Source organism: Taudactylus pleione, unplaced genomic scaffold (assembly GCF_031769625.1).
Source record: "Taudactylus pleione unplaced genomic scaffold, aTauple2 ptg000726l, whole genome shotgun sequence".
In the NCBI taxonomy this organism is placed as follows: domain Eukaryota; kingdom Metazoa; phylum Chordata; class Amphibia; order Anura; family Myobatrachidae; genus Taudactylus; species Taudactylus pleione.
Window position 1 is genome coordinate 2,803,223 of NW_028285128.1, and position 144,179 is coordinate 2,947,401.

General features: G+C 44.7%; 2 protein-coding genes across 3 annotated transcripts in view; one reads left to right on the top strand and one right to left on the bottom strand.

Moving 5' to 3' along the window:
• Nucleotides 1-10,413: 10,413 nt before the first annotated feature.
• On the bottom strand, nucleotides 10,414-56,171 carry NCF4 (neutrophil cytosolic factor 4). Of its 2 annotated transcripts, XM_088456860.1 has the most exons (12): nucleotides 56,121-56,134; nucleotides 54,379-54,555; nucleotides 39,930-39,996; nucleotides 39,022-39,106; nucleotides 31,625-31,778; nucleotides 30,612-30,682; nucleotides 26,061-26,188; nucleotides 22,704-22,752; nucleotides 19,878-19,976; nucleotides 16,521-16,651; nucleotides 16,379-16,444; nucleotides 10,414-13,516 (listed from the first exon to the last, which is right to left on the bottom strand). In XM_088456860.1, exons 3-12 carry the CDS (start codon nucleotides 39,959-39,961, stop codon nucleotides 13,300-13,302), a joined length of 1,032 nt encoding a protein of 343 aa, XP_088312986.1. In that variant the 5' UTR covers nucleotides 39,962-39,996; nucleotides 54,379-54,555; nucleotides 56,121-56,134; the 3' UTR covers nucleotides 10,414-13,299. The 2 variants fall into 2 exon arrangements, with proteins under 2 accessions (XP_088312986.1, XP_088312985.1); XM_088456859.1 differs by lacking the exon at nucleotides 54,379-54,555 and having other exon boundaries at nucleotides 56,121-56,171.
• Nucleotides 56,172-131,272: 75,101 nt separating this feature from the next.
• Nucleotides 131,273-144,179, top strand: part of PVALB (parvalbumin) — a 21,110-nt gene continuing 8,203 nt past the window's right edge. Inside the window, exons 1-4 of the mRNA XM_088456862.1 lie at nucleotides 131,273-131,375; nucleotides 138,867-138,943; nucleotides 141,625-141,757; nucleotides 143,214-143,323. Coding sequence (XP_088312988.1) covers nucleotides 138,880-138,943; nucleotides 141,625-141,757; nucleotides 143,214-143,323 — 307 coding nt within the window. The 5' untranslated portion in view covers nucleotides 131,273-131,375; nucleotides 138,867-138,879. The remainder of the gene's footprint in view (nucleotides 131,376-138,866; nucleotides 138,944-141,624; nucleotides 141,758-143,213; nucleotides 143,324-144,179) is intronic.

Consider the following 144,179-nt stretch of genomic DNA (forward strand, 5'->3'; position numbering starts at 1 on the left):
ATTTCACAAAGACAGAAAAATGAAGAAGAATATTTTTATTGTTTGTGTAGCACACTTTGAGGGTGTCACCACGCTTTAACAGACAGACGCACGCTTGTCGCTGCTGCTTTGAGGATGCAGGTGGAATCTAGACGGGATTTGGAACCGGGGACACACTACCTCCATCAATTGTCTAAATCCCACTGCACTAATGGCGGATACCGGATGCACATCTAACACCAACATAGCAGTCAAGGCCTCAGTTATACGTTTTGCTTCAGGATGACTGCTGTCGTACTTCATCCTCATCGCTAGGGACTGTTGGAGGGTCAATTGTTTAGTAAAAGTAGTGATGTTCCTACTTCCTCTCTGGGATGATGAACAACTCCCAGCAGCAGCAACAGCACTAGGAGGAAGTGGTTCTTGATCTTTCCCTATTTTATTTTTATCGGAGAAAGTTTGGTCCTCCATTTATGTTATATTGATATATACATGTGGCTAAAGCGCACACAAACACAGAAAATATTTTTTTATTTTTGCTGGAGAGTAGTGCACTTTGTGGGTTACACCACCCTTTAAGAAATGAGCCAGCCGGCTCTTTACTTATGGGACACAGGCGCACGCTTGGCGCTGCTCTTTTGTTGATGCACGTGCAGCCACAGTGCACACAAGTCACAAACACAGAAAATAATTTTTTTTGTTGGTTTGGACTGGAGTGTACTTTGGGGGCTACAGCACCCTTTAACGGTCAAGCCAGTCGGCCCTTTACTTATGACACAGGCGCACGCTTGGCACTACTTTGTTGATGCACGTGCGGCTACTGCGCACACAATTCACAAACACAGAAAATATATATTTTTTTGGTTTGGACTGGAGTGTACTTTGGGGGTTACAGCACCCTTTAACGGTCAAGCCAGCCGGCCCTTTACTTATGACACAGGCGCACGCTTGGCACTACTTTGTTGATGCACGTGCGGCTACTGCGCACACAATTCACAAACACAGAAAATAATTTTTTTTTTGGTTTGGACTGGAGTGTACTTTGGGGGTTACAGCACCCTTTAACGGTCAAGCCAGCCGGCCCTTTACTTATGACACAGGCGCACGCTTGGCACTACTTTGTTGATGCACGTGCGGCTACTGCGCACACAATTCACAAACACAGAAAATATTTTTTTTTTTGGTTTGGACTGGAGTGTACTTTGGGGGTTACAGCACCCTTTAACGGTCAAGCCAGCCGGCCCTTTACTTATGACACAGGCGCACGCTTGGCACTACTTTGTTGATGCACGTGCAGCTACTGCGCACACAATTCACAAACACAGAAAATATTTTTTTTTTTGGTTTGGACTGGAGTGTACTTTGGGGGTTACAGCACCCTTTAACGGTCAAGCCAGCCGGCCCTTTACTTATGACACAGGCGCACGCTTGGCACTACTTTGTTGATGCACGTGCGGCTACTGCGAACACAATTCACAAACACAGAAAATATATTATTTTTTTAGCACTTGGGGGGAGCACCCCTGATGGACAGAGCACCCCCTGGACAACACTACAGCACCCCTTTAGGACTGGGACACTGCACAGGACTTTGGAGTGGACACAGCCCCTATGGAGAACTGACTGCACAACACAGTCCAGCCAGCCCCTATGGACTTTGAAGTAGTGGACACAGCCCCTATTAACAGCAGCACAGCACAACACAGCCAGCCCCTATGGACTTTGAAGTAGTGGACAACAGCAGCACTACACTACACTACACAGCCCAGCCAGCCCTAACTGCCACCCTCCCTCTTCACTGTCCACAGCCGAGTGAGAAAATGGCGCCGACGCGGGTACCTTAGATAGGATCCAAAACCCGCGAGACTCGGAAGGCGGGATGATGACGTTTTGCCTCGATTTCAGATCCGAGTCAGGCGGGAAAAGTCGAGCCTGACTCGGATCGGCCTCGGATCGGGGGGGCTCGGGGGGGCTCGGGGGGGTTTGGATTTCAGAAATCAGAACCCGCTCACCTCTAATCTATAGTAATAATACAGGGATTGTGGAGATCTGGCAGTATCACAGTGACATCACTTATATATCTATAGTAATACAGGGACAACACTGGTGTAGAGATCTGAGAATTACAGTGGCATCACTTATATATCTATAGTAATAATACAGGGACATGACTGGGGAGGTGAGGAGGTTTGGGAGTGTCACTGTGACATCACATATATTGTAATAATATATTGTAATATATGACTGGGCAGGTGAGAGGAACCTGGGATTATTATAGTGACATAATATATTAATAACAGTAATACAGGGACATGACTGTGGAGGTAAGGGGGACCTGGGAGTGACACAGGGCCTGATTCAGAGATGGACGCTAATGCGATCGCAACTGCGTTTCCATACGCAACAATGCAGTTGCGAAAATTATGCAAATGTGAGCAAAGATCACCTGAGCATCAAGCCACCCACTGCTGCCTTTTCACCTGCATGCGAGTACACATACCTACGTAAACATCAGTACCATCGAAGAACATCGTTTTGCCTCGATTTCAGATCCAAGTCAGGCGGGAAAAGTCGAGCCTGACTCAGATCGGATTCGGATCGGGGGGGGCTCGGGGGGGTTCGGATTTCAGAAATCCGAACCCGCTCACCCCTAATGCATACACACATATATATATATATATATATATATATGTGGAAGTGTGTAGGCACAGCGCACAAATACAGTAATTCCCTCAAATGAAATGTAAATATTAAAAAGTGTAGTATGAATGTGATATAGTCAATTATTTTTTTTATAAGTCACTGATCCTTGATTAAAAGGCGGCAGCAGTCTTCTTAGTGTTCTGTTTTGGCCAGCGGATAAGGTGATTCTGAAAAAGGGGGTTAAAGAGACATGCGCCTGATAGTGTAGTAGATGCAATACGCATAAGCTTTGGAATGGATACAAAATTGATCCCCCGTCTTAGATATGAGTGTCCAATGTCTAGAGGCCACCTGACCCAGGCTCTCTAGACATTGTTCACTCATATCTAAAAGGACTGGGTACCATTTTGAAAGTTAAACATTTTTTCTTTTACTTGTATGTTTCCCTACAAACTGTATCCCCATGTTAATGTATCCAAATAAAATTCCTGATAAAGTATACTGACAGGGGATCAATTTTGTATCCATTCCAAAGCTTATGCATATTGCATACTCCTCCAAGGAGTACTGAGGAGAGAGGAATACTGGAGATATCTTGGATATACATACTACGGAAGGAACAGGGAAATGTCTCCTCCCCCGGGGGCGGAGCGTGGATGTCGGGCTATACACTGTGAGTGTTATGTTCTGGGTTGTTTGTGGACCCGGGGTGGTAGCAGGAGCGATCACAGAAGCAGATTTGAAAATAAAACTAGGATTTTTAATAAGTGCTTGAGTAGACATATAATGTGGCAGTAAATAAAAGTCCAGGAATATATAAATGTGCACAAGAGTTCTGTGGTGGGAGTAAAAGGGTTAATGTCCAAGTAGAAACAAATAGAGCTGTCCAGGTGTGCAGGTAGTGAAACTGAAAATAATCAAGCCAGGTATGCAGGTAGTGAACTGAAGCGCAGGATGTCAGCAGGCTCAGGCACTCAGGTATGGGCAAGGGTGATGGAGGAAGCGGGGTAGTCCAGTGGGAGCTAGGAGCTGACAGGCAGACTGGCAGACAGCGAATTCACAGGAACAGGATAAGCACAGAGAACTCCCTCTCAGCTAGGCTGAGATACACATTGCACTGGCAAAGAAGGAAGGCACTGACCCTTCCTAAATACCCCATGCCGTGCTGTTACTGGCCGGAGGGAACATGTGACTCACCAGGATTGGCCAGCCACATCACATGGCCAGAAGGCAAGATGGCGGCGCCCATGCCAAACGGAATGGAGACGCCACCAGGCCTTACCAGCGCAGAGTGACAACAGGCCCGCACAACAGCGCGCATAGCCAAAGCCCCCTGCCAGACACCAGCTCCGCCACCAGACAGCCCGCACCACAATGACCTCACAGGTAACACTCGCCTAGCGCCATGCTGAAATACCCTGGCCATTACAGTACCCCCCCTTTTGGAGTGGCCTCAGTACACTCACCAGGCTTCTCCGGATGGGAAGAATGGAATCTCCTGATGAGCGTGGGAGCGTGGACATCACGAGCATTGGCCCAGCAATGTTCCTCTGGACCGTAACCTTTCCAGTCCAGCAAATACTGTAGATGACCTCTGCGTAGACGAGAGTCCAAGATCTGGGCGACCTCAAACTCAACTCCTCTCTCCGTCTGGACTCGAGGAGAAGCAGGTAAAGCACTATGGAATTTATTCAGGACCAGTGGCTTCAATAAGGAAATATGGAAGGAATTAGGGATTTTTAGGTATGGGGGTAACTGTAGACGATAGGCCACTGGATTAATGACTTCTGTTATGGAGAAGGGACCAATGAAGCGTGGTGCAAATTTCATAGAAGGAACCCTCAGACGAAGATTCCGGGTGGATAACCAGACCTGGCTTCCAACTTACATGCGTGGAACTATTCTACGCTTTCTATCAGCCTGGGTCTTATAGCGAGAGGATGCCTTCAACAAATCAGACCGTACTTGAGTCCAGATGGCAGCAAAATTCCGCACCGTGTCCTCCATGGCCGGAGCATCGAAAACAGGCAGGCTTCGGAATTCGGGAACACGAGGATGAAGGCCATATACAACCTGAAATGGCGTTTGGTTAGTTGACGAGTGGTAGGAAGCATTATGTGCAAACTCAGCCCACGGCAGCAAGGCAGCCCAATTGTCCTGGGAAGATGACATAAAAATTCTTAAGAAAGTCTCTAGATCTTGATTAACTCTCTCGGTGGAGCCGTTGCTTTGCGGATGGTAGGCCGTGGAAAAGTTTATCTTCACTTGAACAGAACACCAAGCCCTCCAGAATTTTGCAGTAAACTGCACACCACGGTCACACACAATTTCAGCAGGAAGGCCATGTAGACGAAATATGTGTTGGACAAACAACTGTGCCAGGTCAGGGGCAGAAGGTAACTTCTTCAACGGTATATAGTGGACCATCTTAGAAAATCGGTCTATTACAACCCAGATAGTATTGAAACCTTGAGAGACTGGCAGGTCCGTGACGAAATCCATGGAGAGATGCGTCCATGGACGTGATGGAGTAGGTAATGGAAGCAATTCCCCAGCTGGAGCTTGTCATGATGATTTATGCTGGGCACAGGAGGAGCAGGAAGAGATAAACTCCATTATATCTGCCTTCATAGAAGGCCACCAATAGTGTCTTTTCAGGAACTCCAAGGTCTTCCGAGTGCCTGAGTGCCCTGCGAAGCGAGAGGAATGTGCCCAAGTGAGAAGCTGCTTCCTTAATTCCGGGGCCACAAATGATTTTCCCGTAGGAGGCTGAAGTTGTAATGCGGCGAAAACTCTTAATTCCAAGACAGGGGTATTGCTTTGATTTTCAGATTGATCATCACAGAGGAGAGATCTCGATAGGGCATCAGCCTTCTGATTAAGAGCTCCAGACCGGAAGGTCAGGGTGAACTGAAACCTGGCAAAGAATATTGCCCAACGGGCCAAACGAGGACTCACACATTGGAGGTTTTTGAGAAATAGGAGATTTCTATGGTCCGTAAATACAGTAAATGGAAACTTGGCGCCTTCTATTAAATATCTCCATTCCTTCCATGCCAACTTTACAGCTAGTAGTTCTTGCTCACCTATGGCGTAGTTCCTTTCGGCAGGTGAGAATTTTTTAGAAAAGAACCCACACGGATGGACTCGGTTGTCCTCATAACGTTGAGACAAGTCTGCTCCCACAGCTTCAGATGATGCATCTACTTCCAACAAAAAAGGCCTGTCCAGATCTGGTTGTCGAAGAACTGGTGCTGAGATAAAGGCCTGTTTTAGAAGATGAAAGGCAGACTCTGCCTCAGGTGACCATTGGGCAGGATTAGCACCTTTGCGGGTCAAGGCTGTAATGGGAGCCAGCAGTGTAGAAAATCCATTAATGAAGCGTCTATAATAATTGGCGAAGCCCAACAATCTCTGGATGGCCTTCAGTGTCTGAGGTCGGGTCCAATCCAGAATTGCTTGTACCTTCTTGGGGTCCATTTCTAAACTGGAGCCAGATATTACATAGCCGAGAAAAGGTACACTGGGCACTCCAAAGACGCACTTCTCCAGTTTGCAGTAAAGGTGGTTTTCTCTCAAACGGGTCAGAACTTCTTTAACATGTTCTTGATGTTTAGCCACAGAGGGTGAAAAAATCAGTATGTCATCCAGATAGACAACAACCGAAACATATAACAGATCCCGGAAAATCTCAGTAACGAAACTTTGAAAGACAGCAGGGGCGTTACACAATCCAAAAGGAATTACTAAATACTCAAAATGTCCATCTCTGGTATTAAAAGCGGTCTTCCATTCATCGCCAGCTCGGATACGAATGAGGTTGTAAGCCCCTCTCAGATCTAATTTAGAAAAAATGACAGAGCCCTTGACCCTATCAAACAACTCAGTAATCAGGGGAAGAGGGTATCGATTCTTTACAGTAATTTCATTAAGGCCTCGATAATCGATACATGGTCTTAGACCACCGTCCTTCTTGCCAACGAAGAAAAACCCAGCTCCAGCAGGTGAAGTAGAGGGGCGAATGAACCCCTTTGCCAGGTTGTCCCGGATGTACTCGGTCATGGCTTGAGTCTCAGGCAAGGACAGCGGAAAGGTACGACCACGAGGTGGTATCTTATCAGGTATCAATTCAATTGGACAGTCTCATTCCCTATGAGGGGGTAAGATATTTGCTTTTTGTTCAGAGAAAACGTCGGCGAACATCTGATATTCCTTGGGAATGGCAGATTAAACTAATGGAACTGTCTTTCTCACAGGTCGAATTTTTGGAAGACAGGATTTCTGACAGTCCATACCCCATGACAGAATCTGCATAGAACTCCAATCAATCCTGGGATTATGTTGACGTAACCAGAGTAGACCAAGAACAATTTCTTGAGAGGCCTCTGATATCACCAGGAATTTTAAGGACTCAGAATGAAGTGCCCCAATTCGGACCAATACTGGTTGAGTCTCTTTGGTGACTATCCCGTTAGTTAGAGGGCATCCGTCTATAGAGGTCAGAGAGATGGCATGGTTGAGAGACAAACAAGGAATCTGAAATTTATCTATGAAACTAGACGTTATGAAATTTCCGGCTGCTCCCGAGTCGAGTAGAGCAGTTGCAAAGACAGGTTTGAGTTTAAGATCCAAGGCTAGGGTAATCGTGAAATCTTTCATTCTTGGAGACGGGTTCATAACTCCTAACTTGATGTCTCCAGGGTCAGTTAGGATTTGGCATTTCCCGGTTTACGGGGGCAGGAGATCAGCAGGTGACCGGACTCTCCGCAGTACAGACAGAGGTTCTTTTGCATTCTTCTCTGACGTTCTTCTTTGGAGAGGTGTGTATGATTCACCTGCATAGGCTCCTCTTCAGTAGAAGGAATGGGACGGGTAGAAATGGAGGGGGTAAATGACCTTTGCCGGTCAGTTCTGTTTTTTTCAGCCTGACGTTCCCTGAAGCGTAGGTCAACTTTGATACACAACGATATCATGTCGTTCAGATTAGTAGGAAGCTCTCGAGTGACTAGATCATCCTTTAGTTGGTCTGACAACCCATGCCAGAAGGTTGAGGTGAGGGCTTCCTCATTCCATTTGAGCTCTGATGCTAAAATTTTAAATTGCACGGCATATTGACTGACAGGACGGACCCCTTGCCTCAGTGTCATGATGTTTGATGATGCTGATATAGTACGCCCAGGTTCATCGAAAATCCACCTGAAGGATGACACAAAGCCTGCATAATTATCCAGCAGCAGATCTGAGCGCTCCCAGAGTGGGGAAGCCCATTCCAAGGCCTGGCCGGATAACAGAGAGACTATATAAGCCACTTTAGTTCTTGCAGTTAGAAAGTTGTCAGGCTGCAGGGTAAAATGTATGTCACACTGATTTAGGAATCCTCTGCAGAGTTTAGGATTGCCGTCAGATTTATTTGGTAAAGGAAGATGTAAGCGGGGAGATGATCTGCCTCCTGTATTCCCAGATGCTGATGCGGATGTAGATGCTGGTACTTCAGGGGTAGAAAAGGAAGTTTGCAAACTATCCTGTCGCTTGGACATCTCTTGCAGAAATTGAGCCATCTGATGCTGCATGTTTTCCAGATTTTCTAAATGACCAGAAATGCACCGGAACAAATCCACTCCTGACTCCTGATCCGATGCCGGCTCCATGGGGCCAGTGCAAACTGTTATGTTCTGGGTTGTTTGTGGACCCGGGGTGGTAGCAGGAGCGATCACAGAAGCAGATTTGAAAATAAAACTAGGATTTTTAATAAGTGCTTGAGTAGACATATAATGTGGCAGTAAATAAAAGTCCAGGAATATATAAATGTGCACAAGAGTTCTGTGGTGGGAGTAAAAGGGTTAATGTCCAAGTAGAAACAATTAGAACTGTCCAGGTGTGCAGGTAGTGAAACTGAAAATAATCAAACCAGGTATGCAGGTAGTGAACTGAAAATAATCAAGCCAGGTATGCAGGTAATGAACTGAAGCGCAGGATGTCAGCAGGCTCAGGCACTCAGGTATGGGCAAGGGTGATGGAGGAAGCGGGGTAGTCCAGTGGGAGCTAGGAGCTGACAGGCATACTGTCAGACAGCGAATTCACAGGAACAGGATAAGCACAGAGAACTCCCTCACAGCTAGGCTGAGATACACGGTGCACTGGCAAAGAAGGAAGGCACTGACCCTTCCTAAATACCCCATGCCGTGCTGTTACTGGCCGGAGGGAACATGTGACTCACCAGGATTGGCCAGCCGCATCACATGGCCAGAAGGCAAGATGGCGGCGCCCATGCCAAACGGAATGGAGACGCCGCCAGGCCTTACCAGCGCAGTGACAACAGGCCCGCACAACAACGCGCGCAGCCAAAGCCCCCCGCAGACACCAGCTCCGCCACCAGACAACCCGCGCCACAATGACCTCACAGGTAGCACTCGCCTAGCACCATGCTGAAATACCCTGGCTGTGACAATGAGATTTCTCTCACAGTGTATGCCGGCGACATCTGCGGCTGGCAGCCGGCCAGATAAAATGTCTGTCGGTCTGACAGACATTTTAACTGGTTGTGTATGCCCAGCAAAAGGAACATTTCTACATTACACAATAAACATTTATACAAAAACATTCCATTCCCTTTTATCTTTACAAATTGTACTAACAAAAAAAACTCTAAACCTGTCTCCACCTTTCATATATATAAAATTGTCTTTGTGTCAAAAATATACCTTTTGCAGTCTATCCTGTCATCCACGGATTATGAAAATAGTATCTTTAGCAATACTGTTCCCTGTATTGGACAATAGCTGTACTGATCCAAAGTTATTTTATATCCTATAAAGACAGGTATAGAGTCTTTTCCGAATGCTTATAGCTCCAATACAATTCCTATGCTAGGGCAGTCGATATACAAGCCAGTACTACAAGCATGAAGCTAGGTTATTACTTGAGTTATAGCTTCCCTCCAAACTGTTCAAGGAATATAAATATGTACTGTGAGGAATCTCTTACATTTCTGAATGCTGTTGACTCACACCTCCTATGGCACTCCCCCGAATACCTCCTATAATATCAATGATATTAAGTAGAATAGATGGGTATATTCCTCAAAAGGGGCCAGCTGTGAGTCTTCTATTCTCCATGACTATAGACTGTAAGGCTTCCTAGGGTATGCAGCAGCTTAACAGTGGGTGTGATCGCAGTGTATGACTTTTACTCACTGCTGCTGGGTGGCACTACTGCTGCTCGCTATCCTCATCTGCTGTCATAAATCTGCCAGGGATAATTCTCTCTCTGATGCCCGGCAGTAGCTGCTATAACCCAGAGGTGTATGAGCTGCTTAAATGCGCTGCCACTGGCTCCACCTCCTGTCTATCAACCGCTCTGATGTGTGCTGCTAATGGTCTCACTTCCTGTCTATCAGCCATCCTCCACCTCTTGTATGCCACAGCCACCGCCTCCAGACTTCGCTGGCCAGCCCAACAACCGCTCTGGGCTCCCGCAGCTCCGACCCAATGCAGCTTGCTTCCTCCTCCAGATGAGCCCAATACCACACCGACCCTATGCTCCCGCTGACTCCCGGCCGCTGTTCTATTCACCAGCACAGTACAGCCACCAATGTAGGCTCAGGAAGGGGGGTCCACTTACTGACAGTTAGGACTCCCACTCCCCCTTATGTCCTCAACAACCGCTGCACATAACCCTCTCCCGCTCGGTACTACTGGCTTTTACCTCGTGCTATCCCATCCAGAGCTTTCTGGCCCTTGGACAATTAAATCAGACATATATTACATTATATACATTATAGTATTGTTTATTCATTACATCACTCTATTCCAACATAACAACACAAAAATATTATACCCAATATAACCTATCTTGTAAATTCCTTTTACGTATTTGTTGTTATTATATTTTTTAGCCATATGTAATATGGCTACATTATAATGCACATTTCATTTTACACATACAATTAAAGACATAAACATACAAAATATGTTACATCAAATTGATACAGTTTGTATCAGGGAAATACTAAGCTCAAGTGAAAATATATACAAATTCACAGGTTTCAGGCAGTGTGCTGCACAGCAGTAAGTAAGTCTGAAATTGCTTACCACAGAACTTCAGAATGGAGTAGCTACACGTGGTAAAGTCCACAATGTTTGTAGCTTATAGTATGTGACATTTGGTCTTGGACTTGCCTGGGCAACAGCAGGAACTACAGCTAGTGTAAAAAAACAACTGTAAATACAAACAGCTGATGGGAATTTATATACACCCTAGACTTCATTCTATGCTGTATTTACACAATTGTATTTGTTTTTCAGATAAATATTGACTCCAGATGGCACTATTCTATGGCCAATATTCGAGTTTTGCCTCAAAAGAGAATGATAGATTGCAGGTAATAAAGATTAATGTTCATTAAAACAAATGTTCTATGTGCAAAACAAATGAAATTCACGTATTTGAAAAAAAAAGATTTATATAAAATTATTATTCAATTAAGTTTTAATTGTCATATATTGTCCTTTTACAGTGGAATGAACACAAAATGGCAGCTCATATTAACCTTCCATGCAAGAAGACTCTGGGCCTGATTCAGAGCCGGACGCTCTGACAAGAGCGCTCGCTCTGAATCAGGGCCCTCCTACCTAATATTGGAGCGGCCTCCTCACATAGCTGTGGGTGACCACCCACAGCTTATGCGAGCGGCCAAAAAGATGGTCGCGATGGTCAAGACCATCGCAACCATCGGGCTTGCGACGAGACCCTGTGGTAGGGTCTCGCTGCCGCAAGCCCAGGAGTGCTTTTGGCTCTATCAGAGCCAAAAGCACTCCCACTGACATCACTAGTGATGTCAGTGGGGCCGGCCCCAGACGGTAGGTGTTCCCATGGGTACGCCTCGTCTGGGCAGCCACGCCCAGCCCCCGCGAGCGGGTCTGAATCAGGCCCTCTATTCGTAGCTTTGTAAGTGATAAATGGTAACGTGTATGTACTAACATCAATCTCACAATGCAGATTGTGGCTGAATACAATAAAGATCTCTCTGTAAGTGATTAGCGCAGTGTCCTTTCTGCTGAGAGTTAAAATAAAATACATACTGCTGCATTCTTTAAGCGTCTAGTTAAAAAAATGTTCACTGTAGCATCCTTGCTACTTTAAATATTATAGTACTATATATGGGCTCACCAAAACTCGAGACATTGGGGCTGGATCTCAGTCAGAAGCATCTGCAGCTGCTTTTCTGATTGGCTGTGGTAGCCTATGCTAATGTATAGACTAAAAATCTGTGTGTCTGCATGTGGAAGCCGATCCTGCGCACTGTTTTTACGTCTGAAATAAATCATCATCATTAGTATCTGGATGTGCACCTAACCCATGCTGGGTGCACAAGATCTGTCTGAAACAGTAGCCCAACTTATGTCCACCTTCTGCAATCGGGCAAGGAAGACGGCAAAAAGGCATACTTGCCAACTTTTCTGCCAGGTTGGCCTAGAGGGGGCGTGGTAGCCGCGTAGGTGGGCTGTGTGGAGGTGGTGGCGTAGCAATCATATCATCATGGCCCCACCCCAATATACAGTGCTACGATTACGCAATTCAACTCGAATTGAACCGCCCACTTTGCAACTGTAAAGGCTCATATACACTAGACGATGTGCTGTATGAACGATATTGGTGAAAGATTTCCCTTGAACTCTCTGTAGAGCAGGACAAACGATATTGGGTTTACACACTGAGAGATATCTTTCAGTGAAGTCATCCTGCCACATCTCTGAACAGGCAACTCTTGACGATATGTCGAAAGATCTCTCTCCTGCACCAGGAGCCCTCATAGGCAAACAGTAGTTTACACCATCTGAAGATGGTCTAAACTACCGGGACTAAACTCCGAAAAGTGAAAGAATGGTGTAAAGATACATTTTGCTAACACAGCAATGTACAACAATAATTAATTTAATAAAATTCACATTTAATATATTTTCACTAGATATGTGCGCGGACCCCCGTGTTTTGCTTTTGGCAAAACTACTCTGAAATCTTATGGTTTTGGCAATGAAACCCTCAAGTGTCTTGGTTCGGATTCGGTTTTGAATTTCTTTAAAAATTGCTAGAAACAGCTAAAATCATGTTACTTGGACCTGTTTTTGCTCCTATAGAATTATTAGCATCAATAACATCAATTTATAGTAATTACCAGTCAACTTTGACCACCTCATAGCACCTGATATCACGAGTGAGGGTCTTAAATGCAATACAAATTACGCAAGATCCTACAGGTAACAGACCCCAATATAACTTCTATTATATGTAATTTTTTGTTTACACAGTAGGGAGTACAAGTGCAATGGTCTTTATTACAGACACTGTAAATACTTAGTAGCTTCCAGCAAAACATTACAATTGTTTCTATTAGGTCGTGGGTGTTCAACGCCATTACTGAAGTAACCTCAACAAGTCATGTTCTCAGGATTTCTGTCTGTGGAAACAAATTAAATAATTACTAACATGACCTGTTGGGGGTACTAGAATGCTGGAGCTAAAAACGACTCTATTAATAGATGATCCAACAACATTTAGGACTGTTTAGCCTTCACTGAAACTCTGTTACAGAATATTTTCACAAGTGACAAAATACAAGGATACAACCACTAAATTATATATATATATATATATATATATATATATATATAATTTTTTTCAATTCATGCTCATATCTTCTGAATTCCCATTGGTATACACATCCAGGTCTTCAGCGCGCGTTACATGAAGCTGCCATGGGAAGAAATTTTGTAGGTCTGTTTTTCCTTTTCCCTGTGTAACAAGAAGCTCCATATCACTATTGTCCATCAAGCGAATCAGGTCACCATCTGCATCCTTCATATTCAGGGCCACATCAATGTCAGGGAACTGAGTTCTGTTTGAGAACAGGGTTAGGTATATGTTATAGAGAGAAAGTGACTTTTGTTTTATATCAAACAAATTATACAACAAGTGCTGCTGATAGACCTGCACAAACCAGCTGTGTACCAGAAACCGTAGCTACAATAGGAAAGCAAGGAATCTAGTATACAATGTTGTACGGTGTCCGTCTAGTGTAGGCATGCTGCACGTCTTACACATGACAGTTCTCAGAGTAAAATGGAGGCACATGCGCCAACCTGCTGCCCATCCCAAAACCTATTGGAATGTCCTTCCAATGAATTTGTATAAAGTAATTGAGTTGCAACAGATTCAGGAGTCTATTTACTAAGCAGTGTTAGGAGACAGAGTGAAAAGTGATAAGGTACCAGTCAATCAGCTCCCAACTATCATTTTTCAAACACAGCCTGTGAGATGGCAGTTAGGAGCTGATTGGCTGGCACCTTATCACTTTACACTCTGTCTCCTAACACTGCTTAGTAAATAGATCCCTCAGAGACAATTGTATATAATTGTATATAATTTATATTTTAAACAGGTTTAAAGACGAACTCCACATGGAACCAAAATGACACTCTTACACCAATTTCCTGCCATTTGCCAAAACCACTTGTGCCTGGCAACCCCACCATTCATAGGACACTCATCCCTCTGATGCCTTTGGCAGTGACAGCTCTAAGGAGACAACTGCTCAGCCACATTCTCGCTGTACTTCATAGATGAAAGAACTGAGGTGTCGGCAGCACTTAAACAAAAGTAAATTCTTAAAGCAGGAAAATTGTCCACTGATCTGGTGCCAGGCAAAGGCAAGTGCAGGATTTATGGGGGGAAGGGAGGGTATGGGGGTTATATATAGGATGAAGCAATATCTTAGACACACATAGTGACACCTACAGCTGTAGGTGTCACTATGTGTGTCTAAGATATTGCTTCATCCTGAAGATGGTGTTAACTGCACCGAAACACTGATGATGGCCATGATGTAGCTTTTGAATACAGTTTTTTTTTATGAAATACTCTGAGTGCCGTCCCTACTTTTGGAATTATTAATGCGGATGTTACCGTGTTGGATCTGGGTGTCCAGCTGTGTTAATTGAGTGTCGGACTAAAAAAAAAATATATATATATAAACTATATATATAATTATATATATATATATATATATATATATATAAAGCACATACACGCTCATACAAACATTTATAAATATACAGTACACATATCCGGGGCTGAGATGAGACTGGCGGCCGCCATATAATATGTGGGAGCTACTTCGGCTGGGCATGCGCAGCAGCTCCCCCCGGACATTCTGTATGCAGAGAGCTCTACTGATCTGAGTTCTCATTAGGGCCGGCTGTGGCGGTCCCAGTCACGCACTGAGCCGAGACGGAGAAAAAAATAATCATCCCATCAAGGGGGGTTTCTGGGTACTCAGAACTCCCCCCATCCCCCTGCTGGGCCACTGCCAGAAATGGGAGTCTCACAGCTCTGCCAGCAGCGGAGGGAGTATTAGCATATAATTGTAGTTAGGGATGCAGTTCTCGTTGACTGTAAAATTATTAATGTCATTTGTGCTGTTATGATTATACACAAAAAATCTACACTTTGTCTGATTTATTGTTGGTGGACCGTTACTGCAGTTGTTATCTCTGGAACTTTTCTCCTCAGCATGAATGCGGTCTAGTCTGACCAAAAAAAATTGGAAAGTGGTCAGTCCTATAGCTGTACACCAGCACTGTACTGTAAAAGCCAAGCTACTGTACATGCTGGCCATACAGTATTTAGGCTTGTACTCATGGACTACTTAATGGGTTTGTACCATCTGATGGGAAGAGTTGGGCAGATTAGATGTAGGTGAATGTAGTTAAACAGATCCCAATTATCAATCAATAGATGAATATATTGAATTCTGTTTATGTTACAGATCTCGCGTTAAGGTTTCGCAACTATGCATTACTGTACTGTTAACATAGCACTTTCAACTGCAGAAAATTTGCACAAATATTTGCGTAAAAGTAGTATAATATTAACCAAAAATACCATAATACTAGTGTAAAAGTAGCAATGATCGTGACGACTAATCAACATTGCTGTTTATACAGAAGACTGACAATGTGGCTAAAAGTGGAAAATAATGTCATATTGTACATTGTTGTTTGTTATGTATGACATAAATCACTGTATTATATGTACGACATGATTTTTCCATGTTTAGCCACATTGTTAGTCTTATGGATAGACAGCAATGTTGATTAGTCTGAACACTCTTTACTACTTTTTCACTAATATTATGCTACTTTTTGATTAATACGCTACTTTTTTTTGCTAATTATGTGCGCATTTTGAGAAATTGAACCTCCCTTTTACAGCAAACATGGACAGATAAGGTTATTTATGAGCTGTCGAAAATTGAGTTTTGTGCTTATGTTGCTAATTTAAAAAAAACCCTGAAGCTCTGTACTTGAAACTTGAGACCTGGTCTCTGATGCTTGGTTATAGCAATCCCCTTATAGCAAGGCAAAAAATGGATGGCATAATTATTCTGTACATTTAAATTCATACAGCAAAAATGCACTTTATTACATTTAACTGCTATGGATTTTCATTTATGTTAAAAATACTGATAGTGCAAACTGCAGATAACTGTGCAGTAAGCTGCCAGCTAGAAGTGACCTTCGTCCAACTATGGGAAGAGCCTCTTTCCGGTAATGATGTGGATACTGAATAAACTTACCAATTAAAACCCACAGTAATCTTGTTGGCAGCCAGGATCCTCTCAGACCGATTCAATTTATTAGTCTTATTACAGAGTTTTTTAACCAATTCTCTTTTTCTATATCCAAACTGTAGATTTTACCTTATTAATTCTAGCAGCTCATTGTATGTGGGAAGTTTCTGCAGATCTTCCTCTAAGGAGATGTCTCTGAAAGAGAGAATAGCATCAGTAATATCTTCAGCATTGATGTGATTTGAAGGTCACTACCCTCCACCATAATTACCTGATCTGACATGTGTCATAATCGTGAAAGTAGCAACGCAGCCAGCTGACTGGGAACTTCTCCTCGGGTAGGTCCTTGATGATTCTCACAAAGGATTGTGGGAAAATACCTACCCCATCTCCAGCTGTTCCCTGTCATCCAGACCAGAACAAATGTTATTGTTACAGCACCAAGAATGTCACAGCTGTATATTTTATTACACTTGACTACTACACCTTGGTATTATCATTTTATAAAGCCATCTGTCTCATATAACCTAACTATAAATAGCAGGTTGTCCTGTATGAAAGAAAATGATGTATACAAATGTATATGTAAAAGGATTTGGTACAGATAGTTGAAATAAAGCTGTGTCAGAAAATGGATCATTTTTTTCTATGCACACCAGACTTCCTGTTGTGAAGGCTATAAAAGGACATTAGTTAAAGGTGGCAATAGTGAATCAGATCATTGTCTACATTTTACCACATTTAAACCTTCTAAAGAATGGATAAGTAGAGACGTTGCATGTATAAAATACCAGCACCATGACTCCGTGGGCCTTAGTCCTCTGTGTATACAAACACCGTAACTCCGTGGGCCTTAGCCCTCTGTATGTAAAATAAATGAAAATCACCGTGACTCTGTGGGCCTTAGCCCTCTCTGTATGCAAGCACCATGACTCCGAGGGCCTTAGCCCTCTGTGTATACAAGCACCGTGACTCCATGGGCCTTAGCCCTCTGTGCATAGAAGCACAGTGACTCCATGGGCCTTAGCCCTCTGTGTATAAAAGCACCGTGACTCTTTGGTGTCTGTGCCGCTGCTTTGTCACTTAGTAACCAGTCAGCTCACTGCAACCTTTGGCCAATAATGGTGAAAACAATATTATAAGCTGTGAGGTGGTCTAAATTGACTGTAAATGACTGTAAATTAATGTTATTGAGGTTAATAATACTCAAGAAAAAAAAGCCCAATTTATGTGATTTTAGCTTTTTTTGTTAATTTTAGTAAAAAATCCAAATCCAAATCCTAAACCAGTCACCGCAGTTTGGCAAATCCAAATCCAAAGCCGGACGACGAGTTAGAACCAAATCCACATCCCATACATATATATATATATATATGTATATATATATATATATATAGAGTAAGAACGCCGGCACTCCACAAAATCAGGATACTTGCCGGGTGCCATCCAATGGTCAATAATGGCCAAACATATACATGAAAAACAGCGACACTCACAGGACTGATATAAAAAAGACTCACGACTCAGATGGGTCAATGTTCAACGTTTCAGCCTGGCGACTTTTATCAAGTACGACTGATTAACGTTCTTGATAAAAGTCGCCAGACTGAAGCGGTGAACATTGACCTATCTGAGTCGTGAGTCTTTTTTTATCAGTCTTGTGAGTGCCGCTATCAGTCCTGTGAGTGCTGCTATCAGTCCTGTGAGTGCCGCTGTTTTTCGTATATATATATATATATATATATATTAGGGATGTGCAGGCTCGGATAGGTTCGAGTTTGCACGTGGAGTTCGGATTTTTTGTCCAGGAATGATGATGTTCGTCCATGTAAGATGACGTTTTGCCTCGTTCTGAGTTCCGTTTTTTTGGAGGGAAAAATCCGAACTCCACGTGCAAACTCGAACCTATCCGAGCCTGCACATCCCTAATATATATATATATATACTGTATATACATTAAAATGGAAATGGGATCATTAGTCTGATTTCCCTGCATTGGTTATTAGGCACAATAGGGTCTATTCATAGAGCAGAGAAAAGTTCTGTTTTGCGGAAAACAGGGCTTTTCTCTGCTTCGTGCAACTCACAGAGCGGGGTAAAGCTGGCCACACTCTAGACCAACTTGCATCCAACTAGCCAACTTGTTGATTGGTTGGAATGAAAACCTGGTAAGGTATGAAAGCAAATGACAATCAGTAATTTGCTCCCAAATGCCGGAAAATGGGCAAATACTGTTGTTTGAACAAATTGTTTAGATCAAACATTTAACAAACTTGTCTGACGACCATTTTCATCTGTTTTCTGGCATTTAGGAGCAAATTGCTGATCATCAGTTACTCCCATACGTTACCAGATTTTCATTCCAACCAATCAACTAGTTGGCTGGTTGGACAGATAATCTTTAGATGTGTGGCCTGCTTTACCGTGGAATTTCATTACTTCTCCAGCGGTACACCTGCTCTGTGGAGTGCGATTCATTAAAGGACGGAAAGCTCTGCTTTTCCCTTCTCCATTGTGTTCAGATTTCGCCATCTCAAGATAGCGTAATCTGAACACCGCCACGAATCGGGCAGGGAAGTTACTTACCTCCCCGTCTTCTGCCCACAGTCCCCGGCTCCCATCACAGTCCCCGGCTCCCACCCCCTTGATGTCCCAGCAGCCACTGCAGCCTCCCCTGACCTGAGTCGCCGGCGCATGCGCAGTGAGGACCTGCCTTCTCCTCCCAGCTGCTCACTCGGGATCACAGCCGAAGACAGGACCGCCAGAATCCCTGGACAGCGCGTGAAGACGTCGGAGAGGTAAGTATACATGAATTGCTACTTAACAAAGCTATATATCGCATCGAACCAATGCGATATATAGTGAAAAGTAACAATTCATTTTTCGTTATCTTTATGAATAGACCCCACTGATCCCTGTGGCTACATTTATTTTGTTAAAAATATCAGTGTATTTTCATCAACAAATAGATCTTACTAACTGCTTTGAGGCTCATTTACATTTGGATGTAAATCAATTTATGACACGCCTCTCAGATGTAGCAGTACATACAGGGCTGCCGGGAGCCGGGCCGAGCTCGGGGGAAGGGTGTGTGGCCTAATCGAGGGAGGCGTGGCCATGCCCCCTAAGAAAAAAAATGAAATAGTTGGTACTTTGGGGTCTATTTACTAAGCCTTGGATGGAGATAAAGTGGACGGAGATAAAGTACCAACCAACCAGCTCCTAACTCATTTTTCAAACAGAGCCCGTGACATTGCAGTTAGGAGCTGATTGGCTGGTACTTTATTCTCATCCAAGGCTTAGTAAATAGTCTCTTGTATCTTTTTATAACTACTTTCTCCTTACTAGTGCACTTTCTCCACTGTCCTGGAAATCTCACCTGGGATCCTAGGTAATGTTCCTTTCTTTTGCCATATCACAATTTTGAATCCTTGAAATGCTGACTCTACTCTCATCCCAAGGATTCAAAATTGTACAACAGGCCCAGGACTGTTCCCTGGACTGCAATTCAAAATTCTCCTAAGTATCTTCAGTGGCCGTGACCTCAGATTTGAGTGGCTTTCTTCTGTCATGTGACTATTAATATTGAATGTGTCTGTATAGCAGCCCGGTTTATATCCTTTCTCACCTCCAACCAGTTTTTGTTCACTCGACTCAGGAGATATATGAGATCTCCATTCTTAAAGTTCAGCTCTTGGGCAGCATTCCCTTTAAAGTCGAAGAGAGCCTAAGAATGGTAAAAGAGTTATTGGGGAATTATAGGGATACATACAACTAGGAAAATATATAATATTATAATAGAAGAGCCATAATTATAACTATTCTAGACCATTGTAAATAAAAATATTGTTGTCTTTTTTTTAAATAAAAGATAACAAAAAAACACATTAGGGATAAGCTGGATTGGGCTGGCAATATAATAAATCGTGTTTTGGCCAAGTTTAAACACGATTGACATCGCTGGAATGCTTGAGAGTTTCTCAAGATCAAACACTCAAATTTACTAAGATTGTTTGACAGAATTGTGTTTTCCAATGGTCTATGCAATCGTGTTTTCTCCTCCATGTTGTCTCTGTCTGACCGCAGCCAAACACTCCCGAACATGAAGCCTGCACAGATCAGTGTGATCTATGCAGTTTTCTGTGTGTATAAAAGTAAAGAAAGAATTAAAAATCAGAGCAAAAAAATGTGTGCCCTCTGCAAAAGCATAATCAGCCCTGGCTTTTTGAGCTGGCCCTGGTTAAAAAATTATAGGGAACAAAATGTGTAGGGCTCACCCGTAATTAATGAACCAGCACCAGACTCCGCTAGCAGTGGGTAATGCCTTAGCCAGGGGACACACTTCACAGGTTCCCCCAGCCAAAGCATTAACTGCCCTAGTTAGCCCAGGCCAAGGATTCCTGGGGAAGTGGTAAAGCCCCCCCCAATAAAGGGGTCCCCCCTCTCCAGGTAACCCCAAGCCAGAGCTGAAGCCTGGGGCTAACACCGGCACCCCTTGGTGGTGGGTGCAGGGTTGATTTCAGTTATGTTAAAGTTAGATTTCAAGTAATATTGTCCTTTATATGGGTACTATACACCCGAGTAAGCCTCCCCTGCATGCCGGACCGATCATCCCTGGGGACAAGGTGAGTATAGTGTGAGTGTATGTATTAAATATTTACTTTCTATGGTGTGCGTGTACTGTCTTAATTTTAATATTTCCTTTACAGGACGATTAGAGGTATCAGCGGTCCCGTAATGCCCCACATGCTGGTACTTGTGGTTCTTGAAGTACAGGCATGCAGGGGAGACTTGCTGGGAACTTTATTGAGGGGGTCCCCACTTCCCCAGGAATGCTTGGCCTGGGCTGACTAGTTAGGGCAGTTAATGCTTTGGCCGGGGGAATGCTTATATTAGCTGTTACTGAATTTTTTTTCAAATGTCTTTCTGAAACTAGTTATAAGAATTAAAAACCATGCAGAAAAAAAAAAGTGCAGTTGCTGCGTACAGAGGGCCTCATTCATCTTGTTTCGCAAGTCTGCGTTCGCATGCACCTGGTCGATGTTTTCGTTCTGCGCAGTACGCATGCACGAACCGGCTGCTGCGAACGCAGCGGACATGGAGAGAAATGATTGACAGGAAGTGCCATTTAGGGGTGGAGAGGGGGAGTGGTCGAAGGAACGCAGGCATGCCTGTGTGTTTGAACGCCGTTACAGGGGTGTGCATAATTAAGCCCCAGTGACAGCATACGCAGCCAGAGGTCTAAATGGCGACAGGAAGCTTTCCAGTTTGTGAGTCAGGTCAAGCTCAACCACAACTGTGCGTATGGATCCGATGTTACTTGTTGTTACCGATGTTTTCGCTGACTTGCGGATGTATGTAATGGGAAGTGGGTGGCTCTATAAGCTGGTGTGAGTCTTGGTATAGTGCTGCGATCGCAGTGCGATTGGATTCATTTGCATAATTTTGCACCGGGTGGGTGATTGCAATTGCAGACTTGCGAACTAAGTTGAATGAGGCCCTGAGTACTATCAGAAAACAAGCACTGCATATATGCACATACAGTATGAGACAATCATTTACCAACAATCAATAAATAGATATCAGAAAAAATTTAATGTAAGAATGGATTATCAGATGACCTTGTAACAGGGTACAGTTATATTTAGGATTTTGTTTTACTTATCCCTAGTATGAGAAGTTAGTTGATACGATAGTTGATACGAAATCCAGTTGCACCAACAATTACTGGGCTGTGTGCCAGAGATCCTGTTCGATTGTCACTATGTACAGTACTAACAAACTACGTATCTACCCCAGGAGACAGAAATCCCATTACCGCAGACTGCTTACCAGCCACAAACAGTATTTTCCCCAGTTAAATTAACAGGGCTTTTGGGATATGAGAATGAGCATTTAGATGCTCAGTTACTAAGAAATACATACAGTTACTAATAGTATGGGTGTATTTAATCAATGCCTAGGGTGGCAACAGTGGCATCCATTCTATATACAACCCTGTCTCTAACATAAGGACTGCTAGAGAGCGCTCTCATTTATCTAAATACAAAGATTACAGGGAGAGATTTTATAGAGACATCTAGCTTTGAGGTTCACTCTATAAATACATTAGTGCACTCATTAAATTGAACGATCACAATTTCTAGCACAATGCCTCTATAAATATAAATCATTCCAGGAGATTATAGTATGTAATGATGTCAAACCATTAAAAGTATACTGCTGAAAGTATATGGTAATTACATATAACAGAGTCATCTCATTAGTCAATGCAGCAGGGCGAACCAGGATAAGTGGTGACCCTGGATAAGACTGTAGCTTAGGCAGTGCCAGATTTATGCAACGGAGCTTACATCTTTATTGTATCATTTTATTTATACAGACTCTTATTTAATTATAGGCTATGTCACTACATAATTCCAAATTATAAACATCCCAGCTCTCCTATTCTTACCTCTGCCCGGGGTCTGTCCATTTCTGAAATGTGCTGAGAGTTCTGCTTGCTGCCAGGAAATAATATAGAATATTAGATAGAGCAGTTTATTGACCAAAAAAAAAGACAAGTCACTCTCAGTGCTGCCTTGTACAAGTACTTTTTTGGCTCACAGACAATAAATATAAAACAATCTTCTGTTCCCTACAGTAATATACACATTAATGTAGATGGATTAATAATTTTTTTAGGATTCTACCATATAGTTAGAAAAGGGTATTGGTTTATCTCATGGGGGCTAGTGCAGATTTGAACACCATTCGGCCATATTGCTCCAGGATCGCGCGCACGGAACTATACACATATATTCATCCATGTGCACAGATTCAGGCATCCCTGCAGTTGGTCTGCTCCTAATCGTGTTCTTGGTTTCATAGCCTACATCATTCTTAGTCCACATGCCCCACCCATATACCCCACCCATGTGCCTGGTGCAAAAAATCTGAAGGCTTCTGTGTGTAAAACTGTAATAAAGTATAAAAGTGAAGAAAAAAATGACATGCTCCCCCCCCCAAAAGCACAACCAACACAGGGCTGTGTGAGCTGGTCCTGTTAGTGAATAAATATTGGGACATTGACAGAATTTTCATATTTTGGCCTCTATTCACCACCACAATGGCTTTGAAATGAAACAAACAAGATGTGCTTTAACTGCAGACTTTCAGATTTAATTTGAGGGTAATTTCATCCAAATCAGGTGAACGGTGTAGGAATTACAACGGTTTCTATATGTGCCTCCCACTTTTTAAGGGGCCAAAAGTAATGGGACTATCAACTCAAAAGCTATTTCATGGACAGGTGTGGGCTATTCCCTCGTTATTTCATTATCAATTAAGCAGGTAAAAGGTCTGGAGTTGATTCTAGGTGTGACATTTGCATTTGGAATCAGTTGCTGTCGACTCTCAATATGAGATCCAAAGAGCTGTCACTATCAGTGAAGCAAGCCATCATTAGGCTGAAAAATCAAAACAAACCCATCAGAGAGATAGCAAAAACATTAGGTGTGGCCAAATCAACTGTTTGGAACATTCTTAAAAAGAAAGAACGCATTGGAGAGCTCAGCAACACCAGAAGACCCGGTAGACCACGGAAAACAACTGTGGTGGATGACAAAAGAATTATTTCCCTGGCGAAGAAAAACCCCTTCACAACAGTTGGCCAAATCAAGAACACTCTCCAGGAGGTAGGTCTATATGTGTCAAAGTCAACAATCAAGAGAAGACTTCACAAGAGTGAATATAGAGGGTTCCCCACAAGATGTAAACCATTGGTGAGCCTCAAAAACAGGAAGACCAGATTAGAGTTTGCCAAACAACATCTAAAAAAGCCATTACAGTTCTGGAACAACATCCTATGGACAGATGAGACAAAGATCAACTTGTACTGATGTGACTGCTGACAAAAGCAGCAGAATGAATTCTGAAGTGTTTGGGGCAATATTATATGCTCATATTCAGTCAAATGCTTCAGAACGCATTGGACGGCACTTCACAGTGCACATGGACAATGACCTGAAGCATACTGCAAAAGCAACCAAAGAGTTTTTTAAGGCTAAAAAGTGGAATGTTCTGCAATGGTCAAGTCAATCCCCTGACCTGAATCCGATTGAGCATGCATTTCACTTGATGAAGACAAAACTGAAGGGAAAATGCCCCAAGAACAAGCAGGAACTGAAGACATTTGCAGTAGAGGCCTGGCAGAGCATCACCAGGGATGAAACCCAGCGTCTGGTGATGTCTATGCGTTCCAGACTTCAGGCTGTAATTGCCTGCAAAGGATTTGCAATAAAGTATTAAAAAGTGAAAGTTAGATTTAGGATTGTTTAGTTTGTCCCATTACTTTTGGCCCCTTAAAAAGTGGTAGGAACATATAGAAGCCGTTGTAATTCCTACACCATTCACCTGATTTGGATGTAATTACCCTCAAATTAAATCTGAAAGTCTGCAGTTAAAGCACATCTTGTTTGTTTCATTTCAAAGCCATTGTGGTGGTGAATAGAGGCCAAAATATGAAAATTCTGTCAATGTCCCAATATTTATGCACCTGACTGTATATGGCAGAAAAAAGACATAGGGGTCCCCCATATTTTCAACCACCAGCACCAGCTCTGTGAGCTGGTCCTGGTTGTAAAAATATGGGGGACAAGATGAGTAGGGGGTTCCCCATATTATCCACAACCAGCACCAAGCTCTTTCTAGTGGGAATTTAATGCTGCAGCCGTGGGACCCGCTTCATGGGGTTCCCCTGGCCAAATAATTTAGCACCCTACTCTAGTCAGCCTAGTCTGGGGATCTTTGGGGAGTTGGGGACCCCTCCAATAAAGGTATCTTCCCTCTCCAGCGTACCCCAGGCAGGGGCTGATAGCCCGTGGCTATCCCTGGCACCTCTGGGCTGTGGGTGGCAAGTTGATAGTGTAAAAAATGGTTCAAATAATATTGTCCTTTACAGGAGAACTGGAGGTCTCAGCAAGCCTCTCCCATATGCTGGTACTTGGAGAGCCACAAGTACCAGCATACAGGGCATTAAGGGTCCGCCGGCACCTCTAGTTCACCTGTAAAATAAATATTTAAAAAAAGCCAAGACTCATACATCGTATGTTTTATATTTTTGCTACACATACATACATTCATTCACTCACTCACTCACTCACTCACACTATATACTTGCCTTGTCCCTAGTGCTGGTCTATCCCCTTGTCCACAAAGATTTTTGGGGGATGTTTTACTCTTTTTTTAGTTTTACACACAGAAGTTTGCACGGTTCTCGCTGATCTAAGCATGCTTCTGTCAAACTTGCACCTTGTAATGAAACTCGCATTACAAGGTGCGAGTTTACCGGCAGTTTAACTGGCTTGCTCTCGAATACCAGGCAAACCAGCACCTGCAAACTCGCACCCTATTACATTTGCGAGTTGCGGGATAAACTCGCACCCACAAACTGTTTGCTCCCGCACCCTATTACATTTTAGCCCAGTATGTATGTACGAGTTTACTGTAGTTCAGAAGGGAAGGTAAATTTACCAACATTGTACGATGCTTATAACACAAATCAGTGTAACTTAACTGCCACATATGGTCAACTTGCTCAGGGATCTGGTTATGCATCGGTTAAGCCAAATAATTACCACATGGCAATTTGCCTACAATAAAATCTGGTTTCCCTTAATTCATTTACATCAAATATATTGCCAGATCAAAAGCTGTGCATATGGATGTGCTTTGACCTAAGATGCAGAATGTAGATTATTATGTTGTCCAAATATAATTAACAGCAAGCTTTTATATTGTGAGAGGTATTTGTGAATGATTAAAAACATACATTTTCCGTGTCTGTGGTCGCAACCTGCGTAATGCACGAGGGATCCTTTCACTGTCAAACGTTGTTTGATAATAAAAAATACGAAGATCTTCATCCAACAGAATCCATACCGGGGCAGACAGGAGTCCCTGTGAGACATAGCTGAGTGAGGCAGCGTAAGGAGCAGAGGGTCAGATATGTTTAAAAGTACTTTAAATCTAGTTAGTTTGTAGCCCTCAGTTCATATTTGGAATAAACTGAAATGAGACTGAAGATGGCATCCAGTTAGCTATACTGCAAAGTGCTGCAGATTAGCCTGTTATAGTGAGGCTTAAACGTATATGCAGATAATAATAATGCTGGCTATTGTCACACCTCTTTATCAAATCGGGATAGGGTAACATTTTTATTTAATAAAGGAAATTTTTGAAAGTGGAAAACTATTGGCAAATTGGGCAAATTACTTTTTGGGACGCCATGTTCTTAATTTAACTATTGCACCCGTATTTATTAGAAACATATACCATAATATCCTCAATTTCACATTTTTTCATCTTCTTCTGAGCAGATCAGGGAATTTTTTGTTAGTATTATTATTATCCTTTATTTATATTGCGCCACAAGGGTTCCACAGCGCCTTACATAAACAAATGAGTTATTAACAGTACTAAACAATGCAGGACAAGGACATGATCTATAAATACTGCTGCATTAGCTATCATTACACTTAGAAAACAGCAGGGAGCCAGCAACCAAGTGTTAGGTGCTCTTAAGAGGTGCTAGGAGTTAATAATAGTATAAGTAAGGGAAGGAGTTGCACATGAGGGAAGCGGGCCCTGCTCGTGAGAGCTTACATTCTAAAGGGAAGGGGCAGACAGACAGGGGTGACACAGATCGGGGAGACAGTGAGAAAGGAGCATGGAGCAGCGGGTTAGGATGAGAGCTAGAAAGCTTTGATGAAGAAGTGGGTCTTGAGAGCCCATTTGAAGACTAGTAGAGAGGTGGAGTATCTGATAAAGAGAGAGAGAGAATTCCAAAGGTGGGGAGAACTACGGGAAAAATCTTGGAGATGGGAGTGGGAGCAAGTAATCAATTGACAGGAGAGGCGACATGCATTTATGGAGCAAAATGGCGGGCAGGTGTGTGGAGGGAGATGAGGTCAGAGATGTAAATGGGAGAGGATTAAGTGAGGGCTTTGTAAGTGAGTGTGAGAAGCTTGAATTAGGTTCTGAAGGGGAGGGGGAGCCAGTGTAGGGCTTGTAGGCAGTGGCGTATCTAGGTGGGGTCGAGCAGAGCTCGTGTCCTGGGCGCCATCGGACCCAGGGGCGCCGAGAGCTGGTCCGGGACCGGGGAAAGAAGGGAACGTGGCCTAATTGTGGGCTGTGTGGCCACGCCCCCTTCCTTAGAAAAAAAGAAAATGTTTGCAGTGCTGCTGGGGAGGTGGCGCTGTGAGCCCCTCAGCCCGGTGCATAGCCAATGGGGGGGGCGCGACCGGCCACGGTCCTGGACACTGGTCAGTGTAGTGCGGACTGCACTGACTGCGGTCTGCACTACACAGTAACAAACCCTGCCGCCGGCTAGTACACTCGTACTACCCAGCGGCAGTGTGTTTGTTTTGGCAGCCAAAGAGGGTCAGAAAGAATCTCATTGGCTCCCACAGTGGGTGATGGGAGAGACGTCATGACGTCTCTCCCATAGTGCAGAGCGGGCTGGCCTGGGAGGACGGAGGAGCGTGCGGTGGCGGGCACAGGGACAGGAGCGGGGATTCAGGTAAGTGCTGGGGGTTTTTTTGTGTGTGTGTCTTTGTCCTTACATATACTGTATAAGGATATAAGGAGCACTCTGGGGGCACTGCATAGGGGAGACCACTACTGGGGGCACTGCATAGGGAGAACTACTACGACAGGGCGCACTGCATAGGGGGGGCTACTACTGGGGGCACTGCATAGGGGGGACCACTACTGGGGGCACTGCATAGGGGGGATTACTACTGGGGGCACTATATAAGGGGCACTGCATAGGGGGGACTACTACTGGGAGCACTATATAAGGGTCACTGCATAGGGGGGACCACTACTGGGGGCACTGCATAGGGGGGATTACTACTGGGGGCACTGCATAGGGGGGACCACTACTCGGGCACTGCATAGGGGGGACTACTACCGAGGGCACTATATAAGGGGCATTGCATAGGGGGGACTACTACTGTGGGCACAATATAAGGGGCACTACTGGGGGCACTGCATAGGGGGGACCACTATTTGGGGAACAGCATGGGGGGACTACTACTGGGGGCCCTATATAAGGGGCACTACTAAGGGCACTGCATGGAGGGACTGGGGGCACTATATATATACTGGGGGTTTTGCATAGGGAGGACTACTACTGGGGGCACTATATAAGGGGCACTGCATAGGGGGACTACTACTGGGACACAGTATAAGTGGCACTGCATAGGGGGGATTACTACTAGGGGCACTGCATAGGGGGGACCACTACTGGGGCACTGCATAGGGGGGATTACTACTGGGGGCACAGTATAAGGGGCACTGCATAGGTGGGATTACTACTGGGGGCACTGCATAGGAGGGTATAAGGTGCCCCCATTACTGGAGAACTTTACTGGGGGCACTCCATAGGGGGGTATAAAGTGCACCATTACTGGGGCACTCCATAGGGGGGTATAACATGCACTACTAGGAGCACTGCATATGGGGGACCACTACTGGGGGCACTGCATAGGGGGGATTACTACTGGGGGCACACTATATAAGGGGCACTATTGGGGGCACTGCATAGGGGGGACCACTGCTGGGACACTGCATAGGGGGGACTACTACTGGGAGCACTATATAAGGGGCACTGCATAGGGGGACTACTACTGGGGCACAGTATAAAGGACACTGCATAGGGGGGGATTGCTACTGGGGGCACTGCATAGGGGGGACCACTACTGGGACACTGCATAGGGGGTATTACTATTGGGAGCACAGTATAAGGGGCACTGCATAGGGGGGATTACTACTGGGGGCCTGCATAGGGGGGACCACTACTGGGGCACTGCATAGTAGTGGACCACTACTGGGGGCACTGTATAAGGGGCACTACTGGTAGCACTGCATAAGGGGGACCACTATTGGGGCACTGCATAAGGGGCACTACTGGGAGCACTCCATAGGGGGGACCATTACTGGGGGCACTGTATAACGGGCACTGCATAGGGGGGACCACTACTTGGGGCACTGTATAAGGTGCACTACTAGGAGTACTGCATATGGGGGACCACTACTGGGGGCACTGTATAACGTGCACTGCATAGGGGGGACCACTACTGGGGGCACTGTATAAGGGGCACCACTGGGAGCACTGCAAAGGGCCGACCACTACTGGGGGCACTGTATAATGGGCACTGCATAGGGGGGACCACTACTGGAGGCACTGTATAACGGGCACTGCATAGGGGGGACCTCTACTGGAGGCACTGTATAAGGGGCACTACGGGGAGCACTGCATAGGGGAGCCACTACTAGCTGCACTGTATAAGTGATACTACTGGTGGCACTATATAAGGGGCACTGTATAAGTGGCACTGTATAAGGGTGCATTACTAGGGGCATTGTATAAGGATGCACTACTGGGGGCACTGTATAGGGGCACTACTACAGGGGGCACTGCTACTGGGGACATTGCATAAGGAGCACTTCTACAGTGGGCATTGCAAGAGGGGCACTACTACTTGAGGCATTAAGGTGCATATGGAATGGAAAAGAATATTCAAAGCGTGACGAGAAACGGTGGTGTGTCATGTTGCCACACCCCATTTTCAAATGGTCACTCCCCTTGTGGTATGTAGCCACGCCCACTTTTCTGCACGCACACCTACTTCGTGGCAAGAGGGGCTCTGTTTTTTAAGTTGTCCTGGACTCCAAATACCCTAGTTACACCACTGCTTGTAGGAGAGGGAAAGAAGATGTAGAACATTTGGAGAGGAATATGAGACGAGCAGCAGCATTGAGGACAGATTTGAGTGGAGAGAGATGGGAGTCAGGGAGGTCAGATAGGAGTACAGTAGTCTAATCTGGAGATGACCATTTAGTGGATGAGGGTCTTAGTAGCATCCCGGGTGAGAGAGGGTCTGATCCTGGAAATAGTTTTGAGATGGAAATGGCAGGACTGCAAAAGGTTCTGAATGTATGGTTTGAAGGAGAAGGAAAAGTCAAGGATAACTCCAAGGCAGCGCACTTGGAGATATAGGAAATGGTTGTACCATCAATAGATAATTAAATTGTAGAAAGTGAGGTTATGCGGGTCATCCAATACATAGCAGAAATAGCAGAGAGACAGTTGGAGATACGAGTAAGAAGAAAGGGGAAGAGGTCAGGGGAGGAAAGATAGATCTGAGTATGATGGGAGAAGACAGAGAATGAAGGTCAGATAGGTACTGTAGAAGGACAACCAGGAGAGGGCAGTGTCACGTAGACCAAGGGAGTGAAGGATTTGCATGAATGTGGGCTAGGTAGAGTCATGTAGCTGGTATTACAATATTTTTGTTTTGTGGTGCTGCAGCCGTACCTTCATGTATGTATTAAGGAGAGGAATGCGGCTTTCAGCAATATCCTTCTTGTTTCCAATATAAACCTTTGCTGGGGGACAAATAAACAGAGATATTAGGCAAATTACATATAGGCCAAAATGTACTTGCCTGTGATTTGTGGCCACCCATGAACCTTCGGCAATATAGCCACAGGATTTAAAGAGATAAATAGTTTTAAGGTAAAACAAACTTGTCTATGTCATAAAACTGATTAGGACTTTTAATCTAGCAGCTATAGTGTCAAAATTGCGCTGTCTATTACATTTACTGTAGGCAATAACATAGTTACCTTCAGCTATATAGGAATGCAGGTCCTCTGACAATCATCCGTAACTACAGATACTGGGCCTGATCCAGACCCGGTCGCAAGCGCTGTGCGCTCTCAACCGGGTCGATCGTGGGCCAGTGCGCATGCGCGAGACCCGGATAGCGACGGGCAATCTGTCGCTCCGGGTCTCGTACCAAAGGGAGCGTGCTGTCGATGTTGAGTGACAGCACGCCCCCTTTGGTGGGCGGGCCGGTGGAGTGGCTGCCCAAACGAAGGCGTTCCCATGCGAACGCCTCCATTTGGGGCCGGCCCCACTGACATCACAAGTGATGTCAGTGGGAGAGATTTTGGCTCTGTTAGAGCCGAAATCTCTCTGGGGCTTGCGGCAACGAGACCCTACCACAAGGGTCTCGTCGCAAGCTCGATGGTCGCGATGGTCTTGACCATCGCGACCATCTTCCTGGCCGCTCGCTATAGCTGTGGGTGGTCACCCACAGTTATGCGAGCGGCCAGGAGGCCGTTTTAAAAAAATAAAATAGCCCGGCCCTGATTCAGAGCGAGTGCTCTGTCAGAGCGTCCGGCTCTGAATCAGGGCCACAGTACAGACAGCACTGATTGCAGCTAGCTCCCAGCATACTGCTATACCAGGTTTATGCTGTATACCTGCTTTGCCAGATTTCAAGAGAATGGGCATTGAAGCAGTAATGTACTATGGTTACTTACGTGGTAAAGGAGGTGGGGAGAAATAATAAGGTGCAATGCCCTTCTCAGGTCCATAATTCTCTTCCAGCTTTGTGTGCAGCGTGAGGAACTCGCTGTATCGTCGGTATATAAAATACTTACTGCCACCTTTTGTTTTCACCTCAATCAAAAATATCTGCAAAGACCATAAAAACAAACAGCTCAATATGGCAAACAGTATAACCTAGCTGTTTGTTACCTGCAATACAAGAGGCTATGGCAATGAACGGCTGAGCACTAGTTTTGTAAACTCATACGCTGCCCCCAGGCCTCCTGCGGCTGTGTGTGACATCATAAAGGTCACGCTGTGCAGCCGCACACCAGCCTTCCCCCTTGTACAGCAGCACCCGCCTGCACTGGAGTCTGTGTGCTGTGGGTGGCCGGCATTGATTAACTCCCTCTCGGGAATCCCGGGATTGAAAAAATGAGCTGGGATCGGCCTCCCTAACTAGAAGGAATAACATACCATGACAAAACCAATTGGACAAAACTAATTTTCATATTAATTAGGACACTACAGTATTTTTTTTCTTCTTTGTACACAGGAGTATGTACACTGAGGAGAGAAGTTTCTAAGTACTGTAGTGTACTCAGCAATAAGGATGCTTAGAGGGGGCAGTAGGGAGTTACCCGGGTCACCGTTGACGGCCTGGCAGTGATGATCATGGATTGAGCAGATGGGTCTCTGGTCCTGAGGGGAGGGGGGCGCCAGTCCATTACTTTGCCAGGTGCGCTCAGACCCCTAGATACACCCCTGCCATTCACATCCCTAGATGAGCCAATTGAGTATTGTTATTAAGGGCAAGGGAAAGTGATGGTGTAAACCAATAGCTTCAAATTGATTGTCACAGTAACACCCCTTCAAGACTTGAGGGAGTCCATGCAGTCAGCATGGAGCGGGGAAATGGGAAAAAAAGAGGACACATTGGGGCATTTTTTGCTCTCAGTGGCCTCATTCAGCATTGCTCAGTAACCATCAGTGATGTAGCAACAGGTAAAGCAGCGATATTAACCAAGTCCAAGGGCTCCGGGAACACCCGCTGTGACCCAAATATGATATGATGGTTTAGGGTGGCTTGGTTCTTCATATCTATTTGCAACCATATTAGCACCAGTGTGATAAGTTTACCAGTTATTCGGGATTTTCTAAACGGAAAGCACTGTGCTATTATATCACTGGCACAAGATATATTGAATCAGGAAGCAGCCACTATCTACTACACAGGCACAGGCTTCGCAGGTGCTTCAGCATGATCAGGGGTCCTGGCTCAGATTTTGCACCTAAGTGCTAAGCTAAGCTCTCACCCTTTTACATTTGGCCCCAAGTGTCGTGTAATGTGAATAAGGGACACTATTGTGTGATGTAACGTGAATAAGGGACACTGGGCCTGATTCAGACCCGCTCGCAAGCGCCATGCGCTCACAAATGGGTTGATGGCTGGGCAGTGCGCACACGCGGCGTGCACGGCCTGCGCGATGCCCGGGGGCGAGTGAGAAATCTCTCGCTCCGGGGCTCGCAGCAAAAAGGGGCGGCTGTCGATGTTGATCGGCAGCTCGTCCCGTTTTGTAGGCGGGGAGGAGGGGGTGGCTGGACAAATGGAGGCGTTCCTGAAGAAACACCTGCTGTTTGTGGGCGGCCCTGGTGACATCACCAGTGATGTCAGTAGTGAGCTTCTGGCTCTATTAGAGCCGGAAGCTCACTTGGGCTTGCGGCAGATGAGACCCTACCATAAGGGTCTCGTCGCAAGCCCGATGGTCGCGATGGTTGCTACCATCACCTGGCCGCTTGCAAAAGCTGTGGGTGGTCACCCACAGCTTAGCGAGCGGCCAGGAGGGCAGATTTAAAAAGGAGGGAGGGCGGTTTTTGCGAGCTGCTCTGAATCAGGGCCACTATCCTGTGATGTAATGTGAATAAGGTTGCACTACTGTGTGGCGTAATTTGAATTGGGGGTACTATTGTGTGACCACGTCCCTTTCTGGGACAGTGCTCTCCCCTGGGGTGGGGGTGCCAATACTCTTGCTGGCACAGGGCACCAAAATGTTGTTATAGCTCTGTAGATGAGGATTGCTATGAGTGTTGCTGGCTGCTGCTGTGATCTGTGCTGTGCTGGGAGAGGGGTGCTGGGTCAGAGGCTGAACTAGCGGCAGTGCTAGGGGGCACCAGCCAAAATCTTGCTTGGGCATCAAATTGGTTAGAGCCGGCTTCTCTCTTGTAGTCTCACGGATCCTCGCATCATCCTTACGTAAACTTGAATTAGCATAAGGTAGTGAATCAGGCTTCTGTAGCATCATGTGCAGAGCAATAAAAACAACATAGCAGAGAATCAGAGAATGTGTATGGATGTGTGTCCCATGAGTTTCCTACTGCAGGTCACAGGTCATTTATAATATGCAAAATCGATGAATTGGACAGTGAAATGCAGAGTAGACACACTCATTCACCACATTTTTGAAACAGTGCATAAATGAGACTTCGGTTTATAGAGACAGAAAAGGGTAGAAAAGGCATTTTCGGTGGCCAGTTCCATTCTATAAAGGTCTTTAATTTGACACTAGATTTGTCCTCATACATCTAGCCTCAATACACAATGTGGCACGAGACGCCTGGCAGGAGTGAGCTGCCAAGTCTTGTGCGAATCTGACAGCACCGGGTTTTTTTTTTTTTGCCCCGCTTTCACCAGATAATGTGTCTTACTCACAAAGTGGTGATTAGTTTGATATGCAACAATTGTATATCTGTATGTAACTAAGGAGTATATTTACTAAAGGTCGATTTTGCTAAACTGATGCTGCAGTATGTGCAGTGGAGTGAGCTCCGGCTACTTCCAGTCAGCCAGAGCTTCGAGGCAGCTGACTCACCGGAGTGGATGGACAACCACTACTGCAGCGCCTGATTCACTGTGCCGCGTGAGCGGCCCACCGGCAGGGCCGGATTAAAGGCAGGGCGACAGGGGAGGTCGTCCAGGGGCCCCCCACACCCTGTCCCCTGCCACTACTGCCCTTCCAATCCTAAGACCGGCGGAGTAAAGCATTTAGCTGTTTCCGCCCAGGTCCTCCTCGGCAGTCACCGGTGACTGCAGGCGGGCAGCGATCACTGACCACTTTGGATCAGAGTGCAGCGCTACTTCGGAAAGCGGGCAGGCTGCGCGGTGAGGCTGTGCGGCACTGCAGGCGTGACGTCAAAGGTCGCGCTGCGCAGCTCCACGCCAGCTGCATCTGAAGACCGCGGATGTGAAAATACAAGACCTGCAGCTGCTGCCCCGGGTCTGCTGCTGTGTGATTGCCCCGGCGTGGAGCCTGGAAGGTGAGTCAAATAATGTATATATAATATATATAATTTGGATCACTGATAGGGCCCCCGGTCAAGTTTGTTGCCCAGGGGCCCCCACAGACCTTAATCCGGCCCTGCCCACCGGTGTACTGCCGGAGTAGAGGAGCAGCAGAGACAAGCTCTCCCACCAGCCAGTGTGCGTGTAGCTGCTGAAGTGTGACGTCACGACGCTTACAGGAGCAGACGGAGGAATGAGAAAGAGCGGTAAGTTAAGTAAAGGGAATCCTTCTACCTTACGGGCAGTGGCGTAACTATGGAGGGTACAGGGGGTGCGGTTGCTATGGGGACCAGCGGCTCAGGGGGCCCGCCGGCCCAGCAAAGAACCCCCTGCACCCAGGGCCGTATTAACAATAGGGCGTGTGGACAGCATGCTGGTCCCTGCTACAGTGTTGCCTAAGGGGAGGGGACCTGGGGAGTAAGTATCCCCGGGCCCCCCTCTTTAAGAGTTCCCCCCCACCACAGATTGTATCTCTATTACCGATCCGGTCTGCAGCGTAGCGCACCACACTGACAGCAGTCAGCACCGTGCAGAGCATTGCGGGGTTGAACTGCTGAGCGACGGCTCAGCTGTCCAGTAGGATGGGAAGCTGCAACCTGTGGCTCCCACTTGCTGGCCAGGCTGCAGGGAAGGAGGAGGCGGGAAGAAGGCAGGGCCCAGCCGCAGCCCACCCCGGCCCCACTATGAGGTTGACTTCTTCTGTGGAGAGAGAGGAATGTGTAAGTGCATCCACATAGTGCTCTCTTCTTGTTCTGTGTCACAACATGTCTATGTGTTTATATATATATATATATGTATGAGTGTGCATATATACATGTGTGTATGTATATGTGTTTATATATACACATGTACTGTGTGTGTGTGTATGTGTGTGTGTGTGTATATATATATATATATATATATATGTGTGTGTGTGTATAGCGTCCTTTCGTTATTGCTGGGGGTTCCTGAGTGCCATCTGATTTTTGCACTATATACTTTATATATATATATATATATATATATATATATATATAAATGGCATAAAGCTTGGCACTCCTCCTCAGTCAGTGATTTTCGGGTGCCCTCCGCAAGTAACAAAAAACTATAATGTAGAAAGTGATAGCAGCGGCACTCCTTAGTAATAAATCAATAAACAGATGAAGTTCTAAACTTCTTTACTTCAACGTTTCAATCTTTTGGATTTTCGTCTTCCTGATTGAAACGTTGAAGTAAAGAAGTTTAGAACTTCATCTGTTTATTGATTTATTACTAAGGAGTGCCGCTGCTATCACTTTCTACATTATATATATATATATATAAAACTTACTATACGGTCCGGCACTCACCCCAAATGGTCAATGGCTCCGGTGCCCTCCGGATATAGATAATGTAGAGTAGTGAACATATTGACTATTATATATATATATATATATATATATATATATATATATATATATATATATAATTTAACACCTTAGATCCCTCTGGTTGAGACCTGAGTTGGGGGCCCCTTAAAAATTTTGCTATGGAGCCCACAAAGTTCTAGTTACGCCCCTGCTTATGGGCACTTTCACTTTACAATTGAGTATTCTTAGTGCTAGTATACAATACTATCAGGGGACACACTGTTTAAACCTAATATTGTGTATCATGTCACCTCAAGTTTAACTCTTTCCAAGCTGCTTTGCATAGAGGGCATGTATTATAACTGCAAACACACTATTGTGCAAACAAATGAATTTATTGTTACCAATGATCAGTGGCACACTGCTGCTCTCTGTGCTCAGCGTTTATCAGACATGACCGCATGACTCTATGTGAAGATACTGGGCGGAATTCAATTGTTTTTGCGGCCCGGATCTCCCGTCTAAAATGATGGGAGATCACGGGCCGCTATTCAATTGCACCAGCTTTTCGCGCTGATCGCGCCCAAAGTGGTCGGGTTTAGCCGCGTAAATCAGCTAACCCCGACTAAACAGGTCACTTTTCGCAGATTTCAGCTCGCACCCCTAGCAGCTGATCGCACCCAACAGGAGCAACAATTGAATAGCTCCACTGCGGCTTGGCTCAGATATTTAACGTAATCTTTAGTTTATGGAGAACGCTTAGCAAAGTTTTTTCGAAAAAGAGAACAGAAGGATCACTCTCCATTAACTTCCGCATGCACAATAAGAATACTACTCAATTTTGCCTGTGCCACCGTGCCAGCCACACATCCACTAGCACATATTAAATGAGCGATGACACGATTACGACATCATAATCGTGCAATCGTTCATTAATCATGCACTATAATGTCGGAAACGACCAGCAATGCGCGCTCCCGCTGGTCGTTTCCGACATCAGTCATCGGCTGAACAGGCAGCCAACCTGCCAATAACGACAGATTGGCCATGTTCGGGGATGATGGAGGGTGCCTACACTGAACGACCAATCGTTCAATGTCGTAATCATACTGTCTTTCCCTAGTTGCCTAGTGGATGTTGTCATACACCTCCTGCTGCATTTGCATTATTGCAAGGATCACAATTGCAAAGCTGCCTGCGTGCATACATCATATCTATAGCCTGCGTGCAGCTTTGCAATTGCGATCCTTGCTGTATCAGGCCCTTTGTGAACAGCACTGCCAGCAATGGTTCACATAAATTGTACTTGTAAAATAATGTTAATTATGGCTTTTATTCACTAACTTTGACTATTTAATTTGCCTTCTTCTTTTCGTCTTTCCAATCCTAACTAAAACAAGCCCTGTTATTATTGTAGTCTGTTGTGTAGAATAGGATGCAGTGAGATTGTCCATAGTCTTGATGTTGACAATCTCTATAGGTATACTGAAATCCCCAAAGGGGACCGCATTACAAGTTTAATCATTCTGCTTTATCAGTATGTTTAAACTTATAATGCTATCCCCTTTAAAATGCAGTTGGCAACATGTCACAATAACTACGCTGGCATTTCTGTGTCCCAATATTCTCCCCCTTAGATGCCCCTCAGTTTTATATGCCATCAGACTCCTCCACATATCACTCATATGCAATTAAACTCTTCCACATACCCCTTATATGCCATCAGACTCCTCCACATACCCCTTATAAGTCATTAAACTTCTCCATGTGCCCCTTATATGATAATCAGACTCTTCTACCTAACCCTTATATGCCATCAGACTCCTCTATGTGCCCCTTATATGCCATCAGACTCCTCCACATACTCCTCATATACCATGAAACTCCTCCACATACCCCTTATATGTCATTAAACTTCTCCATGTGCCCCTTATATGACCTTGAACTCCTTCATGTGCCCCGTATATGCCAATCAGTCTCTTCTACCTAACCCTTATATGCCATCAGACTCCTCTATGTGCCCCTTATATGACATCAGACTCCTCCATGTGACCCTTATATCCCATCAGCCTCCTTCATGTGCCCCTTATATGCAATCAGAATCCTAAATGAACTCCTCATACTATGGCGTTAATCATGTCCTCTGTGGAATTAACATGCCCCCTTTAATGGCTGCCTACATCCCCTCTGGTGAATGGCCACTTTCCTTTGTGGGCCACTTTGATTGCATTACCTTGGTAGACCCTTCATGTGCCAGTCTGACATTGGCACTGGCCACACCCACACAGCACTGGTCACAGCTCAACTTCTCATAAAAAGCCCTTGAACATGTGGCCCTTAATACAGCCCTGATAATTAGCATTGGAAAACAAAAGATGCTTACCTACTCTCCTGGAATGACGGGGAGACTCCAGAATTTCCCAGGAGTGTAGCCCACGCTTCTGAATCCTGCCCACATTGCCAGTGAAGTGGGCAGGGCAGGGCAGGTGTTTGATGATGTCATTTGTAGATCATTATAACCCTGCCTCCAGATGTGTGATGCACAAATTGTGGCATTTTGCATGGGAGCAGGACCATGATACAAATCACGTCTCCACTCCAACAACCAACTGAGATAAACCCTCCTGGATCTCCCGCAGTGGGGGTTAGCAGGTATAACATACGGTAGACACGCCATCATCTAATACATGGTAGTGGTAAGGTGAGCAATTCATTTGCTTACATAGTATACAGAAAACCCTCTTCTCTCCTCTACATCCGCAATGTGGGCCGACACAGGAACATCTTCTGGCAGCTGCTCAAAGTCACTAGATGAGAAAATAAATGACATGAACAGTAGACAGAAGTATTATAGAAAGAGATAGAGCCATTCATGAAACTGTTTATATGGGTCTATGCACATTTATTTACTGACATTAAGCCATATGCAAATCAGCACTGAGAGCCTGATTCGGAGTCCCATACAGACGCGACCACGTCTTTTGTCGCAGCTGTGTCTGCATCTTATGCTAATGCCGCCCTGAGACACAACCAATTGCAGCACCTTGCACCTGTAAAAATCTGTCTCGGGCTTTAGACGCACCATCAAAACTCGCTCCAGCCCTATGCCAGGTGCAGTTTCTTCATGTGAACGTGGAGTCCTGTGTGAGTGGCTTTGCTGTGCTGGATGCAGCTGATGTCAGCGACACGCTCATGTCTGCCTAACCCCCCACCCGTTTTTACATCCCCGGTATGCCCACTAAAATCCACACACCCTGCATCCAAATGCATTCTGTGTCTCCGTGCGATAACAATCGTGTTTCAATCGGCCAACTACGCTCATATAGGCATAGCGTGCAACTCAGACGGTTATCAGGTAACAGAATGTCCACTGGTTGCTGTGATTTTGATGCAGGTTTACATCACTTATTAATATTACGAAAATAACCCTTTATTGGCTGTTGCCGTAACCCAGTGTGAATGAATACGCAATAAATGCATAATTGTGTTTCTTCATCCATCTCCTAATAATAGTACCCATTTGCCATTATAATAATTATGGAGAATACTTTAAATGGGTTGATAGAAACCAATGTAGCAAGGAATATTTATTATATATTTATTATTTACGCACTGACTCTGATCACTTACCTCTCATCCCTTAATTGGCGAGGAAGGGACATTATCAGGTTACGTCAGGACTTCAATGTTGGTTACCCTGCAAACAGTAACTTGATATTACTTTGAGGCTTTTAAGAAAGTAATGTTTGCTGTTACTTGTGGAATTTTCTGAAATCATATCCAGCATTTCTGAATTGATCGACTTATGCAGTACAGTGTATTTATATACTGTATGTGCTACTGCATGTACTGTACATTTAAGGACCACACAGAGGTGCCTACCATCACTGGACAGCTGCATATATATCTACAGGACCACACATACAGAGGTGCCTACATCCACTGGCACATATTCATGTATATCTACAGACCCACCCCCACCGGACAGCTGCATGTATATCTACAGACCCACCCCCACCCCCACCGGACAGCTGCATGTATATCTACAGACCCACCCCCACCCCCACCGGACAGCTGCATGTATATCTACAGGATCACACACCCACTGTACAGCTGCATGTATATCTACAGGATCACACACCCACTGTACAGCTGCATGTACTGTATAGCTACAGGACCACACATACAGCGGTGCCCTCACCCACTGGAGATCTGTATGTATATTTACAGGACCACACATACAGCGGTGCCCTCACCCACTGGAGATCTGTATGTATATTTACAGGACCACACATACAGCGGTGCCCTCACCCACTGGAGATCTGTATGTATATTTACAGGACCACACATACAGCGGTGCCCTCACCCACTGGAGATCTGTATGTATATTTACAGGATCACACACAGTTGTGCCCACACCTACTGGATAGCTGCATGTGTAACTATAGTACCCTACATTGAAGGAGATGTACTAAGCCTTGTGGAGAAATTAAGTGGAGATAAAGTACTAACCAATCAGCTCCTGTCATTTTACAGACTGTGCTAGAAAAATAAAATGAGCTGATTGGTTGGTACTTGATCATTCTCCACGTTATCTCTCTCCTTGATCATTCTCCACGTTATCTCTCTCCAAGGCTTAGTACATCTACCCCATACAGAGGTGCCCATACCCACTGGATAGTGGCATGTATATTTACGGTATGCAAAGTTTGAAAGGTAGAAATCAATAATTCAATATTCTCTGGAAAATCCTGTGCGATATGATGGCACTAAACAAATGTATTAAACAATAAGAATAATAAAAATCCTGAATGTATCTTCCCCCCCTCCCTTCTTTTTTCTGTAACCCTATTGTGCAATATCTGAAAATGCAATCATTACTAATGATGAAAATACAAATATTAATAAAACAGTAATTAGCAAAATATTATATACATCTACCAGCCATTGGGGGTCCAAGTAGGCATGTGGGTTAAATTTAAGTAAAGGCCCCCATACATCAGCAATCTGAAAACCACAATTAAACAATTTGAAGATTTGTTGCCCGATTTTAGGATTTCCCAATCTAGCAATCTGCGCCCATACACTACAGATCTGTTTCAGTGATTTGCAGATCGATTGCAGCAAACACAGATCTGACGATCTTGAAAGACCCATAATTTTACTAGTATCGGTCTGCAGATCTGCTGATCATGTCCATACACTAGCAATTTACAGCCCCAATACATCTGTGAAATCCAACATGTTGGACAATCTGATTAAAGGTGCCCATACATCTGTGACAGATCGTCGCGATGCGATCGGAAATGCCGATCCGCCGGTCAGAAATTTCCGACCAGCCACCATCGATATTCAGAGATCCATTGCAGGATCGCTGGAATTTTAACTGTTAAATGTCCCTCGATTTTACGATCACGATAATTTTTTGATCGCGATCGTCATATCGGGAAAATCCAACATGTTGGATTTCTGCGATCCTGAGATGCCGGGTTGCAGCATCGCAGGATTGCGGAAATCCGTTGCTGATGTATGGGGCCCTTTAACAATTCCAATCACTTTTTGGTTGCAATTTGCAATCTGTGAAGCCCATACATTGCAGATATTTATACACAATCGTTTGCAAATTGCAGAATTGCCACAATCGATTGCTGATGTATGGGGTCCTTAAAGGAAGTGTCCATGACAACTAGAACAGGGCAGGTAGGGCAGTATAACACTTGTCCTTAGTCAAATGTGAATGTTGTACACTCGTTCCAAGCCAATGCCTGCCTAATCTATCCCTGCACACTCTCTGCTACACTCACCCTTCCCTATAGTCTAAGGACTACTCTGCGCTATTCCCCCTAATGCATCAGTTTTTACCACAGTTCTGCCAAGAACACATATCACTAACTGCACCAATAGCTTTCATTTTACAAAAACTCATGCATACAGTATAATAAGATCACTAGTATCTTATATCCTGATATCACTATTGTTATTTACTAAATCTGACAGTTACTATGGGGCCTATTTATCATTGGGAGCAAAGTATCATTCCTTATTGCCAAATAGGAAAGATTTTACAGGGCTATTTATCAATGTATTCATTTCAGAGACTCCCCAGCGAATGCAAAACCTGTACTGTACTGCTCTGTCTCAGCAGAGTTTCAAGCAGGTGCATGCCCAACCGTAGGTTGCGAATGCATTCAAGGGAAGCTGGAGGGAATTGAGAGAGTAAGTTCAAGAAAACCGAAGGTTTCGTGACATTCATAAATAGCACAATCACAATGCTCCCAAACATTGTGTAGGGACGGCACCGATTCTGTACTTAGAAAAGAGATGTCTGAGCTACATAGATTATACAGTAAATAGATATCATTCTGGATTGATCGGCAATCAAATATTTTATTGGCCTTACCAGTGGTGTAACCACTGCAATATTCCAGTGACTAAATAAGTGTATATTTTAATCTACTATATAAAAGCAGAAATTTGTCCTTCTGTCTTTCTATACAAATCCACAGTTTACAAGCTACGATTGTGAAATTTTACATACGAGCGTATTAAAACACGGCAGAGGCAACTAACATTTTTTTAAATCAAAATTAATTACTGTTCATTTTTAATTAATGACAAACCACAATTTTTGCATAGCATTCGCCCTCTACAGGTTAGGTTTGGAATTACAAAAGGATTTAGCTTATTTACTATTTTTTCTTTTCTATCTTCTCTACTAAATCGAAATTAATTACTGTTACTTTTTAATTAATTAAAAAACACAATTTATGCATAGCATTCGCCCAACAAAGGTCAGGTACGGAATTACAAAATGATTTAGCTTATCAACTATTTTTTCTTTTCTATCTTCTCTACTATATCAAAGCGAAAATTTGTCTTTCTGTACGTCTGTCTTTTTATACAAATCCACAGTTTACAAGCGAAGATTGTGACATTTTACATAAGAGCATATTAAAACACGGCGGAGGCAAGTAAAACATTTTTAAATTGAAATGAATTACTGTTAATTTTTAATTAATTTAAAACCATAATTGTTGCTGGACACTCATTGTGGTGCCTCACGGCATATGGGTAGGGCCTCGGAGCAAGCGTTTTGTGTTGTCATGTTTTGTCATGATCTTAATGTTTGTTATCGAAGAGAGCTTTAGCAGGCTTTCCCAGCATTCTCATCTGACTATACCAAATTATGCAATAACATTTACTTCTTTCTTCCAACGGTGTCAAAATGATGACTTTCTAAGGACCCTGCTGTACTGTGAGCTGCCAAAATATTACACATGGAATGCTTCTCTAAAAGTTTTTCTGTGCAGAAAACAGGGAGTCGCTGTAGATGGTCATCCTGGTATCAGAGCAAAAGAAGCACTTGGCTGTGTTTACACTGTACATTCTACAAATTTTGAATGCTTCTATCTCCGAAGTTTGCTGTACACCGTTACAGGTCCTACTTCCTCCGAAGACCTTAGGACTGTTGATGGGGAAGTTTGTCACACTTTTCGTGAGGCCAGCCTAAGGAGAAGTTTGTTGGAGGATGATGTTTAAACAAACATTCTTAAAATCCCGGGCAACGCCGGGTACTCCAGCTAGTCTATTATGAAAATGCTTATTGTGTTATGTGCTGTGATACAGTTATGTAACAGAATATGATACCATTAAGCAAATGTATCCTGTTTACCGTTTTCAACAGCTGCATCAGTCACCCTGTGTTAGTGTTGGCACATTTTGAAGGACATGTCTATCAGCAAAGTAGTGACTAAACACTACCAGAAAACACTATCATAAACATAACTGTGATCATTCTAGATGTATTGTTACTGGTTAATAATCTACAAAAGTGGATAAAATGTGTCATGTTAGCAAGAGTAAAGGTAATTTCTTTTAGAGGCCAGATGTACTGTACGAAGATGTTTTTGACTGCTAATTTTGGGTCAGTTCACAGGAGTACTACTTTAGAATTCCATACAGTATATAGTTACTTTTAGACATACCTTAAGATTGACTGAGGAAAACTATGATAGCGGCATTTGGGCAGTAGCCCAGAACCAAACAAACTAAAGGATTTCAGATCTCACCCATTCAAAATCAAAAGAGAGACAACTAAGGGGCAAATTTATTATTATCATAATTATAATTGTGGCTTGAGACTTCTGGTTGTGATGGCATGCTGTAAGCTGCTTCTCACTGCAGCTCTGTTACCAGCCCAACATAAATCTAATTTCATGGCCGTTTACTGGCCTCCAAACATCTTCTGCTCAGTATCCAACTCGGGCACCAGATGATCTGCACCAGCGGCACTTACCCTCTTCTCCGGTCCTCTGCACTGCTGCTTGTCAGTGATCTAACATGTAGTTCTTCCCCAGGGTTCTAGACCTCCCCCCCAACACTTTACCAAAAATAAACATATCCTCATAACCTCTTATTCTGCTTCCAAACATCGCCAGGGTCCTAAACTTCAAAAGGTATAAATTCATCCAAGTCTGACTCCCTGACATCTCTGGCATTTCCGGATGATGCTACCTCTCTCTCACAGTTTCGACCTGCTCTCGCCGACGCCTGCTCTGCCTCTACTCTGGAGGTACCTGCAAATGTAAATGCACCTCTCTCTCATGGGGGCTCATTTATCATTGTATATTTGCGGCTTACGGGGGTTAGCCGACCGTAAATATTAAGTTTTCCCCAGATATATGAAAGAGGGACCGCATTAGAGATTTCCGATACCTGCTGCCATCCCTCCATTCCCACTGGCAGCTGTATCCCCCTTAGGTTTATATGGGGGATGCGATGCTCCCAAATTTACCAACATCCGGAATGCAATGCAGCAGCCCCGGCAGCTCTCCGGGCACATTGCAGGGACAGGCTCCTTTCAGAGCCCCTGATCCTGCAGCTGCCGGATGATACATTCTGGCAATTGGATCGCATCTTGCAATGCGATCATGGGCTGGTAATGTCATGCCCAGATCGCATTGCAATTGCAATAATTAATAAATGGGGCCCATGGTGATTTGGTAAAAGATTTTACTGAGACGATGGGTCCTCTTTTAAAGGAACAGGTTGCCACCTTCATAAGGGCCATTAAAGATGTTTAAAATCAGCTGCAGCGAGTCGCCAGTAGAGTTACTGATACTGAGCACTGAGCTTTCCAAGATATATCTACACGTTATCAGATGTGACCTTCTCTAAAATGCAAAACCAAAATTATAATAAATTGTTTGACCAGGTGCAATAATATGAGGATTGTGGGATTGCCAGAATCACTGAAAGGCTTTGCTCTTTTCCTTTAATTTTGGACATTATTGACCGATTTGGTTCTTTTTACACATTGCATTTGCGGCTATCATATCAATGTGGACTAATCTAAACTTCTACCTATTGCTGGATCTCACTGAGCTTTACAATTAATTCTCTCCCTTTCCTCCTTCAAGTTGGCTATCTCTAAAATAAAAAGGGGGAATCGAATTGCGGGCAGGAACTTAAATATAAACATGCGGCGCTGGGTTTTTCCAGCAGCTACGGGGTTTTATTATTCAATTAGGGGACTGAAAATGGGACGTGGTGATTTCTATAGAAGTCACTGCTTCTTTCTCTCACCTCCAGAGCAAGTCTGATTTTTCCTAAAATTGTTAATTTTAGGAAAAATCAGCAGGACTTACTCTGGTACCCTGGCGGCACCCCCCCTGAGGACTAATTAAGATATTGGAAGTTTTCCATTAGTTTTATAAGTCCTTCATCACTCACCTTCCGAAGTGGTGTCTTCTGCATCCAATGTTGGGAGCCAGATCTTCTGCAGCAGGGTGAGTGTGTGTGCTTGTAAGTGTGTATGACTGTGTGCATGAGTGTGTGTGTGAGTGACCCCCAGTATGTGTGACCCCCCCTCCCGTGTGGGTGTATTCGCCCCTGCAGCCGGCGTTGGGAGAACTACATCTTCCAGCAGCCCTTGCACCACCCAGCAGCCCACGGAGCCTCGCAGCAGCCTGCAGGACTCCTAGCAGCCCCCTCCCCAGTGACAAGATGGAGGGAAGGCCACCGGAAGCCGCGGCGACCCCCGGACAGGTGAGTAGCATTTTTTTATTACATTTTTTTACGTGCTGCTGGATTTTCAGACCTGTTTTTTTATTGGATACCATGGGTATCGGGAGCGCGTATACCCGCAGTAATCCAAAATTGGAAGCGAGGGGCGCCAGGTTTTTTTACCTCGCTAAACCTCGCGCCCAAATGACTCACCCCCTTAGGGATCTATGTTACCTCTAAAATATCTGGTTTGCATTCTAGTAATTTCACTACATGGAAATCTCACTACATGGAAATCTCTTCCTCTTTTTTTAGTAGTGATAGTGGCTGTGTTGAAGAGCATAATTTTTCACAAACTTTCTTACATAATGCAAATGTTACCAATATCTCTGACCAAATCACACATCTATTCTTTTTAAATTCATGTGGGGAGGTGGAAAACCAAGCTAATCATAATGGATAAGCAGCAAAATAATTTGCATGTTTGCAAATTATTTTGCAGTTTATCTATTATGATTGTAAATGATCTAATGTTTGCACTTACACTTGCTTAGTTAATATACAGGATTAAATGAATGGAGATTAGCATATAGAAAGTATTTTTTTAAATATAGCCTCTCTCTAATCCTAATTGTGTATGATATAAAGATGTATTTAAGAGGGCTATGATTCGCTAATAAATCAGACATGAGACATGGGTGAATGGATAAAAAAACTAGTAGCCACACTCAGCTAGCTGCCCTGTAAGAGCACACTGCTGAGAGTGCAGGGGGGCTGGGACCTGGAGGCGGCCCGGGCCCTATATCAGCCCGAAGCTAGCCCTTGGCATGAACTTGGACTGAAGGGATGATGAATGGGGAGATCATTTTGCTGTTTATTGCAAAAGATTAACAGAAGAGGTTTCAGTATTTTATGCCGTGTATAGTTAGTTAAACAGGAGCTTACAGCAGCTGTAATGAAAATGTAAACAAAAGAGGATAGTAAAATAAAAATGCTTAGTGGGGGGGATGAAAAGGGTGATGGTGTCTCTATGCTTTAATGTACAGTATATAACATTCACATTGACAGAGGAGAGGTATTGCTGTCTATTGGGTATACTGGGCTACTTGTTTTTTTTATCCATCCACCCATGTCTCATGTCTGATTTATTAGTGAATCTTAGCCCTCTTATATACATCTTTATATCATACACAATTAGGATTAGAGAGACGCTATATTTTTTTTTTACTCATCCACCTTCAAACTGATGGTGGAAATGGGAAGTTAACCTGGTACCACCATGTCTAAAGAGGTGTTTTCAAGTCCACCTGGATACTCTGGTATTCCCAAATGTACAGATGTGTCCCCCTCATATTCCTAGCCTCAATATGCAATGTGGCGCAAGACACCTGGTGCAAGTAAGCCACCATGTCCAATGCGACTCTGCTAGCATTAAGCATCTTTTTTTTTTACCTAAAAATGCGTCTTAGTTGCAATGCGATGCGATAAAGACAAACCACGAGGCTGCATTGATTCATTTAATATGGGACACTTGTATATATATGTGCGACTGAGTCTGTATACAAAGCACAACGGAAGTTGAGTTGGAAAAAAGCAGAGGCCGCTGCATCGTAGCACTGTGTACAGATTCAGACTCCGTCACACACATATCACTTTAATCAGTGGAATTTTCTGGTGTGTCCCTGTCGTATCGCATACTTAACAATCTGTACCCAGCGTGATCTCGTTAGTGACGAGACTAGCGGGGGTCCCGGCAAACGATGTCGCTCGTCGGACCTGCTTGCATGTCCAAATGGAAATATTGCTGATGATGCGCGGGAGCTGGCATCATCAGTGACATTGAGTGAACACACTGGACGATGTTGTCCGGACGGATCGGATGACATATCGTCTAGTGTGTACCGGCCATAAGACTCATTTTTGGGCAAAAAAACCGCTCAGCGCTAACAGAATCGCACGGGACCTGGATCGTCGAGGGAGGCTGTTTGGCAAGACTGTAGCAATAATCTATATATATATATAAAGGCTAATGTTGCTCCTCACCTCTGGGGGAAATTCAGGTGTGTTGCGCACCGGCGGTGGCCACTAGATGGCGTCCGACAGAGCAATTCAATTGTTGTTCCGTTTGGGCATGCACAGCCACCGGTGCTTACATTTCTACTCGAATTTTCCGCCTGAGCAGCCGAGCAGAATTGAACGAAAAGTGACCAGTTTGAGCGCTCAAACGGGACTTTTCGCGAGCGAGACAATGTTCCATTATTTTGACGGGCTGCTAACTAGTGTATGAGTACACATCTGTACTCTTGGCAACCAAGTTAACTCATTTGTGTTAAATTAGGGATATACTGTAAACCTAGTCTGGGAGCATCAACCAAGGACTGAACTTGAGAAACTTGGTTCTAGAGTCGTAGGGAGACTGGTTATAGGACTCACCAGAAGTTTTTAGTAGGCCAGCAGCCCCATGATTTCATGGGGTTGCATAATGGTGCGCTTAGCATTGCCAATATATTTAAAAGTGAAAGAGTTGGAATGCAGAGAAAGACTGTCTAAAGCTACCTGTGCATGCAGGTCATACTTACCCCAGGCGGTGACATGACAGCACATACATTCCCCCACCTCTGTCAGATTACCACACTGACTGATTTGGTGCCATATACATTACATTATGAATCCACAATATTCTCAAGGCCACATTAAGGACCTCATTCAGAGTCGGTCGAAGCGGCTGCACGGTCGTACGGAAAAAGGGGCCGGATATGCAAATGATTCCCTCGCAAGTTGCATCCCTAAGTTCGGATCGGTAGTTGGCCGACCAAGGGGAGGAAGCGGTCGGATGACAAAAAAATACGCCCCCTTCTCGTACGCATTGTACGTCATCTCCGGGCATATAAGGATTAATCGAGACCATCGGGAACCATCGGAACTGGTCGTAGAGCTTAAGGTTGACCATACCCTCTCTTAAGCTCTACGATCATGTCAGTGTAAAAACCTCCCATGTCACATGTGCCATGATGCTACTTTGTTAATTATGTACTCCCATAAACCGTATGCACTCCCATAAAACGCCGTTCGCATAATGAGGCACGCCTGCGTTCGGATCTCCACTCCCCCGTTTTCAAGCACCTTCCCCTGTTACCACCCACAAACGCCTCCATCTGTCACTCAAACTACCGACCTGGCTGTGCTCAAGGAGAGAGAAATTTCTGATCGTAGCGGCTAGTTAGCGCATGCGCATTGCGAACTTTACGCATGCGCAGTATATCGAACATCGGTGGCGTACGACCGTGCGGCCGCAACGACCGGCTCTGAATGAGGTCCTAAATTCCCAATCCACCTGAGGAATTGGAATATGTAATAAAAAGTGAATGCCAAATGCTGAACCTGGCTCAATAAGAAGGCATGGCACTATTTCTAGCTAACTGTGTCTTCCTCCTGTAACTGACTGCCCCTGATGGGTCCTCTGATTCTCGGTGTCTTCTGACAACTCAACACTTATCTTTCGTAATGGCACAACGATAGCTACATAGCACAACCACTGCCATAGGCTGTTGCCAGTTATAAGAGGATCAAATAAGGACAAGTTGCTATCAACAGTGTCCTACAGTTACAGATGACTAATTGTAGGACACTGTCACAAATGCAGCCCAGCTCTCACACTGGCCAGATCAAATAGTACATTAGGATCATTTATGCAAATCCAGGATTGCACTAAAACTGCATTGATTTTCATTATGTCGATAACAACGTGCTCGTGTCCCTGATTAGTCAAATCATTTGGTCTGTTTCATTGCTTACAGCCTTCTCATTAAATGCCTGATGCCTAGTGGGACATATGCCTGGTTGCCTTATGTAGCTTTCCTGAAATCACTCTGCACATGCTCGTAAAGTACCGGATTCTGAGTACCATGCAAAACGGACACAAGTGCGGGTACAGTAGCTGCAGCAACCAAATTTACTACCCTATGCTAATGCAGGTAACCACACGTCTTCCTGCGTATAGCTGCACCGCCCACTGTTTTTCCGTCCACAGTTGCAACCGTCATCTTTAGTATTGGCACTTACACCCACCCCATGCTGGGTGCAAAAGATCTGTCATGAAACAGATCCCTTGCATGGCTTCGCAAGGTAGCCGCTCAATTGACATTCAGAATCCCTCATTTCTCAGATAGCAGAAGTGGCAGCAGACATGACCTCCATGAAGATGCATATGTTTGTGTATGCATGGTGTGACACATGCACAGCTTGCTATATGTCACTAGATGCTGACCACTTCGGGGGGAGGGTCCGATCTCTTATATCATTAGGCCCTGTCCCCGTCACTGCAAACTGCCACATATCGCAGGACGGCGCAGAAGGGGCAGGGCTAAATGACACATTTTTCACTTCATTTAGCCCCGCCCCCTCTATACGGAGTCGTGATTCCTGGCAATTGTTTCCCCATCCTGCCCACCTCACTACGAAGTGGGTGGGATGTGGGAGATCGGGACACTCTTCCGGGGATGAGGGAGGCTATCTGAAAATTTGGGAGCCTCCCTAACTTCCAGGAGAGTGGGTAAGTATGCTTTGGACTCAGAACTAAAGTGAGCACTGGAAGACTTGGTGTGATTTTGCCATTAAGCCTGCCTGTACCTAGACAGGCAGGAGGAGAATCCTGAGATGTGTACAGCTCTACATACATTATGCATGGAAATATGCTATTTATTACATTAATCAACGCCCATTTTGGCAATAAATCAGCATCAGCCCCAATATAAAGGCACGAGGCAGAGATACACAGCAACAAATAAAAGTTAGCATTGGGGTAAATACCATTATTCTAATGTATTAGGTGTAATTGTATGTTCAGAATGGGATACAGTTAATACCCCTGCACATGGGAGAGAATGTGGGGGCTAGCTGTAGAGACAGATAGGGGACACTGGTAGGGGTAGGTGAGACAGTGGGTGCTAGTTGAAGAGAGAGAAAGGGGGTCTGGCTGGTGAGACAGTGGGTTCTGGCTTAAGAGACAGAGAGGGCTGGCTGGAAAGACAGGGAGCCGACTGGGGAGACACTGGAGGATGGCTGGAGAGACAATGGGGGATGGCTGGAGATAGTGACACAGTGAGGCCTAGAGCAAGGCAGTCTTTGGGGGCGCGGGGACCGCACCACCGCCTATTTTGCCTCTGGGAACCTAGCATGAACTTACACCACTGTCTCAGGACAGAATTCCCCCGGGGTTGACTGTGGCTGGAGTTCTGTAGCCAGTAAAAAGAGAGGGCTGGAGGAGCTGAGGTTGGCCTGCCGACCACTTATGTATAAAAGATAGCCGTCCAGGGCCAGGAGGGGTCTCCACATATAAGGAGGAGTTGTGTAGCTGTGAGAGGAGCCGTGTTTTACCTGCAGGAAAAAAGGAGAATGTCCCAGCCAGTAGATATCCATATGCAGAGCAGGACCCGCTGGAGGTCAGCGGCTGTGTGTTAGAGGCCAGAGTGCTGCCGCAGTGACAGCATCCCGGCTGCGAAGAGCAGGCGCTAGGACCCAGCGGTGAACATCCCTGATGGATGTCCCCGGTGCAGTAAGGACCCCAAAGCGAAGGACCCATTGTGTACCCCAGTGAAGAAGACGGAGGAGTGCAGCACTAGACTGATGGACTGAAAGGACCTGATGCAGGGAACCCGGCAGTGTCTGCTGGCAGAGGGCACAGAGGAGACCGGCGGAACTGAAGATGAACCTCCACAGAAGACCCGGGAGCTGCGCAGGCATCTTGTGGAAAGCCCAGTCAGACAGATCCCCTGCTAAAGACCTGACTGGGGCGAAGTCCCAGGATGCCCCCCGCATGGTGAAGACCCAGCCGGACCTGGTCCCGGAGAGGTGAACTTGCACCTGGCTGGAAGCCCTACAGACGATGACCTACCACCAGAGGAAAAATGTGACCTGCCGCCGCTATCCGAACCCTGTCAGCTGACTAATCTGGAGGAGAGGAGTGAGGTACTGCGTGGCCTGAGGATAATCTAGCGACTAGGACAAGAGGATCCAAGTTTCCAGCACCCCGGTCATGGAGCGCAGCCGGTGCGGTGCCTAGCATCACGGGCAGCGCCGGAGAGGGAAACTGCTGTTCAGAAGAGGAGCCAGGCAGCGCGGCAATGGGTGAGCCACACTAGTTATTCACTATCCCCTGCTGCTGGTGTAGACAAAAGGGAACCCCTAAGTTCTGGGCATTATGGAAGGGGAGCACAGATCCCTGGTAAAGAATTACACTTACTGTAACTGTTACTAAAGTCTCTCATTGAGTGGATGCTGAGAATGGTGGGGATTTAGGATTCCCTCTGAGACTGGGGCCTTTATATATGGGAAGTTGAGAAAAAGACCCGCAGAGGTTAGGCTTCAGTTGCCTGAAGAGCTTGCACATGATAAATGTTTACCCGACTTTATTCTGCTATCTTAAAAAGTAAGGCTGGGAAATGTATTTTAACATTGTTTGCTAAAAGTTTTTTTTTATTATTTATTTATTTATTTATTTAGTGTGATATAACTCAATTGAATGCTTAATGTTACCGGTGCACCAAAAGTATCACAGTAGCCTGCAGGTGCTGAACTTTCTTCACAGAGCTGCTTTTAAATGCATGGGGCTATATTCAATTAGAAGCGAAAAGTCCGTTATTGGCGATAATTTATCAGCGATGACGTCATTTTCCCCATTTTCACTCATCCCCATATTCAATTTCAAACACCTTTCGGAGGTGCGAAAAAGTCTTTGTCAAAAAATAAGTTTTCACCATAGAATAGATGGTGACAAAAAAGTGCAGAATTTGGGTTTTTGGGTGCATACTTTAAAAAAGTACCATGTACCCCTGGAAATGTCCCCTAAAAGTTATCTGTGTAAAAAAAAAAAAAGAAAAAGTAGCATAGGACACCTCAAAAATGTGGTTTCATTTTGGGGGCGAAAAAAAAAAAGTTGGGGGACAAACTTAAAAACTAGCGAAATTGACTCAGGGGAGGGTCCCCAAGTATGCGGAAGGTGTTTCTAGACTGCGGTTGGTTGCGACAGGTGGATTTTTGAAGAATTTTTAAAGTTCACTGTAGGGACTTCAAAATATGCTTGCTCCCATTTTCATGTACCCCAAATTTGATGGGACTAGTTGTTTTAAAATGTTTTTTTTGCTAAATGGTATTCTTCACCACTTATTAAAAGACGCATAAAAGCACCTGCCGACAGTGTTTAAAAACCCCAAATACCTTCAGCAGGCCAATTCGGGGGTACCCATAGTGATCCCCCATGTCAGACCATCTTATGGGGGGTGACAGGCTGATTTCCCCAAAAAGTGACAGGACTTTTCGCTACTTACCTTTCCGCCTTTTCCTGTTTTCACCGAATCCTAATTGAATACGGGGATACGCAGGCACGCGCCCGATACTTTAACCCCAGGAAAAACGGCGATGACGGTGAAAATTCCTTTTCTGACTTTTCGCTTCTAATTGAATATGGCCCATGGACTGCTTGCTGTAACCTTACCCGTGCACAAAGTACCACAGTATCCTGCATGTCCTGAACTTTCTTTATCAGAGCTGTTTTTATTGCATATCATTTTGGCATATCTGTTATAATATTATATTTCTAATCCTTTTCCTTGCATGCTTTGACTCAACTGGGCCACCGACTTTTCATTGTATGCGATATGGACTTGCTTATTACCTTGCTGCCCTGGACTAATGTAATTTTTACAGACTGCTATGCTGACAGCTAAAGTAATCGGAATGCTCCCAGTACAATTTCATTCTAGGATTCCCTTCCATGCTTGCTATGTTCCGGTTTAATGCTGGTTTTGTGTCTGTAACTGAATGCAATTAATATTTCTTATCTGTCTTCTGAATAGAATCTGTTAGTAGGTTTTCTTTACTGAACTAAAATCTCATCTGAATTTGTTACTGTGATAATGTGTTGCTGTATCGTGTCAGTGGTTTCTCTCTCCAAATAAAATTACGTTGTATCTTATAAATGTGTCTGTCATTGTGGGGTCTATTCATGTACATTTGCATGATATGTTTTACAAATGCAATATCATGGTGTAATATATTGTGATTCATGTACACTTACCTTCTCCGCGATGCGAACCGGTATCCTGGGTCCCAGCGATCCTGTCTTCTCCGTCCTTCTGTGGGTTTATTGGCGTCCCTTGGGTCCGCCTCTATCTGCGCATGTGCCGTCTTCTTGGACTTGAGGTGTCCTGCGCATGCGCCGCCAACACAGTCAACAATGGGAGCAGGCGAGCAGCTGATCATGCAGTGTGGCATCAGCAGCGTTAGGGAGGGATCGGGGGCAGCGGAGTCAGTAGAGTGTGTATATTATCTATAAACATACATACTGTAGTACAGAGCGAGCTGGCCGTGGGAGGCTAAGTGCAGCAGTGGGTGTAGCGTCAGAGCGAGCTGGCCGTGGGGGGGGGGGACAGCGGACAGTTAGCGGTGTGAAGTGACCCGGCCGGCATATGCCAGGTCACCTCTATATACACTGCAGATACTCTCCATCAGAGAGCAGGTGCAGAGTTTTTCTCTGCCACTTTCTCCCTGGGCCCCTCTGATTGGCTGCTGTAGCAGCAGGGAGGCTCTTTAACGCTATCCTGAGATGGAGAAAAAAAATTGTACAAGCGAAACGGAGAGCTGAGATTCCTGTGCTTCTATGAATTGCTCTCCCCATACTAGTGTATGGGGAAGCGATGTGAATACCAAGCAGGGGCGCCACTGGAGAAATCTCAGATTTTTCCACGGTGACCCCGTCTATCAGGGCCGGCTCCAGGGGTCTGAGCACCCTGTGCCGGCCCCCTCCAGAGTTCCCTATCTTCGTGCGCGGTGTAGCCATGCACGTCCGAAAATGGGGGCGTGACCAATTTACCATAGGCCATGCCCCCTACGTGACGTTATTAGGAGGCGTGTCCGCCTCCAAATAACGTCAGGCTGAAGGGAGCCTCACTAGCTTGGCTTCCCCCAGCCCTCTCCCGTCACTGAATGGATGCCGCGCGCATGTGCACAGCATCCATTCAGAGTCTCTGGTGTCCGGCACTGCCGCGCAGCTGCGACAGTGGGGGTCCCCAACCTCCCGATTTAACCACCTGCGAGCCACTTCAGCACACGGGTGGAACAGCGGGACAGTAATGTCCCACTGAAATCGGGATGTTGGGGAGGGGTGCGCCCTCTATGGGTGGCTCCCCTGTGCAACCGCTCAGGTCGAACACCCCTAGAGCCGGCCCTGCCGTCTATGAATAGGAGAAAGCAGTGAAAAAGAGCTTTTCACTGCTACATGAATAGACCCCTAGGGGTAAATTTGCTAAAGTGAGAGTTTTTAGAAGTGAATTTTAAAAGTGATGTTGCCCATAGCAACCAATCAGATTCTAGCTATTATCTTCTAAAAGGTGCTATTTAAATGTTAAGTAGAATCTGATTGGTTGCTATGGGCAACATCACTTTTAAAACTCACTTCTAAAAACTCTCATTTTAGTAAATGTACCCCCTAGTCTGATAAGTAAGGAAACACAAAACTATCCGGCTTGTCTCTCTGATCTATTCAAACCTGGTCCTCAGTAACATTTGGACATTACAGTTGTACCAGGAAGTCAACCTGTCACTGTTTTCTTCCTCTCTCTGCACACAGACCTAAAGTGAGCAGTGACTATTTTTCCCAGCCACACCGCTGTAATATATATCACAGGCAGCCTGGATAGATCATTGGCTCTCTAACCCACCAGCAGTGTACCCTGATGTTCAACACTCTGACCCGCAAATGATGAAGACGCCTGAGCTCCATTGGGAACTATACAATATCAAACTGTTTCTGTCTCTCACCTGTCCCACTCTGTAGCTGCTTCTGTGGACACCGCTTACTGTCATCTCTGCTGCCAGGAAGTTTATTTAATAAATTGTGAAAAGCAGAAGGCATGTAATAGGAAGTGGTGACAGAGCCAGATGTGATCCTCCCACCAGCCTGTCTGCATGTCTCTGTCTCTAACCTCCCCATTTACCATTTACTGGTGTGAGGAAAGAAATCCACACTGGAGATTTGGGGCAGATTTATGAAGGATTAGCCAGTGTATTAACACCAGAGTGACTTTTTAGATGGTAACATAGTAATGTGTGACACTTTGTGATTACACTGTTATATTCATGAGTGGTCTCTAAAAATAAATTAAAATAATGTCCAATTTAATAATAAGAGTTTCCTAATGAGTTTTAGGGAAGTTCCCTTATTCCCTGTCTCCATCACAGGGAGTAGTTAGTTGCAGGTAAATGGGGCCTATTAATAGATGCTTATGTTGGTGATTAAAATCACTTATCCCAGCAATTTAGCACAGAGATCGCTGAGAGACACTTTTGGTGATACTGGCCCAGAGTGATAGTTACTGTATTGCTGCCCCAGGACCTTGCACATGTATGAGGCGGCATTCCTGGCGGTGGGGCAGGGGTTGTGGCCGCAGCCCCAGTGTGTGTTGTTTAAAAAAAACAACAGATTTTTAATGCTGCAAGCTGTACAGACACCAGCCAGCATGTGACACAGCTGCACCTCCCAAACCCCCAGGGCCGTAACTAGGGCAGTGCGACCTGTGCTATGGCACAGGGCACCGCAGGGCAGGGGGCGCTGTTTGGATCTGTCAATTTTCCTCTTTATTATCATTCTCACTTGTAGCTTCCTCTTCTTTTATCCCCAGCATTTCCTGGCCTCCCCTATCTCTTCCCTGGCTCTTTTTCCATGGCCCTTTTTCAGGTGCACTATCTTATGTCCCGATTTAAAAAAAAGGGGAGGGTCGCCAATACTCTCTCTGGCACAGGGCACCAAAAAGTCTAGTTACGCCTCTGCAAACCCCACCACCAATCAGGACAAACATCCTAATTGCAGTACTGCGTGACAATCCTCAAAAAAGCATGACTGTCCCACTAAAAGTAGGATGTGGGAGGCATGAGAAATAGAGTAAAACATTTTTTAAAAATATTTAAAAAAATTTAATTAATTAAAAATGTCTTTGAACAAATATATATTTTTGTTTTCAATCAGATACTGTCTCCCTGGCAAGTGATATTTGTCTGCAATAGCAGTGTTATTGCCAGTAGTAACTCGTTGATATAGAGCTGGGATTGGGAGCCTTTTTTCTGCCGAGGGCCATTTTGATATATATAACCTTATTCACGGGCCCGTTGCAGGCCACGCCCCCTCCGTGTGATGTCACACAGACAAGGGGCCACTATCGCCAGTGTTTACAGCAATGCCTGGAGTATCCTGAGGATGCTCCGGGGAGCTGTAAGGGCAGCGGTGTGACCGTCTGAAGTGTCCTAGGGATGCTCCAAGCGACACTGCTGCGTAGATTCTGGCTGCAGGTCACTATTCTAGGCCCCCTGCTAGACAGATGAGGCTAGCAGAGAAAAGCTCCAAGGGCTAGACTAAATGATTCCGGGGCCTTATACGGCCCCCGGGACTGAGGTTCCCCATCCCTGATATAGAGGGTGAAATGGAAAAACCATTAACTAATCATCACCTTTGTCCATATATATCTGCAGTTTCCTCAATTCTGTGTTGTCTCATTTCTGCGTAGCCGAATATATTTACTTATTAACCTTTCTTTGTATTATGCCACCAATCTTCTCAGAGGTTTACAATTGGAAAAATAGAATTAAAACAAGACAGACAGAGGTATGAAGTCCCTTCTCACAAGATCACTACCATACTTATATAACACATGAGTAAATAATAATCTAGATGACAACTTCATACAATGGGGGAAGTATCGTAAAGGCGGTATAAAACCTCCACACATTGCTGGAGGTTATAACCTCACAACCACTGGATTTACTATTCAGCCGTTTGGAAGGTGATTCTCAAATCACCGTCAATGTGCTGCATTTAGAATTGCCAAACCGGTTTCACCCATACTGCCACAATGCTATCTGGCCAGTCAGAAGATGAGGCGGCACAATACATTTATTATGTGGGCAATCTTTATGTATTGAATAAGGTAGAAAAAACTCAATAATTATCTTATAGGGGAAATTCTATTTGATGGATATGGTTGAGGGCCAAAGAGTCATTTGATTAATAGAATAGCATTATTTAATAAAATATTAAGTTGCCAGTCTGTAATGATTGCTAACAGGTACCAATGTATTTGATTTTATGATGGGGCAAACCATTCATATTTTATGTCACTTGAAATGATGCCAACCAGCAAGTTGATCAGGCTGCAGCCTGGGGTGCACAGGGTTTTGGGGCACCAGGCATGCCCAGAATGGAGTGATTGCTTCATTGATGGGCTGGTCACTATTTTGGGACCAGCCATCCTCTTTCCTATGGCCACGGATTGCATTCCTCTTTTTCTCTCTTCCCCATCTCTGCTGACTATTGACAGTGCACAAAGACAGGGAGTGAGGCAGATGAAAGGGTCTCCCTCTGCAGAGCTGGGGGGGGATAGCAGTCAGCTAATAGTATAGTAAGCAGCAGATGTGGAAAATAGTGCCTTGCGGGGTGTCACGACACCGCACCCTAGCCTGCGCTCAGATACACCAACCTAACGCAGATGGGCGGGTGTGACGTGGGTTTTACCAAAGCTGCCACCACGAAGAGTATTAGAATAGCGCTCTTGCATTCGCCAGACACTTAAATCACACTTATATTCACAATTATTACACAAATGTAGCATTGGCCTCTCCAGTCACGTGAATTCATTAGAGTACAGAGATAACACTGATAAAGTTTTAGGATTTATTAAAAAAATATCTCCAGGGTTAAATTACAAGGAAAAACAGGTGAATAAACAAGAAATACAGATATAAATGCACAGATTGATTTCAAGTAAAAGAAAATGATAAAGAGTGAGAATCCTAAGTTATCTTACTCTGAGATCTTAGGGGATCTGTGTGCGGAGGGAGACCACCATAGACCGCAGATGGGGGAGCACTCCTAGCACACAGCTACTCCTTTTAAGAGTGAACACAGTGGAACAGGGGTGGCTGGCTCTTATGGTACCCCAACCACCCTCTCCCCCCAGCAGCCCCCACCCTTTCTGCTCAAAAGGCACTCTCCTTTGTTCTAAACAGATCTCTGTAGATGTAAAACAGGACTTAAGTGTCACATAGAGTATCTCCCCGACTTGGAAATGTCTGTTTATGGCAGCAAAACTGATAACCTACAAACTGAGCTGCACTGTCTGTGCATTGGCCTGGAACAAGGCGAAGGGTGAAGAGCAAAAGCACTCCTTTGTCTTCAAAGGCGAGGTAGCACTTGGTCATTTGGTTCTCAGTTGTTGATGCCATGTAGTTTTGACATACGGTCCCAATTCATAGCAAGCAGACATTTGTAATATATATATTTTAGGGAAATTTTAATAAAACACACACTTTACCAGGGGCACACAAAATACATACTGTCTTGACACGTTGCTTTGTTGAATCCCATGGCGATGGTCACACGGCGGTTAAGGACTTGCTCCTTGACCCCCTACAGTAAGCACTGGGTTGCTGGCTGGCAGGGACAGCCCACTCCTCTTTCCTCCAATATCTTCTATATCGCAGCTAACCCAGTACATGTAAATGTCTCACCTACGCCGGACTTTGTCCTGACTTCAAGTACAGTTGGGTGGAATGCACCGCTGAGTACAATTGGAAACATTGGGGGGGAGCTATAAGTGTATTAGCCTAGGGCGTGTACTGTAGATCCGTTTAACAGGCCCTGTGAATGTCTCAGTATCACAGATAGTACACTTACATTATGCAAACACACTATAACCAAATAACCAACGTTACTTTGGGCTCTATTTACTGCAGTCCACATTTGTAATGCAGATTGTAGTGTGATATAGTTCCGACTGAATTCGGATTGCGAATTCAGGCAATATCACAGGGATTTACTACAAATCCCTTGCAGGGACAGAGCTTGCGATAAAGCTCTGTCCCTGCGAATCCCCTCCGCACACTAGTCACGGTATTTTTGCAAAAAATTCAGTGACAAGTGGCCCGCGCATGCGCCAACCAACCGGCGCTGCTACCCCCCGTCACCAAGCCCCGTCACTAAGCCCCGCCCCCTGCAATCGTGGACCCCCCGACCCCTACTCTCCCTTAATTACACTTACCTGCAGTTATCGGCCTCTGGTGATTTCCTCTGTTGCTCCGGTCAGGTGACATCCCATACTTCACTGGGGCCCTATCAGGTGACGACCGGGCCGCAGTGCAGCATGGGAGACCAGCTGACCGGAGGGAGGACATCACCGGAGCCCCGAACTCCGGTCCCTGGACTCAGGTAAGTTCGTTTTTTTTTTTTACTTTTTTTTGCAGTGTATCAGCGTGTGGTCTGTTTAGACCACACAGCTGATTACTGGGGCCGGCTCCCGGCTGGCTCTGCTCTCCCCGTTAGAGCGGATCAGGAGTCCGGTAACCAGGGGAAACCCTGGATAACGCCACCTCCAGGTGGCGTTATTATCATAGGGCTTTCCCTGGTATTTTTTCACAATTTATTTTTAGTATCTTTGGCCAGATCACATTCCCATTACAATTATGGGAAATGCGATCTGCTTACTAAAATTAAGTGATACTTAGGGGTTGGAGTAGAATTTTACAAATACTACTCCAATTGCCCTTTAGTAACTGTAGGTGATGCTAAAATAATGTGAAAAGGGTGTGAAAACACCCTTTTTCACTTTATTTTAGTAAAAATAATGTTAATAAATAGAGCCCTTTGAGTGAAAACAATATAAACCCTAATCACATAATTGTCTGCATGACTCTTCTCTACTATTGCTTTCACAGATACAATAACAAAACACAGAGTGGATTATTTATTAAAGCTGAAGCCTGACACTGTATATATAAATCCCCATCACCATTGTTCATCATGACTTCTTGTGTACAACAACAAAGGAAATCCATATAGATGAAGCACATTGGACCTCATTCAGAGTCATTCGCGAGCGCCGATGTGCTCTTAACCGACTCGATGGTTTGGCCTGCGCACGCACAGCCGCCGCACTGCGCGTGTGCAAGTTCCGGAGCGACAGAGAAACTCTGTCGCACCGGAGCTCGTTACCAAAGGGGCGGCTGTCGATGTTGATTGACAGCTGCCCCCGTTTGGTAGGCAGGCCGGGGTGTGGTTTCCAAAACGGAGGCGTTCCTTTACGAACGCTTGCCATTTTGTGGGCGGCTGCACTGACATCATCAGTCAGTGGGGAGCTTCCTGCTCCATCAGAGCAGAAAGCTCCCTGGGGCTTAAGAGTGCCCAGACCCTACCCTACTCTGGTCGTAAGCCCCGATGGTCGCGATGGTGATCACCATCGCAACCATCAACCTGGTCGGTCGTTAAGCTGTGGGTGGTAACCCACAGCTTAATGATCGACAAGGAGGCGGCCATTCAGGATGCAAGTGGCCGCCCTGATTCTGTGCGACCGGTTGCATCTAATGACCGCCTCTGAATGAGGTCCATTGTCCCTGCCTTGCACGGGGGAAAAGACACATCCCCCAACCCAAGTATATGCAGAGCCAGATTAAGGAGGTAGAAGAGGGCACTGGCGGCTAGTACCCACTCTCAGGTCAAATCTCCCCCCACTGTGAGGGGCGTGGTGTACTAATTACCTTGGCACGGGCCTGTTGGAGGGGCCTGGCGTGGGCCCGGGGCTGACACCGTGACCCCCCCTCTTACCTGTCAGCTGCCTAGCGTACGCTGCTGTGTACTGGGCTGCAATGGGAGACCAGAGAGATGGCTGCTGCCGCCGAACAGCAGTGGTCTCCTCTCCTCTATTACTGTGGGTGTGAGCAATCACACTGATCGGGCCCCCCTGGATTTGCGCCGGGCTGAGGTACTCGCAGCTCCCCCACCCCCAGCTCCGTTTTGCAGCGCTGAAGCATAATTAGGCCATGCCCCTCGTAAGTAATAGGGCCTGAGGCGGCTCTTAACTGCCCTGCCCCCAGGCAGGAGCTACTCGACCGACCAGCTCTGGTGCCACAGTCTGGGGACGATTCAGCTCGTCTCCAGCCTCTGCCATCAGCAGCACCTGGGAGAGTTGCTGCTGGCGGCGGAGGCTGGAAATCAGCAGAATTGGTCCCCATGCTGCCTGAGATGAGCCTCCAGAGACTTCTCCCACTTTAGGAGTGCAGATAGAACCTGCACTGATGCTGGTTCATGGAGGCACACACACAGCGCGCACAGCCTGGGGGTGGTGCTGACAAGATGGGGAAACAATATTATTACATACACTAATAAAATGGCCCCAAGACAACCGCATCCAGCTCCACCACCGCTATACTTATCCCTGTTGCCGATACAAGGGTCCTCCACTCCTCTTTCATCTCTATCACTGTGTCAGGAGCCGAGTCTGCACGTAATACTACAGTGCAGCCACCTGCTCCTGTCACTTAGGAGGAGTCAGCACTTTGGTGTCACCCCTTGGCGGGTGACACCCGGTTCGACCCACACCACCCTTGTGACCACACTGCTAAGGGGCTGTACTGCTTGTGCTGTGTCCATCTTTAAGGAGCTGTGTCCATTTCTAAGGGGCTGTGTTGCTGGGGCTGTGTCCATCTCTAAGGGGCTGTGCTGTCACTATGTCAATCTAAGTGGCAAGCTGTGTCCAGTGCCCTTAGTCTAATTCCATCACAGTGGTGCTGCACTGTCTCCGTAGGCCCCACCCACTTCGTTCACAGTGTGACTCAGCAAAAAAATTGTACGTTTTTTTTTTTAAGAAGTAACAAAACAAATTGTTGTATTTGTGTGTAAAAACGGTCTGACTCTATGCAGTGTAAGCCAAGCTGCCAATTTAAATAATAAAATTGTTGTACAGTATTTGTACTGTGCACTGCACCCCACTACGCTGTATTACCGCAGGGCGTGTGCATAAAAGTGGTCTGACTCCACGCAGCTGTGAAATGGTCAAAATTGACTGGAAATGACTGAAATATAATGTTATTGAGGTTAATAATACTCTAGGAACAAAAAAAAGTGCCCAAATTATGTGATTTTAGCTTTTTTTTGGCAATTAAAAAAAAAAATGCAAATCCAAATCCAAACTCAGTCACGGCGGTTTGGCAAATCCAAATCCAAAACCGGATGACGAATCAGAGCCAAATCCAAATCCGCACAATCAGTTTTTTATGGGAATTTTGTGTAGTCAGTTAAGGTTTAGGGTGGGGTAGCTGTCAATAATTCTGGCTGACCTGTCAAATCAGTTCAGGGAGGGGTTAACAGTTCCATATAAATACCTTTTGCTTGCAGCCATTTTCCCTCTTTCCAGTTTTTGATCCTGGGATCCTGCCTGACTGAGTATCTGATTTACCAGTATTTAAATTTTATTCTCTGGCAAATCTTTTGCTTTTCTTTTCTATATTATTTTCTCCCTGCATTACTTTCTCCTTTTCTGTCCCCACTCCTGTTTTCCCTTTCCTCATAACCCTCCTCCACTCAGTCTTTGCCTTGTCTTACTTTCCCCCTCCCTACTTGATAACCCATCACTGCCATCATGCCCCGTCCACACCACTCCGCACAACCCCTGCCGCCTAATAGAAGGTGCCCGACCCCTCTCTTCAGCGGCACCCTACAAGTCCAGCCGCACTGCCCGGTCCTCTCCTGCCAGCGCACATGATGCAGAGCTCTACCTTGCCCTCCGGCCCCCTGCGGGCAGCCCCTCCCTCTGTGCTGGCGTCTTGGCTGACAAGTGGACCCGTGGCCAGCGTCAGCACAATACCCGCCTGTGGTCCTCTTTCCCCGGGCTATATGCAGCTCCACAGCCCCCATGGAAACGGAAACAGCTGCCATTTTATCCAGCAGGAGCATTTTTCAGTCCCCTGTGTATACCCCCCCACTGCCACTGCTCCAGGTCCAAGGCAGCCCCCATCCCCTGCTTTCAGCTCTCCTGTGCCTATTTGTTTACCTGCTGTGCTCCCCTCTGGTGTTGGTCACTTCACCCCCAGGCCTGGGTTTGCCACTGCTCAGCAGATTGCTCAGTTTCCCCATTTTACAATTAGCCAGCCTCAACAGCAGATGGGCTGGAACAATTATTTTCCCGCAGCAGTACAAAGCCAGCATGTTTTGCCCCAGCAATCAACCCTGGTTAGTGGCGTTTCACAGGTACTTCCCCACATGCCTTACCCCCTGGCTTGGCAGCTGCTGGTGCCATACAGTTACCCTGCATTTAGTGCCCCCGGGCAAACGGTTACCGTTTTTTACCCGGTTCCACAGCCCTCTCTTCCTTATTGCACTAGTGCCAACCCTGGGCTTCCCCCTCCCCCGTTGTCCACTCCTCGCCTCGCCGGCTGGTCCGTTTCTTTAGGTTTTGGTGTGTATTTTGAAAGGGAATGGTGTGCGGGCTCTTGGCCTCCTGAATGGCAGGCCCAAGGTTTCTGTGGCATTAGCACGAGTTGGGGCATTCTAAGGCGGTGATGACAGCAGCTTTATCCGACACATTTCCTTTTCGCATCTCAACAGTTGGGTTGACCCAACAAAATTATTTTTATTGTCCAAAGCTTTGAAGGGTTTGGCTAGAGAACAGGTTGGTACTTGTGATCAACGCAGGCCCATTGATCTGGTTCTACTGAGGATTGTTGCGATTTCCGGGATAGCTTTAGATGCACATGGGGTGGCCCTTTTTAGTTTGGCTTTTTCTCTCCAGTTTTTCAGAGCTTTTCAGGTAGGGAAGTTAGTGGCATGAAATAAAAAATCGTCTAACTCCGGTTTGCTTTTTTATAAGGTTATTGTTATTGAGGATTTTGTTTTTTGTAAGATTCATAGGTCTAAGACGGACCAGTTTGCAAGGGGTAAATTGATTTCGGTTCCCAAACATATCGATCCAATTATTTGCCCGATGGAGTTGAGGGGCCGGTTTAACTTGTTGCGTCCTGGTGGAGGTCATCAGTAATGGGTACCTGCCGACGTATCTCCGCTTTCTAAATTTCAATTCACTAGCGTTTTCCATAGATGTTTGGAGGCCCTAGATTTGCCTTTAGAATTTTACGGCATACACTTGCACTGCAGCTCTGGGTTCTTCCACTGATGCAATTAAATAGCCCGGTCGATGGAAGTCATCAGCCTATAAACTTTGCACGGAGATAAGCCGTGTAGTTAGTTTTTCTTTCTGCGAGTTGGTTGGGAACCCTGGGGCCTTATGCCTCCCACCACTTTGGGGGTTTGAAGTTCTTTTACATTTTTTGCAGTCATTAAGTTAGAGGTTTTTGTGCTTTTCACCTACATTCTGGGACGCACACCTCTCGTTTCTATCCTTTTCTTGCTAGGCAAAGTTTTGTGTTTTTTCGTATATTGCTGACTATTAGACCTCTCTTGCAGGTTGGATCGAGATGGCTGCTAATCGGAGTGGTTTGTAAGCCACTCTTACATTTATTAGGCTAGGATTCATCCCTTAGCAGCTGAGGCACAGTCCAGTTTAGGTGCGGGGGAGGTAAGTTGGTTAGGAGTCCGAGGAATGAGATGGAAGAGTTTACTGGATTCCCTTTGGGAGGCCGAGGCTGCTTGGGGGTACCCACTTTGTTAGTCAGTCATTTGGGGGGTAACAACCTTGGTACATGGTGTGGAGCTGATTATCGCCATTAAATGGGACCTACAGACTCTGTCAACGAAGTGGCCACATGTTACATTAGTTTAGTCTAATATGGTTCCTCTGAATTTCTTGAGGGGTTCCCAGAGGGGAACTGCATGGGATGGGGTCCGTAAGAAGGCCAATGCAGCAGGGGCCCATTTTGTAATTAGTTTGGGAGTTAACTTTAAAACAAAGATTTTCCTTTCCATCTCTCACCCTCAGGGAGGTGCGAGTGGAAACTTGCGAATTCAGTCTGACTGATCAGTGCGAGTTGCTAATTGGATTGCAAAATGAGTTCGCTATGCAAATTCGAAGTGAAAATGGCAACTCGCACCTTGAACTTAATAGGGTTGACCCCTTAGATTACTCCCAAATCCTAATTTTTTTATGTTTTTGCCCTGAAATTTGGCATGCAGCACCCAGTGACAGTTCTACCCGGCCATGCCAAATTTCAGATCCGTACCTCTTAATAGCTTTTTTTAGCCCCTTGAACACCCTGCACCCCCCTCCGGAATTCTCTATGGAGAAATCCATTTTTTTAGATGCAGCCTCAATATAAGGGCACCACAGTGCCCTTATAATACACTATATATATATATATATATATATATATAAATAAATGTCCGTGAACCCGGCACTCCTGTTGATATACACGAATGCTCTGGTGCCCTCCAGGGTTGTAAATAACCGCCAAATCTAAGGAATCTAATGAGGAGGCACTCATTGAGGGGTATTCAATATGAAACGTTAACTTCACTGTCGAAGTTAACGTTTCATATCGGAGTTTTTACCTGCGTTAAAGTATCGGGCGCGTTCCCGCTTATACCCGTATTCAATATAAAATTAACGAAAACGGGAAACTCTGAAGTTGGATTTGCATAAAGTTACGAATTTTTCCTTAAAAAGATTGTAAGACCCCCTAAAGTAGTAAAAACATGGGGGATCACTATGGATACCCCCGTTTTAGCCTTTAATTGAAAGTCGGGGATTTAAATAGCCGCAGCAGGTGTTTTTTTTCCGACATTGAAGAAGTGATGCAGAAGAGCACTTAGGTTATTTTTTTCGTTTTTTTAAGTGGTCCCATCAAATTTGGGGTACATGAAAATGGGTACTAGCATATTTTTATGTCCCTAAAGTAAGTTTTTAAAAATTCTGCATTTGTGCACCTGCCGCTATAATTCTATTCTAGAAAACATCTGCCGCATACTTGAAGAATAGCACTGAACCTATTTCCCTATTGTTAAACAATTTTTTCCCATTATTTTTTTCACCCCAATTTTAAAATTAATTTTTTGGGGTGTCCCTATTTTTTTTTTTTTACACAGTTCTTTTTTAAATGTCAGTCCCAGGGGTGCAGGCTATTTTTTTTAAGCCTGCACCCCTAAACCCCAATTCTGTACTTTTTTTCGACACCTATTCAATGGTGAAAAGTTATCCCCGTTTTTTATCAAAGACTTTTCAAAACTGCGATAAGCCTTTGATATTGAATACGGTGAACCTGCGATAATGACGCCATACCTCCGATATTAACGCAAAAACGATGTTATCGCACCCATATTGAATACCCCTGTTTGGATTATATATATATATATATATATATATATATATATATATATATATATATATACATATACACATACACATACTAAAACATAAAAAAAAGATCCAGAAACTAAAATAAATTAGAAGCTCAACTTCAATATTACATTTATAGAAAGTAATGGCAGAAGCTAAGAGTTGAAGACTGGACCCTGAAGTACACCTGCAGCCTTCATTTTGTTACATTGTCCTTGCCTATAACCTGGATAACTATGTAAATTAGTAGTAAATGACAGTGCAGGCAGGCGCATGCTCATACTGTTTGGAATAGAGTATATCAGGAGCAGACTGACTTACAGAACAGAAATCCGTATACTGTAGCTTCCAAATTCACTTGTTCCAGAAATCACTGCAGAACAGAGGGGGTGATTCAGCTACAGACAGATATGCTATCACAGCTACTAACATGTTAGCAGCTGCGATAGCTGTAATATGGTAATGCAGCAGGAGGCATCACGTCTCCTGCATGCATTACTGATCCAAGCTTCGTCCAAGGATTGGATCATCTGCGATCTCTTCGGCCGGCTGAATGACCATAGGGTCATGCAAGCTGTTTGCTGCAGATGAGTAAAAGAGGCCCGGAAATCTCCATCAGATGATGGAAATCATGGTCTCTCCACTCCCCCTCCAACAGTGGTGACACGCCTCTGTTTTGGGAAACGGAGGCCGACGGCGGCCAGATATGTCAGTGATTGACAGTCTGCTACCGGACTGCGTGCAGAATTGCAGACCCGTACTGCACATGGGCAGTATGGGTCAGGCACATGCACAGATTTCCAATAATCTGGAATCTGCATGATCCCTATCATTGCGTCCACAGCTGAATCACCCCCTGAAATCACTCTGCAACATTGAAGACTACTGTCTAGCAGGTCTGCCATCAGGGGGGGAATGCCAGGACTGGAGCCCCATTCCCAGACAGAAGGGGGCCCGACCGCAGTGGCACTGTGTTGTTGAGATCAATCCCCCCTGCTGTTTATAATCTCCATATGCTAAACTTTGTCAGGATCAAATATTGTGGATTGATTAAACTTTCTATCGTCAGATGATAGATGTGACCCATAAACTTAAACTAAACTTAACTAAAATAAACACAGGAGACCAAGTTATGCCTTTAAATTAATTGGTCAGCTTTATTTGGTTACAAGGTAGACATGGTGGCAGGAGAAAGAACGGCAACTAACCAGCGTCCACTTGTCTTAGGCCGGAAGTAGATCACAACTTGTGAGGGCCAACTATCCCAGACAAGGGTAGGGTGATCTTAAAACTTGCAAGGGCCAACTATCCCTTTCAGAGCAAGTGATGCGGCCCCAACACCCATGCCAATGCACCATACATCCTGCTCGGTCGAGAGGTGCCGCTGACCCCAATAGGGTGAAATCAGCCTATCAGTGCATTGAAGGGGTGCGCACCGCTATTACTGCTGCAAGATGGACACTTCAATATTGCCGGTCTTTCCCGCCACAGCGGCTCTCAGGAGAGAAGCAGCCCGCCACCATGCTAACAAACCAAACCCTTAAAAACTGCAAAAATATCTTCTAGAAACAAAAAATTATTACCCTCCTCAGTAAGATGAACTCCATCCCTGCGGAAAAGGTGGGCATCCTGAATCCGAATTAAAGGATGGTGCACCACCAACCCTCCCACTTCCAGCACGTGCCTAGCCACCCATTTGCCTGTCCCAAGCCACACTATTATAGCAATATCGCCATGAAAGCCTGGCGATGATAGGGGACCACACCAAAAGGCAGTTAGGCAATAACCGAACCACCTTTCTCAAGTCACGAACAATCGCATGGCGCAACTCTAAGGAAGTTTGCTGGCCCAAATCATTGCCCCCGAGATGTATAATTAACACTAAAGGGGAACCAAATTCAGCCACTGACCTGTGCAAGTTGCACAACAAAGCTTCCCAAAAAAAATAAAAAATAAAAGAGTGACCAATGAGCCAAATGGGCCTAGCGTACTGGACACCTGCAAATATACAGAAATAAAATAGATAAGCATATATGCAGCATGTAAATCACAAAGGAGGAGTGGGAGGATGGGAGGGGGGGAGGAAGACTTGACCCGAGGTGAAAACCTACAAAAAACCTGCTGGATCTTTTCTATATTTCATTCGTTCACATTAATATTATATTAAGCTAAACGATCAATGTCCAGAGCAGGGCAAAAAACAGGGCAAAATCTCTCGGGACCCCCACCGGAAAGGCAGCGAGTTGGCCAAGGCACTCAAGTCCAAACGAATAAAGTATAACAATTTATGATTCCAGACGAACATAATTTCTGTAGGCATTGGACTTCCATCTTCCGAGAGCCTGGATCTCCTGTGAAGAAAGACCCGAGGAGGCCGCAAAAGTGGCGGCACCCATTCTAAAAGAATGGGTGCCGTAATCCGAAGGGGAAAGCCCGAGGCGCCGTATGCAGCGATGGAAGACCGATCTAAATTGGAATTTAGTCAAAGGACTTCCGTCCTCGTGCATAAGCCAAGCCCCCGGCCGCATTGGCCTGCAAAGAGTATATTGGGAGGCCAAGTGAACCGGACAAATCCCGTCATCAGGACAGGACTTCAGGAAAACCCAGCGACCTCTACCCAACTGATTGGTCTTGGAACGCCGAACACGGCACCACCGCGTATCACGCAGCAAAATGTGACAACGAAGCAGAGGGGGCTGAGCGCGGCGTGAAGACGCTACCAGCTCGCTGATGCGAAAAGCCATGAAAGGCCATCGCAAAAGCGAGGCGGAATAACAGAACCTCGAATTGCGAAGAACAAATGCCCGTCAAACTTTCACCTAGACGCGCTAACAAATCAGGACCAATAGGACGACGCTGGTCATCCGCGGCAGGCCTGACGCGAGACCAACCCCTAAGGGCCCTTTGTATTAAAAAAAAAAAACCCTTAGTTATGTCCCTCCGCCCCGCTAGGCGCAAAAAGAACGAAAATCCCAGCAAGCCTCTGGGCAACATAAGCCCGCGACCTGCCGGAATCGAACAAGAAACAAACAAAAGCAACCATATTAGTATCACGAGAGTTACCTGACGAACTCCGTCCTTGCAAAAACTTCTCCCATTGTTGCCAAGATGTCTGGTAGGCCGTCAACGTCCGTGGGGCCACGGACCGGCGTGCGAGATCTTCCATTCTGGTTTGATGATCTGCCAACAATGAAATGGACAAAGCTCACCTTTTAATGCCGCGTACGGGTCCAATTCACGGAACCTTCGCCAATCCTGTCTGGAGAGCGCATCAGCAATGGAATTATCAGTACCCGGCACATGACGAGCTGTGAACAATATGTTAAACTGCAAAGCGCGCAGAACCAGCCAAGCAAGCAGCCGCAACACTGGCAGCGACGACGATCTTTGGTTATTGATCGCATGTACTACCCCCAGGTTATCGCACCAAAAAACTATGGAACGGTCGCGCAACCGCTGACACCATAGCTCTAATGCCACCACTATGGGAAACAGCTCCAGTAGGAGCAAGTTCTTGGTCAATCCTGCCTGTACCCATTCAGCCGGCCAAACTGAAAAACACCAATCTCCTCCCAAAAAGGATCCGAAACCTGATGATCCAGCAGCATCCGTGAAGAGCTGCAGGCAAGCATTAGGCTGAGGATCCGCAGGCCAGACGCGCACTCCATTAAAATCGACCAAAAATGCGTCCCAAACCGCCAGGTCCAGCTTTAGTTCAGACGACAGTCGCAGAAAATGATGCGGGTGACGCAGCCCTACCAAGCCCTCTGTAGCTTCCGACAGAAAATCTTCCCCATCGGGATAACTCGACACGCGAAGTTAAACAGCCCGAGCAGGGATTGACCTTGACGAAGAGTTATCTTTCCTCCTGCCACCGCTAGGAGTATAGTATCCTGCAAATGACGAATCTTGTCCGGCGGCAGCCGGCAAAGACCCTCCAAGGTATCAATTTCAATACCCAAGAAAACCAGCTTAGTGACTGGCCCTCAGTTTTATTGTGCGCGATAGGTACTCCAAATTCCGAGAAGAGTGCTTGCAATGAAAAAAGGAGACGATTGCAGCGACGCGAACCAGCTGGACCTACGCACAAGAAGTCATCCAAGTAATGGGCTATGCTCGTCTCCCCAGACCCCACCGCGACACCCCAATGGAGAAAGGGACTGAAACGCTCGAAGAACGCGCAGGAAATAGAACAGCCCATCGGAAGACATTTGTCCAGGTAATAGCCATCCGTCAACCGAAACCCCATGAAGCGAAATGATTCAGGATGCAGGGGCAACAATCTGAAGGCGGACTCAATGTCCACTTTCGCCATGAAAGAACCCGGACCCGCTGCGCGAACCAATGCTAACGCAGATTCGAATGACTGGTACTGTACGCGGCAGACCTCAACATCTATGGCGTCGTTAACCGACGTGCCTGACGGATGTGACAGGTGCTGAATTAAACGGTAACTCCCGGGGGCCTTCTTGGGGACAACACCCACCGGGGAAAGGACCAGATCGGGTATCGGAGGCTGCGGGAAAGGTCCAATCATGCGACCCAGCCCGACCTCCTTCATAACCTTATCCTTTAGCACGTGAGGTAAATCGCAGGCCGAGCGTAAATTCCTAGGGGACCCGGAACCGACAGGCCGTATTATTGGAAGCGAAAATCCCTCTGCAAAAACACTTACGCAAAAAGGCGGCGTTGTCCCGCACAGGATACCAGTCTAACCATTTTGCCATGGCATCCAGACGAATGGGAGTCGACGCTTTACTTCGAAGTCCCAGCCCCCGACCGTTTGGCAGAGGGTGCTGCAGAGGAGGCCTGAGCTCCCCCTGGACCGCGGGAGCAGTCCTTACTGGGGTGTGCCGCGCCGCAGCGGAGGCACTGGTGTCGAAAGCGACACCTGTTACCAAGGGTACAATTCCCATTGTTGTATGCGTAACACTTCCGCTTGTTTTGCCATCCATTGACTGTCCTTGGTGCCGAGGGGGACGAGGATTGAACTGGCCGCCCAGGGGACTGATCAACAAGGACGTGTGTAGGCTGAGTCACCTCCATCCACACTTCAACATCTTTACAACCCAATTCCATGACCTTAACCCGATCTTGCTTTCGACGAAACTCTTCGTCGTATTGGCGCCACGCCGTACTGCGTGAGGCCTTGAATAGGCCATGTATCAGGTGTAAATATCTTATCACATTAAGGTACTCGGAAGGCCTGGTTTTGAGATAGCAAGTTGAGAACACGCAGAACCCAGATAACCAATTCGTGTAAGACTTAAAGGCCTCCAGACCAATACCCCCTTTTGCCTTTGTGGTCGCAGCAGCTTTCTTCGCCGTAGCTGTAAGGGTGAACATATCTACGTAGCGCCCTTTTTTGATCCGCTGCTTAACCCTGGTACGCATACCTCGAGTGACAGCTGTATTAGCGCAGTGTACAACATCCTCCGAACCCGCTCCGCGATCTACACTGGTACTACTGCCAGAGGACCGTTCGCTAGAATGCCTGTGACGACGTGAGCGACGTCTGCGAGACCTCCTTGCCCTTTTACGCCTAGCCTTCCGCGAACTAACGCTTGAAGAGGAGGAGGAAATGGAAGTAGACCCGCAGTCAGATGTACTGTCACACTCACCAGAAGCACTGGCAAGGGCATTGGTAACTCCAGCGCCTGCGTTAGCTCCGACTTCCGCCGTCGCGCTTCTGGTCGGGGCTGCGACCACTGTTAACTCCTCCAGACTGTCGTCTGTAAAAGAAGAGACTGAGGCGGCATTGTGCGCATTGTCTGTGTCCGTAGCCTGATTGGGCTGTGGAAGGGAGATGGCAGAGGGAGAGAAAGAAACGGAAGGAGCTGCGGGCATGGGAGCGAGGGGAAGACCGCAAATCCTGCCTAATTGCTGCACCAGAGGGCCAAGCTGCGTCTGCACGGCGGACACCGCTGACGCAGAAGGGCCTCCAGTGTCAGCGTTTCCAGGCTGCTGGGTCAAAAGCGGTGTCAGTGCACCCACCACAGACACCAGCAGTCCGGCTATGGCACCAGCATCCAGCAACGGAGCATTCCCTGGTGTCGCAGGCCCTGCAGGCATAGCAGGCGCCTGAGCAGCTGCCACCCCCGTAGGCCTGGGGGAGCTGGCAACTGCAGACATGGGGGACCCCATGTCTGCATCATCATGAACAGAGGGCAGCAGAAGAGGGGGCGGATTAACCTGCCTGTCACTATGCAGGCGTTGGCTCCGCCCCCTTCATCTCCGCCCCCCGCCTGTAGGAATATTGGCCTGCGTGCAAGCCGGCGCCATGACAGGCATCCGGCCTGCACGCTTATGTGGCCGCTTCCGCCGCCCTTCCCCCCGGACTTCAGCCGGCTCACTCCGAGCGGCCATTGGGGGAGAAGGGCCGGGCGGTGTAACTGCCCGCTGCTGGCCGCGTGAACGGCCGGAGCGCGCACCCGCTACATGCGCGGGCGCTGTATTATGCCCGGCCGCCGATCCCCGCCTGCCCTGGTCCCCCGTCGCACTAGTACTGGCGACCAGCGGGGAACCAGGGGCAGGCGGAGGCAGCAACCGCGGCGTTTCGCGGGACCGCCGCGTGCGCGGGACCGCAGCGTCGCCAGAGAAGGGGGCCGCTGTACCTGACCCTCCCGAACGCCGGGAGGGTAGGGCCTGAGGGGGATAAAGCGCGCCGGGCCCGACACCGTCTGACAGACGGGCGGGTACCGAGCGCGCGCGCTGGGGGCGGCTCATAGTGCAGGGAAGCAAGATAGGACAGGTAAAGAAAGAGAAAGAACAGTTAGATAAGAAAAGAGAGAGTGTATATAAAGGGAAAGTATAGAGAATAGAGTAGGGAAAGATATAAAGTAGGGAAAGAGAAAGTAGGGATGAATAAAAACGATTATCCCAACAGACAGATCTGTTAATAAAGGAACTGTACTTTCCTGGTCGCAGATCAATTCAAAGAGGCAGATTTTCCACAGTAGATTCACTACACCCTCTCACTCACCCCGCCCCTAACCTAACGTCCTATCACATCTGCCTACTACTGTCAACAAACATTTTTTACTTTATTAACCCCTCTATCCCTGACTAGAAGTTTATGTGCCGTCGGCTCTATTCCTAACCTCCGTTATATTATGCTCTCTGCCAGAGTCTGAATGTATCAGATTGAATACATTGAATATATTGAGTGCTGAGCTGCTCATGAGCCTGCCAGAGAGTGACAGTGTGTGTATGAAGCCAGCCCCTCAGCCCCAGTGTCTCTGTTTTATGGGAATGTGTGACAGAGTGTCGCCCTGACGAAGTTCAAACCTAGGCATAAACCTAATCCTAATAAAGCTACACCACCATGCCAAATTGGGTGGAGCTATGTACAAAACTCTGGCTGTGGATAAAAGACAGACAGACACGCACACACACACACTTACACTTACTCGCTTTTTATAGAGATTTTATTAGATTACAGAATTTAACTACATAGGATTCTATTTTATATAGCCAATGTGGACTTTAGAGATACTACTTGTAACTACTGTGACGTGAGGCTACTTTGTTGTGGATTTGGGGGTCGTAATGTCTTCATAGACAATGTATACAGACAAGTCTTGATGTTAGGGCTGGAGAGCTCCAGATTGCTGTTGAACTGAAGTCTATGAGCCTTGGTTACCATACAGTCTTGACACAATCTGTTGCTCAGTCATACATGCCAATCGGTATACGTCCAGGAAGCCGGCCGTCGCAATGCCAACAGCCGGCTTCCCTACTGTCTAATGCCGGCAAGGGTTAAATGACAGGCGTTGAGATTTCGATGCTCATCGCCGAGCAGATGATAACCCTCTTCTGGTTCCTGGGCCCAATCGAAGTGATGCCGGGCGCAAACAGCCACGCGGGGGGGGGAGATTAGGTTTAGGGTTCCCGGTGGGGGATTTAGGCTTAGGCACCCCCCCCCCCGGGAGGTTAGGGTTAGGCTAGGGAGGGTTAGGCAACCCCCCGGGGGACTTAGGTCTAGGCAATTAGAGGGGGGATTAGGGGTAGGCACCGGGGGGGAGGGTTAGGGTTAAGCACCCTAAAGGAGGGTTAGGGGGTAGGTAGAATTAGATTAGTTTATACTTACCTTTAGGACGATCGGGATTTCCTCCACTGTCGGTCTGCCGTGGCCGGGATTTGAACCGCCGGCCATGCGGCCAGCGGTAAATCATACCGAATGCATGCCAATCATAATCCTTTGAGAGAAAGTCTTCTTGAATTAATAAAGGCCATGGTCATATTTTTTTCCCATGTTTTGTCTCAATGTGATCAATTACATATATTTATATGTTTAGGCTTGTGAGTTCTCTGGTTGGCTCTTGGCTCATTCTTGTATCAACCGTGAAAAAAAGTTATAAATCCAGTATTCACATAAAGCTGTCTGTGTTTTTACAGACATGTACAGAAGGTTTCCTCTGAGCCATAGAAATTATATTCATTTCTCCAATAAATAACTGCTTTTGGTAATTCATTAAATCGGTTGTGAGAAAGCAATATACAGGCTATTGTCATAAAGACTGATTTATATGGTTGCTTTGCTCTAGTCTTATAGGGCCCATACACCTAAACGACCAGCATAAGATCAGATGAATGATACGTTTTCCCTACGTTTTCCCTACGTTGGCTTCACAAACAGAGGCGTTCCCAAGCGCACACCTGCCGTTTGTGGGCGGCCCCACTGACATCACCAGTGATGTCAGTGGGAGAGCTTCCAGCTCTGTTAGAGCCAGAAGCTCTCTGGGGCTTGCGGCCACGAGACCCTACCACAAGGGTCTCGTCGCAAGCCCGATGGTCGCGATGGTCTTGACCATCGCGACCATCAACCTGGCCGCTCGCTATAGCTGTGGGTGGTCACCCACAGCTATGCGAGTGGCCAGGAGGCCGCTCCAAAAAAAACCAAAACGCCCTGATTCAGAGCGAGCGCTCTTTTAGAGCGCCCGGCTCTGAATCAGGCCCAGAGTGTATGTGTCCTCATTTTTCAGGGGTATAGATGCCCTGGCTCTCCTGAACCCAGAGGAAGGTAAGACTACGTGACACACACAGCGGGATTCATCAATCTTTGCAATGATCGCATGCATACCAGCCTATATTAATGCCATATGCATGAATATATAAGCAAAGGACATCTATAGATGATGTAGCCTATCGGAGCTTGGTGCATATGGAAACTGCGGTCAAAATGCCTAACTGTATTGCATTGCAGCTACAGGGCTAATACAGACTATAACAGAGTGCAAATACTCCGTGTATGACATCACGTCCACACTGGAGGTTAATGAGAATTTAATAATTACTTAATTTCTTTTAGTTTCCTTCTCATTTCTCAGAGGTGAAGGGAAATTGCTGCATGTTCTGTTCTGTGGTCATATTTCCAGTCACATGTTTTATGGCATGTACCTTATGGAAAACCTAGAAAGCATTGTAATTTCAGCAGTGTGGAGGAGCCTTAATCCGGCCCTGCTTACATATAGTTATTGACATATAAAATAAGAAAATAATGATGAGCATTCAGCACAAGTGTGACAAGTCATTGAACATTCAGCTGCACGGATATACACAAGGGAAGGAATTTGTATAACATTTGCATAAACTCGCAGACGGGCGACTGCCAATAGACACTGCTGCATTTGCTTTTCCATGTGAATCAGAATCAGCCCCTTGGCCTCATAAGCACTGACATTTAGGGCCATATTCAATTAGAGGCGAAAGTCCAAGGTCGGACTTTTCGCCATCATCGTCGTTTTTCCTGGGGATAAAGTATCGGGCGCGTGCCCGCATATCCTCGTGTTCAATTAGGAATCAGCGAAAACAGGAGCCGGTGGAAAGGTAAGTAGCGAAAAGTCCAGTAACTTTTTGTTGAAATCAGCCTGTCACCCCCCAAAAGATGGTCTGACATGGGGGATCACTATGGGCACCCCTGAATTGGCCTGCTAAAGGTATTTGGGGTTTTTAAACGGTGTCGGCAGGTGCTGTTATGCGTCTTTGAATAAGTGGTGAAGCATAGCATTTACAAACTTTTTTTTTAAACAACTAGTCCCATCAAATTTGGGGTACATGAAAATGGGTGCAAGCATATATTGAAGTCCCTAAAGTGAACTTTAAAAATTCTTCAAAAATCCACCTGCCGCAACCAACCGCATTCTAGAAAACACCTGCCGCATACTTGGAGACCCCCCGCCCCCCTGAGTAAATTTTGCTAGTTTTTAAGTTTGTCCCCCAATTTTTTTCCCACCCCTTTTTTTGGGGCGTACCTTGCTAATTTAAAAAAATGTTTTGACACGGATAACTTTTAGATGCCATTCCAAGGGCTGCAGGGTACTTTTTTAAAGTCTGCATCCCAAAACCCCAATTCTGCACTTTCTTTCGCCACCTATTCTATGGTGAAAACTTATCCCCGTTTTTTGACAAAGACTTTTCGCACCTGCGAAAAGTATTTGAAATTCAATATGGGGATAAGTGAAAATGGCGAAAATGACGTCATCATTTCAGGGCATCACCACTTAATTCACATAGATACTTTTTTAATCACCTTTCTATTTGTTTATTATTTATGTCATTTTAATTCTTCCTCATTGTATTAACACATTGATTATCTTTACACATCTATCCTTTACACTTCACTATCACCTTTTTTCCCCTTTTCATGCGACGCCCTGGGGAATGTCCTTGGCTGGAATATTTTGGGGTACCCTGCTCCTCAGATGTGAACCCCTTAATGTTAGGGACACCAGTATAGAGGAGCCTTGATGCTGGCCTGGCGCTTATTCATATATTTGCAAATGTATGTAACTAATACCTCTGAATTTCTATTATCATGTAGGATTGAAGTATTTGTTGATATTGCTGCAGTGTGCTGGAGGGCATCTCCCTTTTTTTCTGTGGTTCAGTGTAAACCCAGCCCTTTACAGGCACCTGTGCAAGGTCATTAAGCAGATGTGAGCGACCACCATACTTTGTTTTTTTACATATATATATATATATATATATATATATATATATGTGTGTGTGCACCTAGTCTGTATATGAACCACAACAGACCTTGGAATGATAAAAGCTGCGGCCACTACATTGTAGCACTTCGTATACAGATTCAGAGACTCGTCCTGTGTCCTAGTCCCATTACGGTTCGTCTCGGGTGCATTTTCGGAAATATAAGACGCAAAAAAGACAGCGCAAGCAGAGTCTCATGGGACCTGTGGTTCCGAGAGGGGCTTTTTAGCATGACTGTAGCAAAGATGTATAAGGACACATTTGTTATAGCTCTAATATCTACTAGATCTAATATAATTTACATTTAAATTGTATAAAAAAGAGTTCTAGAAGGTTTCTAATCCCACAGTACCCACTTGTAGTTTTGTTAGTGCCTGTATGGGTTGCATTTGCATTGCATTTTTTTGTAAATACATATTACTCTGTCCATAAGTCTACATTGTGGGTTAACAAATTAGGGAAGCCAACAATAACCTGCAGTAACCTCAAAGCACTAGTAACAAGTGCATGACAAAGTGTGTGACATGCGTTCCCAATGGCAACTTTACTAGCATTAAAAAATGCAATGCCAGTGGGTAAAGATGTTTCCAGAAATATGGGCAGAATGCTGACAGGAAAAAAATTAATCTAATTTAAAGTAATAGTTTCCCAAATGCGGTCCTCAAGGCTCCCCAACAGTTCTGGTTTTAGAGACATTCCTCTTCCACAGCGAAACGCGTGTCAGTGGTCGCAGTGCTTCTGTGTGCTTTACACAATTAGTAATCCAGGGGCAGAGGCTGTCAGACCTGTTTACAGAGGTACGCGGACAGGTTCACAAGTACATTTATATACATTGGGACTTACTAGAGAGCTGTCATATTTCTTGAGCTTAAGTGAAGACTAGTGTGATCAAATTAGATGGAGGTTTGTATCAAGTAGATCTGACAGTGAATGTTGAGAATCTGATGTACCAACATCTGACAATGCATACCTGTATTTCTACCATAATGTGTTGGGAATGTATCACAATAGAATTTACTTTTCGAAGTTTGCTAAATGCACTGAAACAGAGGTTAGATGATGGATTCTAAGGTTTTAAGGTTAACATGTGTCTCAGGCACTTTTCAGTACAAAGAAAACAACAGCTGGAAAACAAGTTGAACAGCTTTTATCAACGTTCCATTGACTTCAACAACGGTGGTTTGTTTTCAGCGAAAGCAACCAGTTCAGTCTTACAGCAAGTAGTCAGAGATTGAGGAAGCATTAACAACATTATTGTGTATTATCTTGTGGATATTGATTCTCTTTTTATACAAAGCATTGTTTGGTGAAGAACATTCTTCCCCGAGTTCTTTCCAATTCCACAGTTAAGCTCTGTAAAGTACAATGGAACATTTTATTTAAAAAAATGCTAAGTGGGATCTTTGCCAAGTATGTTTTAAAGTTGTTCAGTATATATTGTCCATCCCTATAAGCAAATAATTGTAATAAAACAGAATTTGCATTAATTATAAATACTGTACTAATTTAGTCACGCTCTCTATCCAGAAAGTTGACAATAAAAAGGTGGTAAGCCTATGGGGTCTATTTATCAATGCATATTTACAGCATATCCCTTAAAACACCCGTTTTTGGAGGCTACCTGCAAATATTAAGGATCCCCCGAATGTATGAAGGAGAGACCACAGCAGATATCTTCAATATCCATATTCAGCAATTTGCTCCCAAACAACAGAAAACACGAAAAACATCGTTCAGGCAAGTTGGTTAAATCTGTTTGATTTAAAAAAACCTTGTCTGAATAACAACTTTTGTCCGTTTTCCGGCGTTTGGGAGCAAATGGCTGATTAACATTTGCTCCCATGCATTAAGGTGCGTACACACGGAAAGATTAAAATGCATGATATGAATGATAACGATGTCAGTAATATTGTTATCATTCATATCGTGAATTTTTCCGTGCCTCCAACCCACCAACGACCTGCGATGCGCGGGCACGTATGGATGATAAAGATATCAACCATGCATGCAGCCCAATCTGGTCGATATCCACCAGGTTACTATAGGGACCTGCAATCGATGATCGTGGGTCGCTGGCGGGATGGTGGTGTGCTGGATGATCAATATCGATCACCCAGCACACCCGGGAGATCGTTCAGCGATATCGGTATCGCTGACAGTCGTCCCATGTGTATGCACCATTACCGGATTTTCATTCCAACCAACCAACTAGTTGGAGGAAAGTTGGTCTGGTGTATGGTCAGCTTTAGGGTGCCTTAAGGACCGAGTTTCTGAAGGTATACAATCGGGAAGCTGGCTGCCTTAATACCGGCAGCCAGCTTCCCGACTGTCATATCCCGGCGCGGGATGAAATGCCGGGCGTCTAGATGTAGACGCCTGACATTTCCCCGATCCTGGGAGACCGGCGTCCGGCATCCCGATCGAAGGGATGCCGGGCGCCGCGAGCTGACAGCCGTGGGGGGGGACGGTTAGGGTTAGGCACCCTCGGGGGGACTTAGGGATAGGCACCCCCCGGGGGACTTAGTTTTAGGCAGCGGGGAAGGGGGGGTTAGGGTTAGGCACTTAGAGGGGGGATTAGGGTTAGGCACTTGGGGGGAGGTTAGGGTTAGGCACCCCTAAGGAGGGTAAGGGGGTTAGGTTAGGTTAGTTAGTGCTCACCTATGCACGATTGGGATTTAAAGCGCTGTCGGGCTTCCGCTGCTGGGAACTCTGCTGTTATCGGCCAGGCGCTGCCGGGAATCGAACCGCCGGTCATTTGGGAACCTCTGCTCTAGTACCAGTGTTTCCCAAACTCATTCCTCAGGGAGCACTAAAGCTGGCCACACATCTAAAGATTATCTGTGAAACCAGCCAACTAGTTGATTGGTTGGAATGAAAATGGTAACGTATGGGAGTAAATCATGATCAGCAATTTGCTCCTAAATGCCAGAAAACAGATGAAAATAGTCGTTCAGATAAGTTTGTTAAATGTTTGATTTAAACAATTTGTTCAAACAACAGTTTGTCAATTTTCCGGCGTTTGGGAGCAAATTGCTGATTGTCATTTGCTTTCATACGTTACCAGATTTTCATTCCAACCAATCAACTAGTTGGCTGGTTGGATAGAAAATCTTTAGATGTGTGGCCAGCTTAACAGTGCCTGGTTTCCAGGTATCCTCACAGAATCACAAGTGAAATAATTAGCTCCACCTGTGGATCTTTTAAAGCGTGTCAGCCAGTAATGAATATAGCTGTGCACCAGCTAGGAAAAATGGAAACCATGCACTGTTAGTGCTCCCTGAGGACCGAGTTTGAGAACCACTGCTCTAGACAAGCAACAATCATATCAGCAGGTAGTGACAGCTGCAATAACAGATATTATATGCCAATGATCGCGATTCTTGTGGAACAGTCCTAATTTTAATGACTACTGTATGTCCCACATCACGCTGTGCTGCTCATTTGCGGTGGTGCATGTAGCATTACCAATAATTTGTCCAAGACTACAACATAAGGTTGCATATGTAATATTTTTCAGGGCCACTTCAAGTTCCCAATCTGCACATAACCTTCAGGCTTTAATGATGTACAACTGCCTGTTTATTTCATACAACAGTTGCTATATTTCGCAGATAAATGTGTCCATTGGAAATATGCAAAAAATACAGTTTAGTTTGATTTGATCTGCAGCTTCTCACAGCCTTGCCCAACAATATGAAGGTACTGTTGGGCTTTACTAGTAGAGAATGGATGCACCATGCTTCAAAGCCTGTTGATTTATAGCATATTCTATCCATATTTACCCAGAGGCGCCGCAACGGGTGGTGACACCCGGTGCAGCACCTCAAGACCCTCAAGCACGCCAAGGTGAAATAGGGGCATGGCCACATGCCCACAAGGTCACACCCCGTGATTTGCATTGCCTTTGTCATGACGTGGGCTTGCTCAGCGCTCCGGGAGTCATCCATCACCGCTGCAGCTCTGCTTGGTGACACCATCCGAGTGGGTGACATCTAGCAGACCAGCTGTTATATTTTTATATTTGTTCTCTGATAGGCGTGATAAGGCTGAGGCATGATCTCTGTATTGTGTCGTGGTCACAAGTATGTTCTCTGTATTGCGTGCCAGTCAAGGGTACTCAATACTACTCATGTATTATATGTATATAGCTTATATTAATATAATTTATATATATATATATATATATATATATATCCACACCTATATTAGACACACAGTTTTTATCAAAGCCCATTTTTCTGTTGCTGGCACATTGGTAGAAGAAGCAAATACGTGTCAAATATATATTTATGTATTTTTCCTCGTGTTTTCACTTTATAAAAGCTACTGCAATGTCAGTGTGTAGCATCCTAGCATTAGCCTCTGACAGGGCATGATGAATGCTTGGTATAAAGCAGCTAGTGAGCTGCAGGGTTCTTGCCTTGCCTCATTGTATACAGTGGTTGAGAAATAGAGGTAATCTAATTCCTTGGCAAACTCTAATTAATACTGTGCAGTACAAGAAAAAGCTTCAGTAGAGTGACTGCATCATGATAATGACAACAACATCATCTTATTGAGGGTGTTGTGGAGGGAGGGAGGGAGGGAAGTTCTTAAGGCTTAAGAAAATAATCCATATTATATTCAGATTTGTTTTCACTTTTAGTTTTCCACTCATGCATGGTATCAACCCCTCTTCCACAATTATACAAAAACGTTACTATCATTTTCCTCAGGGCACTGAGCCTAATTCAGACCCGCTCGCGAGCGCAGGACGCTCACAAGCGGGTCGATGGTGCCCTAATGCGCATGCGCACGACGGAGGGAGCTCCGTCGTGCGCATGCGCGAGACCCGGCTAGCCACGGGGTAGCCGTCGCTCGGGGTCTCGCACCAAAGGGGGGCGTGCTGTCGATGGTGACTGACAGCACGCCCCCTTTGGTGGGCGTGTCGGGGGCGTGGCTTCCAGACGGAGGCGTTCCCATGGGAACGCCTCCCGTCTGGAGCTGACCCCACTGATAGAGCCAAAATCACTCCAGGGCTTGCGGCAGCGAGACCCTACCGCAGGGTCTCGTCGCAAACCCGATGGTCGCGATGGTCTTGACCATCACGACCATCATCATGTACGCTCGCATATGCTGTGGGTGGTAACCCACAGCTATGCGAGCGTCCAAGAGGCCGCTCCAAGTTCAGGTAGGGGGGCCCTGATTCAGAGCGAGCGCTCTGGTCAGAGCGTCCGGCTCTGAATCAGGCCCACTGTCCCCTCAATTGTTTCAATGCATAAACTGCAGATGGACTTAGGGGCTCATTTATCAATAATCACATACTCAATACGATCTGGGCACGATAATAGAGCTCAAAATTGCATTGCAGTATGCAGGGCCGTTTCTAGGGGCGGGCGACCCGTGCAATCGCATGGGGCGCTCCGCCCTGACCCCTTCAGCATAGGCGAAAATACCTCTGCCGCCATTTTGCATTTTCTATAATGTATTTAATGGCCGGGAATCAGGGTGGCGGTGATGCTGCTCAAACTGATTGGGAGTACCTTCAAAGTATGCAGCTCCGCCTCCCTTGTGTAAGCGCAAATCGGAAACAACCTTCTGCGCCTCTGGTGCACGAGCGCGCGGTGACGACATGACGTCGGACCGTGCGCACTCGCGTGTCAGTGAGGAGCGGAGGATGATGTGAGCTCAGCTACCTACAATTGGAGGAGGAAGTGCCGCCGTAGCCTCGCCCACACTGTCGCTGACACACTGACAGTAAGTGAGCCGCCCAGCCTCTTTCATTACTTTTTAAATGCAGCATCTTATTTTATTATATTTTTTACACTTTTTTGTCAGGTGAGGGAGGGGGCTGGAGGTTTCAAGAGAGGGAGGGGCCGGGAGGTTTCAGGTGAGGGAGGGTCCGGAGGTGTCAGGTGAGGGGGCTGGAAGTGTCAGGTGAGGGAGGGGGCTGGAGGTGTCTGGTGAGGGAGGGTTCCGGAGGTGTCTGGTAAAGGGAGGGATCCGGAGGTGTCTGGTAAAGGGAGGGATCCGGAGGTGTCTGGTGAGGGAGGGATCCGGAGGTGTATGGTGAGGGAGGGATCCGGAGGTGTCTGGTGAGGGAGGGATCCGGAGGTGCCTGGTGAGGGAGGGGTCCGGAGGTGTCTGGTGAGGGAGGGGGCTGGAAGTGTCTGGTGAGGAAGGGGGCTGGAGGTGTCTGGTGAGGGAGGGTTCCGGAGGTGTCTGGTGAGGGAGGGGTCCGGAGGGGTCTGGTGAGGGAGGGGTCCGGAGGTGTCTCGTGAGGGAGGGGGCTGGAAGTGTCTGGTGAGGAAGGGGGCTGGAGGTGTCAGGTGAGGGGGTGTGAAGTGTCAGGTGAGGGAGGGGGCTGGAAGTATCTGGTGAGGGAGGGGGCTGGAAGTGTCTTTTGAGGGAGGGGGCGGGAGGAATCAGTGGAGTGAGTGGGGAGTCAGGAAATCATGGAGAGAGGAGCCAGATAATGGAGGCTGTTTGATCTGTCAGGTTTTGAAGGGAGATGAAAGGAGACAGCTGGTGGAGGGGAATGAGAGGACTAGGATAATGGAAAGGATGGGAGGAATTATTTAATGCGTTGGGGTGTATGGAAGTCGGCTAAAGGAAGGTGATGAGCAGAATCAGATAATGGCACAAAGCCTCTGAACCACCGCCACTCGCATGTGTCGGGTGTCCTTCCGCCACCTGCCCATGCAGGGCACTTGGTGTCTGTCCCCCACCAGTAGGTCTCTGCAGTGTCCAGTACACGATGCAGAGTCTGGAATTGTACCTCCGCCGCCTGCCAGTGTGTGCTCGTCCTGTGCTTTTAGTACAACTAAAGGATTTATGCTCGCACCCTCCTGATTGTGTGAGCAAAAATCCAACTAAAGTGCTGGACGTGATGCTGTTTTTCAGTTTAGCACGGCGCTGACAGGATCGCAGCACTTCAGTTGGAAAATGCACGCCTAAACATCTGACTCAAGGCTCGCTAACTGGCATTTCCCAACACATACATATACACACACAGCAACTAAAGGCTTTTGACTGTTCTCAATAAACTATATGTAAAATTATATTACATTATTTTATTACAACTATTTTTACAAAATCGCAACAGAAATTTTAGTGAAAATATTATAACGGGGGAGGGATGCATTTTGAATGCTCGCACTGGGAGCCAGATTGGCTAGAAACTGCCCTGGCAATATGTCATTATACTGCTAGAACGTATCAAACGGCACATATAGAGACAGGGACTCTGAGAGGAACCCGTCCCTGCAATGTGCTCGGAGTGAAGTGACCATATCAGCGGTCTCTTCACTTCTCTATTGGGACTCCTGCGTATGCGCGGTCTTCTGACCACGCATGTGTGATGGCCATTGCCATCACCGGAGGTACCCTCTCCCAGTAAATTTTGCAATGTGCAGCCTATATTCAGATTGGAGCCCGAAGGTCATTTTTAGAGATGTGCGCCGACCCCCGTATTTTGATTTTGGATCTGATTTTTCTTTAGCATTTTTTACATTTAACTGCAATGTAATGATGTGCTAGGCATATATGCTAGTGTTAGGGACCTGCAGAAAAATGGGGTCCCTTGATGCTGGGCTGCAGGCTTAAGTGCTTTGATCAAATCATGACAAAATCCCCTTTGTTTTATTTGCTGCACACACATAAATTTGCAGTATATTATTGTTAGCGCCGATAGCAAAAGTTTTTCTGTTTTGTATACATATATGGCATTAATATTGCCATGCTGCTGGTACCATGTATGATATGGGTAAAACCGAGCGCGGGCATATTTCTTTTCTGTTTTGTTTCAAAATTTTGCCTTGTGCTATCATGGCAGCTTTCAATTAGGGGTGTGCACCGGCCACTTTTCGTGTTTTGTGTTTTGGTTTTGGATCTGGATCTTTCTTCGTGTTTTGGATCTGGATTGGTTTTGCCAAAACCACCCTTCCGTGTTTTGGGTTCTGGGTTTTGTGTTTTGGATCTGTATTTTTTTTTTAAAAAGCATAAAAACAGCTAAAATCACAGAATTTGTTGGTTTCTCTGCTCCTATGCTATTATTAACCTCAATAACCTTAATTTCCACTCATTTCCAGTCTATTCTGAACACCTCACACCTCACAATAGTGTTTTCATGTCCAAAAGGTTGCACCGAGGTAGCTGGATGACTATGCTAAGCGACACGAGTGGGCGGCACAAACACGTGACCCATCTAGGAGTGACACTGCAGTGGCAGACAGGATGGCAGTTAGAAAAACTAGGCCCCAAACTGTACATAATGCAAAGAAAAAAAAGAAGTGCAAGATGGAATTGTACTTGGGCCCTCCCACCCACCCTTATGTTGTATAAACAGGACATGCACACTTTAACAAATCAATCATTTCAGCGCCAGGGTCTGCCACACAACTGTGGCTGAAATGATTGGTTCGTTTGGGCCCCCACAAAACAAGCTGGCAATTAATGTGTCCCTGCACAAACTGGCTCTACGGAGGCAAGATGTCATCCTCATCCTCCTCATCCACCGATTCCTCACCCTCTTCAGTGTGTACATCCTCATCCTCACAAAGTATTAACTCGTCCCCACTTGAATCCACCACCACAGGTCCCTCTGTACCTTCTGGAGGCTGGTCTGCCTGGAAGAGCTGATAATTCATTTTGATGAACATCATCTTCTCCACATTCTGTGGAAGCAACCTCCTACGCCTTTCGCTGACAAGGTTCCCGGCTGCACTAAACACTCTTTCGGAGTACACACTGGAGGGGGGGCAACTCAGGTAAAATAGAGCCAGCTTGTACAGGGGCCTCCAAATTGCCTCTTTTTCCTGCCAGTACAGGTATGGACTGTCTGACATGCCTACTTGGATGCTGTCACCGATGTAATCCTCCACCATTCTGTCAATGGTGACAGTATCATATGCAGTGACAGTAGACATGTCAGAAATTGTTGCCAGGTCCTTCAGTCCGGACCAGATGTCCAAACTTGGTCCTGCCTGCCCTGCATCACCGCCAGCGGGTTGCTTAGGATACCTAAGTTTTTTCCTGGCAGCCCCAGTTGCGGGAGAAAATGAAGAAGGAGCCGTTGACGTGTCACGTTCCGCTTCAGCTGACAGTGTGTTCACCAGCAGGTCTTTGCACCTCTGCAGGCTTGTGTCGGCCGGAAAGAGAGACACCACATAGGCTTTAAACCTAGGATCAAGCACGGTGGCCAAAATGTAGTGGTCTGATTTCAACAGATTGACCACCCTGGAATCCTGGCAAAGCGAATGAAGGGCTTCATCCACAAGTCCCACATGCCGAGCGGAATCGCTCCGTCTTAGCTCCTCCTTCACTTTCTCCAGCTGCTTCTGCAAAAGCCTGATGAGGGGAATGACCTGACTCAAGCTGGCTGTGTCTGAACTGACTTCACGTGTGGCAAGTTCGAAGGGCTGGAGAACCTTGCACAACACGGAAATCATTCTCCACTGCGCTTGAGTCAGGTGCATACCCCCTCCTTTGCCTATGTCATAGGTGGATGTATAGGCTTGTATGGCCTTTTGCTGCTCCTCCATCCTCTGAAGCATATAGAGGGTTGAGTTCCACCGCGTCACAACCTCTTGCTTCAGGTGATGGCGGGGCAGGTTCAAGAGTGTTTGCTGGCGCTCCAGTCTTCGGCACGCAGTCGCTGAATGGCGAAAGTGGCCAGAAATTTTTCGGGCCACCCAAAGCGTCTCCTGCACGCCCCTGTCGCTTTTCAGAAAATTCTGCACCACCAAGTTTATTGTGTGAGCAAAACATGGGACGTGCTGGAATTTGCCCAGATGTAATGCCCGCACAATATTGGTGGCGTTGTCAGATATCACAAATCCCCAGGAGAGTCTAAGTGGGGTAAGCCACTGGGCGATGATTTCCCTCAGTTTCTCTAAGAGGTTGTCGGCGGTGTGCCTCTTACTGAAACCGGTGATACACAGCGTAGCCTGCCTTGTAACGAGCTGGCGTTTCTGAGATGCTGCTACTGGTGACGCTGCTGCTGTTGCTGCGTAAGGTGATACATCTACCCAGTGGGCTGTCACAGTCATATAGTCCTTAATCTGCCCTGTTCCACTTGTCCACATGTCCGTGGTTAAGTGGACATTGTGTACAACGGCATTTTTCAGGACACTGAGGACACTTTTTCTGACGTTTCTGTACAGTCTCGGTATCGCCTGCCTAGTGAAGTGGAATCTAGACGGGATTTGGAACCGGGGACACACTACCTCCATCAATTGTCTAAATCCCACTGCACTAATGGCGGATACCGGACGCACGTCTAACACCAACATAGCAGTCAAGGCCTCAGTTATACGTTTTGCTTCAGGATGACTGCTGTCGTACTTCATCCTCCTCGCTAAGGACTGTTGGAGGGTCAATTGTTTAGTAAAAGTAGTGGTGTTCCTACTTCCTCTCTGGGATGATGAACGACTCCCAGCAGCAGCAACAGCAGCAGCGGCAGCAGTAGGCGTAGCAATGCAGGATCCTCCAGAGGAATCCCGGATAGGAGAGTCAGTCATGCCAGTGACATGGCCTGCAGGACTACTTCCGATCCTGACTAAGGAGGAAATTGACGAGGAGGGAGTTGACGGTGTGGTTTGCAGGCGCTTGGATACAACAGGACAACGGGATTTAGGTGTCCCTGGACTGCTTACGGTCTTAGCCAAAGTTTCTGAACTTGACAGTAACTTTTTATGAACGCGCTGCAGGTGCCGTATAAGGGAGGATGTTCCTAGGTGGTTGACGTCCCTACCCCTACTTATTTCACCTTTACATATGGTACATATGGCAAGACAGTTGTTGTCCGGATTTGGATAGAAATATTGCCAGACCAAAGAGGTGGAATGTTTGGTCTTCTGCCCAGGCATGACCGTGATGGGCTTTTTCATCCCACGGACAACAACTGTCTCCCCCGGAGCCTGATTTAAACAAACCACATCACCATCAGAATCCTCCTCGCCAACTTCCTCCTCAGCGCCAGCTACACCAGTATCCTCATCCTGTTGTACTTCAACAGTGACATCTTCAATTTGCATATCAGCAAGTGGACTGTGGGTGCTCCTTTCAGCACTTGCAGGGGGCGTGCAAATGGTGGAAAGAGCCACCTCTTCACGTCCAGTGCTGGGAAGGTCAGGCATCGCAACCACCACCACACTTGGACTCTCCTTGGGGATTTGTGATATCTTCTTAGAAAGCACAGTTCTTCGCTGTGCTTTTGCCAGCTTAACTCTTTTGATTTTTTTAGTGGGAGGAGGGCTTCCATCGTCATGTGAAGCTGAACCACTAGTCATGAACATACTAGGGATCGACCTTAGCCGTTCCTTGCCACTCCGTGTCGTAAATGGCATATTGGCAAGTTTACGTTTCTCTTCAGCTGATTTAAATGACTTTTTCAAGGTCATTTTCCTGAACTTTGCCATTTGGGATTGTATGTGCCCTCTACTATGACATTGGGCATCGGCCTTGGCAGACGACGTTGATGGCATGTTATCGTCTATGTCATGACTAGTGGCAGCAGCTTCAGCACTAGGAGGAAGTGGTTCTTGATCTTTCTCTATTTTATTTTTATCGGAGAAAGTTTGGTCCTCCATTTAAGTTATATCGATTTGATATATACGTGCGGCTAAACACAGAAAATAATTTTTTTTTTGGTTTGGACTGGAGTGTACTTTGTGGGTTACAGCACCCTTTAACGGTCAAGCCAGCCGGCCCTTTACTTATGACACAGGCGCACTCTTGGCACTACTTTGTTGATGCACGTGCGGCTACTGCGCACACAATTCACAAACAAAGAAAATAATTTTTTTTTGGTTTGGACTGGAGTGTACTTTCGGGGGTTACAGCACCCTTTAACGGTCAAGCCATCCGGCCCTTTACTTATGACACAGGCGCACGCTTGGCTCTACTTTGTTGATGCACGTGCGGCTACTGCGCACACAATTCACAAACACAGAAAATAATTTTTTTTTTGGTTTGGACTGGAGTGTACTTTCGGGGGTTACAGCACCCTTAACGGTCAAGCCAGCCGGCCCTTTACTTATGACACAGGTGCACGCTTGGCACTACTTTGTTGATGCACGTGCGGCTACTGCGCACACAATTCACAAACACAGAAAATAATTTTTTTTTTGGTTTGGACTGGAGTGTACTTTCGGGGGTTACAGCACCCTTAACGGTCAAGCCAGCCGGCCCTTTACTTATGACACAGGCGCACGCTTGGCACTACTTTGTTGATGCACGTGCGGCTACTGCGCACACAATTCACAAACACAGAAAATAATTTTTTTTTTGGTTTGGACTGGAGTGTACTTTCGGGGGTTACAGCACCCTTAACGGTCAAGCCAGCCGGCCCTTTACTTATGACACAGGCGCACGCTTGGCACTACTTTGTTGATGCACGTGCGGCTACTGCGCACACAATTCACAAACACAGAAAATAATTTTTTTTTTGGTTTGGACTGGAGTGTACTTTCGGGGGTTACAGCACCCTTAACGGTCAAGCCAGCCGGCCCTTTACTTATGACACAGGCGCACGCTTGGCACTACTTTGTTGATGCACGTGCGGCTACTGCGCACACAATTCACAAACACAGAAAATAATTTTTTTTTGGTTTGGACTGGAGTGTACTTTCGGGGGTTACAGCACCCTTTAACGGTCAAGCCAGCCGGCCCTTTACTTATGACACAGGCGCACTCTTGGCACTACTTTGTTGATGCACGTGCGGCTACTGCGCACACAATTCACAAACACAGAAAATAATTTTTTTTTTGGTTTGGACTGGAGTGTACTTTCGGGGGTTACAGCACCCTTAACGGTCAAGCCAGCCGGCCCTTTACTTATGACACAGGTGCACGCTTGGCACTACTTTGTTGATGCACGTGCGGCTACTGCGCACACAATTCACAAACACAGAAAATAATTTTTTTTTTGGTTTGGACTGGAGTGTACTTTCGGGGGTTACAGCACCCTTAACGGTCAAGCCAGCCGGCCCTTTACTTATGACACAGGCGCACGCTTGGCACTACTTTGTTGATGCACGTGCGGCTACTGCGCACACAATTCACAAACACAGAAAATAATTTTTTTTTTGGTTTGGACTGGAGTGTACTTTCGGGGGTTACAGCACCCTTAACGGTCAAGCCAGCCGGCCCTTTACTTATGACACAGGCGCACGCTTGGCACTACTTTGTTGATGCACGTGCGGCTACTGCGCACACAATTCACAAACACAGAAAATAATTTTTTTTTTGGTTTGGACTGGAGTGTACTTTCGGGGGTTACAGCACCCTTAACGGTCAAGCCAGCCGGCCCTTTACTTATGACACAGGCGCACGCTTGGCACTACTTTGTTGATGCACGTGCGGCTACTGCGCACACAATTCACAAACACAGAAAATAATTTTTTTTTGGTTTGGACTGGAGTGTACTTTCGGGGGTTACAGCACCCTTTAACGGTCAAGCCAGCCGGCCCTTTACTTATGACACAGGCGCACGCTTGGCACTACTTTGTTGATGCACGTGCGGCTACTGCGCACACAATTCACAAACACAGAAAATATATTATTTTTTTAGCACTTGGGGGGAGCGCCCCTGATGGACAGAGCACCCCCTGGACAACACTACAGCTCTCCTTTAGGACTGGGACACTGCACAGGACTTTGGAGTGGACACAGCCCCTATGGAGAACTGACTGCACAACACAGTCCAGCCAGCCCCTATGGACTTTGAAGTAGTGGACACAGCCCCTATTAACAACAGCAGCACAGCACAACACAGCCAGCCCCTATGGACTTTGAAGTAGTGGACAACAGCAGCACTACACTACACTACACTACACAGCCCTAACTCCCACCCTCCCTCTTCACTGTCCACAGCCGAGTGAGAAAATGGCGCCGACGCGGGTACCTTATATAGGATCCAAAACCCGCGAGACTCGGAAGGCGGGATGATGACGTTTTGCCTCGATTTCAGATCCGAGTCAGGCGGGAAAAGTCGAGCCTGACTCGGATCGGACTCGGATCGGGGGGGCTCGGGGGGGTTCGGATTTCAGAAATCCGAACCCGCTCACCCCTACTTTCAATTAAGGCTATAAAAAGCCTAGTTGGGTGTGGCTAACAGCCAGCCCTGTATAGATGTGTCCCTCTGTATCTAGGAGGTGAGTACATTTAACTGCAATGTAATGATGTGCTAGGCATATATGCTAGTGTTAGGGACCTGCAGAAAAATGGGGTCCCTTGATGCTGGGCTGCAGGCTTAAGTGCTTTGATCAAATCCCCTTTGTTTTATTTGCTGCACACACATAAATTTGCAGTATATTATTGTTAGCGCTGATAGCAAAAGTTTTTCTGTTTTGTATACATATATGACGTCAATGTTTGAACTGTCCATACTGGATTTCTTTATGATCACAGCTCCACAGTGGTGGGAAGATTTCCAAGACAGAGAGCATTATTGCTTCATGGACTATGGTGTCGCCTGCACCCACACAGGACTGTTGTGGATCTTTGCTGAAGCAAAGCAGCTAACTTTACAAGCTGACAGCAGAAAGCCAGAAGAAGGGGCTAGCGAACTTGTTGCATTTATGAATGTTTTCCAAGTCACTGACAAGACTGGATGCCCTGTAAGTCTTCACACTGAGAAATGGACATTAGACACAAAATCTATGTGCGCTGCTGTCCAAAGCTGGAAGATCGACGTGGGACATGCTGATACACCTACAGCTTCAATGGTGTGTGCACAAGTGAACTGAGCACAGAACATGGTGTGCAATTCACCGCAAAGACAGCACTGATGATGCTAGAACTGTTATGCCATGACGGAGCTGACGCTGCATTTGAGCAAGCTCAAATCAACGGGATTCCTTATATCCAAACCATGGTCAGAGACATTGCAAAAACCTGTTGTGTTTGCCAACAGCTGGAAATGTGGCCTACCTTGCTTGCTACTGAAGGCCTAATTTACTGTTAAACAACTGCACAAGTCTGGCAGTTTGAATTCATCGTTTGCCACCAAGAAGATGGAGGACGAGTGTTGTACTGATCAGCTACAGAACACTGTCATTCAGGAGTGAAGTTGTCTCAAGCAGAGTGATACAAGATAAGAGACTTTTCATGAAGGTGTGATGCAGACTGATTTGTTGATATTATGGGATGTCCAAGAAGATTCAAGCAGACAGACACCCATTTTACAGAAACAACATGGAGTATATTGGGTTTTCTATGCTTCATACCATTCACAAAACTGACATCAGTATGATTGAATGAGTGAATGTGTTCCTTAGGAAACAGGAATGTTCACATATATATATACAATGTTGGGGTTTTTAGAGCAGGATGTATATGTATATATATATGTTTTTTAACAGGAAGGTGGTAAAGGTGGATCTTTTAAAAGTACGATACCTGGTGCACAGACACAAACATTTATGATAAGGTTGTGATGAAATGTTTAGTAGGAAGAGATATAGAGACAGGTAGAAGAGATAATTTCAACAGGATAAGTAAATGCTTATTTTGTTTTGTTGTTATGGTTTATCTCACACTGTTTCTTTGTTTAAGCCAACAGGTTGATGGTTGGAACAGATGAAAGAACGTCGCTGGAGATGTACCTGAGATGACGATTACCAGAGAGTGATTTCTTATACAGAAGAGAGAGTCCAGGAGGACAACAGAGTTAGAAGATATGATTGCACAACCATTACATACATCTATGTGCATTGTGCAAGACTGAACTTGTGCCTTATATTGGTTGGATCCACACTCACCAATATTCTCAAGACTTTTTCAAGATTTAATTGAACTGAACTGAGTTTTACTTTACTGATATTAATTTTCTTATAAGTAACTGATATATTTGATATAATCATATGTATTATTGTTCATATATAAAAGGGGATTGTTGATGTCTGAGTGTATGGTGGGTAGGAAGATATTTCAAATATGGGATGTAGGAGCTCAATTGGTTGATGTTGCCAGGGAATGGCGGGCTCTGTTAAACATTACACGTAATTGTAGTGATACCCCAGACTTGATGCAATTAACACTTGATCCTGATAAGAGCAGAGATCTTTTGACCATTGTATACACTGTGTTGGCTAATATTCCACATAGTCTTCTAGATGATGTGTATTAAATTTGTGGGAGAAAGGCCTACAAATGGTTGTCCTATGGGGGATTTGGTAATTGTACATTGGGACGTTTGATCCCCACCACATTCTTTACAGATGGGAATCAAGTTAATACCATGCAGATTCCACATCATTTGTTAACCAAGAGAGCAGTGCGGCCATTAAAACAGTATTATGAGCAAAGTTGGTTACAGTGGTTCAACCCTGTTCAGAAATAGGGGGTTGGTTCACTGGTTTACTGCATATGCTTATTTATGGAATTATGATCATAATATGTATGTATCATGGGATCAAGGTATTATTTCTTTGTGCAGGGAAATGTTTTAACATGCTGGATTTTGTTACATTGATGCCAATTAGGAGGAAAGATCCCTATGAAATCATGATATACATGTCTTCCACACCATAAGCCCAAGGGTGGATTGTATTGGGATAGCAAAATGGCTACTGACAGCCATTTCTATTCATGGTTCTTATGTGTGTATCAGACATGAAGTGGTGTATCAGGCATGAAATGGTACAGGAATGTGGAAAGCAGACAAGCCATAAATCCACAAGGCGTCGTCTACTGCGATGTACGCTTGCGTTAAGTTTTAGAAAGTCCTTATCAGTAGTTAATCAATAAAGTAGTTTGAAGTAGGTTTACGCACATATTAGTAAGAGTTAGATGGGTATGTAAGTAGGATACTATATAAACAGGAGACAAAGAAGATTCCAGTGGCCTGCCCTATGCCTGGACCAGAGACTGCAGCTGGTGGCCAGGATATTGTTCGTTCAAGCTCTATTCTGAGAGGAGGCTCCTGGATCGTGTAACCATCTTATATTCCGAAGCTAAGAAACTATTATTCTTCCATGTCTTATTATTTGTTGTAATAAATTATATCTTTTTTCAAGATACTGGTTTGTGTGGCTTAATTAACCTTCTGTATCCAAGAACCTTAACTCGCTCCACCGGGAACACATCCAAATCAGGTGAACAGTGTAGGAATTACAACGGTTTCTATATGTGCCTCCCAATTTATAAGGGGCCAAAAGTAATGGGACAAATTAAACAATCCTAAATCTAACTTTCACTTTTTCATACTTTGTTGCAAATCCTTTGCAGGCAATTACAGCCTGAAGTCTGGAACGCATAGACATCACCAGATGCTGGGTTTCATCCCTGGTAATGCTCTGCCAGGCCTCTACTGCAAATGTCTTCAGTTCCTGCTCGTTCTTGGTGCATTTTCCCTTCAGTTTTGTCTTCATCAAGTGAAATGCATGCTCAATCGGATTCAGGTCAGGTGATTGACTCGGCCATTGCATAACATTCCACTTTTTAGCTTTAAAAAAACTCTTTAGTTGCTTTTGCAGTATGCTTAGGGACATTGTCCATCTGCACTGTGAAGCGCCGTCCAATGAGTTCTGAAGCATTTGACTGAATATGAGCATATAATATTGCCCGAAACACTTCAGAATTCATTCTGCTGCTTTTGTCAGCAGTCACATCATCAATAAATACAAGGGAACCAGTTCCATTGGCAGCCATACATGCCCACGCCATGACACTACCACCACCATGCTTCACTGATAAGGTGGTATATTTTGGATCATGACAGTTCCTTTCCTTCGCCATACTCTTCTCTTCCCATCACTCTGGTACAAGTTGATCTTTGTCTCATCTGTCCATAAGATGTTGTTCCAGAATTGTAATGGCTTTTTTAGATGTTGTTTGGCAAACTCTAATCTGGTCTTCCTGTTTTTGTGGCTCACCAATGGTTTACATCTTTTGGTGAACCCTCTATATTCACTCTTGTGAAGTCTTCTCTTGATTGTTGACTTTGACACATATACACCTACCTCCTGGAGAGTGTTCTTGATTTGGCCAACTGTTGTGAAGGGGTTTTTCTTAACCAGGGAAATAATTCTCCTCTCATCCACCACAGTTGTTTTCCGTGGTCTTCCGGGTCTTTTGGTGTTGCTGAGCTCTCCGGTGCGTTCTTTCTTTTTAAGAATGTTCTAAACAGTTGATTTGGCCACACCTAATGTTTTTGCTATCTGTCTGATGGGTTTGTTTTGATTTTTCAGCCTAATGATGGCTTGCTTCACTGATAGTGACAGCTCTTTGGATCTCATATTGAGAGTCGACAGCAACTGATTCCAAATGCAAATGTCACACCTAGAATCAACTCCAGACCTTTTACCTGCTTAATTGATAATGAAATAACGAGGGAATATCCCACACCTGTCCATGAAATAGCTTTTGACTTGATAGTCCCATTTCTTTTGGCCCCTTAAAAAGTGGGAGGCACATATAGAAACCGTTGTAATTCCTACACCGTTCACCTGATTTAGATGTAATTACCCTCAAATTAAATCTGAAAGTCTGCAGTTAAAGCACATCTTGTTTGTTTCATTTAAAAGCCATTTATGGTGGTGAATAGAGGCCAAAATATGAAAATTCTATCAATGTCCCAATATTTATGCACCTGACTGTATTTTCTGGTTGGCCGTGCTGCAAGGTCAATCAGAAGATATCATGTACGATGCCATGCTGCCGAATGCAACATGGCATCCTACATTGCACCGTTGCCCCTGCATCATGCAAATGTGTGTGCACTTGCCGATGCAGGGTCCTGTTGCCCGTCAGATCGTCCGGCTACACGTTGTTCTAATGTGTAGCTGGCTTTAGGCACTAGGGTCTATAGTGCAGATACCCAATTGTGACCTCTAGTCTAGAAGACATTACCTACAATGTCAAAAACTAGTTTGTATGCCCAGAATGGGTGTTTTTGAGGCCCAGTGCAATTAGCTTAAAAGACACACTTTCCATTATAAGAACATGATGTAATGCAGTGATGATCGTTCATGACACTTGCCAGGGTTGGGCAGGATATAATTGTAGGAATGTTAACATCATCAAGCTTGCTACCTTATATTCATGTGAGTATCTATAATGGGTTCAGGGTCCAAGCATACTTACCTCCCCTCTGACGCCGCAGAAATCACCAGGAAAATGGTTCCGGCACCATTTTTCAATAGATTTGTGTGTGCGCAGCAGATGCTGGCAGAGTGCCAGACTTAACTCAATGACTGCAATGGTGAGGGAGGGGGAAGCCAACACGGAGACTGCACACAGGCCCCCTCTTCTTTTTTTACTTTTTTACATGACGTTATTTATTTTGGTAAATAATAAATCAGAGGAACACTTTGACATATTGTGCCATATAGTGGGCTGTCCCATTGACTGTCCTGTTGATATTGGGACTGTTGGGAGCAGTGGTGGCTCCAGAGGTGGGGCTGCAGCACACTCCAAAATTCAAATAGGGGAGCCACGCCACCTGCCAGTGATGTTTGGTAGCAGTTGTGAGTGACAGTTGGTGTGACTCCCCTATTTGAATTTTGGACAGCGCTGCCGCCCGACCACTGGAGCTGCCACTGATTGGGAGGTATGCTTCAGGCAAATGGGGTTACAGAACTAAGAATATTCTGCTCCCTGAAATCTGTTGCTGAAACAACCACTTCATTCTGCCTTATTTAAACGACCATAGTCAGCCTAAGAACTCTTGTTATATTGCTATATGAACACAAAATCTAAAGTTGGTTTAAACGTTTCTGAGGAGCAAGTGCTTCACTCAGTAGCAGCACACTGTAGTGTCATGTGCGTGTACTAAAAGCTCTGAGCTATTCTGAGTCGTTTGTAGGGGGCAGGGAAGGCTGTTCCTGTTGCATCTGTTGCACCTATAGTAGCATGGGGCTGGTGCAAGTGCAGATACTAATGATGATGGCTGTGGTGTTTGGCGCAACATCAATGGGCGGCATGGATTTCCATTTGCAGATGTATGAACCCGGCATTAACCCTTACTGCTTATATTACATAAAGTAGTGACTCTGGCTTCTGTGGCTGCCCTCAACTGCAGCTACTGTGCATGCAAATTATAATTAGCCCTGAAGCCTTTAGTAAATTCTGGGTTTTCAAAATCATGAGGAAAAGCCACCAAAAAATAAGCAGTTTTCCAAAACTGACACTTAGTAAATTTAGCCCCAGGACTTGCACCTTGTTCATAGGCTGAAACAAAAGTGGACATTTCAGAGAACTAATAAAGGAAAAAGAATATTTGAACACAAATCATGTAATCTCTACTAAAAAATAACATAAGCACTAGCTGGTCTTCTCTGTATGCCAGGTCTCCATTCAAGGCAAGTCAGCATGCTTTGCTCATCCTTCTCTCTCCCACCCTGAGGCTCCTTTTAAGGGCCTCTCATGTCTTATGGGCTCCTTAATCCCCCACTAAATTTATCAGAGTCAGATTCATGGCCAAGCCTGAGGCTAAATTAGAACTTGGAGCCATTGGGAAACAGGATCAGGTATATCTGTGTGTCTAGTGGCCAGGGAGCTGGCCAGCACCACAGGAGGAGTGTACTGAAGATCATCATTGGTCTGCCAAGTGTCATTCAGAATCACTCACATTAGAACATTACAAATGAAGAAATACATGGTAGAGTAGGTCATAAAAGTAACAAGATAATGCAGACATGCCGCGTTGTGTTTTGTATTCATGCACACACGGGTTCATTGAGGCTCTGCACAGGGACAAGCACAGCTGGTCTGTTAAGAATGACAGTTCCAAATAGCAGATAAGTAGGGAGCTACTGCAGTATACACATAGAGACATTGACACATCTTCAGTGAACGCTGTAAAAGAGTTCAGTGCAGAAGCCTTGGATTCATGGGGTTCATTTATGTCCAGATGGTGCTTCATAGATTTATGTGCCTTGTTTAGCAACGTTACACCTGTTTTAGGCTCTGCACGCATTAAGATGCCTGCACAAGCATGCAATAACATTTTCTGTCTACTATTAAGATCTCAATGCTGTGCTGTACTTCTTTGCTGCATTACCCAGGTGTATCCAGTGGCATGTGTATATGTTATCTCCTCTAGACGATGTTTAGTGTGTACCAACCTCGTTAGCGAAGGCACCCGGCGAGTTGCCGGCATTGTCAAGTGCGCACACACTTGCCAATGCCGGCAGCAACAAAGCAGCGATATATATCGTCTAGTGTGTACCCGCTGGAAATCTATTTTGCAGACTAGGACACACCAGCAGACTGTGCTGATTAATTTGATATGTGACACTTGTATATCTGTGTGGGACTGAGTCTGTATCTGTTTACAAAGTGTAACAATGTTGCAGCCGCAGCTTTTTCATTCCACGGTGCTTCATATACAGACTCAGTCGCACACAGATATACAAGTGTCTCATATCAAGTTAATCAGCACAGTCTGCTGGTACGTCCTAGTCGCATCACATTGCATTGCATTTTCGGCAACAAAAGACACCTGGCGCTAGCAGAGTGGCAAGTGACATGGCTTGCTCACTCATGCCAGGCAAGTCGCGTTGCGTGGCGTATTGTGGCTAGATGTATGAGGGCACATCTGTTTGTTGGGCGTCTAAGATGAGCAAACTGTACCCCAGTAAATAAAAAGTGGTTAAAGTCAAATCTCTATAGTGTTTTGCACAGTGAAAAGAACCTGCAAATTGCACGGAAGGGACCCCTTTTGGTTTACACAGCTCCTCACCTACTGGAATATGTTTTATGTATAATGGAGTCTCATTAATATGAAAGTGTATATAACAATTGTAGATTGCAAAAAGGGATTTTTTATCACCTAGTTTACAACTTTATAAAGTATAAAATAAAATGTTTATTGTTGATCTGTTGAAGTTCAATGAGAAATGAAAATTTCTTTGTTACTTACTCTGGCTCTGTCCTCTGTCCTTGATATATTGTAGCCCAATGGGATAAGAAATTACCATTACGTTCGCTAACATAACCTGCCACTAAATGATAAAAGCAGCGAGTCTCTGAGACTGCACTCCACTTCCAGCCAATCACTAGTGTTCAGTGTGGGAACCACTTATTGATGACTGGCATTTATGGGGTTACCGGGGATTACTTGTTTCCGTCATGTTGTGCTAAGCTGTTTCATCTCTGCCACTAATGAATGACTTTAAATTGCCTGGTGGGATGGCGCTAGCACAGGCAGAATGCAATCAGGCCAGGTCGACCCGCAAAAGGACACCAGAGAGTTCAGAAAAAAGCTTTAGACTGTGTAGCTTAATTATAAACTGCTCAAACCCTCACCACAGAATGTGTCTGTTTATAATCAAGGCAATGTAAAATGCTTATTGCACAGATAAACATACAGTACATTACCTGCCTAGCCTAAACCAAGGTTACACCTACGTCCCACCACAGAATCTGTCTGTTTATAATCAAGGCAATGTAAAATGCTTTAGCATTGCACAGATAAACCTACAGTACATTACCTGCCTAGCGCAAACCAAGGTTATGCATACTTATCTACTTTTGAAAAACATTTCAGGAAGATTGTGAAAACATCACCTATGAGCGCGCGTTAAAGCAGGGTTGGCTACCCCCCCGATTTGGGCGGGAGCCAACCGATAATCGGGTGCAGCTCCCGCCCCCCCGGCAAGGCAGGCAAGCCTCCCGGTGGCCGCCGATCCCCCCGATATCCCCCGCAATGTACTGCTAACCCCTGCTGCGAGGGCAGCATTTTGGCCCTGCCCCCTGCCTCACAATGCCTGTATTATCGGCATTGTGTAGCGAGGGCGGGGCCAAAATGACGCGATTGCGTGACCCCGCCCCCGTGACGCCTATAAATGTCATGCACCCGTCCGGACACGCCTCCTTTTTGGCCACGCCCCCCCCTCTGCCCTGCCGATCTGGCTGCTCCCTCCTGGAAGGAGCAGCCAGAAAGTTGGCAACTATGCGTTAAAGTGGCCGTGTACTGCTACATCTGAGAGGCGTGTCATAAAATTGACTTACAGTAAAATGTAAACAAGCCCAAAAGCAGTTTGTAAGATCTATTTGTTGATGAAAATACACTGATACTTTCCAGAAAAATGCATGTAGCCTGTCACGACCAGGGTCTCTCGGCATGGTAGTCGACGGTTAATACCTGTGAGGACGCTATGGCGAGGGGCATCTGGCGGTGGCACTGGTGCCTGGCAGGGAGCATTGGCTGTGCGTGGTTCCATGTGGGCATACTGTCACTCTGGTCTGGTTAGGCCTGGTGGTGTTTCTGTTCCGTTCTGGCATGGGCGGTCAGGTGACCTAGTTGCCCTATCCTGTTGTGTCACATGCTCCTCTCTGACCAGTCACAGCTGAGCACTGGGGATTTAAGGGAGTTCAGAGCTCCCTTGCATTGCCAGTGCAACGTGTTTCTCTGCGAGAGCTGAGAAAGAGTGTTCCTGTGCTTAAACCTGTCTATTGGATTCATTGCCTAAGCCTGCTTTTCCTAACCTGCTCCAAACCCTGCTGGATTCCCCTACCTCCTCCATATACCTTTCTACCTGCCTGAGTACCTGAACCTGCTGTTTCCCTGCACCTTGTTTCATTTCATTCCCAGCTGGACTTCACTACCTCTGTCTGCATCAGCTACAACTCACCAAACCTGCATTCACTTACAGCTCATCAAGCCTGCATTCTGTTTTAGCTCACCATACTTATACTGGACTGTTCTGCCTGTCACTACCTGGACATTTGTTCATTAACCCTCACAACTGTTATCTCGTGCACTTTAGTGCTATACCTGGACTTTTGTTTGCCACTCCCATGTCTTCTCAGTCCCTTATTAAAAACCCCACTTTTTCATATAAGTTTGCTCCTGTGTCTGCTTCTATCACCACCCCGGGTCCACAACAAATTCAGAACCTCACATAGCCATAGGGATCATTGTGCCTACTTTCAGCTCCCTCCTTCTGGGAGGGAGCTGTCAGGCTTCCACAGACAGGGGGCGTGACGCTGCGATGATGCTCCGTTGGGGGCAGAGCATGGAGCGTGACAGCGTCATCTTGACCTCGCCCCCTCTTCACAATGCCGAAATTAACGGCATTGCGAAGCAGGGGGCGGGGCCACGATGTCGCGATTCAGCTGCAAGGGTTTCTAGTGTAACCGCGGGGAGGGGGGATCAGCGGCCGCTGGAAGGCTTGCCTGCCTTTCCAGGGGGCCGGGAGTTTATTTACTAAGCATCGGATTCTAACACCCAGCACTTTATCATGTTTATACCCAAAATGTAAAAGTACGATATCTTTACTAGGTTTTATAGTAAAAGCTTTGTCCTTTTAAATTTCAGGCATAAACACGATCGGAAGAGCTGGGTTTTAGCACCAGATGCTTAAAAAAGAAATCACAAATGTCACAGCAGAATGCAACTACCTACCACTTTACAATTATCCCTGTCATTATACTTATCAGATTCTCTTCTAAATTACTGTTGTTTAGTCTCATCCATGACTTAAACTAATCATTAGTAACAGTGCTATATTAAAACTGTAGAACGAGGTTCAATTTCCACTAGATTAGCACTTTGGTGGAGTGAAAATGGATGTGTGCCCCTCTGTACAGCGAGGAACACCCAGAAAATGTGCCCATTCCAACGCTTTATTTCAATTCAATAAAACAAGTCAGTAATGCTTTTTATATATGTACTATTTACTGACACTCGCTTTAATGGTGCGTACACACTGGGCGATAAAGTGGACGACTGAACGATAACGATATCGTTATCGTTCAGTCGTCCACTTTATCGTCCATTTTTAACCCAAAAAAGATGAACGATGACGACGATGCGCGTTCCCGCGGGTCGTTCGTCATTATCGTTTATCTGGCTGACATGCAGGCCAACCTGACGATCTCGTCAGGTTGCTGCATGTCAGGGAATGGGGGAGAGAGCCCGGCGCTGAGCGATATCGTTAATGATATCGTTCAGCGGCTGTGCTCAATGTCATGAACGACATTGAGCACAGCCTGCCGGGGACAACACTACACGATATCGCTCAGGGAGCATATTGTGTAGTGTGTACCCACCATATGTGTCAGAAAGATGGGAAAACTAACTTCAAGCTTAGCACAGATGAACTCTGCAGTTTTCATCCAAGGATAATTAATTTATGTACTGTAGTTTACTGTATTGGATACGAGTGGAACATTACCGTTTATGTACCTAAGGACAGATTCAGAGGTGAACGCTATTTTGGATTAGGTCGCAATTGACCAATTTTCTTATGTGCACGTGTGCCAGAGTCCCAGTGAGCATGTGCTGCGGGGTGTTGCGCTTCCAGTCACACTGCGATCTTTCTCGCAGTCTGATTGACACACTGGAGCCGTTTGAGGGCAGGGAGGGGGAACTTTTTTAGGCATGCTGTCTTTGGACACTGATTCATTGGTCTCGGTAGCTTAGTTGCAGTGGACATTCTGAGTAACCTTAGTGGCATAAGGATTTGTTTGTGGCCTTTCATACATTATGCATGCATGTATCATGGTGTGAAAAAAATGTGTTTTAATAACACTGTAAAAAAAAAAAAACTTTACCAAAACTTGTAACCTGCAACTATTACTGTCTCAGCTGCTACCTATGGAGAGACTCGCTGGTTAAATACTTCTCACAGTCAACAATTGCAACAGTGACATCTACTGGTTCTATGAAGGGCACACACCGTTATAAAGAACAAAGCTGAAAAGCAATAGAACACTTGCTTATAGAGTAACTATGGTACATTTTCTATCTAATTGCTGATGTAAATTACAACTTAAATATTTAATTTCACATAACATATAAAAACAATACATTTTGCTGAGACACACACAAGAAAGAAGCTGCTATTTCAACCACTGGGCAATGTACCATCTATATTTAAGTCTCAGAGCAGGTGCTTTGGGTTGCAATGTGCCAGCTGCCAGCTACTATTGGCAGTAGCAAAATCACAGTGGACCACGCTATCAGCAATGCCTCCTGCTGTAGATACAAAGTCATTAGAACAAAACTGTAATATCAAGAACAGTGTGTTTACAAAGATACCACTCACAAAAGCCATAGTACATTTATATGCAGAGCAAAGACTAGAGGCTAACTTACAGTAAGAAAACACTCTTATAGTGAGGATATTTGTAGTGTCTACCATTACACCATTACACCATACATAGCTGAAGCTCCCGTTTAAGCAATGGGATATGTGAAGCTAGCATGAGTGAGGATCCGCCGCAGTACCAGTTTGAGATGACAAGTGGTAGTGAACCGTCAATACGGACAACTGCAACATGTAAGGATCCGCTACAATAAAAGCTATAGCTGACAGATGGAAGAGCACTGTCGCTGACAACTGCACATACTTTTTCACAAGCTGTAATCAGCACGTTGCTAAAGGTCAAGTCATTTAGGGCTTTATACGGCCTTCACTCCTACCAATCTTCAATAGAAGACAATGTTGGAATTTTGCTTCTCTGCCGCTGCTTCAAGATTCATATTTTATTTGCCTGTTTATCGACCTTAGCTTTGTCCCTGATAATCTACATTCTCCGAACCCATCAACTTCAGTTTTGTCCCTCATGACACATCCTCTCAGGATTAAGCAGATTGGCTGTATGCATGGATTGGAAGCACCCATGTTCCTTGCATTGTGATGGTTCAGAGGTTTCCTGACCCTGTTTCACCATCAGCATTGTTCCCTGCAGTGCGGACTAAAGAGGGATATGTCATCACCTTGCAGACTGGCCATGCTTTGTACCGAACCACAGCATTACAGTATCCATTGATGGGTAACAGAAAGAAGTATTTGCCACATAGTTTCTAATCTTTGGTTTGCACCACCAATACCTCCACAAGTCTGGCCCATATCAAGCAACATGGTGGCTCAGTCGACCATGAATTCTGGACTCTTGCAGCAGAGACCAATTGATATGATGAGTAGCAACTCACCTACTTTCAGGGAGGATTAGCGGACTCCATAAAAGACATCACTTGATGGTGCAGCTCATAGCCATCTGCATTTGACTTGACACTTGCATTGAAGAGTGTCGGCTTCAGCAGAAAGACAGCTACTCCCAATGTCCCATTAACTCACCAGACACTGTTGATCACTGCCATACCAGCTGAGAGCTTCGAGAAACCTATGCAACTAGGAAGATTTTTCTTTCCACGAGGATGAAAGAAATGGACACATACTGTAGATGGGTAGATGTTTTTATTGTGACTACTGAGGCCAATGGAAGAAAGAATGCCCAAAATTGGAAAGATTTGAGTCACCGGGAAATAGATTTGCTCACAGGAATAGGAGGCAATTCCAGTGATCTCTGTGGCAATTGTTTCTCCACATACTTTCTGCAATTTAAGTTGTTGCAGTGCACTTTTCTAAAGAGTCTTGGAGCCTGATTCACTACGGATTGCAATATACCGTAGGCACGCGGTTTTACTACGAATTTATGCCAATCCATAGTGATCGCAATGCCACCATATCACTACATAAGGACGCCCACTTCACATACACGTACATCTGTAATGTTTAGCAAGACTGCAAAAACATCAGTAGAATCGCGTACCATCGAAGCCTCACGCAGGCTAATTTATGCACGCCCATGCAACGGCATTGAAACGGCTGACCACCCCCCCGTCACTCTGTGATGGGTCTATGTAGTCACTGAGATTGTAGTCCCGATCGCAGTGGACAGTTAGCACATGCACACTGTGATGCATGTGCAGAATGCAACAATCGGCCATTTGCGTGCGTATAAGCAACTGCAATGCAAGCTGAAGCAGGCCCTTGATTTGTAGACACTGAGGTCTTCTTGGATTCTGGAGAATTTTATTTATTTGGAGTTCATCTGAAGGATGAAAATACCTTGGTTCTGAAGATCAGGCCAATGATTGACGATGCATAAAACCAGCATTGGTAAGCCACGAGAGACTCTGTGCGCCGATGTGTGTCTATAAGGGTCACTAGGAGCTAATCTCATTCAGTGCCACCCACACCCCAAGGAAGACAATAAAGCTGGGTTACCTCTAGTCTTATACACACAACCCAGTGAGTAATTGGGGGGATACAGGAGTGGGACAAGTCTTCCCAGGTTACAATTACCTAGAACCAGCACAGGGCTCGTTTTTGCTTTACCCAATACAAAAAAAATGGTAATTTGCGAATATTGTGGCTGATTCAGTAGTGCTTGAAATGTACTACTGATCGCAGATTGCCAATTATGGCAAGTGTGCAGAATGGGTTCTGCGTAATTGCACGCAGCCCCTTCTGTGCCTCTGACTGATTGACAGGCAGAGGCATTTAAGGGGCGGTGCGGGGCATGGTCGGCCGGCATTCCCGGAAACGGGGGCATGTCCACCCCATTTTCTGGGAGTGGTAAGGCCAGGGAATGCGTCGACCAGTGTCCTGGCCTCACAAGTAAATTGAGGCTTACTTAGCTGGCTGGTGGCCCTGCGCCGTCCACCATCGCGACCATCGAACATCGATGGTCATGATGGTGATCCCAGCCTGCAACCTCCATCACATTGCTGGGGTGTCATACACCTGCTGCATTTGCATAATAGAAAGGACTGAGATGCAAAGCTGCCTGCGTACAGCTTTGCAATTGCCATCCTTGCTAGATCACCCCCATTGTTTTACCTTACAAAGGTTTCCTAATGAAACTTGTATCTTCATGACACATGTTCTGTTATTACCATCTCAGGATGTCTATAACAAACACATTTATTAATAGCATGTTTAATTGTTTTTAGGGGTGTTCATGTTTAATGTACTGAATATTTGATATATTCTTAAACCTTTATTAAAAATATATATATTTTACTAAATGGTAGCGAACTCCGGTTCATTGAATGCACACGGGGCAGGCTTGCTGGGACCTGGAGTCCCACTGTTTAGCACAATAGTATTTATTACAGTATTTACACAATTACCCCTGCACCCACTGCCACCAGATGTGCGGGGAAGAACCCTGGGCTGCCCAGGGCTGGTTGATCCTTGAGAGAAGGGACCCTATTTTATTTTTGGGGTCTCCACTGAGTGTTGCCAGTCCTGGGCTGACCAGTTTGGGGCTGGATAACATTATGGCAGGGGAACCCCACGCTGTGTGTCTGCCTGCTGTAGTGTAAGCCCCCAGCTGGTTCAGCCCAGTGCTGGTTACTGGAAATAAAGGGGAACGCCGTGGCGATGGCGCTGCATCCTCAGGACCGCCGTAGGGGACGGAGCTTAGGGCACTTAGGTAGGAGTGGAGATAGTTAGACTGAGACAGTTCAGTACAGGTTAAGTGACACTGTCTTTGATAGCAAGTGGCACCAACATCAGTCCCCTAGGTAATACTGACCAAGCTAGTTTTTTGGATAGGCAGTCAGCAAATCATTGTTTGCTTTTCTTTATAGTGCAGTCCCTGTCACTGAAGTGATTGGTTTGTTAAACTGTGTATGTCCTGCTTAATATACAGCATAATGGTGCATACACACGGTCAGATTTTTCCTTCAGATATGAACGATAACGATTTAAAAATCGTTCAGTCGTTCATATCTGAAGGAAAATCTGACATATCTGACGTGCCTGAACGATGGACGATCTACAATGCGCGTTCCCGTTTGTCAGATAACGATATCTGACATCTGACGTGTTTGCAGTCAGACTTGGACGATTCCATTCATTTTAATGCAGTCAAAAATCGTTCAATCGTTCAAATCGTTCAAATCATTCAAAACTTTGGTAAAATCGTTCAAATCGTTCAATCGTTCATCTGACAAATCTGACCGTGTGTATGCTCCATAAGGGTGGGTGGGAGGGCAATTGCATCTTGAACCTCTTTTTTTGCATTATACGCAGTTGGTGCATTGCTGACTGTCTTTTTGCATAGAGGACTGACATTATTATAGTTTATTATATTACCATCCTGTCTGCCACTGCTGTGTGCAATGTTTCATAGATGTCCTATATTCTTTTTAACTGACGTGTGTTTGGGCTGCTGCTCTGTTGCTTAGTTTAGCCAGCCAGCTCGCTGCAGCCTTTGGCCTAGATTGGTGAAAAGTGATAACAATATTGTGAGCTGTGAGATGGTCAAAATTGACTGGAAATTACTGGAAATTAATGTTATTGAGGTTAATAATAGAACAAATACAGGCCCACATTATGTGATTTTAGCTATTTTTATAAATATTTCCAAAACCAAAGCCAAAACAGACGAGGGTAGTTTTAGCAAAACTAAAACCCGAGGATAAATTAGAGCCAAAACACGGAGGTCAGCGCACATCTCTAAAAACAACACGATCAGTATCACCATCAAATCGCACACACATATATATATATATATATATATATATCCATAGCATTGGCACTCCCGTTCAAGAACCTTTTAAAGCCGAGGTGCCAGCCATATGATAGAATAATGTAAACAAGGCAGCGGCACTCATCGGGATTATTCAAATATAGACAGCTTCAAAACCAATCTTTAAACATGATCGACGTTTCGGATTTATTGCAACCTGTCTTCAGGATACTGCCGTGTTTACAATATTATATATATAATCATCCACAGTGTCAGGAAACATTGGTAAGCATTCTTTCTGTATTTCATATTGCAGTTCTTGGTGTATCGCTGGTCTACTAGACCCCAGTCCTGACATTGATTAACATGTACCTTAAATTGTTGCTAGTCTATTTTTTACTAATGTACGTTCTGCTTTGGGTTTATGGCTACATTATATATGGTCCTTCGATGCACTGCTCTGTATTAATATGCCTTGTGTAGGTACATATATATGTGTATGTTTCCACATTTACACACTTTATCATAGGGTGGCTATGGATGACATTTGTTTTCATTTGGACACTACAGTGTCATTGTCAGTGTCTAGTGCTATCTACATTTAGTATATACAGAAGGCGTTTTTTGGTAATTTAATGTGTAAGCACATCCGCTTGGTTGTGCTTTAGTTTATAATGGTGTGTGGAACCTGATAGACTACACCTATATGTCTTTGTCTGTTTTTCTTCACAGAAATTGTCTGCATTATGTTGGTTATGTGCAACAGATGTCTTGATTGGAATATAATGTCCTGAAGAAGGTTCAACATGAACCGAAACGTTGACATTAGGGATTTGTTACATCATAGGCCCGTATTCAATTTGAGCCGAGCCGCGATACTTTTTCGCCTCCCGGACTTTTCGCCTACATCGCGTGTTTTGCAGGTGGAAAAGTATCACGCACGTGCCCGCGTATTGCCGTATTCAATTTGAAAGTAGGCGAAAACGGGACCCGGTGAAACTTAAGCAAGCAGAAAGTAGTGTCAGATTTGGGGAAATCAGCCTGACACCCCCCAAAGCTATGGTACCCCCGATTTGGCTTGCTGAAGGTATTTGGTGTTTTTAAACGGGCTCAATATCTGCTAAATACCGTTTTTGTATAAGTGGTGAAGAATAGTATTCAGGAGGTTTTTTTGCAGAAAATAACTTATCCCAGCAAATTTGGGGTACTTGAAAATGGGGGTCAGCATATTTTAAAGTTGCTAAAGTTAAGTTGAAAAAATCGTGAAAAATCCACCTGCCGCAAGCACCTGCAATGATAAAAACACCTGGGGCATACTTGGGGACCCCCCCAGAGTCAAGCTCGCTAGTTTTTATCTTTGTCCCTCAATTTTTTTTTTTCGCCCCCAAAATTGAAGTGATTTTTTGGGGTGTCCTTAAGTGGTTTTTTTTTTTTACATTTTTGGGGACTGTCTGAAGGCTGCACGGGCGTTCCCGCAACGTTGCACCCCAAAACCCCAACTCTGCACTCTTTTCCGCCTGCTATTTATAGGCGAATCTTTTTCGCCTATTACATTGCATTGACTTTCCGCCTAGGCGGAAAGTCTTCCAAATTAAATAATTAAGATCACAACAGGCGAAATGACGTCATCGGCGAAAAGTTTTCACCAAAAACATGCAAAAACTGCTTTTCGCTCCAAATTGAATACGGGCCTTAATCGGATGTCTACTATTATGGGGCGTTTACTAGCCCAAATAAAACAAATTGATTTAAAAGATTGACTTTGGAGAGTGCCCTTGTTCATTTATAGCGAATTAACTAACTGGATATTTTTGGATCATTTTGATTCTAGTGGCACCCCCCTGGTGGCATTATATAGGTGTGAGTGCAGGGTTACATGTAATATATATATATATATATATATATATATATATATATCCACATGCATTGGCACTCATCGGACATTTCATTAATAATAGAAACTTCAATCAAGTTTTTCAACGTTTCGGGTTTATTTTAACCCATCACCAGGATACATCAAGAGGTTACAACAAGCACTCAACAATCTTACCTTAAATATGTACACTGCGTATCGAAACACCAGACCCCCACCAGCTCCTTCAGCAACACCTACATGACTTCCGGTAACTCCCGGAACAAGCGTCCCCAGCACCTCCTCCGTTGTCCTGGCAACCCGGCACATCTCTCACCAAAGAAATCCCCAAACCCCACCTACCAAATGCAAAAAGTAACAAAGTGACATAGAACAAAGAGCAGCACTGCACAATTACGTCTCTACCGGGACTACACATATTACAATACCTAAAAGTCTCATATGTCCTAAACTAAATAAATAAAGGTATCACCCTTATATTATCATATTCATACAAAAGACTAATAGTCTATAACTAATCCAATATCACAGACACATTTTAATAAATCACAAAACATTTCAAACTCCCTAGAAAGATAAATAACAGAAAATATCCAACTACACTCCTATTCACTGGATATATAATCCCTGGAAAATATCTCTACTATAGCTGTCAAAAACATACATTGAAAGATAAATGATCATTCAAATCCCCTCTAGGATTGTCAGGGACATGGTCTATAATCATATGTTTAAAACCCGAAAGGATGTGCCTATATTCCGCAAAATGTCTTGCAATTGGTTGCTCCGATACAGTATATATATATATACTGTGACACAGTTAGGTTAGGGGGTCCCTCTCCTGGGTAGAGGACTCCTTCCTTACACACACACACAGCAGCAGGGAAGCAGCACACCAGTTTGGATGCAAGTACAAGCTGGTCGGTGCCAGTCTTTATTGTACAATGTCAGAAACATAAAGAAAACATAAATATAAATCCTAGCCCTGTCGGGGCACTAACTTCACAGGTAGTTCCCTCACAACCAGAACCTGGCAGGGCCTAATGCCCTCGCCAGCAACAAAAGCACAGCACAACACTCACAGTTAGGTATCAAGTGTCTCTGAGCAAACTCCCTGTCTGCTCTCCCAGGTGGGACAATCAGCCCTAAACAAACTAGGCTTATATTGGCCACTCTCAGGTGGAAAACTAACAATCCTGTTACCAGGCTGCGAGAACCAAAACCTGGAGTGGCCGTGGGTGGAGCCCTCCCTCTCCACTCACCCACAACCCCCAGGTCCCAAACCGGCTTTTCAAAAAGCCGAAACTCAAGCCTGCTACACTGCAGACTTTCTCCTGGGGGTTTAAAACACAAAAGACAGGAATCTGGGACAATTGTACCTGCCACAGACCACTTTACCAGTGATCCTATCACATATCCCCCCCTTTGTTTCAACCTGTGGGGCGGAACAACTGAAGCCCCCAAACAATGAACGCGTGACAACGCATCAGCATTGGCCAGCTGGCTTCCTGGCCTGTGTTCCACTGAAAATTTAAAAGTTTGTAACGCCAAGAACTATCTTGTAATTCTCGCATTACTGTCCTTATTTTCAGACATCCACTTCAGAGGGGCATGGTCAGTGATAAATTTGAACTTTCTTCCGACCAAGTAGTACCTGAGAGCCTCTAACGCCCACTTTATGGCCAACGCCTCCTTCTCCACTGTGGCATAGTTTCTCTCATGTACATTCAACTTTCTGCTAAGATAGAAAATAGGGTGTTCCTCACCCTCCTTGTTCTGGGACAGGACCGCTCCTATACCTACTTCTGATGCATCAGTTTGTACCATGAATTCCCTTTCAAAATTAGGAGTCATCAGGACTGGTCGGGAACACAACGCTACTTTCAACTCCTGAAAAGCTTTCTCTGCCTCAGGACTCCATTCTACCATGACTTTTTGTTTGCCTTTGGTCAGGTCAGTCAGTGGGACTGCCATGGTGGCAAAGTTGGGTATAAACCTTCTGTAGTACCCCGTAATTCCCAAGAAGGCTCTCACCTGCTTCTTATTCAGAGGCCGTGGCCAGTTTTGTATGGCATCAACTTTATTGAGCTGAGGCTTTATCAGGCCTCTACCAATGGTGTATCCCAGATATTTTACTTCCTCCATGCCTAGACAACACTTTTTTGGGTTGGCTGTCAAACCTGCCTTATAGATGGAGTCCAACACTGCTTGCTCCCTGGGTAAGTGAGACTGCCAATCAGGACTATGAACGACCACGTCATCCAGATAAGCAGCCGCATACCGTCTATGGGGCCTTAGAATCCTGTCCATCATTCTTTGGAAGGTAGCAGGTGCCCCATGTAGCCCGAAGGGCAACATCTTGTACTGAAACAAGCCCTCTGGCGCTGAAAAAGCTGTCTTTTGTTTGGCGCTCTCGGTTAACGGTACTTGCCAATACCCTTTGGTTAGGTCAAGAGTGGTTAAATACCTTGCCATCCCTAGTCTCTCAATCAGTTCATCCACTCTTGGCATCGGGTAGGCATCGAATTTTGAAACTCTGTTCAACTTTCGGAAGTCATTGCAGAAACGCACACTCCCGTTGGGCTTTGGAATCAACACAATGGGACTTGACCATGCACTATGTGATTCTTCAATAACCCCTAACTCTAGCATATTTTTAATTTCTTTCGACACCGATTCTCTTTGTGCTTCTGGTAACCTATAGGGCTTTAGATTAACTTTAACCCCTGGGTCAGTGATGATGTCATTTTTAATGACCGAGGTTTTCCCAGGTACGTCAGAGAACAGCACCCTATTTCTAATCAGAAACTCCTTGACCTCTTGTTGTTGAATTGCCGACAGGGTTTTTGCCACTGTCACTTCGGGAACTAAGGGCCCTGGACTTACTGGAGGGTCTCGGACGGCCGACAGTACCGTTCTATCTTTCCAGGGCTTTAACAGATTTATATGGTATATCTGTTCCGGCTTTCTTTTCCCCGGCTGGAAAACTTTGTAATTGACCTGCCCCCCTCTTTCTAAGATTTCAAAGGGCCCTTGCCATTTAGCCAAAAGTTTATTTTCCACAGTGGGAACCAATACTAACACTCTGTCCCCAGGAGCAAAGCTGTGTAACCGAGCATTGCGGTTGTATACCCTCTGCTGTGCCTTTTGAGCCTGTTCCAGGTGCTCTCTCACTATCGGCACTACGGCAGCAATTCTCTCCTGCATTTGAGAAACATAGTCAATCACCGTTTTGTAAGGACTAGACTGCCCCTCCCATGTCTCTTTGGCAATGTCTAGTAACCCCCTTGGGTGTCTCCCATACAACAAGTCGAAGGGTGAAAACCCGGTGGAGGACTGGGGAACTTCTCTTATGGCCAACAATAAATACGGCAATAAGTAGTCCCAATCCCTACCATCCTTGTCGACCACTTTCCTAAGCATGTGTTTTAACGTCTTGTTAAACCTCTCGACCAGCCCATCGCTTTGGGGGTGATAAACCGAAGTTCTTAACTGTTCGATTTTGAACAGGCGGCATAACACTTTCATGACTTTGGACATAAACGGTGTACCCTGGTCAGTTAGTATCTCCTTAGGTATACCCAGCCTGTTAAAGACATGAACTAGCTCTCTGGCAATGGTCTTGGTTGACGTATTGCGCAACGGGATCGCTTCCGGGTACCTGGTAGCGTAATCCATTATGACCAGAATATACTGGTGTCCCCTGGCAGACTTCATTAAGGGTCCAACCAAATCCATCGCTATTCTTTCAAACGGCACCTCTATGATAGGCAATGGAACTAGTGGACCCTTAAAATGTGGCCTGGGAGCATGATACTGACACTCAGGGCAGAATGCGCAAAAGTCAGATACCTCTTTATGAAGCCCGGGCCAGAAAAACCTCTGCATTATTCGCTCAGTGGATTTCTCTACCCCTAGATGGCCTGCCGTTATATGACCATGGGCCAGATCCAACACTGTTCTTCTGTAGGCTTTGGGAACTATTAGTTGTTCCACAACATCTTCCCCCTTCTTAGTCACCTGATATAACAAATCCTGACACATTGCCATGTGGGGATAGGACAAAGGACTATCAGGGTCTACGGGTTTACCATCAACTACTTTTACATTCTCCCTGGCTTTTACCAAAGTAGGGTCATTCAAAGACCTCTCTTCTGACCTCTAAATCAGGCAGACGATCACCTGGCCCAACAACACTTCCCACCTCAATGGGAGGCACATCAGCTGGTGGGCCACTGTCACGTTCCGCATTCTCTAGTTCGCCAACCATAGTAGAAAAAGGGAATAACTCTGACTCAGAAGAAACTCCCTCCTCCACTACATTGACAACCTTCTCAAATGGATCGGGGTTGTTCACCTCTGGAACAAAACGGCTTTCCCACAACTTCCAGAAGTGAGCAAAGTCTCTCCCCAATATTGCATCGTACACCAGACCATACACCAAACCCACAGAAACTATAGCTGAGCCACATGGTGTCTCGATGTTCACCTCGGCTGTAACATAATATCGAGTATCCCCATGTATGCAGGTCACACCAACAGTTTTCCCTGTATGCCTCAAGGGGTTCACCAGCTCAGCTTTTATAAGTGTCACCAAGCTACCAGAGTCTAACAGTGCCTCTACTCGGTTGCCGTCTACAGTGAGTACACACATGTGCTTATCAGTCTCAGCCTGCCGGTCAGCCGTACAGGCTATCTGTGCAAAGAAAGACCCCCTGCGGTAGACATGAGCAGTATCACATTGCATAGGTTCAGTTGTAAGTGCACAATTAGCGGCAATATGGCCGAAGCCACCACATCGGAAACACCGAGTCATATTAATGTCTAGTCGTTTACGGGGCAAGAACCTTCCTGGCCTGGCAGGCCTGTCTCCAGGTTCTACACCCTCAGTCTTAGGTACATTCCACCGCCCCCTGGAACAGTCTTACCAGTGTCTCTGGGAGTTCGCCGGTGCGCCATCGGGGCTCGGTGGGGCATACTCATCAGCTCCTCAGCCGCCACGTACCTCTCCACCAGCTCGACCAACTGGTCCGCGGACTTGGAGTCTGCATGGCTCACCCACTTGCGCTGAGTCACAGGTAATGATCGCAGGTACCGGTCCATCACGACCCTTTCCACAATCTGTGGTCCCGTCAGCATCTCGGACTGTAGCCATTTTGAGGACAGATGGATGAGGTCATGCATCTGTGAACGTGGAGGCTTGTCCTTATGGAAGCGGTGGACCCGTTGGGCACGAACAAAGGTGGTGACTCCCAAGCGAGTTAGGATCTCCTGTTTTAGTTTTTTATAGTCCTTGGCATCAGCCAGGCTTAAGTCGAAATATGCTTTTTGTGGCTCCCCAGACAAAAAAGGTGCCACCAGACTTGCCCACTGCTCCTGGGGCCAACTCTCCCTTTCGGCCGTTCTTTCAAATGCGGCGAGATAGGACTCCACATCATCGCCGAAGTCATCTTTTGGAGGAAGTGACTGGCTCGTACGGAGTGAGTGGTGGTGGGAGGACCAGTATTAACATCTCTGGGCCGGGCGACCAGGTGCTGTACCACCTCTCTTACGGCCTGGCTGTTTTCCGCTAAGGCCTGGCAGGTTTCCTCAATGGCGACCTGTTGAAGTCTGTTAGTCTCCTGCTGAGCTCTGGTAGATTCCTGCTGAAGTTTGTTTGTCTCCTGCTGAGCTGCTGTAGCTTGAAGCAAGGCCTTAATAATGTCCTCCATTTTGTCCTGGGGTGTAGGTTGGAAGCTGAACCTTGCCTCTCTGAGCATTGGCTGACGCCTCCTCTATGGGACTCCAAGGACACAGGGTTATTTCCACACTCACAAATTGGGTGTCTATCCCTTTAATTTTTAAACGGAAAGTTTTCCTCTCTCTGCAACTTCAGTGTGTGTGGGTGCCCGCATTCTCCACCATATTGTGACACAGTTAGGTTAGGGGGTCCCTCTCCTGGGTAGAGGACTCCTTCCTTACACACACGCACAGCAGCAGGGAAGCAGCACACCAGTCTGGATGCAAGTACAAGCTGGTCGGTGCCAGTCTTTATTGTACAATGTCAGAAACATAAAGAAAACATAAATATAAATCCTAGCCCTGTCGGGGCACTAACTTCACAGGTAGTTCCCTCACTACCAGAACCTGGCAGGGCCTAATGCCCTCGCCAGCAACAAAAGCACAGCACAACACTCACAGTTAGGTATCCAAGTGTCTCTGAGCAAACTCCCTGTCTGCTCTCCCAGGTGAGACAATCAGCCCTAAACAAACTAGGCTTATATTGGCCACTCTCAGGTGGAAAACTAACAATCCTGTTACCAGGCTGCAAGAACCAAAACCTGGAGTGGCCGTGGGTGGAGCCCTCCCTCTCCTCTCACCCACAACCCCCAGGTCCCAAACCGGCTTTTCAAAAAGCCGAAACTCAAGCCTGCTACACTGCAGACTTTCTCCTGGGGGTTTAAAACACAAAAGACAGGAATCTGGGACAAATGTACCTGCCACAGACCACTTTACCAGTGATCCTATCACAATATATATATATATGGTGTACACAGGGGTTGAAAAGTGAGCGACCAAAGTGCTTAGTACACACTATTTAAACCAACATTAATGTTATGATGAGAATTGAATACATAGATAAAACTCCTTATTAACTCATATAAAGTGTTCAAGTAAATAAATTAACTAAATAACCTAGGTATAAGTGCATAAAGTGCTAAGTGAATGAATATGCTGGCTATCAACCAATAACAAATTTAAATAAATAAGTAGATAAGTGTCTAAAAAACTCACAAAAGATAAATGCTTAGTAATTAAGTAATATGCCCAAGACAATGCCTCTACTAGAATAAGGGGTAATGCATGGTTGATAATAAAATATATCAATTTAATCCACAGACATGACAATTATAGCAATAAAAACATTAAACAAAATACATTTAGGAGCATATCATAGATAGGAGAGAAATACAAATACATTTCATAAATAATAATTACTCTTAAAAAAGGAGGAAAAGACTGCAATGTGCTTATCATAAAATAAGAATGATTGGAGAGTTCATGGAGGTAGAATGGAGTTAGCTTCCCAACCTGTTTCGTCAACCATATAACTTCATCCCCTTGATGAAGTCATATGGTTGAACTCTCCAATCATTTTTATTTTATGATAAGCACATTGCAGTTTTTTATAAGTAAAAACAGTTTTTTATAAGTAAAAACTTCTTCAGGGAAAGCAGGTCAATAAAAGAGGATCTCTGGCTAAATATATATATATATATATATATATATATAGTAATCGAAGAAACGGGCACTCCAAAACAATAATGATGACTTAGGGTGCCAGGATAGAGAAAACATGAAAATAAAGAAACGGGACTCCAACGAAAGTACAAAACACCTAAGTGTTTATTAGGACATAAGCCCAAGACAAAGATACAGCGACATTTCAGGATGCCAAGTGCCCTTTCACTTGGCTGGCAGAAATGTCGCTGTATATTAATAAACCCCCAAAAAAATAATACATACGTCAATCCCCGCGCCTGCTGCTGTCCGCTCCTCCATCCTCCCGTCCCACTCTGCACTATAGGATAGCCGTCATGACTTTTCTCCCATAACCCACTGTGGGAGCCGGAAGGTAGAGTACATGAATGAGCTCCAGCCCGGCTCCGGCCATGGGTGCAGCAGCCAATGAGAGTCTGACTGACTCTCATTGGCTGCTAAAACAAACACACCACCGCCAGGTAGTCCGAGTGTACTACCCGGCTCCAGTTACGTTGTTTGTATCTGTGTAGTGCAGGCTGCACTCACTGTGGTCCGCACTACACTAACCATCGGCGGGCCATGGGAAACAGCTCCACGGGCCATGGTTTGAAGACCCCTGCCGTACGGAGTTAGCAAATACTATAATGCTCTCAAACAGGATACAAAGTAACCACAGGATGTTAAAATAATTTTTATACTTCCCAAAACGTATCATTAATACCAAATCCGAATAATGTGTTTTGTTTAATGATTCTAAAGAAAGGGTGCAATATCATAGCTTTCATTTAGGCCACAGGGAGACAGTGTGTTTAGCTCATATATCCAGAACATTTCTCTTTGTGACAGTTTTTTAGGCTAAGTCACCTCCCCGGGGACCCGGGGTAACATGCTCAGTGGCCCAAAAAAACGTCATAACCTCTACTGATGAGTTGTGATTTGTTATGTCTATACACTGGGGGGCCTATTCATCATAACTAAAAATTGGTTGGAGGTAATTAGGTTTAGAACTCGCATGGAGTTCTACCTAATTACTGTAGGAATTCATTATTCCTCCTCTCCTTAAGTATCTATTCCGAAAAACTATAATTTTTACAATGACACCTTTTAGGGAAATAGATACTTTTCCCTATCTTCTACTCTACCTTATCACAGCTGTAATCAGTGCTGCACATGCACTGTTACATCCATAAAAGCAGCGCATGCGCAGCACCGCCTGCAGCTGCGGTAATTGTGTGTCCTCCACCAACTGCCGCCTCCCTGTCCCCCACCTACCTGGCTGTTCCAGTTGCCTCCGGCTCCGACTGCTGCTCTGACACTGTGTTCTCACGGCAAAGTTTCGAAAAAAAAACATTCTGTTTTTTTTCTAAACTTTACTGTGTTCTGCCGGGAGAACACCGTGTCAGAGCAGCCACCGGAGCTGGAGGAGGGACCAGGGAGCGCCGGAGGGAGCGGAGGAGGACCTGCCCAGCTAACAGCAGGTAAGTGTAACCCGCTGTACGCCACTTGAGAGTGGTGTATAGTAGCACCATCAAATTCCGAAACTACGTAATTTGCGGAATTTGATGAATAGCATAATTTCCATATCCCCATACTAATGTATGGGGGGTGTGTGGAAATATCAGTGATATCTCGTGTGTTGATGAATAGGCCCCTGAATCAGTTATCAATTTGTTTTTGCAATATCTGATGTGTTCCTAAATTCTGAGCTTTAGAATCCTTTTCCTTCAACAAATCGGTCACTAAAATTTCTTTAAAGGTTCCTAGACTTCCTGAACATGAGTTCAGGTTTAGTGGGGAGTATTTTTCCTAGTAGTGGATCCATTTTAAGTACAGTATATTCCAATGTCTACTGATTATTTGCGTTATTTTCTTTTCCTCACAATTGTATTGCGTGATAAAGAAAAAAGATACATTTTTACTCGTATTTTTACTTCTATTACTTTTCTCTAGGAAATCGTCGCTTTTGAGATTTTGACACGTACTGTAGTTATCGCTTAGTATTGAGTTTTTCGGGGTATGCCTGTTCTGTAAACTTATGAGCATAAAGTTCTACAGTATTTGTTCATTGTGCAATTGAACTGTGCTGCAATTTATTTTTTAACCTATAGAACTGAGAGTACAGAATATTATTTTTCCATCTACCTTTGTAGTGGAAGTAACTGGTTTGATCTAAGCAGGGCCGTACTTTCCACAAGGCAACCTAGGTGCCCGCCTAGGGCCCGGCGAGACCCAAGGGCCCCATGGCTGGGCCCCACGAAATCCAGCCTGTCCATCACATGGCTGGCTTCCAGTTGTAGCAGCAAATGTTTTACAGAGGCTCAGTAACAGGGCTCAGACCAATATTAATATCACTAATACCGGCACTGGGCTCCGTTACTGTGCCTCTGTAAAACATTCCCAGAGTCCCACTGTGTTTGCACTCTGCAATGCATTGGAGGGCCCCCACCCAGCTCCAGCAGACCCCAGCACAGCAGCTGCGTGCTGGGCTGGCAATAAATGAAGTTTGGGCCAGGGAGCAGAGGGACAGGGAGAGGCAGCATTGACTGAGGATCAACATCAGGAGGAGTGGTGGTGAGGTCGGGTGACAGGGAAGGCAGCAGCTGCAGCACTGTGCAAGCAGTAATATAAACTAAATATTTATATTACTAGTACATAATGAAAGCTGATTAATTTACCAATTATTTTTATGCCATTGCTTGTGCCCAGGTTACCTGTCATATAACTTTTATGACAAGTATATTACAAGTAACCTGGGCACAATCAATAACAAAAAAATCATTGGTAAATTAATCATCATGCATTATGTTGATGTTGGTGGTGTCTGCTAGTGTAAATGCCTGTATGATTCCTTCTAAGGAGTCATAACTTAGATAACTTAGGGTTAGGGTATTAGGGTTAGTTTAGGGGTTTGGGTTAGGGTATTACGGATAGGGTATTAAGATTGGTGTAGCTGTTTGGGTTAGGGGTTATGATTAGTTTAGCGGTTTGGGCAGTGCTTCCCAAACTCGGTCCTCAAGGCACCCAGGTGTTAAAGAAATCAATGATTGAGCACAGTTGAATTAATTGGAACCTTGGCCATTTTGATTTGATCTGTTCTCAGCCATGGATATCTTTAAAATCTGGACTGCTAGGGTGCCTGAGGACCGTGATTGGGAACCACTGTGTTAGGGTATTAGGTTTGGTGTAGAGGTTTGGGTTAGGGTACTAGGGAAAGGGTATTAGTGTTGGTTTAGCGGTATGGGTTAGGGTATTAGGGTTAGAAGTTATGATTAGGGTGAGGTTTGGGGTTAGGGTTGAGTTAGGGACAGGATTAGGGTAGGGATGCTTGTCATAGCCGTTTTCGGGGCGTGTTTCTGCCTTTAGCTGAGATCATGTATGCAGTTGCTACTGCAGCGGCTAGACTGCGTGACCATAGGCTCACTCGGGGAGTTGATGTTCCGAGTTTCTGTGTAGATGCTGCGTAAGTGTACTCAGTTGCAGTGGACTATGCAATGGCTCCTGTAGTGGTGAAGCCCATTTCGTGTTGGAATGGGCATATTAACAAATTGTACTGTTTAAATTGTATGTAATATCTATGTATTTTCTGTCGGAAAAATGTATTTTCTTTTTCCATAATAGTTTTAATTGAAAGTTTAGTACAGAAGAATAAATGAGAATACAGAATGAAAAAAAAGGGGGAAAAGGGGGAAGCCAGATATATTTCATATCACAAAACAAAATAAAACTTTTAATACACATAAGAGTAATTAGAAACAAGATACTAAAGGAGTGATGAGTAAAGCTACCCCGAGTCTGAATGAGGTGAGCAGAGAACATCTAAATCAACAGGAGCACTATAAATAGTGGAATGACCTTGTTTTTCCCTATATTCTCCCCATTGAAACCATTTCATATGGATGGAGTTAGCAGAGGAGGAATATTTGCTATACAATATTTCTAAAACAAAGTGCTTATGAACCTTGTTTTCTATAATTGTGATGTTGGGCAAGGAAGCAGTCTTCCACCCCTGGAAAAATGTATTTTCTAACCGTATGACAAATGGGCAGTCTGTAAGTAACTGCTTTGGAGTTGTGGCTGGATTGAACAGCCAATTAATTGCATGTACAAATTGTTTGTTCTGTTTTGGGATGCTGATCAAAGGCAAAGATATTCCCTGCTGAGAGGCCCCCTTGTAAGCTGATAATCCAAAAGGCTGGGAGACAGACAGTCTAAATTACATCTTAGAGACGCCCCAGCAACCTGTGAATACACCCCAAAGGAGTCAGGGACATTGAAGGGAAATTCTCTGCACATTTGGTTAATGATAGCAAAATGTGGCAGTAGTCAGGATACCATGGGTGATGTTCTTATCATACAAAGGACATCAGGGGCAGTTTCTATAGACTTCCAGTCTCTTCTCCCCCAACACACTCTCAAACCAGAGGTGGGGGAGAAGCTTTCCCTAAGTAAAAGGGGACAGGGTCTAACCAGTATATTAGCTGAGTCCAGCGATCAGCCGTTGTTCATGTTTGTGAGGAGGCCATAAGGGTCAGAATGCACCATATCCCCAAGAAGAGACCTGACTTCTGTCATTGTTCAACCTTGCATAGGTGATTTGAACTTTGGTTTTCCCCTATTTTTTTATTTCTTGAAATTGCTAGTAACTTGTATGAACTTTTAAAAATTATTATAATCTTTGTAACCTTTTGTGGGATGTAGTCAGAATGCCAATGCTTGGGAAGCCATCTGACGAAATCCCAATGTCTAAATCCAGACTTGGTACTAAAGATAGGCGCTGAACGAAGGTAAGTGGGGAATGTTAGCACTTAGCCACAGGGGGGATGGTTAGCTTTAGGCATCCCTGGGGGGACTTAGGGTTAGGCACCCCCCAGGGAGGGTAAGTGTTAGGCTAGGGGAGGGGGGATAGGCACCACCTGGGGGGAGGTTAGGGATATGCACCCCCCCCAGGAGGGTTAGGGTGCGGGGAGGCAGGGTTAGGCTTAGGCACCCCTGGGGGGACTTAGGGTTAGGCACCATGCCAGGAGTTTTAGGGTTAGGCACCACTAAGGGTAGGGTTAGCCTACTTACCTGCCCCATAGGGATTCTGTGGCATCGGCTTCCAGGATTTCATACCCAATCCCTTTTTTGAACCATAAGCTTTGAAGTGATTACTTAAAATTAAAATCTAATATTTAGTTCTGACATTCTGTGATTCTTAAACTCACGGCCTCCTAAAGCCACATGCTACTGACTTAAAGATATATTTTTCTGGTGAAGCGGAACTGAAGAGCCGCAGTGGGAGGGGCATCTCCCAGTCTTATTCTTGGTGGTGGCAGGATTTATGTTTTTGGTAATAAGGTAACCCGCAAACCTCAACCATCATGACCATCCATCTTAGCTAGCAATCTGAGTGCGGATGAGTTCATGGCAGCTCCAGTGGACGTCTCAGTTTTTCTCTGGACAGCTGCTTCACTTACATTGCTTAGCAAGTACGTAGGCTTAAAAATCTCAGCTGTGTATGCATTAGCATACTAATCTGGATCAGGCCTCTAGTGCCCAGTTACTCACTGAGACAGGCTAAAAAATGCCACTTTTAATACCATGGCAAAAATTGCAAAAAAAACTTGCGCCAGTCATGCACCCTCAGTGTCCGCCTTCTCTTACTATTCTCCTAGTGTCTGTAAACAAATCTAAATGGTTGTTGTTGTTCTGTAACATGATTAATGCATTTTAGCTGCAAACGTGTGGGATATGCTATCTGAAAAGTCTCGGCCTTGTGTTTTTCTTTCTTTGAGCACCATGCCTAAATATAGCTAAATAGCATGTAATGCCCAGGTCAAGCCACCCCCTTTTCACTAACTGAACCCAATACACAGCCTCTCCTTTATTTATTTTCCCTAATACACCACCCTCCTTACTCACTCTCCCCAAATGTGCAGGCCCTCTCTTCTTTACATGCTGTTGTTTGTGTAACAGTATGATGGCGCCTACTTCCTGACAGGGTGTGTTCATGTGGCTTTTCTTAAACTGAACAAAGTACAGTTTAAGAAAAGACCCAGTACTGTTAGTTAATGGAGGGGGCAGGGTGGGGCGACCTTCAGTGAAATTACGTGCTAGGTTTGCTACACCATGTGGTGCATACTAGGTCAGCTTTTAAAAAGTTGAATATAAGGAGAAAAATAGCAAATAATGTAAGGGCATGAATCAGGAATGTAAATATAGTGCTATGGATTGTTTCAGGGAAGGGGGGCAAACCAGTATCTTGCCTAGGGCCCCATGAGGTATAAGTCCGGCTCTGGATCTACTGATTTAATATAGTTTTGTGTTATTACTGATCCCCACACTTACCTATAACCGAAGCACCTGTGATCAGCGTGCAAGGCTCCGGCACCAATGCTGGCATCACCCACTAATGACATCATGCACCCAAGCGCGACTAGTCACACACAATTAGCGCTGCGCTCCACCCAAGAAGATATCTACATATTTTGAGCAGTGGGCCATCAAGGAATCAATACCTGCTATAATTGGTCTGCCTGGCAGATGGTCCAATTGTTAATAGATTTTTGGAGAGTGGTAAAATATTAGAATAACTGGATTGTTATTTAGCAGGATTTGATATTCATCTTTCTAAGGTACTTTTTCCTAGGCAGGTACGAAACGCGTTGGGCCGCAAAGACGGAGTGGAGGAAGAACAGTGGACCATTACCGGACTACACTTTGACGATCTTCCTGACCCGCTGACGTCATCTTGTGCCGCCGCTCACAGCTACCGCTACCCCACCTACACATCATGCGGCTTCCCGTGCAGTGCAGGCAAGACAAGACGCTGCCAGCACCAGAAGCCGAAGGAAAAGGTAGGGACAGTTAGGTCGCATTGGACTGAATATACCATTGCACGCTTGCTTGGACCTGCTGTTAATATATCTTAAAAGAGCTTAAACATGGTTTCAGTGTTCAATGTTTGTTTGTTTATCCTTTCATGTTTTTGTTTTTTCTTCTTATTTAGTTCTTTATTTTATTTTTTAATGAGCGCTGGTTCTCCCCCTTTTTATAATCATCGGGCTTGTTAGGTGAACAAGCCTGATGTGGTGAAACACGCGTCCAGACACTCCCTACTGTAGGTAGAAGCAGCACACTTGCAGGCTCATCTGGCACGAATTCCTCGGTCATCTTCCATGTATAGGCATGTTTCTTTCAGGTGGGCAGCAACCTGTCCCGGTGGCGCATCCAATCTCTGCAATACTAGTAGCAACGGAGATTGCCTAACACCATGCATGGAACAGTGTCCCCCATACCTCCCTGTTGTTTCTGCCGGAACTCTCCTTTGTCCCTCTCTCATCCTGGGTCCTCTCACGGAAGACCTTGGACAGCAGAAGGGACTAGGTCCTAGACTCCACACTTCACTCATTCTATTTTGACTATAACGGGGCTTTCTGCTACAAAAAAGTATCCAGATATGTATATGCATGTGCTCTGATGTTTATCGTTATATGTTCTTACCCCTTTGATCTCCCAGGAAGTTCAAGCAATTATTGTTGTTTGTGTCATGTTTGTTTTACCATCTGACTATTGAGTATATGACACTTACTGATAGTAGCTATATATTTTTTTTATTTTTTGCTTTGAATCCTAGGGGATATCGGGTTATTTTCATATGTGATTGTATACAAGTGTATCCTGAGGTAGATTGCAACATTGTATATAGATTCTTATAAGTATTTACAGTACCCTAGAGCACAGGTTCTCAAACTCGGTCCTCAGGACCCCAAACAGTGCATGTTTTGCAGGTCTCCTCACATAATTACTAGTAAATAGTTAACTGCACCTGTAGATCTTTTAAAATGTGTCAGTGAGTAATGAATACTCAATAGAAAAAATGTGTAAGGCGCTATAATAAAAAATGATTTATTACTAATTTATTACATATAAACAATATAGCATATTCACACAATCAGTAATGGCACGGATATAAAACCAATAAATAGAAAAATATATAAAATAATAACTTACATCAGAGAAAGTAATATATGCACTGGCAGTGTTACATCATTGACCTAAAACATAAAAATTGTGTACACAGAGAAATAAATATATAACCAAAAAATAGAGAATAAAAAATAAACGGTGTGGCCGCAAAAAAAAAAATATAAATAGTTAATCCAACTGTATCTTTTTTATGGAGAATGGTGTAATTTGTATCCTTTTTTATGCAAGTGCTTATTGCACTATCGCTGTCCGCTTATAGCAGTAAAATTTTCAGCAAGGATAAATCAGTTGTTCCAATAACAATTCCTTTAAAATAATTTTCAGCTGTGGATTTAAATTGTGGATTTTTAATTGTGGATTTAATTACGCATGGGTTGCCGGGAGAGTATACGTAGCATGCATGCATACCATTTTAGATCTCAGGACTCAATCCCCATTAGTATCCCTTGTATATATGTATAGAGCTTATTATGGCAAGGAGGCACCTGTTGCTTTAGCCAGTTTCAGTATATACAGTCCCGCAATGGCATCTAGTCAATCATCATGTACCTCATTGAGCCGTAAAAGAAGGCTCAGTAAATTTCATCCAGCAGCAACCCGTATAGGCTATCCAGTTCTCCACAAATGGGCAGTAATATAACGCGTTTCTCCGCCTCGCAGGCCCGTCGGATGCTTCCTCAGATAGTGAAAGTTTTAGTTCTGGCAACTGCTATAAAGACCGACCCGTCATTAATTTGCAGCAGGTGTTTAGATCTCCGTGGTCTATGACCATCATTTCATTAAGTGCTTCAAGCCTCCTTCTAGATGCCTGTTAAATAGATTTCAATCAGCACCGCAGTCGGAGCTAGTTCATGTTAAAGCTCCGTGTTGGCTTATTATTTGATTAGGCACCTGTTAGGTACAGCTCGATTTTGGGCTTTGTTTTTGGTTTTCTCGTGCACATTAATTGGTATATGCTTCTGGATATAAACCTGTGTAAGTATTTTCAGGTTTTCTTAGAATCGTATCTGCATCTGGTGATCTAAACACCTGCTGCAAATTAATGACGGGTTGGTCTTTATAGCAGCTTCCGGAACTAAAACTTTTACTATCTGAGGAAGCCGCCGCCGAGCCTGCGAGGCGGAGAAACGCGTTATATTACTGCCCATTTGTGGAGAACTGGAAAGCCTATACGGGTTGCTGCTGGATGAAATTTACTGAGCCTTCTTTTATGGCTCAATGAGGTACATGATGATTGACTAGATGCCATTGCGGGACTGTATATACTGAAACTGGCTAAAGCAACAGGTGCCTCCTTGCCATAATAAGCTCTATACATATATACAAGGGATACTAACGGGGATTGAGTCCTGATATCTAAAATGGTATGCATGCATGCTACGTATACTCTCCCGGCAGCCCATGCGTAATTAAATCCACAATTAAAAATCCACAATTTAAATCCACAGCAGAAAATTATTTTAAAGGAATTGTTATTGGAACAACTGATTTATCCTTGCTGGAAATTTTACTGCTATAAGGGGACAGCGATTTTTTCTGTTGAGTCATCTTGTTCTAGGGGGTTATCCAGTATCCCCCCATTTCTATTAGGTAAGCTGTGAATAGGATATTGGCAACTATTGCTTACTAACACGGTTGAATATATCTGTCCACAGTAGGTTCAGCGCCTGGTATTGTGTGTTTCTTTGACTAATGAATACACCTGTGCACCTGCTGAAAGTGCACCTGCAAAAAGTGAACTGTGTGGGGTCCTGAGGACCGAGTTTGAGAACCACTGCCCTAGAGGATTACAACATAGGGGCAGATTCAATTGGCTGCGGGATTTACCCTGCGGCTAATTGCCGCGCTGGACCTATTCAATTAGCGGGGATTCCCCGCGCGGCAGTGCCCAAGACCCCGCGCGCATGTCCTCCCAGTTGGATTTGACCTCGCACCTTATGTAGGTGCGAAGTTAAATCCGTGTCAAAATGACCAAATCGGCCTTGTGCAAGGAAAAAACACATTGATTCCGCAGTTTAGTGTGTCAGTCAGTGTGTTTCCGCTCGCGAGTCCCGATTTTACGGCGCGGGAAAAAGGCTATTTAATTGAATAGCTTTTTTCCCAGCACCGCAGGAATTTATGCCGGTAATTAGTCTCGGAGTAAATCCAACGGCTAATTGAATCTGCCCCATAGTATTATTATGCAACCCAGTGCATCCGTCAGATTTCTGCTGATAGGACTGTGTGGATGGTGAACTGTTGAGACGTGGATCACGTACAGAATTTAACCCAGTAAATATCTGGTTAATGACCAATCACGCAATAGGGTCAATTTGAAGAGCCATCAGGGTATACTAACCTTATACATTTTCTGGATGTATGGGGAAGTATGCAGATACGATATTAATATATAAAACAGCCTTATCTATGAGCATATATAGTTACTGCATTTGATGAGCGAACGTGATGAATTAGTAATCATTATTTACTGTTTTTATGCCAAACCTGCTAAACATACTCATTAGGAGACGTACTTAATCAATCAAGCATAGTCACCACACAAGTGATAATTAAAATTATGCATAATGAGAAATGTTATCATCTACATTACAAAATTTTAATAAGATTGTTCAAGGGAGCTCTATCAGAATTTTCTACATCAGAGCATTAGAAACCCCAAGTTTTTTAAAAAGGAAAAAATAATAAAAGTTATATTTTAATATGATTTAACTATCCACCTATATATATAAAAAAGTGCCCCACAAAGGAATCTCTAGCTGATAACTGGTTGAAACAATTATTGTTATTTTGGAGTACTTTATTAAAGAACCAATCCAGCATATGGAAAAAAAAAAACAAGAAACAAATGATACAATACAAAATAAATGCACAGCTAATAATAATAATCATATAAAATATATATAGTAATAATACTAATAATATAATAATAATAATAATAATAATAATAATAATAATAATAATAATTATTATTATTATTATTATTATTATTATTATTATTATTATTAATAATATTATTTGTATTGTGTAATAACATAGAGTATTCAGGGAGTAGAGATAAGAACCTTTTAATCTGTTATTTATTGTATTCATTCCTTTAGCTGCTTGTATCAAAAAGACATAGACTTAAATCACATTGCAATAAAAACAGAAAGGGCATATTTTGCAGAGACAGGAGATGACCAGAGACTTGACAACCACTTGACTTCCTGAGTGGACGGCACTGAACAGGGACAAAGCTACATTTACAGTGAAAGTCAGTAAAAGCTTTAGGATGCTGTCACACGGACTCCACTCCTGTTATAGTTTGCTTCTAGCGCTTTTTATAATGTACTGCCCTATTGAAGTGTATTGGTTTTGACTAGAGGGAGTTACACAGGGCAGATGATCTGCTTTGACAACTGTTACAAAGCTGCAAGTATCATTTAGGAAAATGAGTGAAAGAGAGGTGCCCTATTGTCTCCTGTGCTCCTGTGATTAAGGAATGGAATCGCACGCCAAAGTCAAAACAATGATTTTACTAAAGACATGAAAACATAAAAGACAAAAAGCACACAATAGACTTAAATAGGGTTCAATTAAGCATTTAGGACTGAAAAATTGCTCAAGCAAAAAAAAAAAAATGTATAGAAGTCTATGACACTTTTATTTACACCATCCACATGAGCGACCAAACAGCTGCTGAAATACTATAGGGAACTTTTCATGCAGCTGTGACATAACTTTCCCCAGCAATTTGTTTTGGCTGCATAAAAAGCTCTTGTGTGACCCCATCCTGAAACATAAATAAAATTATACATAGACAGCTTTCAGCGATTAAAGTACCATTATCAAACAAAGCCATCCAAATAATATTCTAACACTTATGTCCACTGTTTCCTAGAAATGTGCACTGCACATAAGGCAAACCATAGAAGAGGGAGCCCCCTGATAGCCGTGACCCAAGGCAAAACATTGGTTCTCAAACCTGCCCTTAGGCACCACAAACAGTACATTTGTTCTACACCACCTAAGAAGAGTATTAATCAGTGACTGTCTAATAGGCTTTGGCTGCAGGACAGGACAGTTAGGCTGTGGGGAAGGGGGGGGGGGGCAGGCTGCGGGACCGGTGGGTTAGGGTAAGGGTTACGATTTGGGTTCAAATACTTACCAAAATTCATCATGATTTTGACCATTAGAATGCCGCTGTTGGGATTCTGACCGTTGGCATTGCGACCGTCGGGATCCCCTACCCAACCCATGCGCAGTTTAGGGCTGCCAGAAGACAGGTTTGAGAACCAGTAGTGTACATTGTACAAGCTTGTAGTTATTATTTGTGAATGACAAGTCGTTATTTGCATATCAGTGTTTAGTAACCTCTAGCTGAGTTCAGTTGTACAAAAGGCATACACAGGATTCCACTGACTCTTAGCTGTCAGTTTCATACCTGCAGTTACAACAAGCTATGTGCTTGTGTCCAAGTTTATTCATTCAGCAGCCCTGGCACACAGCAACTAACAAGGGGGAGGCGGGAGGACTTGTGGCTAATCCATGGCATTTTCATTCCAAGTGTGCTTCACTCTGTGCAACCCGTGGCTTGGTCCAAACTGCAGCAAAGATTAAGAGTAGACTAAGTCCTGAAACCCTATCCAGAAACATAGAGAATCCAAACTGGACTAAGATCATTCCACAGTTAAAGTCAGGTAACAAAAAAATCACCCAGCCCCATATATATATATATATATATATATATATATATATACACATATATATATACTGTGCAAAGGTCCAGCACTCACATAAAAGAATAAGCAGCGTGCCTGGGTGCCAATCCAGAAATATGGAATACATACAATAGAGGTGGAGGGCACTGCACAGGTCTCAGCAAGATATGATAAACAAACTAGAGGCAGGCGGTAATAGATGCTTTTATATATATATATATATATATATATATATTTATTTATATATATATATATATATATCATATATATTTTTTTTTTAAATGCCAGTCTATGCCACACTGCGTTCTCAGAACTAATATTTCCATTTTCCTCAGTTACAAAAAATAGAAAACACTGTTAGATCCAGTTCCTACTTGTAGTTTAATTGACTCTGTCAGCAAATACTTATGTATAATGACTTCAGAATCATCATCTCCGTCATCCAACAGCCATCCGATGAATATAAAATCCAAGCAAGGCCCAGTCTTTTGGGATCCTGTTGATGTATGACCATATTTGCCATCCACCTAGATATTACTAGGATAAGCGCCCTTAGTTTTCTGATTTATTTATATTTTTTTAAATGTTACCACAGACCTGTTAATGTAGCTGAAATGGCAGTAGCAGATCACCAGTCTCTAGGGGTGCACATAGGGAGGTAAGTGTGGTCCCCCCACCCCCACTCTTAGATTTCAGGCAGATTGTCTTTTTACCAGTCCTCCTTCCTCCTTTGGCCTCAGAGCCCAAGTCCAGGATCTGAGTCCCTGCCAGGCATATTAATAGAGTTTCTTGATGAGTTACTTGTCAATAAACATGATCTCTTTCCTGCTGCCTCAGGGTATCTGACACCAAGGGACCTGGATGCTGAGAAGGAGGGGATGAACCTTCCCAAAATAGAATAGATGGAGAAAGTATTTAAGAAGGAATCCCTTCTCTGGAGCACCTCACCATTGCTTTCTCTCAGCCCTTCCCACGGAACGTGATCCATCCCCAAGTGAGTACAAGGGGATGATGCTCTGGGTAGTAGAGAAACTGGATGTAAGAAAGGATGAAATGTGCAAGCAATGTTTATCTACCAGTAAAATGCTGCTTGTGGGTGCACGCTTGGTAGGACTCAGAGAACGATCATGGAACCCTTGATGGAATTGTACACAATGTGGTAACTGAAATGGTGAATAATGTGTGTTGTATTACATTGTTAGTCACCTGACATGCAGAGCAGAAGATGAATCATGTGTGATTGTGTACAGTGAATGTGACATATTGGTGATTCCCATACAAAAGCATGACACAGAAGGACAGTGTGGCACAGGACAAGGGGAGTTTAAATGACTGCTGTTATTTACAGAGTTGTAATGCAAAGTAATGAAAAATGGTTTCCAGCTTTCAGATTAACAAGTCTTTATATAAGATTATACCTCAATTGCCGACTCAGCCACTTTTCTCAACCAGGTCTGTTCTTACAATATACTGTACCCTGCTAGTGTCTCATGAGGACCAGAAATATCCCAGTTCAATATGCAGTATCTACTAACTAGACTATTACACATCACACAGATACAGCACAGTATATAATGAACAGATTAGTGTGAATTATAATGATATTCAAAGTCACAGAATTAAGTGACCATTTAAAGACTTATGGTCGCTATCTTATAATATCTTTATAATCTACAACTGGGTATATATCATCCCCTATTATATAACTCCACTTAATGTATGTGGAATTGATAAAATACTGTAACAATAACTGTGTATTATAAAAAACAATATTATTAATAATAATGTAGTGTGCATGTATCTATACATATGTCTACCCATCTTGTGTTGTATAGAGTTTGTGAGGGACAATGTCTTGTCTATATCAAGCAATACAATTGACTGTACTTAATTATGTGCACGTGTTGATAATGCATAATGATCAGTTGGGTAATGGTTACCTCTGACAAAACCACCATGATTCAGATCAATATATAATATGTAATATTTAATATTAACAAAAATCTTAGTTTCCAGTAAAACTGATCTAATAACAAAAGGATAAACCATATTTCAGATTTCTGCATGCACTAGATAAAAATAGCAATACCCATATATTACATTCTGAAAAAAAAAATTCAACATGTCATGTAGAATACAGCAGACATGAAAAGCTGGTTGTGAACAGAGGTGCATTGCATGATCAAATGCAGACTATATAGCTAGACATTCACTTTAATGAATGTCAACATGTTCCATTTTGAAACAGGATAATGGTTCCCTATAGGGCAGAATTATGAATATTCAGCAACTGTATTTAATTACTGATTAAAGCTCTAATGTGCTCTCGCAGATCGTTCATAGTGAAAATATGTCTCTACCAGTTCTGCTTGATGTTAAATGATAATAAGATATAGGAGGACTATCTGAAATAGATGAGGGTAATATATCTATGAAGTGATGGCAGTTGAGGAGATGGATGAGTGACAGTTCAGTGTCAGTAAGGAGCTAGAAAGTATATGAGCCAAGAGCCTAAATATGGGCAAAAATTAAGAGGACAGTGCAGCTGGCAGCCTTTGAGCTTTTAAAATTGAAGATGTTTTGGGGCAGCCACAATCTAGCAGTGGTACAATTTAGGAGCAGTGAAAAAAAGGGGAGGTTGGATTCGATTACCTTTAAACAAGGACAGCTGGCACTGTGTTAAAGTGCAGCCCCACAGCATTAGATTTAATAGGGATATTTTGCAAGGTGCAGAAATGATCAAGAGCCAAGGCTGGGCTGACATTTGTGCAGTGATTGACAACCCTGCATGAAGTTTGGCAGCATTCGGGATCAGACAGCACGCAGGTTATTTTAATGCTAGATGTCCCATGTGTCCTGTCGCCTTAGTTAATTGCTTAACTTTTCTAGCTGGCAGTGTATGAACCATTAATTTTAACATTATAGAGCTGGCAAGAAGTAACGCAGGGTTTTATCTAAATTAGCAATGGTAAAAGATAACTAACAAATGGTCTTGCATAAAGAGAAGTTTAATATGTATAGGCTATATAAAGGCTTTGCAGAAGGCAATTGCTACAGAGTAAAGCGAGTTAGAAAAAAAATATGTTGAAAAATATTACTGTGGATTATGTAGGGTTAATAATTGTTCACCATGTAGAATTGATTTGGCATTTTAGGGTAATAGTATTCCCTTACTCAGGGAGATATATGTGCCTTCCAGCTGCCATCATCAAACGCCAAGCAGCCTGTGTGTTAGAATGTACAATGCTGAGCCCAGATACAAAGCTGCACAAGGGGCAGTATTACAGTAACAAAAAACACACAAGCTAAATGTTGAAACAAACCATAATAAATAAAATTTTGGATACAGACCGGATAGATTGTGTTTGAGAGTCTTCCAGCTGCTAAAGCGCTTTAACTGTCAGATATTTATCTAAAGAGCTAATGATAATGTCGTACATTATATCAGAGGATTTGCTCCCTCCAAGTCCCTAAACATAAGTGCAATGTGATTAAAGGCCACAGAAAAACCAGACAGACTAATATACATAGTAGGTGAAGAAAAATACATCTGAGCAGTGGTAGAGAAATAGGGTGATAATAACTCTATAGAATAGATTAAGGGAAGGTTGACAATTTTGAACCTTTTCTAAAAAATATTCTTCAAATTCACTAGTAAAGTGATATTGGGGTATTTGTACTAGCCAAAGTTTTAAAGTAACAGTCATTCAAAAGGCAAAAACAGGCTGATTTTGCCAGTTGAATGACTGCCAGGGGTGTATCTAGGGGTCTGAGCGCCGCCGGCAAAGTAATGGACTGGCGCCCCTCTCCCCTCATATTTTCTGAATAATTACATTCTGTCTCCCCAGCCATTCCCCCTTCTGTATCCCCAGCCATCACTCTTCTGTGTCCCCAGCCACATATTCCTTTGTCATTCCTCCCCTGTAGCCCATCCTCCCTCTATGACATCTCACGTCTCCCCCACCCTGCCCCATAACATATTTCTCTATCCCTTAGTACCACAGCCCCCCCCCTCTATAGTAACATATTTCTCTATCCCTGTAGTAACACAGCCCCCCTCCTCTATAGTAACATATTTCTCTATCCCTGTAGTAACACAGCCCCCCCCTCTATAGTAACATGTTTCTCTATCCCTGTAGTGTACAAGTGATTATATTTAGCCTAAATATAATTACATGTACATCACATACTAAAACAAATCATCAAATTCCCATAAATTACAAGCTTCATGACTTACCTTCTTGAAGAAAGCTCCTTCTGGCTGCATCTTGCGGATCAGCTAGCTAGCACTGCTCCTCATGCGCCACAGCTTCTCTCCCATGCGGCGCGGCAGGTGTGACATCACGCATGCTGACATACTTTATTGAACAAGGGGACTGAAGGGGACAAGCGGAAGCTGACGCTGACTACCTGCAATCAAACAGGTAGTCAGCGCGGCATGCAGGTTGGAGCGGGCCCCTCTTCACCCGAGGAGGGCATAGTACAGGCGGCTGGAGCGGGCCCCTCTTCACCCGAGGAGGGCATATTGCGGGCGGCTGGAGCGGGCTCCTCTTCACCCGAGGAGGGCATAGTGCGGGCGGCTGGAGCGTGCCCCTCTTCACCCGAGGAGGGCATAGTGCGGGCGGCAGGAGCGGGCCCCCTATTCACGTATGGAGGAAGTAGCGCAGGCAGTAGCAGCTGGCTCCCTCTTCAGTCATGTTGTAGCGCAGGCGACAGACAGTAGGAACGGGCTCCCACTTTACTCATGGAGGGACTAGGAGTAGCACCAGCGGTAGGAGCGGGCTCCCTCTTCACTTAAGCGGGCAGTAGCAGCCTAGCAGGAGTGTAATCACAGCCTGATTGTACCCCTTGGCCGCGGGTGGCACCGCCGGATGGCGCCCCCCCCCCCCCGGCTGGCGCCCCTGGCGAGTGCCATCCCGCCAATGGGTAGATACACCCCTGATGACTGCTACTTTAAAACATTGGACAGTCTCACTCCGCAGGCTATTACATATACCCCCATGGTATCTTTTGTATCAGAAATATTTTCCTTGGCCTAAACCCTCTTCTAACATTACTAGATTATTAGTGCATTTAACCAAAAACTTTACTCCAGGAATGTAAAATAGAGCCTCTAATTTAAGCATAAACATATATTTATATTTACTTAAGTGAGAGTTTTTAGAAATGGAGATGTTGCCCAGAGCAATCAATCAGATTCTACTTAACATTTAACTAGCCCCTTCTAGAAGATAATAGGTAGAATCTGATTGGTTGCTATGGGCAACATCTTCACTTCTAAAATCTCTCACTTTAGTAAATATACCCATAGACTTTTATACAGGGGCGTTTCTAGAGAAGAGGGGGCCTGTGTGCAGTCTCCGACACGGGCCCCCTCCTCTCTGTCCGGCGGCTGGCAGCGCACTGAGCTGTGCGCGGCCAGCGCCGGGGTTCTAGACTCTGGGCACTAGAGTGCACCCAGGGTCTATAGCGTATGCACAGGTCACCGGGAAAATGGCCGTGGCAGCCATTTTCCCTGTACTGCGCATGCGCAAATGACGGGAAAATGGCCACGGCGGCCATTTTCCAATCGTTTTTAGAGCGCCGGACCCCCGCTCCGACATGGGACTCCGGAGAGGTAAGTATGCTATTGGTGCAGGGTGTGCGGTGCAGGGCCCCTCTGGACCCAGGGGCCCGTGTGCCCCGCACACCCTGCACCCTTTATAGATACGCCCCTGCTTTTATAATAGGGCTAACTGAAAACATTATCAAATCTAATATGTAAAAGTTTCTTGATCATCCGAGATAAAATGCTTGTGGGAGATCCATCTATCTATCTATCTATCTACATAGGGCCTGATTTAGAGGAGGTTCTCGCTATGCCGATGTCGGACGCAGAGGAGCTAGTTTTGGCTACTGCACATGCGCCAAAGCTGCAGTGTGCACGGCATTGGATTTGAGATGGTGGAATGTATATATAAAGTTAGTGACATATAGTCAGCGTTTGGGGGAGATACAGTAACAGACCAGTTACTGTGCATGCTCTAGTGAGCCTCTGCAAAGTTGTACGCAGCTGCAGAGACCCCCGGTGTCTTAGGTGAGACAAACATTCTGCATAGGATTACTCAGATGTTCAATGTGTGACCAGTGTGTGACCGATGTGCAACTTATGTTCCCGATGTTCTGCATTTTTTACATAAGTGGCTGGTGTGAGACACCGGAGCTGGACGTCTCTGTGCACAAATTCATTAGCTAGATCATTAGCATACTTTTGCAGAACTGCTGTGTATAGAATCACAGTCGCAATGGGATTTTCTTGCACCTCTGAATCAGGCCCAAAGAATCTTGAGTTCACAATAGCAAAATTTGAATGGTGTCCCCATTTTACTAATGAAGAGCACCTATCACTCATTACGGTCCCTGTCCATCCAAACAGCACGCATATCTGCATTGAGAAAGGACTATGGCTGCCACATGTGCTGCTCTGATCTAGAAAATAGTGCAGCGACCACCGTCACCACTTTGTTTAATAGTTTAATAACTGCTGCTAACCGTGCTGTCTTGGTACTTACATACATTATCGTAATGGGTATGGGTCTCTTACAAATGTGCTTTTATAGAGTATATATATATATATATATATGTGTGTATATATATATATATATATATATATATATATATATTAGTAAGGTTTGTGTGTGTGTGTACACACATATATATATATATATATATATATATATATATGTATGTGTGCAACCGTGTATATGGGTATATATGTATATTGAGGAGCCTATATCAACTATTACTGCCTGGTGAATATTTAGCAAATCATTACACTTTGTGAGAGTGTACAAAGAAATGGTTGCCCGAGGTAAAGAGTGGGGTCTATATTGCTGTTAGTACTACATAAATATACTGCTCCTGTCGCAGGTGCCAGCTGCCTGTGCCAGAGGAAGAGTGATGCCAACACAGAATAGGGGAGGGGTAGACAGGATACAATTACCAGTAAGTGTAGAACACCCGGTGTCCTGCACTGTCAGCAAATTGTTATAGAAGAAAACTCTGCTTGGCAGACACAATGAGACCCTTAGCGTCTTTCCCTTGTCTGAGTCACACTGTAGCACAGAGAAATTAGCCTCTGCTCATCCAGGAAAAGATCAGCACTTCTGTATTAAATGGACAATCCTGACATTTCCCACTATGTGCGTCACACTTTGTAATCTGAGCAATGTGTGTAGTAGTCAGGGAAATGTCACTAGAGCTACAATAACAGTTTTGTTTTCTTTTAAATCTTTATATTTTCCCAGCCCCGACCAATAAAAAAAAAAACCTTTTCTGTCAAGGAAATAAAAATCTCCTTGATCGAAAAAAAATATATATAATAAAGTAGTAGGCTATAAAAATCAGATTAAAAATGGCAGAAGCTTTGCTAGGCCCCAGTACCAGATATCAAGGCCCTAGTGGTCAAACACAGAAGCCATATTCATTTTAAATGCTAATCCCCCTCTCCACATTTATTTATGGCAGTATGGGGTCTGTGTACTATGTCTCGGAGGGAGATAAAGTGGATGGAGATAAAGTACCAACCAATCAGCTCCTAACTGTCATTTTTCAAACACAGCCTGTAAAGTGACAAGAGCTCTATTGGTTGGTACTTTATCTTCATAGACCCTGTCACTTGTGGCATTATCCTGTGTGCAAATAAGACTTGATAGGAGCGATTTCAAGTGTGATGAGCTCAGTTGTTGGATGGGCCTCGGGTCATGGACTAGACCCCGATAATGGACATTTCTGTTCTGCGTAGATTTGTAAATAAAAAAAATAAGATAAAATAGCGAAGAAAATATCATCTACATTTTTTTTTATTGCAGCTTAACACTCTTTATGTACAATGGCCCTGCCCACTTATTGAGACAGAAACACACAGGGCTTATGAGAACCGCCATCAGATGTGAGTGCGGTGGAGTCAGCCAGTGATGGATGCTATGCAGTATGTGATGAAATACGACCTAGGCAGTACAGTCTTTGCTGCAAAATTAAGTCATACAGTAAGAAAGACTAATCAATGAACCAGAATTCTCCACTGTGCTTTAATGTAGCACAGTGAGAAAATGATTTATGCTAAAAGCATAAAGATCGTATCAGTGAATATATAGGAGGTTTAAATCACATTTAACCCTTTCACTACCATCTGTAGTTGCCCCCCAATCACTAGGATGGCTGACATTGGTGGCCTCTATCTTAAGCATAACTAGCTGCATCGCTGACCTAAGCCATTGTGTCCCAAACACTGGGGATAATGTGACATTGGTAAATGCTCAGGTGACTGGCACTTTGCCCTGTGGCTTTTAGCCAGTGGTTTCACCCTCAGCTAGCCACCCCCCCCTCACACTCTGTCACAGGAGATTGCGTGCCTGCAAGCAGCCGCAGTTAGGTTGGCTGCCCCTTGGAAGTGATGAGTCCATGAGAATATACCCTGCTCTCACTCTGTCCCATTCTCTTGCAGATCCAGAGCCGCAATGCCTTCTATGACCGATGTCCTTGCTGCTGCTGATATCACAAAGGCTGTGGGGGCCTTTGCAGGTAGGATAAGTTATGCAGTGTGTGTGCTTGTGTGGGATGAGAGCTATTTTGTCAATTAAAACATTTTAGTGAAAAGTATGTGAGTCTATCATAGCATGCTGTAACACGGCACAAAGCACTGTGCTGCAGGAAAGGCAAATAACTGTTTAGTGCCCACCTGGTACTGCTTACGCTGCTTTCTGAACTTTATGCAGCACTTTCATTTACTCTTGCAGAAACATCAAAAATAAAAACTTTAGGCTGTATAACCACTAGCCGGTGACACCGAGAGCGCACCAGGCTAGATTATAACACTGCTTTTTCATTTTTAAGGAAAAAAGGTTTTCCACCGAGATTGAGTAGCAGTTTAGAACGTTGGTTGTCCTTGGGCAACCTCTGCCAAGTTTTATTGCCCAAATTGCGGCATTCACTTCCCCTGGTCCCCTCCCATCTATCTCCCTATTACTTATCTTCACTCTTTGCTTTTTCTTGCTGACTTATGCAGCATCTCCCCTCTCCTCCCATCTCTCTCTTCCTCTTTTGTGGAAATCTCTCCATCTGTCCTTCACAACTGGTTATGTCGGTATAAATCTGCAAAAAGTGAGTCATTAGGCTGCATTCACTCTAAGGGAACATCTGATTAACATCTTTATATCACAGAGAATTGCAGCCTAAGGGACACCACGCTTTATTGTTCCCGGAAAGCAATTAAAGATGAAATGATGCAGGAGACACATCCAGCCCAGATTATGATACGCTGTAAATTGTGCCGTGTAAAATAATAATAAGCCTTCTCATGTAATCTAGAGCATGACATTTAAAGAAATATCTTATTTTGGAAAGTTTGCCTAAAGATAATCTCGCAGGGAAAGAAAGAGATTGCTATGGAATTACTATGCAGCAAGATGATGCAGGTGTAGGGTATATTGATGCTGCATAAACAGTGATGTGAAAATTAATTACTAACAAGTCATATTCTATGTGCATTTTAAAGCCATTTTTATGAATATTTAATATGTTTATTTTTACTGATAATCATTATCTTAATTAGTAAGTGGCAAAGGACCACAAATACAGCAAGATGCGTCTTAAAAAGAGATAACACAAAGCACAATACTTGCTTACTTTTTATTATACTACTGAATTTTAATGATAACTTTATACATATTTAAGACTATCTAAGAGAGTAGTTCTGTCCGGTCCTGTTTTCAGTGACATCATATCTCTAAGACTACTGTACATCACACATGATTCAGCATTATGAGAGATGTAGCCTAGTACCAGCTGAAGTGATAAGCTTTCCTCTCCATATACTTTCCTACTTTTGAAAAAGCTTTTCAGGGAGATTGTGAGAGCATCACCTATGAGCGCACATTAAAGTGAATGTGTACTGCTACATCTGAGAGACGTGTCATAAAATTGACCTACATCCAAATGTACACCAGCCCCAAAGCAGTTAGTAAGATCTCTTTGTTAATGAAAACATACTGCAACTTTTCAGAAAATGTATGTAGCCATAGGGATCATTGTGTCTTATAGCCAATGCAGGGAAATAATACTAATGATCCCATTTAATGTAATATACCTCTGTTATATAACATCTTCATAAAGGGGGGTAAGGTGAAATCAGGGAGATTGCTAGACTATTCAGGGAGTCAGGGAGATTGCTGCTATATCAGGGAGGCTCCCTGACAATCAGGGAGAGTTGGCAAGTATGCATATACTGTAATAAAAAACACACTGTAATATAGGGTAGTGCCAGCATTATATGATTCTCGTCCTCATGCTTTCAGATTTGCCTTTTTTTTTTTGTAAATCAAAACTTTAGTTTTTGGGGGTTGTTTACAACAAATGATTAGACCTATCTTTTGTTCTTATCCGAGGCTAAAATATGCCCAATATATTACAACTGAATTGCTATAACTTTATCCTTATTAAGCATTCAGATTAATGGTACCAATACATTAGGGAGTTCCTAGCTTTAGACAATTGTTTCTCATTGGTTGCATGTTCCTTCATACTAATGTAATTGTGCAAATTGTTCACTAACAGAATAAAGTACAAATCTGTGCTGCATATTTCAAGGCAACCCAGTATGAGATATAATAAACCATCTTTAAGTGGTGTCATTTTTCTCTGGTTATGGATACTCATGAATAAAGGAAATATATATGTACCCTATTGTATTCTGGCCCCCCTCATTGCTCAGGAATTGCTGCAGTATTTTAACCCATTGTCATGCACCAGGAATTACATTTGAGGGATGCTGTTTATACTTATAATATAATATACATGAGATCTTAATATGTGTATAAACTTTGTGGTCAGCTGCTTTTAAATGGTCATTAAATTCCACAGCGACTTCTAATATCCCCATAATTTACAGTAAAGCTTACACACATATATGCTATACCAGAGCTTCTCAAATCCAGTCTTTGGGACACACTAACAGTGCATGTTTTCCATATCTTCTTTATACCTCCCTACCTTATCATTTTCATCAGGAAAGGCCCGCTTTTAGGGCACTGTCCCATTGTTCAACCCGAAGGGAACAGTGTCCCACTGCCAGTCGAGAGGTTGGGGGACACTCTGCAGAGCACGCATGTGTTTCCTTACTTTGCTTTTATAATGAATGCATTATCTGAACCCCTCTAACTTACTTGGATCTCTCATCTGCTATCTTCTCTCATGTTTCACCACAGCTGCTGAATCATTCAACCACAAGAAATTCTTCGAATTGGTCGGCCTGAAGAGCAAGAGTAAAGATGAAATGAAAAAGGTTTTCCAAATTCTGGATCAAGACCAGAGTGGATTTATTGAGGAGGATGAGCTCTGGTAGGTTAATGGACATATTCTATAAAAACTTTCATACACATATAGAATGTACGCTGTAGGATGCTGGATCTTTTTATATACACCATTACTAGCCAATTACATTTTCCCTTTTAAGAAACCATGAGTTACATAGAGACATGCTATATAACAAATTATGTAGGCAAATGGAATATACTGTAATGTATGTTTTAGCCAATGTGCCCAGCAATGTAACAACCTGCAATATACAATTCTTATGCACTTTGTAACCTTCAAATGAGCATTCTCTATCTAGACATATGTGAAATTCCAGTCAAACTTTGCTCAAATCCATTTTTTCAGCAGCACATGTAGTTGTCTTCAAGTCTCAGTTTTGTTTCGCAATTTGCATTTTGCCGAATTTTCAGTCTGTGGATGGAGTTACAACGACAACCACTGTCAATTATTGTTGCAAACTGACTAAAATATGCAAAATTGTTCTGCTAAATATTTTCCTCATTTTGCCGTTTTCTCAGCATAAATTTGGCATCATTTATAGTTACCCAGTCCTGCTCCAACCACACAGAATGAAATGACCATTGTCATCCTAAATCTATACAGTGGAGAATGATGAAACAATATGGGACTTGAAGATTGTATTGTACCAATGGAACTACACACATCTGAATAACAGCCCGAGTTGCCAAAATTTGTATTTGCGCCAATTTTTACAACAATTTTGCCGACCTTTGAAAGTTACCTAGTGTACATATTTGTATATTACAGATTGTTACATTGCTGGACATATTGGCTAAAGCGGGTTGGGTATGAAATACTGGCAGTCGGGATGCATTCTATTAAAATAACGACAGCGGCATCCCGACAGGGGTCGGGTAAGTATACTAACCCTCCCCTCTTCTCCCCTTAACCCTTCCTTCTTGGTACCTAAACTTAACCCTCCCCACCCCGCACCCTAACCCTCCCCATTAGTGCCTAACCCTCCCCCCTTGGTGCCTAAACCTAACCATCACACCTTAGTGCCTGTGCCTAACCCCCCCAGTGGTGCCTATTACTAACCTCCCCCCCCAAAGCCTAACCCCCCGGGGTGCCTGAACCTAACTATCCTCCCCCCCCCCGCGGCTAACAACTAAGACGCCCCGGCTTACCTTCGATCGGGATGCCGTCTGTCGGGATTCCAGTGTCAGTATGTAGACTGGCGTTGAGATTTAGCCATCTATGTTTAGTCCCGGGTCGGGATTCTGACGCCGGGATTTAAGCAGACGGCATCCTGGCAATCGATATTATTACTACATCCCTGGGGTCGGGTATGAAATACCGGCAGTAGAGATTCCAGCCGTCGGTATTAACTATATGCCGGCTAAAACATACATTATACATCCATTTGCTTTTTTAGAAAGTCTTTATGCAAGTTATGGTTTCTTAAAATGGACTATATGATAAGAAATATACTAATTATACAGTATCTCCCATTCTGCAGTCTTATACTGAAAGGCTTCACCCCTGAAGGAAGATCTCTTTCTGCAAAGGAAACCAAGGCCCTCCTAGCCGCTGGTGACAAAGATGGAGATGGTAAAATTGGCATTGATGGTATGTATTGTGGTAGGATTATAAACTAGTTTAAAAGTTAAGCAGACATCAGGGCCATTCTGCAAGATGCTTAAGGGAATGCAACACAAGTCCAAACACTGATGGGTATGGTTACATACAATGGCTTCTAGTGTTAACCAACCCATTGTCACTTTTACTTGTGTTGCGCTCTGCTGCATTAGCGTTGTGTCATGCACTACTTGTTCAGTTTCTGTGCATTGCCATGTAAATGTTTTCCAAGAATCTAATAGATGCACCAAAATACAAAATAAAAATTATGATAACTATCCAAGTTTGCAAATGAATGAGCAGCCTACCAAGTCAAAAGGAACCTCTGAACTCCAGAAAATGCACAACACCAAAGAATAGGGTACAGGGAAGTTGGCGCTCAGTAGTGACCCACACAGAAGAAATATTCAAATGGATCAGTGTTCTCTTCAGAAATTCCCAGATGCTGGGCGGCACCATTAGACAGCCAGTTGGGGAAGGAGCGCAGACCATACACCTTGGAGATGGGGTTGGAGAATGGCCAGTTGCAGTATTCCCACTGGTACAGCTTCTCACCATGACAGAGACAGAGCGTCCTACCTTTTTTACTGGGGGAGTGATCTGCTCTGTTCTCCACTCTGATGCTGCCTGACACTGTGTCGTGGCCGATAAGCTGTACAGCGTGACTTTCGGCCACACCACAGTGCCGAGCAGCAGGGGTTTTTACCAGGCGGACTGCCCGAGAAATACAGCATGGGGAGAGCACTGCGGATGTTCAATCAAACAGTTACACAATTCTTCTTTCTTGCCTCAATTATAAATATGGGCACCTATAATATTGAAAAATCATGGACATAATAGTGTGAAA

Excerpts from the sequence above, each read along its gene's own strand:
- NCF4 (XM_088456859.1), bottom strand. The coding sequence starts at position 39,961 with ATGTCCCTTCCTCGCCAATTAAGGGATGAGAG. Across the intron at positions 22,753-26,060 it reads CGACCACAGACACGGAAAAT|CAAGCAGAACTCTCAGCACA; the intron begins GTATGTTTTTAA and ends ATTTCCTGGCAG. Across the intron at positions 13,517-16,378 it reads GAGCTGCTAGAATTAATAAG|AACTCAGTTCCCTGACATTG; the intron begins GTAAAATCTACA and ends GTTCTCAAACAG.